The sequence below is a fragment of the Arvicanthis niloticus genome, chromosome 26, assembly GCF_011762505.2.
Source record: "Arvicanthis niloticus isolate mArvNil1 chromosome 26, mArvNil1.pat.X, whole genome shotgun sequence".
NCBI classification, from domain to species: Eukaryota; Metazoa; Chordata; class Mammalia; order Rodentia; family Muridae; genus Arvicanthis; species Arvicanthis niloticus.
Genome location: NC_133434.1, coordinates 6,355,678 through 6,463,711, shown reverse-complemented (window position 1 = coordinate 6,463,711; position 108,034 = coordinate 6,355,678). Strand labels below are relative to the sequence as shown.

The 108,034-nt window shown below is 45.2% G+C and overlaps 4 protein-coding genes across 17 annotated transcripts; 1 reads left to right on the top strand and 3 right to left on the bottom strand.

Moving 5' to 3' along the window:
* Positions 1–24,027: 24,027 nt before the first annotated feature.
* On the top strand, positions 24,028–32,127 carry Nrgn (neurogranin). The gene is made up of 4 exons (XM_076924678.1): positions 24,028–24,248; positions 30,441–30,667; positions 30,899–30,916; positions 31,285–32,127. Exons 1-2 carry the CDS (start codon positions 24,234–24,236, stop codon positions 30,660–30,662), a joined length of 237 nt encoding a protein of 78 aa, XP_076780793.1. The 5' UTR covers positions 24,028–24,233; the 3' UTR covers positions 30,663–30,667; positions 30,899–30,916; positions 31,285–32,127.
* Vsig2 (V-set and immunoglobulin domain containing 2) lies at positions 29,550–38,992 on the bottom strand. Of its 2 annotated transcripts, none has more exons than XM_076924677.1 (7): positions 37,963–38,992; positions 37,311–37,468; positions 36,838–37,045; positions 35,605–35,763; positions 34,665–34,784; positions 34,412–34,556; positions 29,550–29,869 (listed from the first exon to the last, which is right to left on the bottom strand). In XM_076924677.1, the coding sequence occupies exons 1-7, from the start codon at positions 38,024–38,026 to the stop codon at positions 29,842–29,844; spliced, it is 882 nt and encodes a 293-aa protein (XP_076780792.1). In that variant the 5' UTR covers positions 38,027–38,992; the 3' UTR covers positions 29,550–29,841. The 2 variants fall into 2 exon arrangements, with proteins under 2 accessions (XP_076780792.1, XP_076780791.1); XM_076924676.1 differs by lacking the exon at positions 29,550–29,869 and adding an exon at positions 32,610–32,798 and having other exon boundaries at positions 37,963–38,985.
* A 75-nt stretch (positions 38,993–39,067) lies between these two features.
* Positions 39,068–51,239, bottom strand: Esam (endothelial cell adhesion molecule). 2 transcript variants are annotated; one of them, XM_076924674.1, is made up of 8 exons: positions 51,016–51,239; positions 50,139–50,562; positions 46,721–46,908; positions 43,936–44,137; positions 43,631–43,786; positions 40,591–40,713; positions 40,169–40,295; positions 39,068–39,886 (listed from the first exon to the last, which is right to left on the bottom strand). In XM_076924674.1, exons 2-8 carry the CDS (start codon positions 50,206–50,208, stop codon positions 39,568–39,570), a joined length of 1,185 nt encoding a protein of 394 aa, XP_076780789.1. In that variant the 5' UTR covers positions 50,209–50,562; positions 51,016–51,239; the 3' UTR covers positions 39,068–39,567. The 2 variants fall into 2 exon arrangements, with proteins under 2 accessions (XP_076780789.1, XP_076780790.1); XM_076924675.1 differs by lacking the exons at positions 50,139–50,562; positions 51,016–51,239 and adding an exon at positions 47,055–47,862.
* A 3,167-nt stretch (positions 51,240–54,406) lies between these two features.
* Msantd2 (Myb/SANT DNA binding domain containing 2) lies at positions 54,407–89,429 on the bottom strand. Of its 12 annotated transcripts, none has more exons than XM_076924670.1 (5): positions 88,844–88,887; positions 65,189–65,278; positions 61,406–61,505; positions 60,099–60,159; positions 54,407–55,912 (listed from the first exon to the last, which is right to left on the bottom strand). In XM_076924670.1, the coding sequence occupies exons 3-5, from the start codon at positions 61,479–61,481 to the stop codon at positions 55,060–55,062; spliced, it is 990 nt and encodes a 329-aa protein (XP_076780785.1). In that variant the 5' UTR covers positions 61,482–61,505; positions 65,189–65,278; positions 88,844–88,887; the 3' UTR covers positions 54,407–55,059. The 12 variants fall into 12 exon arrangements, 9 of the variants coding, with proteins under 9 accessions (XP_076780785.1, XP_076780784.1, XP_076780783.1 ...); XM_076924669.1 differs by lacking the exon at positions 88,844–88,887 and adding an exon at positions 87,092–87,144 and having other exon boundaries at positions 62,006–65,278; XM_076924668.1 differs by lacking the exon at positions 88,844–88,887 and adding an exon at positions 87,092–87,143 and having other exon boundaries at positions 61,406–61,661; positions 62,006–65,278.
* Positions 89,430–108,034: the final 18,605 nt, after the last annotated feature.

Sequence of the window (108,034 nt, the reverse complement as noted above, 5' to 3'; positions counted from 1 at the left end):
AAATCCAAAGTGCCATGTTTTCTCTCTCTTTCTTTCTTTCTTTCTTTCTTTCTTTCTTTCTTTCTTTACCTAGGCATCTCTGCCACCAAGACAGGCATTTTGCATGTCTGACTATTCAGTAGAGAGAAGCTAGGGATGACGTTCTGATGGCTGCTAGAGTCCCCTGTCGTCACAAACGGGGGTGTTGAAGTGGGTGTCGGAGTGGGTGTCTTCTGTACCAGAGGGCACAAAAGCAACCGGGACCCACAAGACAAGAGGGCTGAGGCTCCTGCGCCCTGACCCACTAGCCACTCTTCTGACTCCATTTTCCAGGTCTCCTGCAGTCAGTGGTATAGTAGCCCACTTTTCATCAGATAATGCGATTTCCAACCTATTTTTCCTTTGTGAAATTTGTATATAGCAGGAGCTGGGTTTGCTTGGAGCAGAGCATATGCTTCGTATTTATTGGAATAAGTTTCCTAGTTCCTTAGCATTCTGTTCACTGATATTCCGTATGTTAAAAATATCTCTGCTCCCCCCCCCCACACCCTCATACTCAGTAGTAGGCAGCCACAGTTTTCCTCTAGAGGTTTTTTCTGGGCAGAAACCAGAACATGCTCTCTACACCCCGAGGGAGTTTGCTATACCTTGGCAGAGCCTGACCTGATTTCCCACCCATGAAGAGAAATATGATTTTCTTATTTTCCAACAGTTTCATAGATAATCATATCAGGCAGCTTCAGTCCCGAAGCCAGGACCGTTATTTCAGAAAGGAAAAGACAAACTCGCTAGTTTTCACTATGGAATTCTGGAAGTATAATCCCTGTTGCGTGAGTGGAAAGAGTTTGTGCAGAAGGTAAACAGAAAGGAATCAGAACTCCAGTGCTCCTGAGACTCCAGGAGTTGTGGTGATTTCAGCAGGTGTATGCTTCTCAGGAGGGGTGGGCTGTGATTCTCTGTGGATGTCACTTGCTGAGTCATTGGTAGGTTGTCTCTGGAATTTCGCAGAGGTACAATGCTGAGCCCCTTTAGATACGGGAGCTATCGTCTCATCAATGGGACATTGATTTTTACAACCGCAGCTACAAGGAAACAATGCACACGCAGTCCAATGGAGCAGTGCTGTGCGCAGTGATAGAGACTGGAGTTAAAATGGCAGGATCAAAATTCAAATGCACAGCTCTGTGTACGAGAAGGAGAGACGAATTTAGGCAAAGACAGAGGTGGAAGGAGTATGGAGTCGTAACTAAGAGAAAAGAACAAATTCCTTGGAAGAGACTTCCGTGAAATGTGTTCATCTCTGCTGCTGGAAGACACACACTCACACACACTCATACACACACACATGCGCGCACTCATGGACACACACATGCATGCATGCACACACACAGAGAGAGAGAGAGAGAGAGAGAGAGAGAGAGAGAGAGAGAGAGAGAGAGAGAGAATAGTGTTACAGCTTGATAGGCTTTTTTCCTAGACCTAGCCTTAAAGAGAACCCTGAAGCCGTCCAAACATCCACTCCCTGTTTTAGACACTCTTTTGTTACTTGACTATCAATAACTTGATGCATCTTTTTACACGTAAACAACATATCAAATGTCTACGGTGTGCTTGCCGCAGCGGGGATAGAAGGATGCAAAAGAAGAGAGAGAAATGGCATCCCCAAATCAACCAGCAAAGCCGAGTTCATCAATTATAAAAGCAAAGCCATTTTGTGTGAGAAAGAATTGTAATCACACCTCCATCTTGGGATACCTGGAAAATAGCATTCCCCGCCTCGGCAGTAGCAGTTGGATCTCCCACCTGGTCTCTGGGCAACTGCAACCACAAGTAAGAAGTAGAGAGCAATATTTATTGAGTGCCTATTGTATGTCTGGCTATACCAGGTTTTCCTCTAGATCGTTGGAACAAACATCACTGCTCTCATTTTTTACAGTTGAAGCCAATATTCAGAAGCAAGGGAAGTTGTCCAAGGTCACATAGCTGATAACCTAAAACTTGAGTCAAGCTGGACACTAAAATTCCACATTCAGTCTAAGAATCCACTGAATATCTCCATATTTATCTGCGGCTTTGGCTAGGAAGGCTGGGGCAGCACAGAAAAACAAGAACTGGAGATACTCTCAGGTGCTGTGGGGATGTCTATGGTGAAGCGAGGCATCTAGATAGGTACAGAGATCATGTGTAGTTCAGTACAGCTTGAAATCATCTCTGCATACAGCAGTTCTCCCCAGGCATCTGTTTCAGCTTCTCTACCTACAACCCCTGGAACCTGTAGGAGAAACCATGTACCCAAGTCTCCAGTACTAAGCTGGAGCCAAATCCCTTTCTCCCTGGTGTTTTCTAGGTGACATGGTGCAGGAGCATTGCAGAAGCGAGCCAGGGTGTGAGTAAGGAAGGTGCTGCTTATGTAATCCGGATCCACATCATCTAGGGTACATGGACCTCTCTAGGAACCAAGGAGCCAGACTGTTTTCCAAGGTTCTCTCTCAAGATCATTCACACTTGGGTCAGCGCTCTTGAGCAAATCACAAGACACCTTCTTCAGTGTCCTGACAGAGAAGTGTTCTTCCTCCCCTTTCTCCAGTAGAGACCCCTCCCCCACCACAAGGCAGGCCAAGAATCATCACAGGTGGTTTTGTTTCTACTCCCAGCCAACACCTTTGTCACTTTCATGGTCTAAAAGTGGCACCTCTCTGGGCTTGTGTCCATCCCCAGTTTGTCTCCCAATGCCTTCAGCCTTTTTGAAAGTGCCTAAGATGACTGAAGTCCCCCCTCCCTCCTTCCGGGGCCCAGCAAGGTTATCATGGCTTCTAATTATCAAGCTGGGAGCAGAGGAGGGATGTCAGCAGCTTCTACTTAAGATGAAATGTCTCAGCCTGGAACCCTGGTTTTCAATTCCTCCTCCGCGACTAATTACTTTTGTGTCCTGGGAAATTCACTTACCTCTCTTGACCTCAGTTTCCTTCGTTCGCAGCAGGGGGTTAAACCAGATGCCTGAGAGAGTCTTTGCAAGTCAGTTTCCTATACTTAAAGAACCTGAACTACCTTACATCTTCTTTCTTTCGTGCCTTAACTTTGGAAATGACAATGTTCCATGGGTTGGTTGCAACGGGCCACATAAGCCATCCAAGGCCCTCCCCAGCAACCATCTAGCCACTCACTGAGTTAGCCTTCTTACACCAAGTTCTCTGAGAGATGCAGCTGCAGCCAGGCTCCTAGGGAGGGATGTCACAACCAGAGTATTGCTCTCTGACCTCTGTTCTTTACCCTGCACTCTCTTTCCACACTTGATCCTCTGCCAATCCAGCTTACAGGGGGTTTCTTCTGCCCAGCAGGTGTCTGCCCACTAACCCGTCCCTCCCAGAAGTTAGAGGAGACCATCTGGAAGAAGAGACTGGCAACTTACCCTAACCACCCTCATCTCAGCCTCAGGACAGTTTTGCTCTGCTCCACACGCCCTGAGTGGGCTGGCTCCTGTTGCTAGGAGAACCTGACCATTTACATTTCCTGCTGTTTTTATTTTAGATTAGCAGCCACACTGCTGCAAGAACACAGGGTATTTTAAGAGAGGCAGAAAAAGAAAGGGTGAGAGGAGAACCGAATGTGAGCCCTCCTTCCCAAGGTCTTCCCAAATACATAGACCACCACGGGGATAGCCACTCCAGATCCCAACCTAGCCAGCTTCTCACATCCTCTTTCCCCCCCCCCCCTAACAGTATCACAGACCAGTTCTGACACCTTTACCAGCACTTTCCAGCCACATGTTAACATAATAGCACAGTTGTCTTCCAGGAAAAGCAGAGGTCAAAACTTAAAACCTACCCAGTTCCCACAGCAACAGTGTCCTCTCATTAAAACCTCAACCAAACATATGTAACAGAGAATGGTCTTGCCCAACAGCAAGGAGAGGGAAGGCCCTGGGTCCTAGGGAGGTTTGATGCCCCAGATAGGGGTATGCTGGAATGGTGAGGCAGGAGAGAGTGCGGGGGGGGGGGGGGGGGGGGGTCCGAGCACTCTCACACAGGCAGAGAAGAGGGGGGAGGGCAGATGTGGGATGGGGGATGGCAAAGGGGTAACCAGGAAGTGGGATATCATGGGATGGGGGGTTGCTAGCGGGGATAACCAGGAAGTAGGATATCATTTGAGATGTAAATGAATGGAATGATTAATAAAAATTAAAAGCAAAACAAAAAACCTCAAACAGAAACACTTTGAGATTCCAAACATCTGCCATCCAGACACATTCCAACTCCCTCCTCTGCCCTGGTTCATTCTCTCCCAGGTTATCTCTCAGATACATGTGTGACTTTTCCTGCAAGCCTTTGCAGAAACCCCATATTACCTTTGTAGACTACCTTCTGTTCTAAAAATCCCAGCCCCTCATACCACTGCCTTTTCATGAGTTCGAGAATTTAGTCTTCTATCTCTGTGCTTCTAAAATCTGATGCTAGCATTTTTAATGCTAGTGTCTTCCTGGCTTTTGTGGTGTCTTGTTCATAAAAGGCATCCTTTAATAGCCTTTAAAACTTCAGTGCAATAGTTTTTATCTTATTATACTTTATTGAGTTATATTTTAATATAATTAAAATTATATATAGTATATATATATAATTTAATATAATTAAAATTATCTCTTAGAAGCCTGTTCTTTTCTAATGAGAGACAGAAAAGGAGTGGATCTGGATGGTAAGGGAGGTGGGGAGAGACTTGAAGGAGTAGAGGGATGGGTAACTGTAATCAGAATATATTACATGAGAAAAGACTAATACTAAAAAAGAAGGAAAAAAAATAAAACCTTTGTCCATCCCCACCAAGCACATACTGAGCCGCACTAGGAAGTGTATACCATGAAACCTTCTGTCACTAGAGAGGGAGCCTTATCCTTGTTGAGGAAGAGATCGTAAACCATGAATATGATTACAAAGATATGAGACAATCAGAGAGTTGCAAGAAGGCTCTAGGATAGGTCCGGGGTCGAGATGATAGGGAGGGTAATAAAGGATAGTTCCTTAGAGAAGACCCCTGGGGAAGGATGGAGAGTCCACTACAGATGCCTACTGGAGTCACACAGACCAGCTGAGCCAAAGTGCAAAGACCTAGGAGAAATAGGCTGAACTGAGTATAGCCTGTCTTGTGGTCCTAACTAGACAGACTTTCAATTCACACACACACAGACATAGACACAGACACAGACGCACACATACACACACAGACACATACACACAGACACACACACATACAGACACACAGACACACACACACACAGACACACACAGACACACACACAGACACACACACACAGACACACACACACAGACACACATACAGACATGCACACACAGACACACACAGACACACATACACACACTCATATACACACACACACAGAGACACACATACAGACACACACATATACACACAGACACACACACAAACACACATAGACACACACATACACACACAGACACACACATACACACACACAGACACACACATACACACACACAGACACACATACAGACATACACACACACACAGACACACACACAGACACACATACAGACATACACACACACACATCTTTCCCAGTTGTAGTTTTCTCAAGAAGGAAACATGTCTTCTCTTCCTTTGTCTGTCTGTTCCAGATGTGGGGAGCAAAGTGTTGCCAGGATGATGATAATTATCAGGGACCAAGTAGTGTTTCCTAGATATACATGGCAACCCCCTCCCCGCCTCCACCCCGCCCCCGCCACCAAGGTGTGCTCCTCAGTGTGACAAGCCCGTCTTATCCTTAGCATCACCATTATTATTTGAGATTTTCTTTGTTGTTGTTTTTCGAAACAGGGTTTCTCTGTGTAGCCCTGGCTGTCCTGGAACTCACTCTGTAGACCAGGCTGGCCTCGAAATTATTTGAGATTTTCATACATGTATAATATATTCTGATCATTTCCTAGCTCCCATGATACGCACCCATCCTTCACCCACTCCCACCGAGCCCCTCTTCCTCCCAACAAGCCCCCCTCCTGTCTTCATGGCCTTTTGTTCTTGCTTTGTGTGTGTGACCCTCTGAGATTAATTAGAGCTGCTGTCATGAGTGTAGGTGAGGGTAAGGTTATTTATTAAAGCATGGGCAATTTACTAATGGCTACACCAATGCAGAAAAACGACTCCTCCTCCCTTAGCGTGGTATTTAAGGCTCCTCAGATGGATGAAGGGCCTCGTGCGCTTCTCACATATCCATGATGGAATGCTGACGGGTTCCATCTTGGACAGACCTTGCAGAGGTAAATAAATCACAGCTGCTGTGAGTTCATGAGTACGGTGACTATGCCATGTCGTGTCCTGAGGACAGTGGTTTTCAGTGCTCCCCCACACCCTCTGGCATCCTTTCTGTTCCCCTCATGATGCTCCCTGAGACTTAACATTTGGAGTTATATAGATACCCACTTAGGACTGAGCGCGCGACTGTCATTTGTTCTCAGGACTTCAATCAGTTGTGAGCCTTTACGTTAGACCATTGTTTACGTCAATCAGAAACTTCTCTAGCCAAGGCAGACTGTAGTGCTAATCTATAGGTGTAAACAAAAATGTGAAAAGTGACTTGACCGTCGTGTCTGGTTAGCAATACAACAGTAATAGGTTGCCAGCTAAGGCTATGACCTCCCCAGCCCTGCACTTTGAAACAGATTTATAGTAAAAGGTATGAGTTCCCTCCCATGGAGTAGGCCTCAGATCTAAGTTTTTACAAAATGGCAGCTGATTCCGCTCCATAGCAGCCATGCCACTATCGCATGGGTGGGCACATCTGCCCTGCCAGGTTCACGCTGTGGTATCCAGAGCTCATAGCTGAGTAAGACAAGCATCCTTTCAAATAACTGAGCCCTGGTGAAACACCAGCTCCACTAGCCTCCGTTAGGACAACGAGCTTCAGAAGCCCAATTGTGAGCTTAGGGAAGGTTGATCAGACTCAGACTGGAGCAGCCATTCAGCCATTCAGTATCAGGAGCCTCCCTTGCATCAGCTGTGCCTAGGGATTTGGACTTGGGTTCTTCCTAACGTCTCTCTCCCCAGCATCAGAGGTCCTTGTCTCTTCTGAGACATAGCAGAAAATGAGTATAGCAGAGACTCCTGGTCATCTACCATTCGTTCCTGTTTGCTCATTAACAAAAATGTCATTTTGTTGTTGTTGTTGTTGCTGTTGCTGTTGTTTTGTTTTCCAAGACAGGGTTTCTCTGTGTAGCCCTGGCTGTCCTGGAACTCACTCTGTAGACCAGGCTGGCCTCGAACTCAGAGATCCGCCTGCCTCTGCCTCCCAAGTGCTGGGATTAAAGGCGTGCACCACCACTGCCCAGCAAAATTACCAGTTTTATGTGGAGCTACATGCAATCAGCTAGAAGATTATATTTTCCAGTCTCTCTTGCAGGTTTCTGGAGACAGCACATTGGAAGCGAATTTCTAGGGAAATTCATTAACCTGCTTAACCCATTTAACCTGCTTCTCTGACCTCTGACCTCTAACCTCTGGCTCCCTCTCTTTTTCCTCTTCCTGCCTAGAATAAGACATCCAGCTAGACTGTAGCAGTCATCTGAAGCATAGAGTGACTCTACTGATAAATATCACAGACGAACAATGACTCCGGAGATCTACCAGCTCCACTAGAAGCTCACAGCTCTGTCTCCAATTACCTGCCTATGTGCACACAAGTAGTTTCCAGAGTCTGATAAACTGTCAAAGTGATGCACAAAGTTCAGGTCCAGAGCCTCACCGTACTCCAGGACACATGGGTTACAGGAATGTGCTCTGGACTCTTGGAACTCTGTTGGGTACACTGGGGTCTCTGATCTACTGCAAAAGAGGACTCAGTTGCAAACACTGCTCATTTATACAGTTGGTTGCATTCTTGTTGCTTTGTTAATTGTCCTGTGGCTGTGTGTGGGGTTTGCCATATTGGGTATTAACCTAGGGACTCTTGCAGGTTAAGCAAATGCTTTGACACTGAGCTATGTCCACAGCCCTTTTTTGACTTTTCATTTTCATACAGAATCTCACAAAGCTAACCAAGGCCTTGAATTTATATAATCCCCCTGTCTCAGCCTCTGGAGTAGATGGGATTATAGGCCTGAGGTACTAAGCCTGGGTATATGTTATGATTACTTTTTTCAATCATAAGAGCTTTGTATGGGGGGGGGGGGAAGAGCCCTGTCCCATAGAAGTGAAAGGAACCAGTGCTATCCTGACTTCTCCAATCACTGTTGTTAGAATGGAGAGAGCCTATAACCAGTCGACCCTGCCCCACCTTCCTCTCAAATGCCAGCACCCAGACCTTCCCTGTTTCATGGCCCTCTTACCAGTTCTGACGATGACCCCATGGCCGCCGCCACGCATCTCCTGCTTCCTTTCCTTCTCCCGCTATTCTCTCTGGGCTGCCAATCCCACCCCAGAATTACTTTATACCTGTAAGGAAATTAGCATTTATGTTGGGACAGAAAGTGACACTGTTCAGTTCTCACTGTCATTCTGTTCTTAATTAATATTTAACCTCAGAGAGATTGTGCAGCAGACGGAAGTGGCTGATGGGAGAACAAAGCCCTGGCTGGCTCTCCTTGTCAACACTGCCTCCCCCACTTCCAACACTTCTTCCTGCATGGAAGGGTTCCAAAGGACCCAGAGGCCCAGGGGAGGAGTGCCAGGAGCACCCGTGAGGACCCTCAACGGTACTTTTGATGAATGACTACCCCAGATCTCCCATATTGCCAATCCTACCGCTAAGTGAGAACAGCTGGTACCCAGAACCTGTCCCAGTGCCCAGAGCTAGACCTAGGGCCTGACACACCAGTAAGGATGAAGAGATAGGCGGGGGTAAAGAAAAGCAATGCAAATGTGCCCCTCAACAGATTATATTTAATGCACTATTTTTAGTTGCCTTCAATCCCTCGGGGCTGTCAGGGCGGTTGCAGCCCCACTCCCCCGGGAAAGGAAATGACAGGCATTATTACCCAGCCCAAGAACACTGGTGCAGTGCGTGGTGGGTGGGGGAGGTGCTGCCTTGCCAGCTCCTAAAATTTGGGAACTTAACTTCCAACGGGGAAATCGAGGACACGGGGAGAGAGGCAGCCACAGGACCACCTCCTCCTGTTTGCAGCCAGCCAGCCAGATCAGACCTGCGTACTGGTCCACTGGGCTCAGACCAGGAGTGTGGGAGTCTCTTCAGTCCTCAAGTTGTCTCAAAAAGTAGGTTATACAACATCCTTCACTGCCAAGTTCTTCCTGCTCTCTAATCTTAGCCCTGCCTCCGGTCTAAGCCCAGTTCCCCTTGCTCCGCATGCAGAGACAACGGAGGACAGCTGGCCATCATCCCCCAGCCAGAGCCCTTCTTTGTCTTGAAGAAAATGATTCAGTTTCCTCTCAGCCTTCTCTTCTCCAACCTGAGTCACCCAAAGTCTTTAACCTTTCCGCGTGTCATTTTTTTTTGTTCCTAGTTCTTCTTCTTGTCACTCCTCTAACCCTGTCTTGAATATAACCCTAAGTTCTTCCTGGGAACCTAAAGAGACCCTAGACTTCCCCGCCACCACGGAGCGCCAGAACATCAGATGGAGAAACTTATTGCACATCGTCCTGGAGAGGTTCCCTAATTGCCACGGTTCCATTGCCTCCCGACAAGATCAGAGGCTCCAGATAGACTGCGCCTCCACCCTCCTTCCTGCTGCCTCCTTCACCTCCTCTGCACCCAGCTGAGTGCAAGGCTTATAACATGTGGCACATAAATTTTCATGATGTCTGATTTGAAATGAGGTGCACACATAAAATTTTCGGCAAGGTACTTGTAATTTACTGATAAATTATACTGCAGCTTTTGACTTCTAGCTTTTATTATTGTGGTACACGCTAGGTAGACCTTTGGAGAATGCTTACATTTTTAACCATAGCATTGTAAACTATATAAACTGTCTCAGTATATAGCGCTCATTCAATAAATATTTGTTGAACTTCTACCGTGTGTCAGGCACTATGCTAAATGCTGGGGTCTCAAAATGAAGGGCCAAATTCTGGTTCTGCAGGCACCGACAGCCTCCACAGGGAAGAGAAGAAGGCACAATGAGCCAGCATTGTTACAACGGAAGTGCTGGGAGACACTGAGCCGCAAAGATATGGGACACAGCTCTGTATCCTAACGATTTCGTCTTGCTAGAAATCGGTGGAAAATGGTTTTAACTGTCAGCATCCTTTCCTGGGGTTAACCACCATCTCCCTGACCCCATGTGGTCCTAGAATATTTGTCTGTGTGCTGGGTGTTGTAGTTTGAATGCTCTCCAAAGGCCCATGTTAAAGGCCTGTGTTAAAGGTTTGATCTCCAGCCAGAGTCATTTTTGACAGATCAGTAGTTTCTTCCTACTGTGAGGAAGTCGGGTCTCTGGATCCTGACCCTTTCCTCTCTCTGTTTCCATGCTCCCATGGGGTGAATAGCCTCCTCTGCCACATACGCCCCATCACAGACCCAAAGCAACGGGGCCAAGAGCTGTGTGACTGGAACCTTCTGAAGCTATGAGCTGCTAAAAAAAATCTTTCTTGCTTGCACCTGATTGTTTCCAGAACTTTGTCACAGTCATGGAAAGCTGACTGGCACAATGGGCAAATTCCCAAGGTGTGCTCAGAGCCCTTCTCAAAGATGACCTCTTTTCCTTTAAAGGTTTAGAATGTCAGCAACCGGTTATCTTTCTTATACCGTAGCTATCTGAGGGTATAACCAGCAGAAAGCCTCTGAGGGAGCCCTTACTGAAAGACAGAGAAACATAAAAGAGCCAACATCATTCTGAGTCCTGCATCTAGTCATCCCACCCTCACGATGCATCTTGTAAATGCCTGGTTTTGTTTAGGCTTGTTACTCTAGAAGGAAATACACACTTCAAAATGTCTTTGATGCCGAGGTGGCTTCCCCTACAGGGGAACAAGGGATTGAAGATGATTTCCTGATGTGCAAATGGATTTCTGACACTATGATGTACACAGACTGAGGAGCAACCCATCAAGCCAGTTAAAAATGACCAAATAGTGTAGAGGCCGAAATTAAAGGGAACAACTCTCAGTTTGCCGCCTATCACCCGTAGGTCCTTCATCAAGCCACTTAGCCATTGCTTTCCCTTGAAGTCCTTATCTATTAATACATTTGCTCCATTGGGTTGTCTTGAGGATGACATGACTTGATATATATAGAGAGTAGATAGATAGATAGATAGATAGATAGATAGATAGATAGATAGAGATATAGAGAGAGTATGTATTATTATATGTTATATAATAAGGCAGGCTTTCTTTAATCACTGTCTTTAATCACGTCATCCATCCATTGTGGAGCACGTCTTTCCCTCCAACTCCAAGCAAAAGGTAATGGAGGTAGAGAGTAATTCATCAAACCACGTGGTCTGGGTCACTTACAACATTTCATCTCTCTTATCACAAGGACTGGTGCAGGCAAGGGCAAATCCCTGTCCAGAGCTGAGCAACCTCTCCAAGAACTTTCAAATTACTATTGATGGATTTAGGATTGAAGGATTGTATTTCCTCTTGGATCCCAAGTTTATCCTGGCTTAAGGTCAAAGTGGCCAATAGCCAAAGGCTCGGGGTCAGCACTGGCAGCAAAAGAAAGCAAAGCCAAGAAGTCACTCAGAAGGAATTAGAGATACAATTCTGCACTGCTACGCTAGTTACTCCTTCATGCTCTTCCGTGTGGTGTAGCAAAGAAGACTGTTGGCATGCCAACCCCTTAAAAGGAAAGGATGCTGTACTGGCCTGACAGCTCTAGGGAAAGGTGCTTGCCTCCACCACACCTAGTGAATTGTCCTGACTTAGATCCCTGGTTTAGATCTGAATTAGATCCCACATAGTAGCGGAGAACCTAGTCTGGCAGGTTGCTCTCTGACCCCTTCACATGTTCCATAAGAGAAAATCCCTTTCTCCAGCTGGGAATGGTGGCACATGCCTTAATCCCAGCTCCCAGGAAGCAAAAACAGGTGGATCTCTGAGTTCAGGGCCAGCCTGGTTTACAAAGCAAGTTCCAAGACAGCCAGGGCTATACAGAGAAACCCTGTGTCAAAAACCAAAACAAAACGAAGTCCCTTTCTTAGGGCTGGAGAAGTGGCTCAGTAATTAAGACCATTTGCCGCTCTTCCAGACGACCTGGGTTTGATTCCCCAAACCCACATGGCTGACTACATAGAGGCTCACAGTTCTAGGGGATCTGATACCATGTTCTTCAGCAGACATGCACACAGGGCACATACGTACATGCAAGCAAAATACTCATACACAAAAACACTTAACAATTTTTTAAAGTTATTTTACAACATATTTGTCTTTGTCTCTCTGTATGTGTCTGTTTTCTCTTTGTCTCTCTGTCTGTCTATTTCTCTCTGTGTCTCTGTCTCTCTCTGTCTCTCTCTGTCTCTCTCTGACACCCTGTCTTGCTTGGGCACTTACCCATTTTTATGGCCAGCTTTCCATTACTATATCAGAACACCTAAAACAGTTGATTATAAGGAAAATTACACAGCTCACAGTTTCAGAGGCCCCAGCTCCTTGCTTAGTCCTACTGCTTCAGGCTGCTGGCAACACCACACCTCATGGTGGGAATGTGTGGTAAACGGGGTCAGTTTACCTCATGGCGGCTGAATTGCTCCTGAAACTCAGCATTGGCCTTCTTGAATCAATGCTTACGCTAAGATAAATCAGATTTCTATACCTCCTACCCAAAGGGGTCCTGATGGACACAACATGGATGAACTCAGCATAAAACAGATGGAACACAACAAATGTTCATAGTAAATATTTGGCAAAACAAATGCTCCCCCCCAAAAATGTTTTGAGTCCTTTCCCTCCCCACTTGCGGAATCTATGCTTTAACTCAACATAAACTCAGAAGCCCATGAGCATGTGCAAGTGTGTGTTCGTGCTGGCTTATAATGACAGTAATGATGTTGACAATAATAGTAATGAATAATAAAAAAAAACAAAGGAACCCCAGTGTCCCAGAGGACTCAACTTGCTGGTACAAGTCAGTCCTATCTAAAGGTAATGTCCCTTTCAAAGGAAACAAGCCCACACTTGCTGAAAAATAGACAGGGAATCTTTATCACTGGGGTAAGAATTGATTGCCCCTTCCAAACATTGGAATAACTAGATTGGTAGCTGTTTGTGGATTATCAGTTTCTCTCATTGCCGGAGGAGCTGCAGTGAGGATAAGCAAGGGGTTCTGCCTTTAATTTGTCTCCTTCCACAGCTAACCTTGAAAGCCTTTATTTTTATTTAAAGATGTAGCAGGCAGACCTGTTATCTGGCTGGAGATAAAATGTTCAAAGCCATTTAGTTTTCATCTTTCCCTTAAGGGACACCTCCTTAATTGCTAAGTAATTCTAAGTGTAGCAAGCTTGTGCCTCCAACTTGAAGTGACATGGAGAGGTTATAGGGGCAATTAGAGATAATGAGACACCAGGAGACAAGGCTTCCTGTACGACTGCGGAAACTGAGTGGTCACCTCAGAGTCTATAATGGTTCCTTCAACGAAGCAAAAAACCAAACTAGAACAACCAATTAGGAGAGCGAGGCTGCATGAGGCTACATGAAACTCTGTCTGATTTGCTAGTTGTCCCTAGAGTTTTCAGAGACTGTCATCAGAGCATCCCTGGAAGTAACCAGCACATGTGGACCCCACCTTGTCAAAAACAATGGGCGCACTGTCATGACCTGACACCCACTGAGCGTATTGTAATGTATCAGGGCTATCCTCTTCTACCTAGTGCAACAGGATAGGTTATGTCTTCTTTAAGGGTCGAACTTGACATTCTTTCTTTTGAGAGCATATATTATATAAGACTGTGTAGGCACAGTCTGTGCAGAGACTAAAGAACTGTTGAAATACTAATGGAATTTCCTGATGCTTCAGGGTCAGAAGGAGACATGGTTTTGCCTAGCACGTCTTCTAAGCAGCAGGAAGGAATATTCCCTACTCACAATCCAACCTAGAAACAAATCATGTTGAGCTCTCCTCCCACTCACCCTCTCGGACACACAACCCAGTGAAGGCAAAGCAGAAATAACACAGAGACACCAACCCGAACAGTATCAACACACACACACACACACACACACACACACACACACTCTTCAACATTCCACACAAACTGCCAAGTAACAAAAACTTAAGATTAATAATCTCTTATTTTTCAGGGCTCTAGTCTGACCAAAACTTACCCAAAATAGAACTCAAGGAAACAAATTCACTTCCCAGTGCTGTGAAAAAGGGAATGTTATCTGGATAACAAGTATTCTTATTTTTGAATATGGAAATACATCAACCCAAATAACCAAATTCCTACCATGATCCCGTCCCTAGGTAGTGTGAAATGCCTTTCATTCTGGGTAGGGCCCATAAGGAAGCGACAGTGACTGAGTTCTAATTGTTCACCTGTGTCATGACAATATTGCATGGCAGGCAGTGGGAACGATTCTATCAGTGTCTCCTTCCTCCTGAAGTGCCAGGGTAAGAGACGTCTCTATACCAACAAGTTTACTGTGAGGAAGCACCTGTGAAATTTCAGCACAACATAACTTTTGTAGGTTTAAAGACGTTGGTAGGTTGGTAGGTGTTACACCCTTAGCCCCTTACAGTAGTCACGCCTTAGTCTTTATTCACCCAACAGATACTGGCTTGTCCTAGCAGACAGAAGCCATTGTATTGCTTAGGTTTTATCAGCTTGACAAAAATTAGAGGCCACCTGGGAAGAGGAAACCTCAACTGGTCCCATCAGATTGGCCTGTGGGCATTTCTCTGGAGAATTATCTTGATTAACTATTGATTCGGGAGAGCCAAGCCCACTGTGGGTGGTGCCACCTGAAGGAGGTAGCTCTGGGTTCAATTTTTTTTAAAACTGAGCAAGCATTCCTCCCTGGTTCTACTTCAGTTCCTGCCTGCAGGTCCTGCCTTGAGCTCCCGCCTGACTCCTCTGGATGATGGACAGTAAGCATGAGATGAAAAAAGCTCTTTCCTTCCTGAATTGCTTTTTGGTCATGGTGTTTATCATAGCCACGGAGAGCAAACCAGAACACACATTAACATATGAAGTTATCCAAGCAATATGGGATCGATAACATCTCAGTAGCTCATGAGAGAAATGTCCTGGGCCGTGGTGGCACCAATTTTTAATCCCAGCACTTGAGAAGCAGAGGCAGGCAGATCTCTGAGTTCAAGGCCAATCTGGTCTACAGAATAAGTTTCAGGACAGCCAGGGCTATACAGAGAAGTCCTGTCTTAACAAACAAACAAATAATAAATAAATAAATAATAAACAAGCAAACGAAACAAAGCTTTCTGAGATTATCACTAGATAGAGACTCTCTGAATGAGACAGTGTTAAGACGTCAAACTCTGAGGCAAGTCTCTTCTGTGGGACCCGCTCAGGTTCATTGCTACCAAACTGGCTGGCTCCCTACCTTGGCTTCTCTTGTTCAATACCTAGTCTATAGTTCTACCTTGAACACCGCTGGGCATAGGTGAGACGACATTGAAATGCTTCACCGGGCCAAAGAAAGGAAATGTTAAGACTGAAATAAATGATAACATTAAACCAAGTCAAGGGTGCAAACCTGGCTTTTTCCTGGTCCTCAGGCCCTGACACCCTCTCTCTGCCCTGTTCCCACAAAGCAGCCTCCTCAACGAGGACAGACGAAAAACACGTCTCTGCGTCTCAGCTCGTAAGGATGGAAACCTAAGACCAGATGGCAGAGCCCTGAAAATCTGTCTCCTTCAGAAAGGCTTGCCTTTTTAGTCCTTCTCTGCTTTTCCGATTCATTTAATTTATGTGTATGGGTGTTTCGCCTGTGTGGATATATGTGTATAATATGTGTGCAGTGTTACCAGAAGCCAGGAAGGGGCATCCGATTCCTTAGAATTGGGGTTATAGATGGTTGTGAGCTAGCATCTAGATACTGCAGACTGAATTTGGGTCCTCCGTAAGAACAGCAAGTGTTCCTCTTGTTGAAGAGGTACTGGACCTCAGAAAGAAGCAAAACCAAAAAACAACAACAACAACAAAAAATAAAACCACTGTCCTGTTTCCAGTAAGGTCATGCCTAATTACCGCAATGGGTACTTTGAACTCTAATAAATCTTGCTTCCTCTTGACATACTTTTATTAATTTCACCCTTTATTCATTCAATTATTAGAAAAAAAATATACATTGTCTATTATATCCCATACAGTACCCTAACGCTACAATAATTAAATCATTCTATTTCTTTCCTTGTTGTTTTACATTTTATATTTTTCTTAATAAGTATAATTGACAAATGAAAACTGTCTACAGTATGATAATTTGGTGTATGTGTACTGTGCTGGCCTGTTTGATGTCCGCTTAATACAAGTTACAGTTATCTGAGAGGAGGGAACCATAACTGATCCATAATATTGGGCTGTAGACAAGCCTGTAGGATATATTTTTTTCATTAGTGATTGATGTGGGAGGTCCCCGTACACTGTGAGTGGAGCCATGCCTAGGCTGGTGATCCTGAGTTGAATATGAAAGCAGCTGAACAAGCTATGGCGAGCAAGGCAGCAAGCAACATCCCTCCGTGATCTCTGCATCAGCTCCCGCCTCCAGGTTTCTGCCCTGTTCGAGTTCCTACCCCGACTTCCTTCAGTGATAGACTATGATGTCGAAGGATAAGCCAAATAAATCCTTTCCTCTCCAACGTGTTTTTCGTTATGGTGTTTCATCATGCCAATAGGAACCCCAACTAAGATGTGTACGTTATGAAATGATTACCCCAGTCAAATTAATTCAACCTATAGACAGTTATTGGTGTCTGTATACTGTATATTTAAATGTCACTCTCTTAGGAAATGCTACCATGTTACACTGGGTCCCTAGAATTTCATCTCTTTTCCTACGGAACACACAGTATAATAATCATAAGTTTAAAAAAAAAAAGTAAGTAATAAGGATGCCTTATGTTTCAGAGATACATCCTTAGGAATTTATAAATGAAATAATAATGAGAAAATTACAAGAGATATAAATTAAAGTGTGGTGACTAGTTGAAAATGGATGATGAAGGATGGATAGATACACTGTGTCCTGTATATTATGTGACTTCTTTTTATATTAATGAAATCAAAAGGCATCTTATAAGTATTAATACAAGCTGATCAGTGAACTCCCAAGCTCCCAGGGAGCAGCACCATGGTGAGACACAGGGCTACAAAACTGACCACATACACACAAGCCAGGAGATGATCGTTTCGGGTGATTTTCAGACAGTCTTCATCTCCTGGATAAATTATCCCCAGACTTCTCTGAGGTAGACAGAAACAGCAGTGTGGCCAGAACGGTCCCTTAGATAAGGGCAAAGGTCACTGTTATTGCTGCTTAAACAAGAATCAGCTGCATACGTATCAGAGGATGGCTTTATCTGGCATCAATGGGAGGGGAGGCCCTTGGTCCTGTGAAGGCTCCATGCCCCAGTGTAGGAAAATGCCAGGGCGGTGTGGTGGGAGTGGGTGGGTGGGTAGGAGAGCACCCTCATAGAAGCAGGGGGAGGAGGTAGGATAGGGGGTTTGCAGAGGGGAAACCAGGAAAGGAGATAACATTTAAAGTGTAAATAAATAAAATATCCAATTTTTTAAAAAAACGAGTTGTTTTTTCACCTATCAAGCTAAGTGACAAAAGACACAAAGGTCCTTAAACAGACTAAGGAACAATAGGGGAATTATAACTCACTAATTGGCTTTCTGTAAAAGCCAATTAAAATGCAGCTATTAATGTAGCCCTATTGATAGAATGCTCTTCTAGCAAGCACCCATCCCTGGGCGCCATCCACGGCATCACATAAAACAGGTGTGGTGGCACATGCCTATGATCCCAGCACTTGGAAGATGAAGGCAGGGGAATCAGCAGTTCGAGATCCGTGGCTATTTATAGCAAGTTTGAGGCAAGCCAACGCTACATGAAACTCTGCCTTTATAAAAAGGAAAAAAAAAAAAAAATCAGTTAAAACATACATGTGTCTGGACCTCTGACTAATGAGGTTATTTTCAGGTTGTTTCTGAAGTTTGCTATTCAAATGATATTAAATGCTTGCTGCCATGTTATTAAAATGCTCTTGTTGGGTAAATGTTCCAGGAAGATGTATCACTTAGCCAGCAGGTACTGGCCAGCCAGAAGAAGTTTTTACTCATGGGATAAGCAGAAAGCAAGCTGAAGGAGGAGAAGAGGTAGGAGAGGCAGATGTTTGAGACAATACAGGAACTCGAGTCAAGCCATATCCAGAGCCTCAGCTCAGAAAAGTGGTTGATGAGAAGGAAGCAGACCCCCGATCTAACTACAAGAGGAAGAGCCAGGCTGGGGAGATCTCTAAAGAACAACGAGGCTGAGCATTGTGGGAGTAAGTGCCATTTGGTATGATTCTTGTGGTCTAGACATGCTCCAGTATGTCACCACAGATGGCAATGAGACACTGAACTTCCAACACTAAAACCCTGTGTATAGGGAAAGAGATCAAGACTTCAGTCCTCAGGGTTCCTCCAGCCAGGGCAAAGGTCACATGAGTTCAGCAACCTGAAATGAACATCGTGGTTCACAGAATTTGCCCCTGCCTCCCATGTCCCCAGCCCAGTCTCAGAACTCTTCACTTATGTGGCTCAAAACCTTGCTTCGGGCCAGCTTTATTCAGAAAGCCTCTGTGACCATCCAGATTCTCAGCTCCCATAATAGTGACTATCTGTGTCATTCATTTAGTATGTGTGGTTTATTGCTTTTATTGTATGCACAAGAACTAAGAGGGAAGTGGATAGGGCTAATTTTTTTTTCTTGTAAAATCAAACACAACCTGCCACACCAAGCCCGAAGTTCGGTGGGGGTAGGGAGGACAGGTGTGCATGTTGGGGGGACAGGTGTGCACGCCCACGAGTGAGTTAAGTGCTTGTAGGCAGTTACTAATATTAGATGTCTTCCTCAGTGACTCTCCAGTTCATTTTTCAGACAGGGTCTCTCTCTCTCACCAAACCTGGGACTCTGTGATTAAGTGGGCTACCTGGACAGTGAGCTCCAGGCATCTACTCATCTCTCCCCTCCCCAGCACAGAGCTCTTAGCAGGAAGACTGAGGATCCAAACTGGTCCTCGTGTTTGCGTGACAGGCACCATCTCCTCAGACCTGAGAGGTGTTTCTTAAAGGAAACTCAACATGCCACAGCCCCAGTTCAATATCACACTGAAGACTGGGTACCACACAAATAACAGGGCATTTTGCGTATCTCGGCCCAAGAAAAGGGGATTACACGTATTAATATGCTCTAAAAAGTACATTAGTATACTAATATTAGTATATTAGATAATGTCGTGGAGGCCCTCTGTGATACACTATTCGGATTTAGCTTAGTGTTCACTCATTGTTGATGGTTCTTTCTTTCTGACTCTACCCCTGAATTTCCATTGAGAGATTCCCAGAAGCTCAAGTCTCTAATAAAAAAAAAAAAAAATGGTATATTTGGGGCTAAAAGATGCCCCGGCCATTAAGAGCATGTACTGCTTTTACAGAGACCCTAAGTTTGGCTCCAGCACTCCCGTTAGGTGCCTGTCATTCCAGCTGCAGGGAAATCTAACACCCTCTTCTGGTCTCCATGGGCACCTACATTCATTCTCACATACCCACACAGAGACGTATACAGACACACATACAAACTTTAAAAAAAAAAAAAAAAATTAAAAGTTGTTTAAAACGACGTGTTTGCGAGTAACCTATGCAGATCCTTCTGTATATTTTAAACTTTCTCTAGCTTATGCATAATAACTCAATGTAAATGCTATGTAAATGATTCTTATACTGTATTATGGAACGATGACAAGAAAGGAAGTCTGAACCGTATAGATGAGTTTATTTTTCCAGAATATTGGCAGCCTACAGTGAGCTTAGTCCATATATTCACACCCATAGACATGGAGGGTGAGCTACACATTATACAGTTCTATATTGTGCCCCCATAGCGTTCTTCACAGCACAGGTTCAGGAAATATTTACTCTTCTTGTTGGCATAGGCGGTAAGGATATTGGTGATGAATAATGACTGTTAATGAGAATGACTTTGTGGTCAGCAGGTCCAGCAACCCTGAATTTTGAGTTTGAATGCAACCCTTCTGCCATTTGCTCTCATCCCTCCCCCTCCTTCCTGACATGTGGGTTAGGGGTGGAAAGAGTCCTCCAGTCTGGCACAGGCCCCTTTAAAAATGTACCCAGGCTCCTTCTCTGCCAACCAGGTTGCTAAAAATACGACTACAGCAAAAGCTGAAATATTTGCAGAGAAAACTGAATTTCCTGCTACCCCCACTCCCTCCACTCAAATGGGTAAAACCTGACCTTAGAAGCCCCAGATCAGCTCTGCCAAAGGCACAAGCCTCCAGCTTTCCCACCCCTTCTTATTATGGAGTCGCTCTGTGGGCTTGAGCGGGGATGTTATGTTCAGAGAGGGCCCACTCCAAGGAGGGGAAGCCACAAGTATTGGCAGATAGATAGTCATGTGACTCCTCACCCTCCCCGCCCCACCTCTCTGCTTACTAGGACCAAGCCTCTCCAAATCCCATCTCCATCTGTCCTGAGAAGGATATGGACTGGACCACAGAGGCTTTACACTAAGTTATGGTGTATCCTCTCACTGGTTGTACCATCTCTTCTACCTGCCTTACCTTCTAGTCTCTGCTTCCACAATCCTTGCTGGCTCCAGTCCAGGGTAGTAGCATGCCCTGGCTCCCCTCCCTAACCCAGGCCTTCCTTAGAACTCTTCTTTCCAGGTCTGCAATCCTTTCCTTCAACAGTTGTGGGAGCTGGCAAATGGGCCTGGTTGTTGGAACTGAAGGCGTCAAAAAGTATAAGGTCCAGGCTCTACTTCATTTTCTAAAACTTGATCTCCTACACCCAGACCCTAAAGTTGAGCAAGCTATGGTAGGAGGCATAACCTGACATCACTTTGCCAGAGACCAGATTCATGCAGTCACACCCAAGAGCTCCAGGCTTCTCCTGTCCCTTCTCCAAGCTCACCTAGAAAACCACAGGCCCAGAGTCCCATCAGCTCACCTTGCTGACAAAGTCCAGGCACCTTGTCCAGAAGAGAGACTTCCCACTAGCCTTAAGCTGTGCTCGGAGGCAGTGATGGAATCCAACAGGAAGCAGTGTTGGATGTCACAGTGTGACAGCCTGCTCAGGGTGTTCCTGAAGATATATGAGCAGCCAGTGTTGTGTGCCTTTGAGTCTATGTGTATGTGTCACTTGCTTCTGTGTATTTGAATTGTGTGTCTGTCTTCCCAATCTGGGCTCTGCCTTCCTCCCTGTCTGTCTTTTCCTCACCTTGAAGCCTGCCCATCCCCCAGGCCAGGCACTGAGGCCAGTTCTGTGTGGGCACTTCAAGTGGGCTGTTGCTGAAATGGTTGTTTTGTGGTTGGAACTGACAGTTGCCGATTCTGGTATCCCATGGGTCTGCCAGTGTTCAGACAGCCTCACCCCACACAAAGGTGTCTTATAGGAGGAAGGGAGGGAGGTGCTGTGTGGGAGTTGGAAGAGGGGGGTAAAGATACCCCTCCTTTCAGTTCTGACCAGCAGGAAGAAGGGCCCAGAGGCAGCACAGCCTGCAGAGCAAGGTTGCCTAGCAACTCGAAGACTTTACTGCAGACTCACCAAATCCCGAATTCCTCCGCGCTAATTTGGGAAAAGCAGAGTCCAGATCTGATATCCTCTCTGCCCCTCTGTTTCCCCGCTTCGGTCTCCCCTCTGGGTCCTGGAGTAAAAGCACAGGGGAAGTTGGCACAGTCAGAGGCTCCAGATGTGTTTGTCATTTAGGCAAGGACCTTAGTTCCTAGGACATTCTGCCATTTGGTGGAGGTGGGGGGGACTAAAGATGTGCCAGAGACAGATTGGGGAACAGATTTGCTGTTACAGAGGTGGGTGGGTCCCAAACATGTTGGGAGAGACACCCCTACACCCCAACCCTGGAATCCCAGCCAGCCTCCAACTCAGCTAGGAGCCCCAAGCTGGCTAATCATGCCCCCAACCTGAGTGGACACTGATATGTCCTTTCCACTCAAGGAAAGCCGTGACCCGGACACTCAGTGGAACAGAAGCGTTCAACAGTCCCACTGCAGCTGGCCTGTGACAGTGGATCCATTGCAGCTCCTCTGTTTGAGGTTCCCTGTCCTACTCAGAGCCACCAGGCATTTCTTCCTCTCTAAGCAGAAGCCTTCCTTCCCTGTCCCTCCTTGGAGAACTTAGCTGAAGAGGACTTGGGTATCACTCAACCCAGTCATCTATACTACCCTAACAGGCTGGGAGGTTAAGAGACCACAAAAAGGTCAAGCTGCCTACCCCAAATGTTCCTTTCCATATCTCTGCTTCCTAGCATCTCTCCAAACCACATCCTTCCCCAGCATGGGCCCAAAGGGCCAAAAACCAGTGATAACCCCTACACTGCTTGAGTTGACAGCATCCTTTTTCTTCCTAAGAGCAAGTGCGAGGGTAGCTAACTTTTGTCTCATTTTGAAGAATGGGATGGGGGAGGGGAGGGTGCTAAGTCTGTACCAGCATATAAATACATTCAAAGTGGGTGCTAGGCATACATGTTTTTATTTGGTGCAGATGGATGGAAGGATAGATCAATGAATAGACAGATCACAGGTCATGGATAGATACAAAATAGATACCTGGTCGGTGATACCGAAAGATACTTAGAACTAGTCCAAGTATTGAGAATCAGAGGCTATTGAATGCCCAGCCATTAGAGAGGACATATATACACCAATGCTTCCATGGCTCAGGAAACATCATGGAAGAAGGGGCCAGAAGAATTTAAGAACCAGAAGAAGGGAGGTGAGGTATGAAATTATGACTTCCAGTCATGACTTGGCTATTGAGTTCACAACAGCTGGATCACCTGACCAAGATCTGCACAAGATCGGGCCCATCAACACTCAGTCATGGAAAGAGGAGGGGCTTATGTGGGCCCCACCCCACCCTGAAGATTTATATACAGTTAATAGTTGCTGAGGTAGGGAGAGACATTTACTTCAGGGGTGTAGTCACTAGTACGACGCCTACGATGCTGTAAACAAGCCCTTACTCATGCTTCTGTAAACAACACTAACAAAATTCAAGGGGTTCCTTCCCTTCCCCCAAAAAAAAGACATGACAGGAAAAGGGATATTTGTGGAAAGAATGGGGGTTATCGGGAGTGAGAGTGGCAAAAGAGGGTAACCAGGTGAACATGATTTAAAGGGCACGAATAGGTCACAACGAAAGCAATTGCTATGTAGAATCAACGTGTGCTAATACAGTGTTTTCGGTAAAAATTTTAAAAAGAAAACACTTAATGTAGACATTGCCAGCGGTGAGACTGCAGGTATTTTTGTCTATGCGGTAGCGAACAGGAGGTCTACCATTTACCTGGGCTTCAAAGGGTGTGAGTACACGGCCTGTGTAGTTGTTTTTGCCTATTGTGTCTGCAGTGTCTGTATGTGGGAAGATAGCCACACCACTCAACCTTGGAAGTATATATGGATGCATGCGGCTTGGAACGTCTGTGTCACTATGTGCCCATCATGCAGGCTGTCTATCATCCGCTTTCTCTGTAGCTAGAGTGAGGAGGGCACCTCTTTGCAGAGAGGGAAGGTAGAGGGAGTAATGTTTGGGATTCTGGGTTGTGAAAGTATAGAGAGGTGGGTGGGGTGTGTGGTTTTTCTATCTATGGGCCGCAGGGCGTGCTGCGCCCAGGTGTGTATTTGTGCCCTGGATGTTGGGGGCCTTGTGCCTACTCCGACGTACATCTGCCTGGCAGTCTGCGATTTAGAAAGCAGGGTGGGGGTTGAATTTGGGAGATGGGGTGTGTAGGAGGAATGGATGGAAGTGTGTAGGCGGAGAGGTTGGGGCACCAAAGCGAGCGAGGCGGAGAGAGTCGAGAGAGGGAGTGGTCCTCGCTCCAGTTCTCTCCGCCCACCCTACAGAAAGTGTCTCCTGATTGGCTTCGAGGCCGCAGGGCTCAGGTTACATTCGCAAGAGTTGCGGAGCGCGGGAGACCGGACCCAAGAGGAGAGAGGCTGGTTCTGCACCGATTCTGTGCTGGTCCGGGAGTGCCCGACAACCCCTGAGCTGCCACCCAGCATCGTACAAACCCACCCCCCGCTCTGCACCAGACTCCACCCCAGCCAAGGACCCTCAACACCGGCAATGGACTGCTGCACGGTGAGTCCATACTTGAAACTCAGCTTGGTCTGGGGCCAGGGGAGCCCAAGAACCCCGGGGGTGGGGGGAGTTAGTAAGGGATGGAAGTGGGTGCGGAAGACCTAGGAGCTATATAGGGAAGGATGGTGATGAGATACTGTATTGGATGGTGAAAGGCGCCTGCCTGATCTGAGCCAAGCCCTGGGGAAAATGCTCCCCAGCTCGCGGGGGCGTCTGAGCGCCCAAGGGCCAGACAATCTAGGTTGGATCCGGAGCTGAGCAGAGAGCTTTCAGGCAGGAAAGCTTAGACGAGAGGTGGAACTTCTCTCATGGACACACAGGAAAGTTGCTGGTGTGCTAGTTCTTTCCCTTGGTATTTTTTTTTTTTGCCCCCGCCCCCAGCCCCCGAATTTTTATCTCACTGCTGCTGGCGCAGACTGAGGCAAGATCTTCACGACCCTCAGATGATCGTCTAAGCCCTTATGTGGCGAAGGCGTGGAGAATCCACGCTGGTCTTGGTGGTGATGGGCAGCAAAGAGCCTAGTCAGTGTGGTTCTGAGGAGGAGCTGGTCCAGCCCCCAAGACCTTCTCCTTTGGAGGGTGCTGGGTGAGCGACCATGAGAGGGCCCTGCGAGCAAGGGGAGGAAGAGTCTATGTCAGCGCCTACAAGGAAACTGGACGCTGCAAGTGCCTAACGCCAAAACAGATCGTGTTATGGGCTCTTGTATGAAGGCATCCGGCACAGGACTCGGCTCCTAGCTGGCTAAGGAGTTGAGTGATCCAGACCTATATAAAAATGTGTTTGCTTGTTCTTAGCCTCGGATCTGCTGAAAAAGACGACTCCAAACTCCTAGTGTTTTCTTTTTGTCAGTCTGGCTAAAGATGCCAGAGATTACTTAACGACAGCCAGAACCCCACCTTTCTCCCACAACGTGCAAAATACATAAATGAGTTTGGAAGGAAAGAATAGCCCATTTCTTTAAGAGGTGACGCTTCCTGATGTCCGGGTGCCAAGGGGCAGTGAGAACTTAGGGGCAAGCCATTGCTGACATTTTAACTCTTGTTAAATCAGTAACAGCTGACAGCGTGCCTGATCACCCCCAGGTAGGTAGGTCTTTTACAGTTGTACAAACGGGGATTTCGAAATGTGATTCTTTTTTTTCCCCAAGTAGGCACCTTTGGCAAGTGTGGAGCCCTGTCCTCTCAAAAGACTGCCCTCCAATCCCTCCCTGAAACATACTGATTTCCATAACCTTAAATGCTCGTGGAAGTAAATGTATAGACCAGAAAAAAAATGATATATAAAAGCAGCATGCCAATCACATGCAGTCCCGCCCTTTGAAGAACACGGACCAGGGCTTCTTCCAAGGAAGTTGTTGTTCTCTGGGGAGCAGTTTCTTTGCTTATTTGCTTATTTACTTTCTTATTTTTAGTGCTGGGGTTTGAACTCTGGACTTTTATGCCCTGCTAAATATGTACTCTGCTTCTGGGCTACACGTTGAGCCCAGGAATCACTTTTTGGCTGGGAAAGGAGAGGCTCGGGTCTTCATTCTCAACTGAGGAAGAGCCCCTAGTACTCGGCACTGTTCCATTAAGTAAAAACAATAAATAGATGGCAGATTATGAGATATGAGTCAACAGGGAGGAGGGTAACGGCTAGGCAAGAAAGACAAGGCTGAGAAGCCAAGAAGGATGGGGAAAGGAATCGGGAGACATGGCCAGTGGAGAAGACACGAATGGGTGAAGACTCTAGGAAGCCTGAGAAGGATGAAGAGGGCGAGATGTGAGAAGTGGGGCTCCAGCCTCCAACCCTGTCTCTCCTGGCTAGTGCTTATGAATACCCAGGAAGCCGTTGGTGCGTGGCAGACAGATAGCCACATAACAGATTACTAATATTGATAGATAATAGCTGAGGGTGTGGTTGATGTGTTTGAAATCAGTGTCCACAAGAGGAAGACGGACTACCCACCCAGTAGGGCTACCAGAGGTATTGAATGTCCAGGGTCCAGGGCACCTCCTCCACCGAGCCCTGACACAGTCTTCTGTTTTCATGTCCCAAATCCACTGGACCAAAGGGCCAGACAATATTGAGCATCAGTCTCATTCTGTGGAGTTGGAGGGAAGCAGAAGGAAGGGAAAGGGGACAAGAAGAATGGAGGGCTGGGATAGGGCAGGAATGCTACCAGGCAGCCCTGTGCTGTAGAGAGAACATATGCCTCCTCGTGTTTTACTCTGGGGTTCTCTTCCATGACCAACCTACCTGATGTTTGGGAAGAATCTAGTCTTGCCTTGTGTGTTTCTCCCCCACCCCCTTGCTAAGCAAGCTGAGAGAGAAATGAGGAAGAAGAAAACAGATCAGTGTTTTGTTTTTTTTTTTTAAGGGAATGTTTTTTTTAAGGAGCTATTATTCGATGTTCCGGTGGCTGATTGACAGCAAATGTACATGACTCTCCTGCCTTCGTTTAATAGGAAAAGGAAAAGAAATGTGGTTTTGATAGCCCACTCCTTTTCTTCTTTGTTGTCTAGTTGATCGCATATCGGCTAACAGTGTAGAAGCAGCCGCCTGCCCTGAGGCAGGGGTAAACGCGCAGAATGGTCTGAAGCAGACCATTTCACTGTTTGTTTCCTATGCAGCCTGGGGGAGTTATAAAACGTCTCTGAGGTTCTTTCTTGACTTCTAAAATGGGAATTTCATAGCATAAAAATGTCCCAAGTACTAGCACAGGACCTGATATATAACAGGCAGCTGACAGGCGTAGTTCTTAAAGCTGTTCGGATTTGGGGAGCAGAAGGATACCATTCACCTGAGCTAAGTTCTGCTTGGCCCTGAAGAAAATGACAGTCTCAGAGGCAAAGGAATGTGGCCATCCACGGCTCCTCCTTTTTTGGCAAGTCCATTCTCCCATGCCCAGATATCCCCAGTTCATCCAGAGCCCCCCAACACAGACTACCATCGGTCTTGGGTTTAAGAGAAGCAGCTGCCCAAGCACCAAAACCAATGAGCTTCTCCCAGATTCTTATCCCATTTGCCTCCAGTTCTGTCTGTGTGAAGCCATGAGTAGCCTGTCCTAAGGAACCAGCCAGAGGAACAGGGAACAGACTCAAGAGAAGAGCAGTAAAGCCTTATGCTAGGCCGTGTTGGGGGTGGATCTACTTGTTTTGCCAGGTTTCATATTCTGGATCATCTGTGGTGGGCGGTGATGAGGTCAGGTCTTAGGGTGGTTGGAGAAAAATATCAACCACCCAAACCACCGCATCCTCTAACAGCGGGCAAGCCCAAGGAGAGCGGATCTGGAATCGGTTTTTGTACCTGCTGTCCTCTTTCAAAAATCCTACTTCCTAAGGATATCCCAAAGAGAGAATTGTCCTTGGAGAATCAGAAAACCCAAAGGGGTCGATCTGAATTTTATGTGACGTCTAAGATGTCAGAGAGAGCCACAGAGCTAACCAAGAAAGACAAGAAGACAGAGGGTGGTGTTTTAGGCCTATCTGTCCGAACTCTCTTGGCAACTTCCTGAAATTGTGTTTAAATCGATTGAAAAGCATCTTGAGCACAAATTAAGGGACTCTGAGGCCCAGGAAATGAGGCCAGCTGGGAAAACATGATGAGGGGGAGTCTTTTGTAAACTTTGCTTTGGGCTTCTGGAGTAAAAAACTATGCTTACAGGCTGGGCATGGTAGGCCACACCTGTATTCCTAACACTCCAGAGGTAGAAGTGAGAGAACTGTGGGAAGCTCAAGCCCAGCCTGTCCTACACAGCAAGTTGAATGTCACCCAGGGCTTCAGGATGAGTCCTTGACTCAAAAGATAAATAAATTAAAACTTAAGAACTATGCTCGGTGTTGTGGTGATGGCACACACCTTTAATCCCAGCACTTGGGAGGCAGAGGCAGGCGGATTTCTGAGTTCGAGGCCAGCCTGGTCTACAGAGTGAGTTCCAGGACAGCCAGGGCTACACAGAGAAACTCTGTCTCAAAAAACCAAAAAGAGCTATGCTCTTAGGGCGAACCTGTCAGAGACAGATGACTGAAACCTCACTCATACCTTGCCTATATCTGACAATCAGCTAATGGCCAGGATGAGGCAGAAGGAAAGCTAACTTACAATGTGAGATCTTGGCCACCTCACATAAGAAGAGAGGCCGTGAAAGCAGTGAGCTTTTCTTGGTCAAAAAATAAGGACAAAATCCCAGAAGCGGTAGGAGGTTTCTTCTAGGCCTCATAGCTTCTAGGCTTCATAGCTGCTTCTCCTCCCCAGCCCTTACTGATGCTGCAGTAGTAAGCCTCTGAAATTGATACTATCAGCTTCCAAATCCTTTCTTTATTCTTGTTCGATTTGTACTGGGGGGAAGGGGAATAAGGGTGGTGGTGGTGGTGGTGGTGTGTGTGTGTTTGAGAGATCTTATGTAGCCCAGGGTGGCCTCAAACTCCTGATCTCCCTTCCTCGGACTGAAAAATTCCACAGGACTGGGAACTCAAAAATCTACCACCATACCTGGTCCCAATCCTTTCTACTCTCACCTAGAGCAGGGTGACAGAGGACCAGAAGCTGGACATAAAAATATGCCTACAGCGTTCTGTAGGTAGAAGCAATATGAACATGAGTTTAAGGCTTGCCTGGAGTACACGTAGCGTTCTGTCCAGGGATGTAGCTCAGTGGTAGATTGCCAATCATGCACAAGGCCGTAGATTTGATTCCCAGCACTCAGAAATAGCAGGTTTAAGAGTAAGGGAAAGAAGGGGAAAGGAAGAAACCCTGGGCAACAGAGGTGGCTTTGATGATATCGCACATTCCTTAATGACGGAAGTATGTTTTGAGAAATGTGTCTGTCATTGTCATTAGCCAACTTCATAACAGTTCAAACATTACAGGGCTACACATGCAAACTAAAATGCCTACAGCATCAGTCATTAATTGGGGACTGCCATTATGTATGTGATGTATCATTGGCTAAACATATGACACATGACATTATTGGGATAAATTGTGTAAGACTGTTGTCGTGGGACCGCTTTCAGCGTGCAGAATTGATCACTTTACATCACCTTATTGTTTTGCAAGGCAGTCATAGCATAGCTACTGTTTACTGATCAACTAGATTACGCCAGAAACTTTCATGATACCATCCTAATTTACTCTTCTCCAGAACCCATAGAGACGAATATTATCATTGTGATTTTTTTTTCAAATGGAAGATCTAAGACTGAAAAAGCTCAGATAACCTTCCAAGATCACACAGTACTCCCAGGAGCACAGCTAAGCTGGTCAGCTGGTTGTATTTCCTTTCTTAGGGATTGAAATAAACTCTAGAACTTGACATAACAAGGTTCAAATCTGTCAGCTATTGATAATTGTCTGGGACCCCAGGTAGGTTTGTTTGTTTTTTTTTTAACATTCCTAATTATCAGTTTTATCATGGTAAACTCAAGAAAGAATGAAAGAGTGCCCCCATCTTTATTGTTGAGGAGGAATTAAAATATTTGAAAACCACAGCTCCTGCACCTGGGACAAGGGAAAAACTTAAATGGTCGCCATTGGCCTAATTCCTTTCTTCTCTCGAGGACATAAGGAAAGAACATCTTGCCTTCTGTCTCCTTTTCAGTTCCTGTTGTTTTACCTCTTTTGGGTGTTTGAGTCCAACCTGGGAGGCAATAAGAAATAGCAGGCCAATGGGAACACCGTTCTGGGCCTCTGGCTGACTCCAGGAGCGGTGGCCCCATCTTCTCCTAAGTTGAGTTCTGGTGCCGTTCTGCTCTGGAGAAAACTGCTCTGTAGCAGATATGTGTGTGTCTGTTCCCTGAGGAATCCTGTACAAAGAAAGGTCCTTCTGAGCTGCCAGGCATCTTCTGAGCGCAAAAGGGTGGTCACTTCCAGGAGTGACTGCTGCTTTTTCTCTGCTCTTCCAGACTCAGCTTACACTCAACTCGGGCAGCCCCCTGAAACTAAAGGCTGCTTTCAAATGGGGCTAGCTGGCTTTCTTCTCTCCATCCTCCCATGTCCCAGAACCTTCTTGGCTGCCTAGGAGGTACACTAGCCCTCAGAGGCTTCCCTCTGTACTCCCCACGCCTTCCTTGAGGTCCTCCCAATACTACAGGGCACTAGGCCTACCCCATTCTCTGGAAGTCTGGTCTTTATCACGCCCATCCCCTCTGTATCTGAGCCTTATCAACCCCATTTAAAAAACAACAACAACCACCCTGCCCCATCCTCAGGAGAGCGCCTGCTCCAAGCCAGACGACGATATTCTAGACATCCCTCTGGATGATCCTGGAGCCAACGCCGCTGCAGCCAAAATCCAGGCGAGTTTCCGGGGCCACATGGCGAGGAAGAAGATAAAGAGCGGAGAGTGTGGCCGGAAGGGACCCGGCCCCGGGGGACCAGGCGGAGCTGGGGGCGCCCGGGGAGGCGCAGGCGGCGGCCCCAGCGGAGACTAGGCCAGGTGAGGCTGGCTGGAGCGCTTAGCAGGCGGGAGGCTCTGGGCTTCTAGGCCTGCTTGGAAAAAGCTGGGGAAGTCTAAGGTTGGGCTGGGAGTGGAGAAGATGGTGAAGGGGGCTAAGAATGGGGACCTAGAACACCAAAAACAAGTGGGTGGGAGAAGGCCAAGGATGCCGATGTGCCAAGAGCTAACCTGTTTCTCCCTCCTTCCCATCTGCCTCACCTTGGACTGAAGAACTGAACGTTTTAGAAGGTAACCAAAGCGGCAGAGTTTGTAGGGGAGTGTGCTGGGTGGGAGAAACGACCCAGTTCCCTAGTTCTTCTGACTAGCCCTCAACCCCTCCCTGCCAAGGAACATAACTTTGCAGGCCTCTGGTATGTCCCGACACCTGAGGCTGCAGCAGGGACACACCTGGACCAACACGTACACACAGTCAGTCACCCTCATTTGACTGCACAAGCACAGCCAACGGTCATAAGCACAGGGAGGCTCACTCACTAGCTGCCCTGGGGCACACTTCAGCTCAGTGAGCCGGGGCGGGGGTCCAGGTGACACTCCCGGAAAGGGAGAGGGAAATGATACCAGCAGAAGGCAGATTCTCAGACCTTCTCTTTCCTCAGTTCCAGAGGAGAGTCGGATGCCGCGTCCCCTTCGCAGTGACAAGCCTTCCCTACTGTGTTTGTGAGCCCCTCCTTCCCACCAACCAGCCAGCTTCAGGAGCCCTCCACTCTCCCCGCCGCGTCCCAGAGACTCCCTCTCCCAGGCTGGCTTCGTCGTGGCGTAGCCAAGTCCGTGCCCTTTTTAGCTCTTCAGTCTAACGTGGTCTCCTTTCGCCTTTTCTCCCCACCCTCGTCCCAAACCCCATACTCCCAAAAATGTCCTTTTGCTTCACGCCCACCTGTCCACGCGCCCAGCATGCAGCTCTGCCTCCGCAGCCTCGGTGCGCTTCGCTGCGCGTACTGCAGAGGGCGCCCAATGCGTCGCCCAAGTACTCTCAAAAAAAAAAAAAAAAGAAAGAAAGAAAGAAAGAAAGAAAAAGAAAAGCAACCACCAAGTCCTTTCGTTCTGTGGCCAACGAAAGGGGGCGCCCCGCGTCTTTCCACCATAGCCTAACCTCAACCTCCTAAACCTGGGGCTAGGAAAGAGGGGAAAAGTTTTTCATGGTTATCTGATGATGTCTCCTGCTCTAATGGGAAGTGAAGTCCTATCCCACACCTGCCTGTCACCCCTTTTTTTCTTGAGAACGCACCCTGAGAGCAACCCCTCCCGCTCTCCTTTGTTTATGCAAAAGCCTCCGGAGCGCCTGGAGGTTCCGGCAGGAGGAGTTTTCCACAGTCCTGCCCCATGATAGCCTCTCCCCCGTTGGGCTCCTGGGGTTGTGGCTGGAAGGTTTTTAATCTCTGCGTGTGCATGTTACCATCCTGGGTTGGAATGTGAACAATAAAGAAGAATGTCTAAGTGTTCAGAGGGGTGCAGGGTGGGGGGCGGGAGGGAATGGGAAGTGAGGGGAGCAGGGTTTGCATAAGGCCACTAGTGGAAGCCAGAACAAAATCTCATTTAATCAAACCAAAACTCAGAGACAGGGTGGGGGCGGGTAAGAGGATGGAGCTATACAAAGATACCTAAATTGATGCCTACCCCTAGGGCCCAGCCAAACGGCCTACTTGCAACATCATCTCTGGGATTTCAAATTCATTCCTTCCCTTAACGATATTCTTTGGGCCACAAAGAGGAATTCACCACTAGAAAGGAGACTGAGGGGCCGGGCGGTGGTGGCACACGCCTTTAATCCCAGCACTTGGGAGGCAGAGGCAGGCGGATTTCTGAGTTCGAGGCCAGCCTGGTCTACAGAGTGAGTTCCAGGACAGCCAGGGATACACAGAGAAACCCTGTCTCAAAAAACCAAAAAAAAAAAAAGAAGAAGAAGAAAGAAAGGAGACCGAGGTAGCACGGGACTTTCATTATCAATATTCTTCCCTCACCACCCTCAGCGATCAGAAGTCATACAACCATAGAGAGTTTGGACTTGGTGGTGGTCACAGTGCTGGTGGGTGGGGATGTCTCCAGGAGCCCTTTGCTAGAATCAGCTCTCACAAAAGCTTGCTCCAAAACCCCAGGGGCGGTGGCATCCTCCCTGAAGGATACAAGCAAAGTCATACAGAGGCTAGAAACATCCCTTAGGCCACTAACTCGGGGACATTTAAATTTTGCTATCCTGAGAATCATCTGTGGGACTTTGTTTAAAATGAAGGGAATCCAGGCCAGTCTACACACACACACACACACACACAGAGAGAGAGAGAGAGAGAGAGAGAGAGAGAGAGAGAGAGAGAGAGAGAGAGAGAGAGAGAGAGAGAGAGAAACACTGCTGCCTCGGGAGGCATAGAAATTGGCCTAAATCTGAGAGTTTAAACAAGTTCCTGGTAGGTTTGTCTAGTCATCTGAAGGCCACATTTTAGGACATGACCTAGGAGTTGAGGAGGTGGCTCCGTGGATAAAGTGCTTCATTTCTAAAGCAGGAAGACCTTCAATCCAACCCCAAGAACTCAGATATCAAGATATCATATATCTTGAGATTACAAGCCTGTAATCTCAGAGGTGGAGAAGGAGGATCTCTGGGATTCACCTGGCATCTAGCTTGTTTGACCAGCTCCAGATCAGTGAAAAATGACTCCAAAAAGTTGTCATCGTTCTCCTTCCACATGGGTGACAGAACACATATGCCCTTCCACATGTGTACAGTATGGACATACAATATTAATAAACTACTATGAATAAAAATAAGAGAGATGGCCTTCCTAAAAAGGTCAGACTATCCTCTGGCCACACACTCACAAACACACTAAACCTGCAAAAACATGTACACACGTATACATTTGTGTACATGCATGTATACACACAAAGAAATGATCAGGTATGGTCCTGCACACCTTTAATCCTAGTACTTGGGGAGCAGAGACATAAGGATTTCTGTGTTTGAGACCAGCCTAGTCTACACAGAGAATCCCAGGCCAGCCTAGTCTACACAGAGAGTCCCAGGCCAGCCTAGTCTACACAGAGAGTCCCAGGCCAGCCTAGTCTACACAGAGAGTCCCAGGCCAGCCTAGTCTACACAGAGAGTCCCAGGCCAGCCTAGTCTACACAGAGAGTCCCAGGCCAGCCTAGTCTACACAGAGAGTCCCAGGCCAGCCTAGTTTACACAAAGAGTCCCAGGCCAGTCTAATCTACACAGAGAGTCCCAGGCCAGCCTAGTCTACACAGAGAGTTCCAGGCCAGCCAAGGCTACCTAGTAAGACCCGGTCTAAGGAAAGAAAGAGAAATATTACACCAATCTCTACATTGACACCATGACTTGCAGCTAAAGTGTCAAGTATATAACAAAGAGAGTTTTGGTCTTTTGTGTTTTGTCACAAGACAAATGAAACTCCTGGCATCCACCCTCCATCTCCCCCCCACCTCTATGATATATACATATACATATGCATATATGCTTTAGGTAAGTGATATTTAGATAAATACATTAAATGATATATATTTAAATGCATTGAGATATCACACACACACACACACACACACACACACACAGAGCAGACTGAGCCATCTCTATCCCAGCTTATGAATCAATCTCAATCCCTCCTTCCTGTACCAAGGCTAAGCAGGACCTCCTGCCCCTTAAAGGCTTTTAATGACATCAGCTTGAAGGCATCCCCTTGGAGCCCCTGCACCACCCCCATCTCTCCTGCTCACCGAAGGTCACTTCCCCCATATGTCTCCTTGGGCTCTTTTTTTCTCTCTTTCTGGAACCTGATCAGGCAGAATGCAGCGACTGACAGGAGCAGCACACCCAGCAGCACCCCAATCAGAGTCCCAGCCACTCGGCCTTCAGATGAGTCTAGAGAGACAGGACCCTCAGGGTTGTAGGAGTTTTTGCCCCACCTTCAGACATCCGTCATATAATCTCCCCCAAGCCAAGCCTTTGGCCAGGCCCAGTATCTCCTACCAGTCACAGAGAGGTTCAGCTCGCAGGAGGCACTGCCCATCTGGTTGCTGGCCACACATCTGTAGGTGCCAGAGGAGGTCAGGGAGAGATTGGTGAGAATGAGCTGGCCAGACACTTCATCTAGAAAGTGAGAAGGACAAGTGCTACCATGTATTCAACTCACAGCGAGTCCACAGAAGCTCAGCGCATTTAGTCCTTAAAACAATCTACCAAGAAAGGTTTAACCTCATCTGATTGATCAGATCCTGGCTCGGAAAGGAAGTAATTTGAGAAGGCCCAGAGAGGAACTCCAAAGTTCACTACAACTTGTGTGCCCTTGCCACCCCATAGTGCTGCCTTCTCCGGGGAGGAGGAACTGCATATCCAGGAAGGTGGTAATGGATGGTGGAGCACGTACTGGATGAGCTCAGATCCCAGGTGGCAGCATAAGTCTTAATAACTAAACATGCATCCTCTAGAATCTGTCTAAGCTGAGCCAGCAGAACTCTACCTCCGCCTCAGAAGGCAAAGAACACATCAGGAACTGATCTATGGGGAGGAGATTTGCTGGCTAAAGCGTTTTACTGGGACTAACAAAAGAAAGCTAAGCCTTCGAGATGTATGTGTCCGAAGAAACCCACCAAATGTCTGGACCAGTCCAAGCTACTGCAGTTGCCTCTCTAGGAAGTTTGGAAGAAGTGTGTGACCCTTAACAAATCTACAATAAGTAGAAAAGTAGGAAGTGTAAGTGTGTTTGTTCCCTGCTGTCTACTCTCTTCCATGTTATCCAGGAAGACATTTAGCTCGGGAAGTGTTTCCCAAGCACCAGCGGGAAGACTGACAAGAAGGCATCAATACAAGAAAGGAGAAAGGAAAGAGCCTTAGTCAGATATAGGGAATAGGATATAGAGACCAGATCTTAAGTCTCCAATCCTGTCTTCTCAATGTCTTGTACTCTTACCTTGAACCATGCTACCAGGAGGAGGTGTTGGAGAAGATCCAAGATGGACCCAGTTGTACACTGGCTTGGGTGCTCCCTCGGAGGAGCTGCATCTCAGTGCAGCAGAACCTCCCACGGAGGTTTGCCCACTCTGGCTGCATAAGGGGTGACTGGGGGCCACTGCAAAAACCACAGAAGAACCTCCGTAATCCTCTAACCCCAGACCTACTGAGTTCAACATTTCCTTTTTCAATTTCTCTGTTAATTGTGATCTATACCACTCAAGTGGTTTCCACCACTGGGAAATCTGAGTCCTAGAAAGGTCTTCCTTAAGCCGAGGCCAAGCACACTGGTAATACAATGTCAAACGGATTTGGTTTCACTTCTTCGCATCTGGGTCCACAAAGAGAAATTATAATTTCTCCTCCACATGAAGGCCCTTCAGATATTTGAATGCACCGAACATGTATCACATTTTGGGCCTTTTGTTTTTCATATAAACATCCCTGTCCACTTTTCAAACGTCTCGCTCAGCTTTGAACAGGCTCTGTTTTATGATGGGGGGGGGGGACGGAGCTCCGAGCACGACATGGTACTCAATGATCAGGGCTTTGTTCCTCTGATGGCCACTTCCCTCCTTTGTCACTGACATTAGGAGGGACAGAGTCCAAACCCAAGCTACCAGTGGGAGATTCCTGAATGACGGAGCTAGTGAACTATGTTATGACTCAACACCCCCATATATGGTTTCTCTCTCTCTCTCTCTCTCTCTCTCTCTCTCTCTCTCTCTCTCTCTCACACACACACACACACACACACACACACACACACACACATACATACACACATACACACTTAGCTACTAGGCTCTAAGGGAGATACTGTGGGGTGGAGTGGACTCTCTCTCTCTCTCTCTCTCACACACACACACACACACACTTAGATACTAGACTCTAAGGGAGATACTGTGGGGTGGAGTGGACTCTCTCTCTCTCTCTCTCTCTCTCTCTCTCTCACACACACACACACACACACACACACACACACACACACACTTAGATACTAGACTCTAAGGGAGATACTGTGGGGTGGAGCGGAGTTGTACTGTGATTATCTAGGGTAGGCTAATTATTTTCTCAAGGCTCCCAATGCAGCTATGTGCTTGGCCTGCATATCAAGACTAAAGGTGGGGGTAGGGTAGGGCTAGCAAGGTCAGGGTAGGAGAGCGGTTAGTGCATCCCCAGCTTGCCTTACCCAGCACAGTAAGGTTGATTAACCCCAACCCATTGGTGTAGAAATCTGGTGGGTTGTTAACGTTACAGAGGTAGGTTCCAGTGTCTGAGGGGCGGAGGTCAGTCAGTTTCAGGGTAGCCAGTCCTCCTGTAGGTGGGTTGTGGAGAAGGCTGGCCCGGTCTGCTTTAGAGCCAGTGGGATACAGGTGGCCATTGGTGAAGTACAGAATCTAAGAAGAGGCCCAAGACATATAAGTCCCCCTTTTCTGCAAAGCAGCAAAAGGCAGAACAGTATACTATCAATCACACCATGGGGTTCAGTCGATTTAGTGACTGACCCAGACTCCATTTGCGCATGGGAGTCGGGACTCGTGAGCTGTGTGGAAGAGGAAGAGAGAATGTAGGGCCAAAATGGCTGAAGTCCTCCCCAATCTTAATCCTGGGTGAGCCCTCTGTCCCTGGCCAACCCCAGCAGGCACCCTGCCCTCAACTTACTGGCACAGATGCAGAGATGGTCTTCCCAGGCTGCACAAAGCTCCACTCCAAGGCAAAGTTGTCACCCACCGACGTGCTGTAACTGCAGCTCAGCTCGGCCGTCTTGCCCATGGGCATGCTTAGTGGCTCAGTGGGCACAGTCACCTGCACAGCTAGCCCTAGGACCGAGGACCCCAACAACACAGAACCGGAGGGTCTGTCCCATACTACTGTGACTGTTTGGAGGCTGGGGCCTCCTTTGCCACAGCAAAATCCCCTTCATCAGTTCAACCCCTTCCCTCCTGAAACTTGAGGTTTCCAGGAGGGAGGAACCTACGGCCCAACCCGGTTTTTTTTTTTTTTTGTGTGTGTGTGTGTGTGTGTGTGTGTGTGTGTGTGTGTACGTGTGTGTGTGTGGGTAAAAGGTCCAAGATTAGGCAGGTATGAGGATGTATTGGCAGTAAAGGAAACAAGAAAAGGTCGTGCTATGGTTAAATCCTCAGATGGCGACAGAGGTCAAACTCATTAGCTTGCCTCTAGCTTCCCCTCCCAGCCTTCAATGCCCCTTCCCCGCCTGGCACAGTGGCTCCTGGTCCCTGGAACTGAGCAGGCTGGGAAACCCTACCCTGCCCCCAGCTCTTGCCTTGATCCCGCCCACCCAGCCCCTCCTCACCGCTCAGGCACACGAAGTTCAGCAAGTGCCCACAGAGGAAAGCCCCTAGCAGGGGCCAGGCCATAGTCACTGCTGTCTCCGGGTCCTGTCCTCTGTCGATCTGAAGGATGTAAAGGGGTTAGGTCTAGGAAAACCCGAAGGGCAGCCGCCTTGTGTTGGGCTGGAGAGAGACTGGCTATCACAAAGCAAACAAGGGCAGAGGCGGGCACCCTCAGGTAAGAAAAAACGCTCCTCCCTCTTCCAGGCCTGATTCTGGGATAATTTTTTTCCTCCTCCGCTGCCGACCTCTGAAGCTTTCAGGCCCCAGGGAAGGTGCTGGGCTTAGGATGGGCACCCTAAAGACAAGAGTTTAGAACTGGCACTATGCAAGGAAAGTGTCTTTTAGCAGAAGAGAAGGCATTCTGATACTGACTGGCGGATGATGATGTCACCTTGTAGGCCATAGGCAACAAGCACGCATCCCAGGAGCGTAGAATCCCATAGACACTTCCGAGATTCTCTTCCCACCACTTGCCGGGGGGAATGAGTCTCTCCAGGGAAACTACACCAACTTGTCCATTCCCAAAGGCACCAGGGACAGAGAAACTGAGATCTGAAGACCCCACACTTGGTAGGAAAGAACAGGGACATCAGTCCACACGGCATCTTATGCCTTTCTTCAAAAGAAAACGGGGCCTGCTACCCACGGGGTAGGAAGATTTGCTTGTTAAGGACCCAATGGCACAGGTAAGGAAAGGCGGGTGAGGTTCCTCTCCTCCATCCTGAAGAGGAAGCTGCAATGACGTGTGTGGAGACTCAAGCCCAGGGTCCCAGAGTTCCAGCAGCAAGTGCCCCAGTTCATCATCACCCCTTGCTGTTCAGAATAGGTTAGGGGCTCCTTAGCCTCAGATTCTCAGCACCTTCTCTTTCCATATGACAACGAATGGCCCTTCTACAGACTCTAGAAGGACTACAAGCTAAGAAGCCCCATGGATGTGTAAAGCCTCCTAGATGCACAACCTGAGTAGGTCGGATCTACTCCGTGGCCTCCTACAACTCAACTTCAGAGAGGTCCTAGTTGGCCCAAAAGAAAAAAAAAAAAAAAAGTGATTTGATGACATGCCCGTGCAAACCCAATGTTATCTTTATTGAAATCTGCGAAATAAAAACATCAATTGCCAGTCAGGTTTTTAAAATGTCTTTCCTATCCCCTGCTCCAACAAAACCCAGCCAAGCCAGCAGGACAGGTTATATTAATACAGGACAGCATTAGGTAAGGGTGTTATACAGATCACAGAGCCAGGGGCATCACTGACCGGCAGTCCCCTCCAGGGCCCTGGGAGGGTTGCCGATCTCCACAGCATTCTTCTGGCTTTATAGAGAGAAGCAGGGAGGAAGTGAAGCCTCCTCACTCCCAACCCCCAACCTCAGGTCCATTTCCTTCTTTTGTCCTTTGCCCCAGATTTTGGTCTTACTGAGGCTCAGTATGCCAACAATAGAAGGAGGTAGGGGCACAGGGCTGGAGGTCTCGGGTGCGGGCATCCTCCCAGGATTCAGTCCTCTGTGCCACAGGAGGCCTTTACCAAAAGGTGAGAGACCAGATTTAGCTCATGAGTGCCTGGGCTATCACACGAGAGACCCGGCCTGACTCTGTGCAGGCACCATCACAGGCACAGCCCCCATGCGGCTCAGAGCAGAAGAAGAAACCCCACCCGGGGTCAGGGATACTGCCTGGGGTGGGGGCTCATCTGTCCTGGGCAATCTTGGTGAGGACAGGGCCTGGCTAGAGACACTGGGTGTGGGAGTAAAAGCGCCAGGTCTTGGAGGGGCAGCCTTGGGTGGGCGCAGAGCTCGCGCTGAGGTGACGGAGGAAAGCGTCCCATTCTTGGAGATTGTGTCTGAGCCTTTGGTCCAAGGCAAGGTCCGAGGGGCAATAGCATCTTCCCTGGTCATCAAATAAATAACACATCAGAAGCCAAAAGGAGAAAAGGAGAAGAGTTTCTGCACGCTTGTCTTACTGTTCCTCTATGCACATACATCAACTCCTTCCCCACCTCTCTGTCTCTCTCTCTTTCCCTCTCTCTGTCTCTCCCTTTAAATTTTTCCCATAGGAATATTGTGATACCCATTGCCCACCTCTTTATTAAAAATGGGAGAGGGCTGGATTCCCAGATGCCAGAGAAACGTCAGAAGAGTTATCACCTCCTCAAAGACCAGGGACACCTACTTGATATCATTCGCAAGTTCTTCCAGGGTCTTGTTCCGGCGTTGGTACAGCAGGACCAGCCCAGCTATCAGGACCAACCCAACAAAAGTGCCCACAACCGCTCCAGCCACCACTGCAGCCTTGGACCCTGAAAAGGCCTCAGTGTCAGAAAGGGGACATTTATCCCTTCCCTATTCACTAATAATAAGTTCCACTACTCAGCTATATTGCTGTAATATTCTGCCCTGTTAAGATGGGGTGGGGGGTGGGTAGAGAGCTGCCAAGTAGAAAATGGCCAGACACTGACCAAGTGTCTGTCCCTGCCTTTGACCAAGTCCAATCCCCAGTCATGAGTCAGTGAGAAGCCGCAGCAGCCAGGCCTCTTCTTTCCTGCAAAGCCACCCGCTGACCATACTTCCTTACCACACTTACCCCTTACTGACCTGTCATCACATCCAAGGTCACATTGCACTGGGCAAAGCCCACTCTGTTTTGGGCCTTGCAGACATAGACTCCAGACATGGCGGTGGAAAGGTTGGTGAGCTTTAAAGATCCACGGATGGCATCTATGGAACCAACTTAGCTGTCAGTCCAAGGGTTAACTTTTCCATTAAAAACAAAACCATATATATATATATCACGCTGCCCTAGTTCTGGGATGGCCTCTTTGAGTCTCTGAGACTCATTGCTTATCTCTGGCCTTAGGAGCGGGAAGGATGCAGCAGCACTCTGGGCTCTGCAGACAGGCTAGCTCAAGGCCTGTTCCATTTCTAGTCCTCAGTAGTCCCACATCTCTGAACAAAAGTGCTATGTAGAAAAACCAAATCATCATTTTTGACATTTGTTTCTGAAAGGCAATGTGGGGGTTGGGAGGAGGGGTGATGATCAGACAGAAAGAACACTTGACTAGAAGCTGGAAGAGCTGGTATCCCAAATGCCCATGTGACCCTTGTGGGTCCCCACCTCTTCATCTGCAAAATGAGGATAACATTCTTCAGCCACTGGGGTTGAGAAGTGTGGACAGGCACTGGAGAGCTGGCTCAGAGGTTAAGAGCACTGACTGCTATTCCAGAGATCCTGAGTTCAATTCCCAACCACCATATGGTGGCTCACAACCATCTGTAATGGAATCGGATGCCCTCTTCTGGTGTGTCTGAAGGCAGCTACCAAGTACTCACATACATAAAATGAATAAGTAAATATTTTTTTAAAGAGAGAGAAGCGTGGACAGGCTATGCATGGTGACTATTTATTTGGCTGTTGAATCTGTGCTGAGCCTGACCCAAGCTCTATATCTGCATATCCTTCACAAGAAACCTATTCACTGAGCCCTTTTAAAAATTATTATATAATTATTAAAATGCTCAGATGAGGAGCTGGGGAAGTAGTTCAGTAAATGCTAGCCAGTCACCTTAGCCAAATCAATAAATGTAGATCCCAGTGAGAGACCCTTTCTCAAAAGCTAAGGCAGACAGCTCTTGTCCTAAGGGTGACAGCTGGCCTCCATACCCATGCTCAAGCAACTACACTCAACTTATATCTGAGGGAAAAAGTCAAATGGGTCCCAGGAGTTTACTTCAGTAGTAAACTTGATGTTTAGTGTGTATAAGACCCTGCATTCTATCCGTAGCACCAATAAGATACAATAAAATGGTCCGGTTAAAAGGTATAAAGGGGATTAATAAAAATATTTATGCCCACCACCAACACCCAGTAGCAGTTAACACGTTACTATTCTTCTGTTATGTATTCCTCTTTCCCCACTGACATTTTAAAGTAATACTTTGGGGCCAGTGAGATGCTTCAGTGAGTAAGGCACTTGCCACATGAGTTTAATCCCCTGAAGCCCATACAAAAGTGGAAGGAGAAAACCAACTCCACAAAGTTGTCCTCAAGCATATGTCATGGCACACATACACACCTGCCATGTGCGCACGCATGCGCACACACATATATACACACACTATAATTAATAATAATAAATAATAATAAATAATAAAACTTGCTTTAAAATATTTAAAGTAATACTTCAAAATGTATCTTCAAAAACAGTATCCATGAAGCTGGGTGTAGTGTTGTGCACACTTAATCCAAGCACTTGGGAGAGAGAAGCAGCCAGATCTTTGTGAGTTTAAGGTAAGTCGGGTCTACATTTTAAGTTTTAGAACAGCCATAGATACATGAGGCCCTGTCTCAAAAACAAAACAATACCAAGACAACAACAGCAACGAAAATTCTTGTTGTTTTATACAATCAAAACACCATTGCAAAACCTCAGCAATTAATAATGACCTTCTAAAGTCATCTAATGACTCATATTTCAAATATTTCTAGTTGCTGAGTGTAGTGTATAATCCTAGAACTCACAAGGCTGAGGCAGAAGGATCATTAGTGGGAGACCAGCATTAGCTATATGGTTAAGATTCTGTCTCAAAAACCAAAGAAGCTTAGTCAACAAAAGGATGGACTGGGTATTAGGACTATCTTGTACCTCACTGGTACAAATTGGCATAATTATGCTCTAATTGTATTTTGAGAGAAAAGTTTCATTTTAACAGGAAGGGTGATGTGTAGGAGGAGTTAAGGTAGGAGGAGTACTGAGAGGAAGAAAAGGAGTAAGAAGAGGAGAAGGAGGAGAGGAGAAGCTAGGTGATGAAAGAGAGAAAGAGTGAGGAGACAGGGAGGCAGATATTCATGTATCTCCACCAGTCAAAGATAGTTGTTATATCTAGGCCGGTCAGTGGGTTACACCTCTGATTGAACAATTCCAAACTTATAACGCTTATGATTAACATTATTTTAAAAAAATGTATAAATGCAAAAAGGAAAAGGGGGCATGGGATAGGGGTTTTCTAAGGGGGGGGATGGGGAAAGGGGATGGCATCTGAAGTGTAAATAAAATATCTAAAAAAAAAAAAAAACAAAGAAGCTAAAAAACTGGTTGAGTGCATATTACTTTTAACTTCAGAAGATATCATGTATATTTAAGAGGCACTTGACTATTATGACCATTATAAATTATTTTGATGACTTAAAAAAATAAAAAATAAAAATGTGTCAGTTAAAAAAAAAAAAAACCAATGAAGTCGAGGGTGTGACTCAGTGGTAGAGTTCATGTACAAGGTCCTGAGTTAAATTTGCCAGTATCACACACACACACACACACACACACACACACACAAAACTCCCCCAAATATTTGTTTATAGCTGGTGTGTATAAATCTCATTTTATAAACAAGAGAATGGGAGAAGAGTCACCAAGTTACTGAGTTGCAGGACTGGAACTTGAATCAGGCTGTTTAGCTCCAGACCTCAGTAAGAGTATACACAGATCTCAGAAGCTGTGAGCATAGCACCTGCTAATATGTCATCTTCCCATGTCTCCTTCTGTAAAGCCTGTCCTTGTCACTCCAGTCTGTGAGACACCTCTCTTCTCTCCTCATTTTCAGCCACTATCTCAGAGACCTCCAGGAACTTCCTTACCTAAGGCTGGTCCAAAGAAGACTTGGGAGTTTGGGGCCAGCCTCTCCCACTGGTACTGAGCAGTAGGCTTACTCCTTGGGGACTTGCAGTTCAGGGTCACATTGGTCCCCACATAGGGTACACCCTGTAAACTACAGGATGGAGGAGCTGGAGGAACTAGAGAAGGAAAGACAGGTTAAATACTCTAAGGACCCAGGGTTCCAATCCCCCAATCTCTTTAGTCAGTCCACATTGCAACCTGCTTCACCTCCCTGTGCGGCGCCAGCGGCAGCATGGGAAAGGATCCAGTGATGTGTCCTACTCACCCAGCACGTTGAGCTCTATGCTTTTGATGCTGTTACCCATACTTGTGCCTTTACCATCCTGGACATTGACAGAACAGCGGTAGGTCCCAGAGTCCCCCTCCTGGAGGGTCTCCAGGCGCAGGGACACGTTCCGTGTGGAGATAGAGTGGACCAGGGTCACTCCAGGTTTATTTGTCATGGCACCATTAATGTAAGACAACACCTAGTGAGGACAGGACATCTGTTAGTGGTCTCCAATGCATCTGCCGGTATTCTCAGCATGTCTTCTTCCTCCAAAACGGACTTCCTCACCGCTTCCTGACTTGAACCCAGCCTTCTGTCCTGAACCACCCGTCTTCTCCCCCACCCATTCACAACAACAAGCAGTTCCCATGTAGACTATCTCTTCAGCGTTTATGGTGGCTTTTAAGGGAGTGCCATACTGGGAGAAGAAAGAGCAATGCAAGAAGAAGCATGTGTGGAAAAAAAAAATTAGATTGTATAGCTTTGTAAGACCTAAAGGTTCTACCTTTAAAAGCCACATTAAAAACGAACAAACAAACAAACAAACAAAAAAACAGATTCCCCCCCCCCCATAGTTGAAAAAGGTATGGCTGGGAAGAAAGCTCGGTCTCTGACATGCTTGTCCTGCACACATGAAAGTCTGAGTTCAGACCCCCAGAACTCATGTTTAAAAATCAAAACAAAGTGAACCGGCGGTGGCACAGCCTGTAAGGCGTCTGCCTGCAGAGGGCGCGGTCTGTCCGCGAGCTCTCTCTCTGTGTGTGTGTGTGTGTGTGTGTGTGTGTGTGTGTGTGTGTGTGTGTTCGAATCCCGCTTCCGCCTGCTTCCTCCCAAGTCTTGTGGGAAAAAAAATAAAAATAAAAACAAACAAAATATCAACATGGTAGAGCATTTTTTTTTAAACAGCACTGAGCAGTTTCTTAACCATTCAAGAACAGTAATGTCTGATGCGGTTGGGATAGCGTTGGGAAGGCAAAGTGAACTAATAGCATCTGACGGGTTGGAGAAGCCACCACACCCACCTCACAAAGCTCTTCCACAGAGTCAATACAGTGCCAGCCATTAACGCAGCACACAAAGTGTGTTGAAATGGAAAAAGATGGAATGAGAAAGATAATGATGATGGGCTATGACAGAAAGACCAACCCTTTAAAAAAAGACTAAACCACTTCCGGTTTCTCCCCTACTGAGTCTCTAAAACATCTCACCTTCAAGGCTGACTACTGTGTTCCAAGAATTGACTTTCTCCCTGACCCCTTCCTATATCCAAAGACTGTCCTGGCCAGTGTCATTTTACTTTTTCCCCTCCTGACAAATATTCTAGAAGCTGACACAGGATCATATAGGTGGAGCACGTTTAACTCTGAAGCTGGAAAGCCACAGACTGGTGGTCTCTGGGACTTGCTGGCGAGCCAGCATAGCCCAATGGGTGAGCATCGTGACTGCTAATATAAGAACCTGTCTTAAAAACAAGATAAATATAGCATCTGAAGAATAATGTCCAAAGATTGACTTCTGGCCTGTACATGAGCGCGCGCGCGCGCACACGCGCACACACACACACACACACACACACACACACACACACACACACACACATATATATATATATATATATATATATATATATATCAACATGCATACATATCCAAACATGCACATACAGGCACAAAAATTTAATTGGAGGATTGAACAAGAGTGCCTGCCTTTGTCCCAGTGTATTCAGGAATTCCTAGGTTCCATACCCAGCACTGCAGAATCCTAGCACTTGGGAGACAGAAGCAGAGTCAGGCAGATCTCTGGGAGTTCATGGCCAGCCTGGTCTACATAATGAATTCCAGGACAACTAGGATTGTATATAGAGACAATGACAGAGGGGGTGGGCGGGGAGAAATTCAAGATAATTGGATCAAGTTAGATCAAATGACTTCTTTGAATACATTTTCCAAGACCGGGTGGAGGAATCTGAAAATGGTTTCATTAGCTTCTGGATAAAAGAACCACTGAGTGCCAGTCCTGTGTCGTGGAGGAACAGAGCCGCCAAGTGATGGAAGGAGGCCATACTTGTCTTTTACAGATATAAAGAATTTAGGGGTTTGGGGCTGGCAAGATGGCTCGATGTTGGGGGAAAAAAAAAAAAAGCATTGTCACCAAGGCTCATGATCTGAGCTCAGTCCCTGAAAGTCACATTAAGATAGAAGGAAAGAACTGACTCCTGAAAGTTTATCTAAACACCATGGTCTGTACAAGCCCACTCTACACAAACATCACGATGATGGGGATGGATAATGATGAGGATGATTGATGAGAAATTCTGCTTAAAAGGGAAGGGGAATTGCCTGGAAGGCAGATGGATCCAGGGAGAGACCTGTACTAGACGGTCTCAAACCCAGAAAACGTCAGCATACAGCACGTAGTTTTTGAAATTGGTGATGCAGGGATGGTGCCCCTGCCTTTAAACTCAACACTCAGGAAGCAGAGGCAGATAGATCTCTGTGTGTTTTGAGGCCAGCCAGGTATACAGAATGAGACCCAAAAAGAAAAAGTTTGTGTTTCCTCTATCCTCAGCCACACCCCCAGCCCCTCCCCACCCCCACCCAGCCTCTGTGCTTTTCCCACAGGTACTTTTACCAGTTTTGTATACTGGGTTTTACTATGAGAACCAACACTGATACTGTGAGGCTGTCTTCTCTTCCTCGTAACTTCGTCCTCCGTCCTCCTCATTCTCTGCCAGCTCATCCCTATACCCCTAGGTTGTCAATGGCTGAGATTTTCCCCTCACCTGGTTTGGTTCCTTCCCTTCTTGTTCCAAGAACCAAATGAGGAGGGGCACCTCCCAGGGGTGGGATGAAGACTCCTCCCGTGCCATCGTGTACCAGGCGGGGAGCACCACTCCTTCTCCCTCTACCGCCTCCAATTTGTTGAAGCCCGGGGGGACGTGCAGCTCCATCTGAGCCAGTGAGAAGGCGGCTGAAACACAGAGCAAGGAGGTTGTGAGCTCCTAGGGTGGGCTCCCTGGTCAAACGAAGGAGCCTGTCTAGCTTCCGTCGCTTGAGGGGAAAACATGTCCCTCGAGGACAAAGCCTGGAGACTCGCCCGGAGACTCGGAGACTCGCCTTGAGACCTCTTTCCCAGGGTCCTGCTTCTCCTCACTCCGGCGACGTCTTGTGTTCAGAGTAGAGATGGGACCACATGTCTATGTACTCATTCTAATCCTGAGGTACAGAGTCTGAGTAGATTCACCTCCAGAAGGGCGATTCCAGAAGGGCAAGCAGACTTGCTTTTGACCCACAGCCCCACAGCACACACTTGCTCTTCCAGTCTCCTTGGTGAAAGGCAAGGGAGAATGAAGATGCCGGCTCAGGTCACCCAGACTCCTCAAGCCCCAGTTTGCAACCGGATGGCAGATTGCGACGCAGTTACTCATTAACCCCGCGGTTCCTTCTGAACTCCGACAGCGGACCATTGAGTCAGCTGCCGTAGGAAAACGCACGTCTGAGACCCAGCCAAACCCTCAAGAACATTTTTGGGGGTCCCGGCTATCAAAGCGAAATGCCACCGAGTTGTAGGGAGTTTCAGGATGAGAGAGATGAGGGGATTCCTTCCACAAGTACAAAGCTTCCCAAGCGTGTGTTGGGGAGGGGGAAGGGAGTGTCCTCTTCGGTTAGGAAGACACTGATGACACTCCAGTGCCCAGAGCACTTGCTTTCTACCCTTCGGAGAGGCGAGAGGGCGTGGAGTGCTAAAGACTTTGGGGAAATAACTTTGGGTTAGAACAGAACGGAGCATGGGGACACCGGCGGCTCTCATCCTGGGCCCTGCTCTTCCCGGATCATAGCACTCTGTACTCAGGACAAGCTGTCACCTTGGGGAAGGTGAGCCGGCAGCCCAAGTTCGGAAGTCCCAGACTACCTGCGCTGGCAAAGCTAGGCGGAAGGTTGGGGAGACTTAGAACTCTACCGAGCCAGGATACGCGCCTCCCCCATCGCTTCCCGGCCGCGTCTTAACCGAGGCCCCCACCCCTATTCCTTGTCCTTCGTGGCATCCCCCACCCCTGACATTTCCTGGCGAGTCCCTGTAGTCGGAGCAGGAAACTTGCGTCCGCCGATAAGGCAGAAGACAATGAAGCCGGGGCCGCTAGACCGGAGGCTCTGCAGGCGAAAACAACCCCGCCTTGAGAAGGTCCACTTCCCCCCAGGGACTCCTCCTGCAGGTTGTTCCGCTACCGCCAGGCGCACCTTCCCAGTCTTCTGGCGGTAAGGCTAGTAAGGAGGGCAAAGTGTCTATCATCAGACAGACTCCAGCTTCCCTTCTCAAGAGCGCCCTTGCTGCCTCTTCCAGGTTTTGCACTTGCAGTTTGCAAAGTGAGGGGCAGGGGCTGGGGCTGGGGCTGGAGGGTGAGATGCCCTGGTGGACACACTTGCTTCGAGGTGAGCAAGGGGCTCCTGAGATTTCCCAGCCTCTGCTCTAGTGTCACCAGCCCCCTAACTGATCAGACCTTTTTGTGACTGGGTGCCGCAAGGGGGAAAAATGGGGAGTTGCTGGGTTTCAATGAAGGACTCCAGAGCTGCTCAAGAATAGCATCATTTGGCCCAATCTGAGAGCAGAGGGAGAGAGCAGGCCAAGGGCCTAAGCAGAGCGAATGGGCCCTGCTCCCCAGGGCTACTATTTTTAGTTTCCCTCTTTCTCTGAGAAACTCCCCTTGTGGGCTTCTCACGCTCCAGGGGCAGTTCTGAGCCATGATAGAGCACATGGAGAGCAGGAGGGCCTTGTTGCCTGTGACTTGTCCCCAAGAGCAGCGAGCGCATTTTAACCCTCCAGAGGCCAAGGAGGGCAACCTTCATGGCACCAGTAGTAACTCAGGCTCTGGATCTCTGATATGACCAAAATCAAACTCAAAGCTGAAGGAGAAAAAGGAGGGGCTACTACGGGTGACTCGCGGAGGATGCCTGTGATGTTCAGGCAGCCAAGATAGGTCTTTCCTCCCTTGCTGGGAGGCTGACACTGCCCTGTGCAACACAGTAAGGGCCGAGTCGAGGAAGAATGCAGAAAAGAAACAGAAGCTGAGGTTGAAGATGCAAAAGTAGAGCTGGGAAGCTGAAGGAACAGGAAACGCTCCATCGCTCCATCTTTGGAGTGAAGGGCGGAAGCTCACCTCCTGAGACTCATATCTGGGAACCATAAGATTTGCTGCCCTTAACACCACTAGAACACAGACCAGGCTCAAAGAGACCGCCGTGGGTGGGAGCAAGGAAATCTCCATCAATGCCAATGAATTTGCTGCATTCTTACAGGTCTTACTTGCTCTGACATCTTCTAGCCCAAGGAAGGCGTTAAAAAAGCAGTGAATTCCAAACCCAGATAGCAAAACAGCCCGGGGAGTAGCTTATAACGAACTTAGTTTCTCCTGAGTCACTTCTCTCCAGATATAGTGTTGGACCACCTTCAGCTCCTACTGAAGCTGGTTGCCCTGGGTAGCTCACCCAAGCACTTGCTTCAGGAGGTTCCTTTCCTCTTGGACCCTTTGGCACCCTCTCCCTAGTTTCCTTGTTCCTTTGGATCTGAGAAAAAGATAAGGACGATGGTAGACCTGAAAATGTGATGTGCGATGTGTCTGAGCAACTGACCTCTTCCCGAATTTCCTGTGTCCAAATGACCTCACGGTCAGACTTTGGGGGCATCTCCTTTGATTCCCAGGGCAGGAAGCAGGAGGGAAAGAAAGGAACTTAGGGGAAATGCTGGGACGTGAAGTACTGCTTGAAGTACTTGCGTCAAGGGTGAGGACCAGGCATTCCCCCCAGGAATCTTTCACACCAGCTTGAATGTGGGATGTGGTGGGGGGTGGCGGGTACTGGAACTAAGTCCTTAAGCTCTTTAGTCTCTGTCTCATCCAGTGCCTCAGCTTATCCAGCCGTGATGAGTGGGGGTGGTGAGAAGACAGGAATAACTGCCTTAACCCACCCCTGAGGTCTTGCCTGGAGATGCCTTTATTCCCTTCCCCAACATCACATACCACACCAAAGCTGGAAGCCGTTCTAGCCATAGAATGTAGCACCAAACAGTGATGCCCAGAAGTGAAGAGGAAGGAGAAAAAAAGACAAGAATGTCAAGCAAAAATCCCTTCAGACCCACTCCCTAAAGTCCTCCCTAGGGTCGGATTTACCTGATCAAAGGCCCTCCAGACCTGGTGTTTGACTCACCAAGGGTATTCAGTCCCAGGAACAAAACCCGCAGCAAGCTGGTCTCAGGGATTCCAGCCGGAAGAATCATGGCCTTCCTTGGCCCGGAGTATTCAGGGACAGTTGGGCACACAGTGTCGTCTACAGGTGCTATGGGTGAGCAGCGGCAACCCCGAATGTGCACAGGAACCAGGCTACTGACCAGGGTGGCTCCAACCCAAGCCAGCGGGTGTGCGGATAGGGAGGTGGGGTGGAGACCGACTGGACAGGAGGCGGGGCATTCAAAGGGGTGGAGAGGTCACCGTCCCGCCGGGCGCGGCGCGCTAGTAACCCGCAGAGGGGGGAGGACTGCTCTCCCCGGGCTCGAACAGCCGGATCCAGCGGCCTCTACCCGGTTACTCTTCAGACTGGGGTCGGAGAAGTCGTGGCACTTCATGAGCCAGCCCTGGGAGTGAGAAGGAACCGCTATCCTGAGTCATACCTCTCTCGCAGGTGTCAGACATTGAGGGTGAAAAAGGGGGGATGGGGGACTAACCTAAATCTAAGAAGCCAACCTCACCCGACAATAAAAGCCCTGTATCTGGGGCCAGAACGGGCCGCTCCAAGCCTGGCGTGCCGCATCCTGACTTAAAGCAGGGCGGCCTTCTCGGAGGAGGAGGAGGGGAGACCCCACACCCACCCCGTTGTGTGGTGTGGGTTCAGGTGGGTCAGGCGCAGCCGCTGAGATGGGGATTCGAACATTATTAGCCCAGACCCCTCTCCGCCCGGCTCAGGCCCGAGACTTCTGGGGAGGACGTCCAACATAGCTCAGACGCCACAGGATTTCCTTCTCCTAGGGCGAGAGGGGCCGATTCTCCAGAGTTCCAGAAACTGAGGCCCCGAGGGGGAAGTCGCGAACCTTTGCCTCATTGCTGCGAACACGGAAGACCTGGTACAAGGTAGATGAGCAGGAAACTGAGGCAACAGTCCTCAGCTTCTCATGCGTGAACTGTTCACAGGCTTAATGCTGACCAGGGAGGAGGGAGCAGCTGCAGGACAACGGGATATAAGTAATTTCCTTTCCTTCTGTACAGCCGCTGGTGTCTTCTCAGCCGCCCATCCTTGTAGTGAACGGCTTAGGCCGGCTCTGATCCTTTAATTCCCAGGACTAGATCTTTCCGCTGTGAATTTAATTTCAACCCCACACCCCTCCCATGTCATTCAGGGGGAGGGACACCTCTGCGCCCCCTGATGGCTGAGGCTGCTTCAGCAGGGAACGCACCGGTTCTAGCCTAACAGCCAATAAATACAAACATGCTTCAAGTATTTGGGCAGGGCTTCGCTGCGCAGGGCTGTGGCGTGACCTGCTCGGGGGCAGCAGAACTGTCAGGTAGTAAAGGCAGCAGAGCCTCCTCATCTGTAGACACCCCATCAGCTCCAGCATCCTGCAATGGCTTTTCCTACCTGTAAAGCCCCTGCGGCTTCTTCCTAGTGCAGCCAGCCTGGCTCCTCTTCAAATACCAGTCATGCAGTGGCTCTGCGAAATGCCTATACAAACACTAGACTGCCCCCGACATCTATGGAATCTACTTCTTGGCAGTTTAGCCAAGAGGCAGAGACCTTTAACTCTTGGGACTGTCAAAAAGGTGGTGTGGAGGATGGGCTGCCTTGGTTTTCCTTACCTATCAAATTCAGGGTTTTTTTCTTTTTTTTTCTAGATTTGAGAATACTAAAAACATTTTTTAAAAAATGTGTATGGGCATTGTGCCTGCACCACATGCGTGCAGTGCCTGTAGAGGCCAGAAGAGGGTGTCTTCCAGATCCTCTGGAACTGGAGTTGACAGTCGATTTTGAGCTGCCATGAGAGCAGATGCAATCAAACCCCAGTGCTCCTGAAGCTCCTCACCCTTAACCACAAAGCCATGTCTCCAGTCCCATAAGTACCCCTTTCAAACAACCCTCACTTGTTGCCTGGACCACGCGTCACTCCAAAGGAATTACTCCTCCCAGGGACAATGAAGCTTCTGATGACACAGGTGTGTCGTCCCTCCCGGCCCAGGAGCTGCTTCCCAAAATCTCAGGTACAAAATCAGCCACAGGGATCTAAGGAGAGTGACTGTCTACATGTGGCACACAAGCATCCCCAGGCTTTTACCCCAAAGGATTTTCCTCATTGTCTCCCTATTCTTCTGACCCCGAGGAAGTCAACGCCTCAGCACTGTATGTGTGCAAGCTAAGTTCATTATTTCAGAGGTTTCTCACCTAACAGCTTACAAAGAATTTGTAATTTGGGCTGGAACGATGGCTCACCAGTTAGTACTTGTTGGTCTTGCAAAGGACAGAGGTTCAATTCCCAGCATCAACGTGGTGGTTTATAGCCACCCATAACTCCAATACTAGGGAATCTGATGCTTCTGACCCCAAACACACACACGTGGGAGGTACATAGACATATGTGGAGGCAAAACACTCAAACACATAAAAAACAATTTAAATAAAGAAAGGAATTCCAGAAATCAAAATAAATAAATAAATCTTTAATAAAGGGCCTCTATCCCTCCTGGATCTGATAAAAGGCTTACTGTCTTAATTAGTTCCCTTGTTTGTAGCAATGCTGTTACCTGACAGCCTGTTGTCTTCTTTCTTAGATGTCTCTGGTCAGATAGGATACTCCTATCAGCAAGCCGCTGTCCTCAACAGCCTCCATCTCCCAAGCTCAGTTTTGTCCTCCCCTGACCTTCAACCCATTTCAAGCCACACGGGAACTCATACTTGATCTTGTCTTTGCCCTCTATCTTGGTCACAGGAGTCTAACAATGACATGCTCCCAGTTACGCAGGTATAGAAGGTCCTCACCAACTGTTCCTAAAATATTCTGTCCCGTCTAGTACTAGCCAAGGAGAGGGGCGGAGGTAGGTAAGTTCAGCAACTATTAATGATAGTTCTAGACTACTCAGTGGCCACATTGGAGGGGCCATGCAGTGTTCCTGGTCATGTTTGTTCCACCAGTTCAGCGCTGTTACTATGAAATGACTGCTGTATGGCCATCAGTGCACCCTCGCCTGAGAACCAAATCGTAAACCCACAGGAATCTCCCAAGGCCCCTACATACAAATGTCAGTGCCGCACACTGAGAACAGGTGCTGAACTGACAGTCCCAGGGTATTTATACTCTCCCTCAAGTGGTACCTATTTTTAGCAGCTTACATTAGAAAAAAAAAGGTAACTCCTTAAGCCCAGATTCAAATAACACAGACCACCCCAGTGGTTAAAATCACTAGAAAAACAGATAAGCATCAATTAGCCGAATGGTATCAAATTAAGAGAGGGGAGGGAAATCAATGATTTGACATCATTTTGAGGGTTGTGGGAAATAATTTTTTTTTAAATATGCTATTTTATGTCTAGCTTTTTGAGACAAGGTCTCTCTTTGTAGCTCTGGCTGTCCTGGAACTTGCTCTGTAGACCAGTCTATCCTCAAACTAAAGAGATTCACCAGCCTCTGCCTCCCAAACGCTGGAACTAAAGGACCACCACCACCACCTTTGGCTTGTGGTTTTATTTTCAACAGTACAGAAAATCAGGACTTACAGGTTCTCATCTGGACCCGCTGCCCATGTAAAGCGGGACACTTGAGCAATGTTGAGGACCACTGAAGACAAATAACCCAAGTCCCTTCAATCCATGACTACCAGGGACTATTCTTAGCCAAGGGCGCTGACCTCCAAGTGGAGTGGCACCTGACCCACTGGAGTCTCAGAAAAGGACTCTGCATGAGTCATTGCCTAATGAACTGGCACCTTCCAGTTTGTTCTCTCAAGGACCACGCTCCAAAGGCATTAGTATTGTATTTCTATTGGAGCCTCGCTTTCTTTATTTTAGACGCAGAGAGATGGCATCAAGTTTGTCCTTTCACTACTTAGGAGACTTACCCCAATTAGTAAGTGAAAACCATGAGGATTCAAGTGTCTTACAGTAAATGTATACCTGCTAAAGTTAGAAGAAATAGCACTACATCTTCTACAAAGAAATGCAATGTGACTTCTAATGACCTCTGGAACTGACCAGAAATTACTATCTTCACTGTTTAACATAGAGAGAAAACAGTGCATTTGCCGGGGTGGGAGGTCTAGCCCTTCTTTTTCTCTCTTTCCAGTACTGGGGATAGAACCCCCGGCCTTGTGCGTCTAGACAAGCTCCTAGTACTGGCCACATACAGCCTCGGTCTGTCCACTCTTACAGCAAAGCCAGACACAGCCCCACAACAGTGCAGCCACACTCTGCTACAGAAGGCTCAACTAGCACACCCAAGAAGTCAGGAATTCCTTTAATGTTTTTTCTTTTTTCTTTCTTTAAAGTTTAAATGGCAACACAACCATAAAAATTGGTATATCACATAAACAAAAGTCTTTGCAGGCAACACTGATTGGAAATAGTAAAACACTTGGTTGGTGAAAAAATGAACTCTAAATTATATACAATAGTAGCTAAAGTAGCGAATATTCAAAAACAGTTTTATTTACTGTGACTCGATTTACTTGCCGTATCTATTGCTTATTTATTCAAGGTTGTAAATAATACTTATAGAGATGTGTAAAAATGAAACATAGTGAAAAAAATACAATTTTCAATTTCATATGAAACTCAAAGTATAAGTTTTGTCCAATATGGAATGTACCTACATTTGTTTATATCAAGGCTCTAAAATCAGTTTTAAAATCGATGTTTTCTTTTTGTAAAAAAGAACTGACCCACCATGCAAGACCTGCTTGCTCAAAATGAGCATTTTAGGTGAGGTCTGCTTTTCTGCCCAGAGTCTATGATTTTTTAGAGGTTGTATTGGTCTCATCGTGGAAAGAGCTCCCATGAAGAGTCCGACGGCAGCATCTGGATGTGGGGTAGTCTGGGTAATGGGAAGAAGGGACAAGAATGCACAAGCCCAAATCCTTATGAAGGATGACACTCAGTTGTTAAATTTTAAGGGGTATCCGATGGCTTTTTCCAGACACTCAACTAATGAGCCGGCGGAAAGAAAATCCCTCTCTACTTCTACAAATTTGATATAGATGGATTTAGGGGACACTCCGGGATCCACAATACAGTTCTGAGACAGAAAACCATTAATACCAACCCAATCTTTACTGAAGGTTTTGGTATTTGCCTGGAAATGTAAAAACAAACACTGCTGCAGAGTCCTGACTTCAGCGATGCCGAGGTAGCAGTAGATGATCCTGGTGGGCTCTACTTCCACCTGTAATGAGGCCTGTGCGGAGAGGCTTTCCAGGTCAACTCGGCCCTCCTTCCCTGGGTCCAGAGCATGGTGCTCCACATCTGGAGAGAGAGGTCTCTCAATACATTCTTCATAGCCAATGGCATAAAGGCCTGGGCTTTTAGGGATCCCTCCTGGCAATAGATACTGAACCACGTTGCCCCCGGTCGGCTTCGAGTGGGCAATGGGTATCCAGTCAACCTCCATGTGCAGTTCCAGGCACCTCGCTTCGCTGATGGTGATCTCCAAGAATTTGTAGTAAACATTTTTCCAGTTCATTTTCTGCACTCGGGTCATAATGATCCGTCCCTCAGGCTTCTCAGAGTTGAAGTACTCCCGAAGACGCTTGCCAAGGGGCACCTGTGAGCTGATCTCAGCATAATGGTAACGGATATCCTCTTTCCAGCGGGTGTTATAGCCAATTCCAAAAATGGCCAATTTATTGGAAAGATGGAGCCTTGAAAAGTCTGTCCAGCTCTGAAACAGTTCCCATTTCAATTGCACTGACTCCAAAATTTGTACAATATTCTGCATGGTGTCTCGCTTCCTAGAAAGAGAAGTTAACAGTCAAAATTCTTCAAGTGTCTAGAGCAGCAACATCTAACAGAATTTTCTATGATGATGAAGACGTTCAATACCTAGACTGTCCACTATAGGAGTCAGTAGAACTTAAAATACAGTCAACAGGAATGAAATGCTATATTTAAACACCCACAGCTTGGAAAGGTTTCCATGCTGGAAGGTCACTGCACTAAATGTCAGAAATACCTCCAAAGCTCTAGAATTACAAACAGCTTTTCATGGTCTCAGATCAATTTTAATAAATATAAATACTTATGCTCCTAGGATTTCATAGACAGTGAATTTTTGGTAAATTATTATTGCGTATATACGTGTGCCGTGTCATGTGTGTGGAAGTCAGAGGAAAACTCTGGATTGAATTTTCTCCTTCCATTTCCCACGCATTCTAGGGACTGAGCTTGGGCTTTCAGGACTGAACAAGCACTTTATCCACTAAACCTTGTCACTGACCCACACCACCATCATGACATGTTTGTTTGTTTTTTCAAGACAGAGTCTATCTCTGTGTGTAGCCCTGGCTGTCCTGAAACTTGCTCTGTAGAACAGGCTGGCCTTAAACTCAGAGATGCACCTGCCTTTGCCTCTCCGGTGCTGGAATTAAAGGCGTGTGCTACCACTGCTCTTTATAGTGCTCTTCAGAACAAAATTCTAAATGATAAAGAACTCTTTAACATGAAACACCAGTGCTGCCTCAAACAATACCTTAATCTTAACACAGGGTTTATGAGAGCCAGTAATTTTTTTACACATGTTTTGGAGGAAAATAAATACATGGTTATGACCAAGGATCTAATACAAGAATAATATGCCACTCCAATGAGCATTAAAGGTGATATTCTAGAAATGCTTCAATTATGACTTACATAATTAGCAGATTAAGATAGAACATGCTATGGAATTCCTGAACCACAGGCTATTTAAATAATGTATTGACTGATACTTCATGTAATTTACATATACACAATTATAAGTTGTTTTTTGCTGGAAATGATGGTGTACACCCTTTAAGCCCAGCACTTACAAGGCTGAGGCAAGTAGATCTCTGAGTTCAAGGCCAGCCTGGTCTACATAGTGAGTCCCAGCACAACCCAGGGCTATACAGAGAGGGGGGAGGAGCAAGAGAGACTGAGGAAGGGAAAGGAAAACGGAAAAAGGGAAAAGGAAAAAGGAAAGGAAAAAATTTGTTCCTTAAATATGGCCAAACTTTGATATGGTAAAACTGGCTTATTAGATATTAACTTGGAAATCAAGCTGTTACATTTTTTAAAACTAACTATATATATATGTTTAACTACACAAGTGCTTACTTCCTCACTCACAATCAAGTAGAGCAGACTTGCTAAGAGTGCTGGGGTCTTGTTTGTCTTTGTGAGTAGGGGCAGTGTATGCAAGTGCTGTTGGAGGCCTAGGATGTGAGCCTCTGGACAAGACTGCAAGCACTTTCTTAGTCCCTGCACATCGTCCCTATCCCTCTGCTGAGACGACCCTTCAGACTTCTGCTCTAGAGCCTCTGGAGAGGCCTCACAAAGCACTGTCTTTCCTCTTCTTACCCTGGTCTCTCTGTGCAGGATGTAAAGAGCTAACACTGTGTTAGCAGCTGCTTCTTAGGACCCTAAGAGTGCCCTAGGTCTAACCTTCACTCATGAGTCTGACTCAAGTAGACACCTAAAGGAAAGCACTAGATTCCTGGGAACCATTTGTCTGCTAAAGAAATATGAAAGTACTCACTCCATCACAATACTTGACTGTGATGCTTTGTGAGGCAGATATGTTTCTGAGTGGGGCAAGAGTTTAAAGGAATACTGTCTTTTATAAACATCAATTTTTTTAAATTTCCTTCTCTTAAAGTTTTGTATGTGTGTATGTGTGCTTGATATATGCACACCTGTGTGTGTATACATGTACACAAGCCAGTGTCCTCCTCTACCACTCTCAGCTGTGTTCTTTTGAGGCAGTGTGTCTCACTGAACCTGAAGCTTGCATGTTTTGAGTAGGTAAGCAGCCACTAACCCAAAGACCCTCCTGGTTGCATCTCCGCCAGCACTAGCTTTACAGGAGTGAACAGACCATGTCAGCTTTTTGACAGAGGTACTGGGATCTGAACTCATGTCCACACGCTTTTACAGGAGGTGCTCTTAACCACTGAGACATCACTCCATGTTTTATTAATCTCAAGAAGGAGGACGCTAGGAGACGAAGGAGAGCACAGACTTTTGTTCATCTTGCTCACTGATATATTTTAATGCCTTGCATACAGCAGTCACTTAGAAAACAGAAGTTAACAAAGTGAGATTAGGAAACAATCTTCACGAAGCATGGATTAGTCAGTAAACTAACCACACAGATGCTGAGAGGGAGAGGGGAAGAGAAGGAAGAAAAAAACCAAACAAAACCAACCCACTACCCGGATAAAGATATCTGTATTCTACTCAATACTTCATTTTCTGAGCAAGCCAGACACTGCAGAGAATCTCAGAAGTGCCAGACTGAGGAGCAAATGGCTGGCTAGAAGCTCTTCAGATCCTCTCACCCCTTAGTGAGCTGGCACAGAGAAAGAGCACACCAGAGTCCTACTGGACTCAGCACGACAGTGTTTCAGAAGCTTGGAGCACTTTGGCACCACACTTAGAGTAGTTCCTGAAAACTGCCCACTTCCTGGGTTCTGAAGATCCAATGCCAAAAGAGTTCCAGGATTTAAGGCTAGCAGCAACTCTGTGATGGGTCAATACCTAGTATATACAAATGACATCTCCGAAGGCCCCAGGTGGCTGTTTGGGAGACACAGGGCACTTCAGTTACAAAGCAGAGACATTTTGGAGAGTGAGGGATTTAAAAGCATGATTTATAATAGCTCGCTGTAAAATTCATTGGCCAGGGCTAGTGAAATGGCTCAGAGAGGAGAACCCTTGCTATGTAAGCCAGATGACTTGAGTTCAACCCTTGGGCCCCATGTAAAGGTGAGAGAGCCTCTGACCCCCATAAATGCACTGCAGCCAGCATGTGCCCACACACACACACACACACACACACACACACACACACACACACACACGTACAATGAGAACAGTTACGCTACCAGTTTCCTTTCCTTTCTACTGTGATGTCACAATCTCAATAAGTGACGGCTTTGGTTTTACTGATTTGTGTCACATCATGCTTTTGAAGAGGATTGGGGAAAACTTCTATTCCTACTCCTATTCCTATTCCTATTCCTATTCCTGAATGTTCCCTCACTTGTTCCCCAGACAGGGGATTAATCAGACATCACTGGGGATTCTTTCATTCTAAAGACACACTGCAAAATAAAGATTTGCAGTGGCAGCTTGCTGAACTGCGGACTTGCCTTTCTGTGCAGTTATGAGCTATCTGCAGCTTGTCTTTTCCTCCGTCTATCAAATTCAAGACCACAAATGTGGAAATCCTCACACAGGCATGGGTGCTAGGAATCAATGTGACCCCGAAGACAAACGAGTGGTGCTCTTCATTTAGCCCTGAACTTGATTTTTTTGTCTTTTTAATGGCATTGATAAGGATCTCATTAAAGCCACTAAAAAGAACTGTGACTCTAAAAGATGGTGTGGACTCTTGGGGAGAACAACAGTTGGGCCAGGGACAGACTCAGTCCCGAGCCTCCTCAGTCTGCCTCCAGGAGCTGTTCTCCACATGCATAAGTTGGTCACCTAAGAGCTTTCCTTCTGGCTCTCTAACTGTCGTAAGAGAATTTGAACACCCCTTGGCTCTCACCACCTCACCCTGGCTCTCACCACCTCACCCTGGCTCTCACCACCTCACCCTGGCTCTCACCACCTCACCCTGGCTCTCACCACCTCACCCTGGCTCTCACCACCTCACCCTGGCTCTCACCACCTCACCCAGTTCCATTTAAACTCCAGTGCTCTGTGGCTCATCTTGTCTCCTAGTAAGGATGCAGGAATGCAAACTACACAAGGAAACACACATTTTTGTGTAACAATTGTTTCTTCTTCCTGTATAGAAAATTTGGCAGTTCAGGTCCCCAGTGGTAGACTGAAGAACGAGCAGAAATGCTTTCATGGTCTGTACCATGTCTAGGTACCCATAATCCTTCCAGGCCACTAAACTTAGAAACATTGATTTAAAAAAAAAAAAAAAAAGATGAAGCATCTACTTACTGTGCCTCTTCAGAAGACTCTTGTTTTATTTTTAACGTTCTCTTTGAAACTGGCATTTCATCTGAAAAACAAGGAATTTTAAAACAAATTATATTTTCCTAAGTGGTGGTACACATTCATGTGAGTAAGTCGCTCTACTTCCTGCCTGTTCTGTATTCTCTATCCTGGTATCTAACACTGTCCCATACCAGATTTAAAAACATAACAATATATAATGAGATGCGAACATTCATATGCAAGATCAGAAACCAGGCTCCACAAGCATGAAACTCTTCAAGGTCACCAGTGGATTTCCAGCAAGGAGCTTAAAGCTTAATTTCGCTGCAAACATGATTTTAAAAGAACAAGAATGGAAATGATTCTGCTCTATTCAGGTTTTCTGTGTAGGTTTTACAGGGTAAGTCATTATTCCCCCAAATACGAGGATCAGCATATTCTGTGCTTCTCAAGGCCTGGTGACTTAACTCTTCACAGCAAACAGGGCTATGATATGCTGCAGTTGTTCGGGCCTTTTTATTCTTGTGAGATTAAAAGACAAGATCATTTAGCATCTATTCTTATTCTTCAGATCTTCATATTCTTTTATGTATGGCTAACAACCTTAACAATTTGAGAGCCTCTTTCCTTTTCCCTTCCAACATTTGGGAGAAATACAGTGCACTCTTTTTCTTTATTTCTTTGTCATCGGCAGGATTTTTGTAATTTTTTTTCCCCTTAAGCAAGGGAAACAAATTTATACTGCCAAGCCTGCCTGCACTTCCTCAGAGTCACCTGAGCACCTCACTAGGTGGAAGGACATGCCCTACTAACACTCCTTACACAACTGCTGCTGGTGTGCACACTATAGCTAAAACCTCATCAGTACTTCCCAAATAACAAAGTCAAACCTGGAGCACGTGACATACAGCGACACAGCAAACAGAAGCTACAGGCAGCCTCTTACTCGGACCACTCACATATAGATCTAGATTAGATGGGCCAAAAGTCAGTGCTCTTAGCAGGAAATCTTAGAGTTACAAAGAGCAGGAGTATTTGGAATTGCATAAGGTTCTGTCCATGAACTTCCTGTATGACTCCGGTTAGGAAGTCTTCTATCTTCAGGGAACTTAACAGTCCCCAAGTCACCAAGTGGTTGACAGCAAGCACGATTTGGCAGTTTGATGCTAAACCAAGGATGGCATGTTGACTCAGTTTGGCACTACGCCGTGTGCTGACAGCACTAGAAGCCATTACAGATGGTAAATACCATTGCACTACCAGACAGACAGACACACACAGACACACACATACACACATTGTTTTCTTACCCAATTCCTGATCTGTTGGATAGCCATGGAGATCCTGACTGTGGTTTCCCCAGTCCTCCTGTGAATAGTCCTCCATAGTGCTGCCATCTGACTCCAGCTCCTGGTACAAGCCACTACTGTTAATAAGTACAGGCTGGCAGGGCTGAGCATCCCATCCTCCCTGACCAAACACCTGTTCCAACTGTTCAAATGTGTAACTGCTCTTTCTTTTCCCAACACCATGTTCTTTCACCCGACTGTAACACCTGCGAAGGGTCTAAGACACAAAGTCTTTTGTTATTCCTTTAAAGCTGTACTTCCTCCTCCAGATACGGACCACAGATATTAATTACTATCAGACAGACACAGACAGACAAACACAGACACATTGTTACAGGAATGCTATTTCAAATTCATTATTATATTAGAAAAATACTAATTTAGCATTTACTCAAACATGTTATAATTCAAACAATTATTTTGCAATTATCAATTAAAACAACAAGAAACATTACAACATTATTGCATGTACCCAATACACATATTTTATGCCCCCTCCCCCATTTAAAAAGGATAAGGGGGAGGAAAAAAGAAACACCAGCCAGCCACGAGGATGCGCACCTGCCGCAGGAGAGAGCTGCCACGGTGCCCAGGACTCGGGAAACGTGAGGGAAAGAGGACAGAAAGAAGAATTTCCCCAAGTGGAAAACACCTTCCTCACTCTTAGTTAAGAACAAGGGAAAACAGCTGTCTAGACAAAGTAGCTAACAAAACAGATCACTCACAGAGTCTGTTCCTTCCTAACTCACTCTACCCATGGTAAAAAGGTCTAGAGCTGAAGCAGCAATCAAATCAATAATGTCTGTCCTAAGTCCCTAGTCTCAGACACAACGACCAAGAAACAGTACATTATTAATACCTATACTTTACTAATCTACCAACTCACACTGCCAGCTAAACAAACCAACAAACCAGGCTGACAATCCTTCTCAGAGAGGGTGAGGAAGAGAGCCGCGTCTTTCTCTGTCACTGCACAGCAAGTACCTGCATTATGCAAGCTCCTAAACAGAACTTGGAGAACCTTCTGCCTTGTTCAACTCTTTCCTTTTCTATGGTCTTTATTTCTACTATATATTTCAGACTGGCCCACTTCCTGAAATTAATAGTACACCTCAGGCTGTCTTACCAGAGACATCAGAAGTACACCAAGGACTTAGTCTCAACTTAAACACCCAGCCACATTCAGGCTGTGCAGTCTCTGCCTGCCTTGCTTTCCCCTTCCAATGGCTCTTCTTTGTTACAGGGTTTCACTCAGAATTTGCCCCCAAACCCCCTTTCCCTGAGACAAAACCCCCTTTCCCTAATGGCTCCTAAATATTTTCTAACTTAACTGCTAAAACTAGTTTATATCTAACCTAATGTATAAGCATTGTCAAGACTATAAGACTCTCCTAAAGGAGAGATTATCCTCCATCAGCCAATACATGACCTATTCTCACCAAACTAAAACAAGTCTGGAACTTTACGGATCTCCATGAAGCACAGGATCTTTAAATCACAGCTGACAATCTACACAACACTTCCTCAAAGACTCTTTAAAAATCTGATCCCTGAGGCCAGAAATCCAAATAAGCAAAAAGAATAATAAAAGCATGGGCCATGCGATCTCCCTCAGACAGTCACCAGCCTGCAGCTTGGACCCCTAAATGAGCATCTACCCTACTCTGCCTTTCAAAGACTCTCTCCCACCACCTCAAATGATCCTTACAGAAACCCAAGGCTTTGCAGAAACTCTTTAAAAATCATTTCTTTTTGTAACAGAGAATTTTGACCCCACAGGACAAAACTTTCTTAAACAATCCAGAAACAAAAACTTGGAAAATGTGTGTCATGGTCAAATCTCCAAATGGAAAGAGACAGCATTGCAAATATCATTTGACTTCGCACATACCCCCCTTTCCCAGAACCCTCGCCCTCCTCAGAGATCGGAATTTGAATCGCAAACAGCCTCTGACAATTTATTTTTATCTTACAAAGTCTAGTTTCTGCCTCCAAGAACACCCAACCACTCTTGACTCCGCCAAAGACTGTAAATAGAGAGTCCCAACCCTGTCCATTCCCCTCCTAAGACCATAAATGGAGATGGAAACCATTACCCTTCTCACCACTTAACTGGCTCCCTACAACAGCAAAGTCCACTCAGTTCGGTCACTGAGGGTCACCCCAGAAGCCAAGGAACTAAACTAGCATTCCCTTCCACAAAGGGTGCCATACTTACAAGGAAGTGACAAAGGCACAGCAACTCTACCATTTTCTTCCTATATTTGCAAACATTTATTTGCATCAAAAATAGATTCACCAAGTTTTTATAATATACATGAGGAAAAACCAGAGAAAAGACATTTTTTTAAAGCCACCAAATTGAGCTTACAATTTTCTTTGGTTATGTAACTGTGACTACTGAAACCAGCAATCTCTGACAGCTATAAACACTTTTTACTTGTAGTATACACCTGTAACACATGTTTAAAATTAGTACAATAAGCTGACATCTACCAGGTGTTTGGTAATGTCTAACTTGACATACTGAAATTGCATTAAAAAGATTTCCAAACCAACTTTCTCTCCTTCAAGATATAAATACATGTAAGCAGTACTTTGTAGGTGTAATAATTACCACAAATTCAAGGGCAGTCTGTTTAAACAGGGCATATCCACTAAGATGGGGGAAGGGACTCAAACATCGGCTCAACTGCTACCCTTAGGCCCATTAGGATTTACTTGAGAGCTTACACATAGATAAAAAGGACATACAGAGACTTTCCAACTCTTACCACCCACAGAAAAGATTATACAATACATTAGCCTTTAAATGCTTAATCAAAGCATAGCATTAAAAGACTGGGCGGCTGTGCCAACAATACTAAACAAACCAACTAAAAACCTTCTCTAAATCAGAGATCATACTGCTCCAGAGCCCAGGAACGATGAGGCTGCAGCTCCCCTTTGAGTCAGCTAACAATCCACCAAGATCCACTGGCTGGCATGCTTGGTACAGCACAGTCCACGTGACACTGAGGGACCTCACTTCAATGCTTCACTCACCTCCCTCACCTCAGAAATGTACGCCAAGTTCACCTCCAATGGAGAACGCTAAGACTATAAAGGCTATTCTATTAAAAGATCATTGTTAACTTCCTTACTGTGAGAAATCTCTCTGGTACATTCATGTTGATAGTACGTTTTCATCTCCCTGGAGGAGGGGCTGTAAGACTATCCTATCCACCATGACAGACGTCATAAAGAGTCAAGGAAATCTAGACAGAATTAAGCAAGGTAACAACTTCAGGGGGCCAAACCAGAGTCGTTGCGATTCAGAAATGCCAGGTGAATGTTTACTCAATCCACCATACCAAATGCTTAGGTTTCAGGGCTACAAACAGAAAGAACCCGAGAAAAGGCTTGAGGGATGTTCCATTACCTAAGCAGGGGGAGGAGGGTTGGCTGACCACTGAAAATTTATAGGACAGAGTGAAAGTCTTGCCAGAGTTTAAGATTAAAGTAAAAGGGAATCAGAGAATAAAAAGACAACATTCATTGTGCATGAATGCATGGGGAGTCTAAGGGAGGAGGGCAGGTAAACAAAGGCAGAAGGTTTAGATTGGCAGGATTGAGGGTGTGACGGCAGCAATGCAGAGAAAGACCCAGGGTTACAGTACACGGAACATTAAATACAGTGCACAATGCAGCTATCTTGCCAAAGTAAGTAAATCCAGTATTGGGTTGTATAAGCAGAGGAATCACATGTAAGCTATGAAGGTGGCTCTTCCTCTCTAGTCAGCACCGGTGAGGCCACAGCTGGAGCACAGCATTCAGGTCTGGGCATCGAACCAGCTACAAGAGAGGGAAATTGTAGAGTTCAGAAAAGGGCAAATAAAATAATGAAAGGCTTGGAAAATAAGGTCTATAAGCAGGGCCAGTGGCCTCAAAGCCCTTCCTGACATTACTGAGTTACTGTAGGGTGAACTCAGGCTTCTCACCTCAGCGTCCTCTAATCCCTGGTCTTGCAAACAGCTCATGGAGGCATAGGCCAAGGAAACTGCTACTGGCCACTTACCCACTTCATATAGTACAATAGTCCCCATGACAAAACCACTGCCTTTAACAGAACTGACAGCATGTGGAACAGAGCGTACGACAAGGAGCAGCAGAAGTGTCCTAACAGCTGCATAAACTGTTTGGAAACACTGGCTCTACTGGTCTGAGATGTCAGATGAGAAGTAAAGTGGCCCTGAGGGAGGACAGCTTAGCTATAATAGCAGGAAACAATGTTATAAGAAATAACAGCAACACAGCTTTTCAAATGGAGCTGTCCAAGTGGCCACACTGAACATGCCCTGCATGCTCACCCAAGCAGTCAACTGAATGTGACAAACCCAATTTCCTCTCAAAAGATTAAGTAAAACAAGTCTTCAAACATCATATACTCCACCAAAAAATGAGAAAATTAGACAGGATGCAAATCTCCAGTAACTATTTTTATAGAAGTGTCAAAATAACACTTCAAGCTGGACACGGCAGTTCACGTCTACAGTACCAGCACCTAGCACAGAAGACTGCTGCAAGTTCAAGGCCAGCCTGGTGGACAGTGAGACCTTGTCTCTAGAAAACAAATAACCCCCAGCAGACAAATACCTCTGACAAAGACAAATGAGTGGTCTCTGTAAAGTAGATCCTCTGCCTTCAAACTCCCATCACAGTTATTACTAGTGGCTATTAACTGAGACAGCAAAACAAGTTTACATAAAAACTGAAAATATCTGAGGACACAGCTCAGTGGAAAGCTTGCCTAGTATGTATTAGACCCTGGGTTCAATCTTAAGCAACACATCACACACACACACACACACACACACACACACACACAGACACACACACACACACACACACACACACAGACACACACAGACACACACAGACACACACAGACACACACACACAGACACACACACACACACACACAGACACACACACACAGACACACACACACACACACACACAGACACACACACACACACACACACACACAGAGCTCAGTGGGTAGAGTGCTTTTCTAACACACTAACAGTAGGTGGCGCATGTCTGTAATCCCAACACTGGGCGGCAGAGGTAGGAGGAGCTCTGTGAGCTCCAAACCCAGCTAAATAAAGAGGTCTGACTCAAAAAAGAAAAACAAACAAAACAGCATAAACCTACACTCACATCTTCTGACATATACTGCAACTTTGGGGTAGAAAGTACCTAAGACAAAACCATTTGTGTAAACTTTTAGTATTATCATACTGTTTTCTTACAATGGACTAAATCCTTTAAAACCAACTAAAAGGAAAAAGAAAGAAAAAAGACAAAGAGAAAAATACAGGAACTTATTTCTTGCTCTGGTTCTGCAAGTTAGAGAAGAGTAGAAACCTCCAAATTCTAAACATTTTGTTTCCCCCTTTCTTATCCAGGGAAGATCTGCTAGGCCTGTGATGACCATGGATCCTTTCCTGAGAAAAACCACACACATCACAAACTCCTCAATCCCCCTCACGAGCCCACCTGCTTTAAAGCCTGCTCTACGACACAGAGGCTTTTCTTCATGCAGAAATGAAAGATGTACTAGGAAGTCTAAGTAAACTGAATTTGTATGACAGATTTCAGACGGGGTTCTGAAGCCTGGCACAATGAGAGCCAACAAGATGGCTTAGCAGGTAAAGGCATCATGGCCATACTGATGACCTGAGCATAATGCTCTCACAAAGTCTCCCTATGCTGCCCAGGCTAAACCCAAAACTTCCTTCACCCAGCCTCTCATAAGGTGGAACCACAGGCATGATACATAACACTGGGATTTTTTTCCCCTCTTTTTTTTTTTTCCAACAAAATTTCAGTAAATCTCACAATAAATAAATAATCTTATTTGTTTATTTATATATTTATTTTGTTATAGACAGGGTTTCTCTGTGTAGCCCTGGCTGTCCCAGAACTCACCCTGTAGACCAGACTGGCCTCAAACTCAGAGATCTACCTGCCTCTATCTCCTCAGTGCTGGGATTAAAGGTGAGTACTACCACATAAAAACCACTTTTTTTCCTATGTGATAAACAACAATTGTTTTTTCTGAAGTGACAATAGCCATATTTAAAAATTCATTCTGGGCTACCTGAGACCCCCATCTCAAAACAAAACAGAACAACTCCTACGAGAGTGGTAAGTAGCATGGAGGTGTTTGGTGAGTGATGCACGTGCCAGACTGCTAATGGACCCTAGGCATGCTGGGGAAGCACTTCTAATGGAGCCCAACACGGATGGGAACATTAAACAGGGTGTGAGATCCTCACAGGACAGTACTGCAGAGAAGCACTTCTTTAAAGCTGCTATGTCAGCATCTTTTTACTGGGAGAGGGTTGAGGGGGTAGGAATGGGTGTCTTGTTTTGGTTTTGTTTTCTCAATATTTCACTCTTCAAGGTTTTGACTCCAAGTGTTACTCAGATAACATTAACATTGTCATTACTTTATTAATAGGTGATAACGAGGAGAGAAGCAGTCACAAACATACTTCTGGCATGACAGTGGGAGCCATTCCTTCGCTTTTAAAAGTCCTGTGTGGGACTGAAGAGATGGCTCCATGGTTAAGAACATGTGTTGGTTGTTTTTGCGGAGGATCTGAGTTCAATTCTCACCACCCACATCAGAAAGCTGTAACTCTTCCAACTCCAATGTATCAGACACCCATCTGACTTCATCAGACAGACAGACAGACACATACATACACACACACACAAATAGCAAGTATTTAAAAAAAAAAGTCCCCATACAAACTATGAACTAATTATTCCACAATCATGTCCCCAAATTAAGACCACTCCCCTAACAACAAAACCCAAGTAACTACAAAAATCCTGACAGGCTTTTATAGTAATAAGATTACCCTGCTGCTGAAATACAGAAGCAGCCTCCACTCAAAGTTTAAAAGTGAAACAAGTCAGTCAAAGAAAAGGCTCAGCACGTAAAGGGGCTGCTGATTTGGCCTGCCTTCCTGAGTTCAATCCCCAGAACCCTTACGAAGGTACACAGGTAGAAAGAGAACCAACTGCACAAAGTGGTCCTCTGGCAATCACATGCACACTGTGGGGCACAGCTCCAAGAATAATTTTTAAAAATGAACCCAAATAGCAGGCCACTTTATCCCTTTAATATGCTGGCCATGTGATTTTCTTAGTTTGCAGTTTTCTTGCTGTAAACCACCATCTAGCACAGTTAGTGCTTCCATTAATAAGTTTATGCATTTATGAAATCAAAAATGACATCCATAATAGCTCATCTAAAAACTAAAGCTATTAGAAGTCTTCCATCTAGACATCTGGCCTGTGGCTAGAGAGATGGCTCAGCAGTGAAGGGCACTGGGTGACCTTGTGGAGGACCCCCCTTCACTTTCCAGCACCCACAGGGCAGTCTACCACTGACTAGAATTCTAGTCCCAGAAGATCTGATGTCTTCTTCTAACCTCTGAAGGCAACCAGCACATACATGGTGCAGACATACATGCAAGAAAACATTCATACACAACTTAAAGGGAAAAAAAGATTTCTAGATCCAAATATTAAATCAAGATTTAGCCAGTTCTAAAAACGTAAACTTTTTTTTTTTGCATTTACATGGTATACAGTATAAGCCACAACTGCATAAGATCTCTTACCATTTTTATGAAAAATTAAGCGATAAGCCAGTTTAAGTTTACTCTAAGTTTCTGCCTTAAAGAAACCTAAACTTGGGGCTGGAGAGATGGCTCAGCAGTTAAGAGCACTGACTGCTCTTCCAGAGGTCCTGAGTTCAATTCCCAGCAACCACATGGTGGTTCACAACCATCTTTAATGGGGTCTGATGCCCTCTTCTGTTGTGTCTGAAGAGAGCAATGGTGTACTTATATACATAAAATCATTAAAAAAAAAAAAAAAAAACAAAACAAAACAAAAAACCTAAATTTGTTTAGGAAGTTGGAAGAAAACGTAGATGGTCAGGATAGGACTTAGTGGGTACACCCCTATAATCCTAGCACTGGGAGGCAGAGGCACAAACACCATTCATCCACGGTTACCCTCAGTTACACAGTCAGTTTCAAGGCAGCCTGAGATACATGAGATTCCATCTTAGGAAAAAAAAAAATGTGTTAAGAGTTTTGTCATGAGCAGAAATATTACTGTACTTAGCCCAAACCCAATCGGCATGGGAATATCACTGCACATGCATGGCCTCTCAGCCAGCATAAGAGGGGCAGCCAGTGGAGCAAGGCATTCCGCTTACAGTAATGACTATAGTTAATACACGACGTACTAGTGGCGGTCAGGTAAGCATCTGAAGCACGGCAGCAACTCACTGTCATCTTCAAGGATTATGTCTGCACTGTCCACACTTATATGTGCCACTGTGTGACTTTTTTTTTTTTTTTTTTTTTTGCTGCTTTGTGTTTTGTAAGAGAGTAACCGAGTCACTCTGTAACTCAGGCTACCCTGGAACTCACGTAAATGCTCCTGTATCAGCCTTCCCTACTTGTTACTTTTTGTCAGCTTGCCACAGCCTAGAGTCATTTGGCAAGAGGAAACCTAACCTGGGGGGAAATGTATCAGATGGTCCGTGGGCCCGTCTGTGGGCGTTTTCTTGATTAATGAGTGACATGGGAGGCCCAGCCCACTCTGGTCAGCACCACAGCCGGACAGGTGATCCTGAATGGTATGGTAAAGCAGGCTGAGCAAGCCAGAGGAGTTAGCCAGGTTCCTAAATGAGTCTAGGCCCTGACTTCTCCTCATGATGGACTGTCAGCTGTAAAAATGAAATGAACCCTTTCCTCCTGGAATTGCTTTTGGCCATATTTACCAAAGAAGGGGAGCAAGCAAACTAGAATAGCCTCCCCAGTGCTCAGATTACACAAGCAGTCTGCATGCTTGGCTGCACTGCACTTTCACTGACTGGCAACAGAGTAGGTTTGTCTACCAACATCACATGTTGAGTAATGCTTTGCCATGGGACATAAGGATAGCTACAATGACTTAATTAGATGACAAGAAATTTTCGGCTCCATTATAATGGGAATTATAGGACTGCCTTTGTACACACACGTCCATCGTTCACAAAAGTTCCATTGTGTGCAACACAACTCGTATTCATTACAGCTCATCTCATCTCTGTTATTATCTCTAAGGAGGCAAGTCCCCAGCCATCTACTCATGCAGTAAATCATAGAAAGCATGAGGGAATGGCCATAATCTATAGCATCTCTTGGCAAGTAAGCCCATCCTTACCTGTTTTCACTGTCAAAAAGTAATTGTACCTTGCAGATGTCTCTTCTGCTTTAATTCGGGCTCACCCTCTTTAAGAGGAGTTGACAGCCTAAGAACCACCATCATCCACTGAAGATGTGAACCTTCTACAATAAAGACTTTAATCTTACTTTCATACGTGTTTTAAACTCTTCCTTAAAACTTTCCAAAGCAGATCTGGTGATTTTTGTTAAGTCCTCTTTTATAACCCACGCCTCAATGTTCACCATGATTTTCGATATATGAAAAGGGGTATAATATTGATAATAAGAATGGATCTAAAAATAAAAAGTTTATGGGGGCCTGGGAATATGCTTGACAGTTAATTGCATTGGCTCCTCTTCCAGAGAATCCAGGGTCAATTCCCAGCATCCACATGGTAACTCACAACAGTCTTTAAGTTCCAGGGATCTGATGCCACCTTCTGGTCTCCTCTAGCACTGCACACATATGATGCACATAAACGTATGTAAGTTGATGATTTAAAAGCATGGGTAATGAGGAACTCAGATGAAATGTGCCCTTCTGTTAAGGCTTGGACACATCTGCAGTGACATTAATGTAACATTAATGTCCAACTGTGACAGCTTTCCAAAAAGATTCAAACCTTCCCTAGTTACAAGAGGTTTTGAGGGGCTCAAAACCAAATGAGTCTAGAGCAGTAACCATAACTACATTTCTCTGTTCAAGCACACAACATCGCCAATCAATAGATAATTTCAACTGAGATAGATGATTTAGCATAATATAAGAATACACAGCAGGCTATTGGATCCTTTAAATCTGAGTGATGAAAATTAACTCTGAGAAAAATGTACATTTGTCCCGTATATAAAAGGACCAGAGCTTCCCTCCCACCCCAAAGACAGAGAGAGGGAGGGAGGGGAGGAATACGAAGTGCTGAGCATAGAGCTCAGTTGGTAGAATCCTTGCCTAGCATGCATGTAGTCCTAGGTTTAATCCCCAGTACTACTTAAATGAGGCATGGTGGCAAATGCCTATAATCCCAACACTAGAGACAGAAAGATCAGTAGTTCAAAGACACCCTCCTCAGCCACATAGTGAGTGTGAAGCCAGCCTGGACTAAATAAGGCCCTATGTAGAGGGGAGGGGACTGGACAGAAATGAAAAGACATAAGAAAAAAATATGTAAGTATAGTGGTGGATCCATCTGGATCCTACTATATGTAGTATAGTGGTGGATCCATCTGGATCCTACTATATGTAGTATAGTGGTGGATCCATCTGGATCCTACTATATGTAGTATAGTGGTGGATCCATCTGGATCCTACTATATGTAGTATAGTGGTGGATCCATCTGGATCCTACTATATGTAGTATAGTGGTGGATCCATCTGGATCCTACTATATGTAGTATAGTGGTGGATCCATCTGGATCCTACTATATGTAGTATAGTGGTGGATCCATCTGGATCCTACTATATGTAGTATAGTGGTGGATCCATCTGGATCCTACTATATGTAGTATAGTGGTGGATCCATCTGGATCCTACTATATGTAGTATAGTGGTGGATCCATCTGGATCCCACTATATGTAGTATAGTGGTGGATCCATCTGGATCCCACTATATGTAGTATAGTGGTGGATCCATCTGGATCCCACTATATGTAGTATAGTGGTGGATCCATCTGGATCCTACTATATGTAGTATAGTGGTGGATCCATCTGGATCCTACTATATGTAGTATAGTGGTGGATCCATCTGGATCCTACTATATGTAGTATAGTGGTGGATCCATCTGGATCCCACTATATGTAGTATAGTGGTGGATCCATCTGGATCCCACTATATGTAGTATAGTGGTGGATCCATCTGGATCCCACTATATGTAGTATAGTGGTGGATCCATCTGGATCCTACTATATGTAAGTATAGTGGTGGATCCATCTGGATCCTACTATATGTAGTATAGTGGTGGATCCATCTGGATCCTACTATATGTAGTATAGTGGTGGATCCATCTGGATCCCACTATATGTAGTATAGTGGTGGATCCATCTGGATCCCACTATATGTAAGTATAGTGGTGGATCCATCTGGATCCTACTATATGTAGTATAGTGGTGGATCCATCTGGATCCTACTATATGTAGTATAGTGGTGGATCCATCTGGATCCTACTATATGTAGTATAGTGGTGGATCCATCTGGATCCTACTATATGTAGTATAGTGGTGGATCCATCTGGATCCTACTATATGTAGTATAGTGGTGGATCCATCTGGATCCTACTATATGTAGTATAGTGGTGGATCCATCTGGATCCTACTATATGTAGTATAGTGGTGGATCCATCTGGATCCTACTATATGTAGTATAGTGGTGGATCCATCTGGATCCTACTATATGTAGTATAGTGGTGGATCCATCTGGATCCTACTATATGTAGTATAGTGGTGGATCCATCTGGATCCTACTATATGTAAGTATAGTGGTGGATCCATCTGGATCCTACTATATGTAGTATAGTGGTGGATCCATCTGGATCCAACTATATGTAGTATAGTGGTGGATCCATCTGGATCCTACTATATGTAGTATAGTGGTGGATCCATCTGGATCCTACTATATGTAGTATAGTGGTGGATCCATCTGGATCCTACTATATGTAAGTATAGTGGTGGATCCATCTGGATCCTACTATATGTAGTATAGTGGTGGATCCATCTGGATCCTACTATATGTAAGTATAGTGGTGGATCCATCTGGATCCTACTATATGTAGTATAGTGGTGGATCCATCTGGATCCCACTATATGTAAGTATAGTGGTGGATCCATCTGGATCCCACTATATGTAGTATAGTGGTGGATCCATCTGGATCCCACTATATGTAGTATAGTGGTGGATCCATCTGGATCCCACTATATGTAGTATAGTGGTGGATCCATCTGGATCCCACTATATGTAGTATAGTGGTGGATCCATCTGGATCCCACTATATGTAGTATAGTGGTGGATCCATCTGGATCCTACTATATGTAGTATAGTGGTGGATCCATCTGGATCCTACTATATTTAGTATAGTGGTGGATCCATCTGGATCCTACTATATGTAGTATAGTGGTGGATCCATCTGGATCCCACTATATGTAGTATAGTGGTGGATCCATCTGGATCCCACTATATATAGTATAGTGGTGGATCCATCTGGATCCTACTATATGTAAGTATAGTGGTGGATCCATCTGGATCCTACTATATGTAAGTATAGTGGTGGATCCATCTGGATCCTACTATATGTAGTATAGTGGTGGATCCATCTGGATCCTACTATATGTAGTATAGTGGTGGATCCATCTGGATCCCACTATATGTAGTATAGTGGTGGATCCATCTGGATCCCACTATATGTAAGTATAGTGGTGGATCCATCTGGATCCTACTATATGTAGTATAGTGGTGGATCCATCTGGATCCTACTATATGTAGTATAGTGGTGGATCCATCTGGATCCTACTATATGTAGTATAGTGGTGGATCCATCTGGATCCTACTATATGTAGTATAGTGGTGGATCCATCTGGATCCTACTATATGTAGTATAGTGGTGGATCCATCTGGATCCTACTATATGTAGTATAGTGGTGGATCCATCTGGATCCTACTATATGTAGTATAGTGGTGGATCCATCTGGATCCTACTATATGTAGTATAGTGGTGGATCCATCTGGATCCTACTATATGTAGTATAGTGGTGGATCCATCTGGATCCTACTATATGTAGTATAGTGGTGGATCCATCTGGATCCTACTATATGTAGTATAGTGGTGGATCCATCTGGATCCTACTATATGTAGTATAGTGGTGGATCCATCTGGATCCTACTATATGTAGTATAGTGGTGGATCCATCTGGATCCTACTATATGTAGTATAGTGGTGGATCCATCTGGATCCTACTATATGTAGTATAGTGGTGGATCCATCTGGATCCTACTATATGTAGTATAGTGGTGGATCCATCTGGATCCTACTATATGTAAGTATAGTGGTGGATCCATCTGGATCCTACTATATGTAGTATAGTGGTGGATCCATCTGGATCCTACTATATGTAGTATAGTGGTGGATCCATCTGGATCCTACTATATGTAGTATAGTGGTGGATCCATCTGGATCCTACTATATGTAAGTATAGTGGTGGATCCATCTGGATCCTACTATATGTAGTATAGTGGTGGATCCATCTGGATCCTACTATATGTAGTATAGTGGTGGATCCATCTGGATCCTACTATATGGTTTTGGTATTACATTTATGCTTTATGATCCAAAAACATTACTGCAGTTGTCAACATTTAAAGAAAGTGGGCTGCTGATCTGTAGGAGGACGTAAAGCAAGTTGTTATAAACACAAGATCTGGAACAAGAATGCTTCTCTATTGTCACCACCTGCTAGCTCTGTGACATTATCCAAATTAATCTCTCTGTGCTTAACTTCTCCATCTGTAAAGCAGAGTTAAGGACAGTGCTCCCGTCACAGATTTACTGTGGGCATTAAAAGAGAAGTAGAGCATTTAAAGTGATATTCCTAATTGCCTTCATTCAATAAATGTTAGCTATTACAATGATTACAAAATGATGCAACCACAGTGTGTGTATACTGAAAGGCTTATGAATGAAGGTAAACTCGAGTAGAGCAAAGCAGGAAACTAAAGTGTTATATAAAAGCACACAGTAAGCACAGAGTGTGAATGACACCTTCGAATGAACCCCTCTGTCAGGACTCCATAAAAAGACTCAATTTCAACACTCCTTCATCTCTATAAAAAGAACCTCACTGCAGCAATCAACATTAAGAGTCACTGGGCAGTGGCAGTGTACGCCTTTAGATCTAGCACTAGGAGGCAGGGAGGCAAAGGCAGGCAGATCTCTGGGTTTGAGGCTAGCCTGGTCTACAGAATGAATTCCAGGACATCCAGGACTACATAGAGAAATCCTGTCTTAAGAAACAACAACAACAAACCCCTAACAACAACAAACAAAACAAGACACCCCCCCCCCCAAAAAAAAACAAAGGAGTTATGTAGGAAAAAGTAATCAAAGTTTCAACTGCCCACACCATTCAACATGTTTCTTTTCATGGATATAACCCCAGTGCCTTCAATACCTGGCATATGAAAATGGCTCCACAAATTTTTGATGAGGGAGTGAATAACAATTCTTTAAGATTATGTCTAGGCAGTTCAGATACCACATACAAAGTTGACACATTCTTTATAAATTACAAACCAATCTTTCCAGGTAGAGAAAAATATTTATAAATTACATAAATAATAAAAGCAGTTTTTGATTGATATGAACTTTTACTTTTTAATCACTTATTTTTAATCACTTACAAACATAACTTGGCTTATTCAAATAAATGAAGTAATCTAAAGAGAAAAAGTACTGAAAGTTTCAAAAGTTTGAGCTATTACAATGAAGCAGTCTCACAGAGGAACTGCAAGTAGCAAACACAGAAGCAAACAGTGTCCTATCTACTCAGTTACACGCAATAGTATCTGCTAACTCAAATACGTTTCCATCAACACCGCTGAGCACTCGTGGGAAACCGAGTGATGACTGCGGTCCCGAGAACACCGGGAGCAGGCACAGGTTGTTATCTCACTACGGCTTAACGCACATCCTAAGTGAAAGGACAACACTTGATTAGTGCAGGAGAACAACAGTATTTCCTCAGCCTCCAAGGACGCTAAACTACAAATGCGTGATGATTAAAAGATTTAAATACATGTCTTTTTCCGAGTGCAAACATCTCATCTAGTACTCAGAACAGTGGAGAGTTCAGCACAGATTTCAAACTCCAGATAACTCTGACATATGTGGGGCTGGTGCATTAAGCATTTATTTTAAATACATACAGAAGTTTCTGAAATGCCCAAAGTAAGCAGAATAAAGAGCATGGTACATAAAGGTCCCCACAATGAGAAAATTAAGTATGTTCTTATCCCTATGACCATAAAAACTGTTTAAAATCTAAAGCACTAACAGGATTGGTGGTGCATGTCTTTAATCTCAGCACTTAGGAAGCAGAGGCAGGTGGATCTCTGTGAGTCTGAGGCCAACCTGGTCTACAAAGTGAGTTCCAGGACAGCCAGAGCTACAGCGAGACACTGCCTCAGGATCATTCATAAACAAATGGATGAAGAAATAGCACTAATAGTACTTGTTAGCTGTTTCTGAAACACTGAGCTCTTTCCCACTTTATTTCATTTTCTAAACATTATTTCCCACAGTGGTGGGGTCGGGGGTGTCCTGTCCCACAAAAGGAAACACTGCTAGTGCAGTGGTTCTCAACCTTCCTAACGCTGTGACCCCTTAATACAGCGCCTCATGTTGGGATGACCCCTAACTATAAAATTATTTTGTTGCTACTTCATAACTAATTTTGTTAGTTATGAATTGTGATGTAAATATTTGTGATCCGGGCTGGAGAGCTGGCTCAGGGGTTAAGAGCACTGACTGCTCTTCCAGAGGTCCTGAGTTCAATTCCCAGCAACAACATGGTGGCTCACAGCCATCTGTAATGAGATCTGATGCCTCTTCTGGTGTGTCTGAAGACAGCTACAGTGTGCTCAAATAAATAAAAAAAAATCTTTAAAAAAAAAAAGTTAAAAAAAAAATATTTGTGATCCCTGAGAAATGGTCATTCGACCCCCAAAGGGGTCCTGACCCGTGGGTTAAGAATCCCTGTGCTAATATATCTTAGCCTAGTAATAAAAAACATACTTACATAACATGAAATCTGGCCCAACATGGCAGCATACTCCTATAATCTGAGCATTCTACAGGAGGAGACAGGACTGTTCCAGCTTCACAGCTAACCGAATCTACCTAGTGAGGGCTAGGCCTGCCAGGACTACCTTGTCTCAAAATGCTTTAAATTTTTTTAAAACTGAAATCTTAGATCTGAATTTTAGTTCTTATCCTCTGGCTAAGAAAAAGAGAAAAGAATGTAGGATAACCATTTTTGTCCACATTTGTCCAAACTGGACAGACTAGAGGCTAAAGAATGTATCTTCCAGCCATAGGGCAGGGCTGTCCTAACACGGTGTTCTATTTCTACCTCTCTGGGTTGTGAATGACGAAGCCTAACACTTAGCCATGAAGTCCCATAAAGTCATCTGCCCCACAGCAAAGAACTGGCCAAGGTAGATAGGCAGTTCCAGAACAAGTTAAGATCCAACAAATAAATCCCTTAGGAACTGTGCCAGGAATGTATGGCCTCTTCTCCTCCCAAGTTTCCACTCACCGCTGCTCTCACTGTTCACCTAACTCTGCAAGAATGATTTCAAAATGGCCTCCGTGCCTCCACGCTTACCCATTCCATTTATTCACATTACCGCCAGTGACTGCTGTAAAATGAAGAGTAGCCATGCCACTAGGTGGCTTAAAATGCTTTGCTAGGTAAGGATAAAGCCCCTGACAGATCACCTGACTCCAGATTGTTGCCAGTCTCCTTTCTTCTTGCGACCTACCTCCCTTGACCCTTCACTCAACCAAGTGTACCACTGGAGACTCTGGGACTTCACCATGTTGGAAAAACTCTACAAGAGCATAGAGTGGGCAGGCGATGGCTCTTGTTTCATGGGTCAGCTGACCTAAGTTTGATCCCTGAAACACATCTTCTGGTCTCTCCAACCACCAGGCACACAGACATACATGCAGGCAAGATGCCCATACACAGAAAACGAACAATGTTTAATATAAAATAAAAACTTTGAACAAGAGTACAAGGCTGTCTAAATGGCTCAGAGTGTAAGGGTGTTTGCCACCAAGCCTAACAGACCTGAGTTCAATCTCTGAAATCCACATTGGCAAAAGGAAAAAAGCCAACTCCCAAAACCTGTTGTGCTGACTTGCATTTGAATACCCAAGAAAACACACCACATACACACCACACATACACTAAACAAATTAATACAAGAAAACACACCACATACATACACTAAATAAATTAATATAATTTTCAAAAAGAGCAGCATGAAAAATGCTGATCTCACCTCTGTGTCTTCTTTCTTGGGGGGAGGGGGAGCTGGGATGGTTCTCATGTCATGTATCCCAGGGTGATCTTCCTGCCTCTATGCCCAAGTACTGGGACTATGGCTCAGCTCATTCATCTCATATCTAACTAAGGATGGATTCAGACATCAATTTTAGGGCCTGTGACAGCTGCCCACATAGGAACTAAAGAGACAATGCATACTTGAAAACAAAAACTGCTCTAGTAAAGATGGCACTGGCACCAGGCTGTAGTCTCAGCATTACAGGAAGCCGAGCAGAAGAATCATGAGTTGAGGACCAACCTGAGCCACACAGTTAGTTCTAGGCCAGTCTAAGCTACAAAGCAAAATCTTGCCTGAGAGTCAGGAGCTTCAAAGAGAGGGAGTAGAAGAGGAACATGGGGGAGGGGAGTCCTAGTACTGCAAGAGGGCACCTAGTAAGATGGTTGAACAAGGACTCGCTTAGGTCAAAAGGACAGATGCCAAGTAAGGGATATATAAAAAAGGTCAAGTCTGAGAAGACCAGATGGGCTGGGCCTATGGGCACTGAGTAACAGGTGGTATGTATCCTGGTCCCTACAGTCTACCCTAGAGCAAACCTTATTGAGGGGACCTCAAGTATCTCTGGGCTACTTCACAACACTGGGAATGGCTCCCTGCTACTGCAGACTCTCCAAGGCAAAGACTAGCACCTGCAGCTGCTCTATTAAAGTGCAAATGAGAAAAGAATCACAGCCACAAAACTCTTAGTGAGAAGCACTCAGAGACAGGGAAGTCAGGCAAGCATCTCTTCCAAACGTAAAGCTTGGGGAGTGGAACATGGAGGATGGGTTCCTTCGGTGAGTTTTAAGATGTCTCCCCTTCCTGTTCCTCTAGCTCTTCTATTCTGCCATCTCCCGAGTATGCCCTATGTGGGGACAATGGGAACCTGAGCTGTAAGGGTCTTCTTTCCTCTCATTTTCCTCATACCAATCTTAGATGCAAAATGTCTGCGGTGCCTCAGGTGGGGTTATGGGGAAGCAACGCAGGCAAAGACTGGGAAGAAGGGAAATTGGTGCGATGCCAGGGGCAACCAAGAGGATAGAGCACAGTCTGTTGGGGGTTCCCACATCCATAGCTTTAAAGAGGCTCCAAAGCTGGCCCGCCCGTGCTCAAGGAAGGCAGAACCTACTGGAGCAAAGTGCACACAGCGTCAGCAAGTTAACGTCTGTAAAGCACAGAGAACAGTGTGGTGCGTGCTCAATGCTACACAATTGTAGCACTATACACTACAGTCACTGGTATTATTCGGTAAAATGTATTTCTAGTCTATGTACATGTTACAGTAATGCACTATAAATGTTACAGTGCTCCTGAGCTCCACACCAACAATTCATCTGCTCTGCTGCCTGCTGCCCAAGGAACACCAGGTTACCTTCAGGTAAAGCCTGGAAGCCAGGGCAACGTGAGCCTGAAGCTCAACCACAGTGCCCAGTGAGCTTACTACCAATACCAACACAGCCTCACAAACTTCACTACACAGCAACTCGTTCTTCAGGGTCTAACTCCTTCGGGTAAAGGCTCACCATTGTACTTCTCCAATGCTGTAAGTAATGAAACTTTAAGGTCTTTATTTCAGATCTTATTACTTAAAGAAACCTGGACCACAAGGATTGAGTCCCATTGTATTAGATAAGAAAGATATCTAACCGATATCCAGGGCTACATATTTCCTCTACTGACTGATCAGGGACCTAAAAGCCTTGAAGACTGGGTTCATCCCACCGTATTTTTCAGGAAAAAAGTTTGACCTCTAAATTTTGAATGACTAAAGCAATGATGGATCTGAGACATTGCTTCCTTCAAATGTAAGGAGAAATATCTCCAACTCCATGAATCTACTAACATTTACCAACAAGGATATCACAAGGAGTTCTCAGATTCAGAGTACATTATTCATAAATTTTACACCCATTTTGGTCTCACTCATCCCAAACCACGGTATTTTATATATCCTACTAATTCCTATAAAACTTTAAATGTTTTTAGATTTATCTTCTTACATACATGAGTGCTGCCTGCATGTATGTATGTGCACACATTCTTACCCAGTGCCCATGGAGGTCAGAGGGTGTCAAATCCCCTGGAACTGGAGCAACAAAGTTGTGAGCCAACATGTGGTTGCTGGAAACAAAACCCAGGTCCTCTGTAAGCACAACAAAGGCTCCTAGCTTCTGTTTTAGAGGTACATGAATTTCAAAGTCTTTGGGGACTGTGCAGCAGAAAAGTTTGAATACCATTAATTCCAGCACTGCGACATGCGGCTATTCACATTTAAGCTAAATTAAAACAAAATTCTGCTGTAGTCACTCTGGCACCATTTCAGTTACTCACAGCACCTGTGGTTATGCAGCTCTAAACCCTTTCTACTACAGCACAGAAAGGCCTCCTGGACTTTGTGTGCCAAAAAACCAAGAACTTAATACTTGCCCCAGTCAACTTAGCTTAGAATACTTTTAGTTCTTGGCCCAAAATCTCCACCACTTCGAACAGGGAACCACTTCAAAGTTGTCCCTGTAGAGAAACAGAATGGTATGACAAATGAGAAGAATTCTGACCTCCCCTTAGAGGTCTTGAGTATGTGGCCAAAAGAATCCTTTCAGAGTGCTTTAATACTCCAACAGCATTCAACATAGTAGCCATGAGTTAAAGTGGCTATTTAAAAGTTTGAAGTAACTTCATTGAAACTAAACATAATTTAAAACCCAGTTACTTGGGCACATTAGTCACATTCTGAGGGGTCAGTAGACACCTGTACCTGACAGCAACGACACTGAACTAACAGTTACAAACATTTCCATCAGAAAATTTTATTGGATGGCAATGTTTATACTGCATGGCTTGTTCCGTATTTTTCCTTTTCTGGGTTTTCAGACAGGCACTGGTTTAACTCAAGCCAACTTCTCTATATGGCCAAGAATGAGTGACCTTGAGCCCCTGATCTTCCTGCCCCCACTTCCAATTGTTGAGATTCTACTGCTCTACCATGCCCGCTTTGCTGTCCCGGGGAAGGAACCCAATGCTTATCCATGATGGGCAAGTATTTCTACCACAGCTACATGATCAGCTATATCTTTATACTTTATAAATGCTTTTCTTTTACTCTTCGTGTTGGTATTTTGTGATGGTTAAGGCCAAATTTACACTCTTATGGAAACACAACTATAGATGTATCTACAAGTGTTTCTCAAAAGGTCTAAGGAAGGAAACCAACTGAATGTCATTCTCTAATGGGATGTCTCAGGCTGAATAAAACCCAGACAGCAAGCTGAACAACAGCACTCATCTCTCTGCTTGCTTACTGTGAAGACAATACGTCCCTGCCACAATGGACTACATCTGCAAACCGTGACCAACCTACACCCTTCCTTCCACAAGTTGCTTTTGTAGAATATTTTGTTACAGCAATGAAAAACGGTAACATAGAGACACTCTGTGTATCCCAGATTTGCTTGGCACTTCTCATGCAGTCCATGCCAGCCTTGAGATTGCAATCCTCCTGCCTCTGCTTCCTGAGTGCTAGAATTTCAAATGTAAACCATCAGGCCCAGATACATTCTTCATTAAAATAGTAATAAAAAAAGGCCAAGAAATAATTGAGAATCCCATTCATTCACAGTTCTAGTGGGAGCTTGTTGTATCTTAATTTAGCCCAACCGTAAGAGCTGTGAGACTGAGCTCCGATAACCAGGATAACCTTGACCTCTCTATGGAGCCAGGCTGGCCTTAACCTTTTGCTCAACCTCCCTAATGTTGGGATTATAGGCTTCTGCCACCATATACTCTACTCAAAGCAACAGAACGTATTGGTTGTTTTTGTTTCTAACAGTGCTGTGGATAGAACCCAAGGCCTTAGAGTGCTGGACAAATAAATGTTCCACCACTGAGCCACACTGCCAACCCCAAACAAACTTTCAAGTAAACTTTCAAGTGATAGTAAGATAGAGACAACAGAATCAGAATATGTAGCAAACGGTAAGAGAAAGCTCTCTTATCTACTTATGTGGCTGGCAGCATTTCTTGGAGATCTTTCGACACAAAGAAGAAAAGTCTGGTCTACAAACACCACAGGAAAGTCCTCAGGGATGGGCAGTCCATTAAAAGGCTTGTACAAAGAGAAAGGCATCTTTTGGCTCCAAATTATCTCAGACCTATTGGTTCTCACAAGCAGAAAGCATAACTAAAATAAACGGCCAAATACATTGTACTGTAATTTGGGTGCTAATGATAAAATGTATCCCAACATAATGACAACTGATGAGCAAATGTAAGCCGTGTCCCAAGAAAATTAACTATTTTGTTTGCTAGACAGAAGACTTTGAAGGTTAACCAGCATGGAACAGACACAGCAAAGACAAGTTTGTCAGGTCACACACAATACCTTGCCTTTCAACTTCTGGCGAAGCTGGACATATGTAATACATCCGTTCAGAGACATAAAGCCAACCTTCAAGAGGCAAATTTCTGACAAACACCCAAAAATATGTGACTTGAGAATGAGGTTTACAGTGCGTCAGATTAACTGACTTAAGTAAGCGTGAATGTGGCTTCTGGCTCAGAAGTGAATGCTTTCATGAATCCTAAGTCAAGACAGATCTTTCAACTACTGTGGATGATGGGAAAGATGGCTCCCCTTTGAAGTGCTCACACTTACAATCTGCTTCAGTCCTATGCCACCTAACCAAGTACTGCACTGCATACCATCACTCGAGTTGTCTCATACAACTCTTCCGTGTGTGTGGACAAGCTGCAGCCGGAGTAAAAGCACTTTAGATTACAGGAGCCATATTTAACAGGGGTTTAGATTACAGGAGCCATATTTAACAGGGGTTTTGTATACTAATGTCATCTGTCAACAGCCCCACAAATAACAAGCACTCAAGCAAGGTTCATTTGGTAAGTGAACATATGAAGAAAAGTTTTGTAAGAAAAAAAAAATCATACAATGTACACAAAACAACACAAAAAGAAAAAAAAGCCCTCTATCTTTGTTTATCTGACTCCAAAATTGGGCTGGAATTGGTGGCAAACACATTTTTTTTTTTTTTTTGGGCAAACAAAAACACAAGAAAATTTCAGAATAAACAATCTGTGTAGTAAGGCAGTTTTAAACACATCTATTTATCCAACAGCCAGAACAAATGCCAATGTCATGGCAGACGTCAAATGAAACTCTAAACAATGTTTGTATCTGATTTTCAATTAAAATATTGTAGCTTAGAAATATAGTTAGGAAGAATATTAAAAAGTTGAACTTCAGTAACAAAATCCAAGCATTTTTAATATTTATACTCTTAATATTTTTGATGTATGAGTAACAAGTACAGTCCAGGGAAGCAATGTACTTTAAGACAGGCAGGTGGGTGAGAGCTAGGCTAAGGGTCAGTCTTTTTTAGGAGGACGGCCACTCCACGTTAGAAATCATCTGAGTGGAAAAACTGATTACTACTCATCTCTTCAAATCAAGAGGAAATTATTTATTAGAGCTGGGCATGGTGGCACCTTCCTATAATACTCACAAGGTAGAAGCAAGAGGATCAGAAGTTTGTGACCAGCCTCAACTACATATCAAATTCAAAGTCAGCCTATGCTACATGAAACCCCATCTCAAAAAAATGGAAAAGAAAAAAAACAAACTTGCTGGTATGTATCTCTATCCACACCCACACGCGTCTAATACGTTCATGTAGTTTGCCTTCATGTACGTAAGTCCGAGTTATCACTGTGTAGCTGGTGCCCCTGGAGTGAGATGTTTGTGAGCCCACATGTGGATGCCATGAAAGAACATCCACATACATCCACATCCTGTGAAAGAACAGTGCTCGGAGCCACTGAACCATCTTCCATCCCCTTTACTGGCTTTACATAACCAAATGTTTATAGGAATTTCAAGTATATTACAAAAGAAATATAACTCACTCATCTGGTGTGCTTTCTCTCTGTGAGCCTCTGTTATTAGGGCTTTTGTTAACTGGTATTTGTAACAACAGTTTAGAGAACAATGCAAGGAAGCAATGGATTGGGCAGTTTATGCAGCATTGCCTACATCCTGTTAAGGTGTTTTGTTTGCTCTTCGATGCTGAGAATTGAACCCAGGGCAATTCCATATACTAACCACATGCTAACACTGACATACTACCCCTGAGCGTGCACTTAAATAAGCTACATTACTCTACATGAGAACTTCCTGGTTGGGGGGCTGGAGAGATGGGTCCTTAGTAATAAGCATTTGCTGCTCTTGCTGAGGACCCAGGGTTCAGTTCCCAGCACCCATCTACTTGACAGCTCATAAACATCCATAATTCCAGGTCCAGGGGATCAAATGCTTTCATCTGACCTCTGCAAGCACCAGACGCTCACTTGTAGGCAAAACACTCACTTAAGATAAAATAAACAACCAAAATAACCAGGCGGTGGTGGCTTTAATTCCATCCTTTAATACCATCATTCTGGAAGCAGAGGCAGGCAGATCTCTGAGCTCAAGGCTATCCTGGTCTACAGAGCAAGTTCCAGGACAGCCAGGGCTACACAGAGAAACCCTGTCTCAAAACTTTCCACTTCCACCCTTCAAAAAGATAGGTAAATCTTAAAAAACAAACAAACAAACAACTTTCTGGTCTTCATCTATTTTGTACAATATTACTGACTGGATCTTTTTTCAGATTTGCCTTCTTTATATGCGTATATGGTGTACATCGTGGTGTGTCCAGCCTTCCATGTTTCTATGGTACCTAGAAGTGGCTGTAAACTGCCCTCTGAGCTGGCTCTCCAGCCCCTGCATTTCTTTTTTGCATTTCTCATCAATAGTGACATAAGGATTCCAAATTACTGTTCTAAGCTGCCACTTCTAGAAACTGGGACCTAAAAATTTGTTTTGAGGTCAAAGGTTGTAAGACCTTAAGGTTGTAATTTTCCTGAGAATAATCTTTATTCCCTGGGCAGCTACCTCATGACTCTGTTTTCAGTGACTACATTTGCTTCTGTGCTAAAGATAACACTTACAGTTGTCTAAAAGGACAGAGCTGGGGGAGATTTCACTAACATGTCTTCTGTATGTGTCCCCGGTGCTGGGGACTGACTCCACAGCCTTATAGAAAACAGGCAAGCACTCTACCACAGAGACAACTCCTCAGCCTTTTAAAGCTTTCTTAGCTTTAAAGCAGTATTTAAAATTGGGCTCCAAAGTCCATATTTTTAATTTTTAATAACATGACTATAAACTTTTATACATTCAGTCACAGTTTGTATCAACTTGACACAAACCTGGATATACCCGGGAAGGGGGAAACTCAGTTGAGAAACTGTCACAGACTAGTTACAGCCAGGTCTGTAAGCATTCTCTTAACTGCTAACTGACACAGGCAGGCCCAGCCTATTGCGGTGGTGCTGTCCCAGGGAAGGTAAACCTGGACTAGGAAGGAGAGGCAGCAGAGCAGGCCAAGGGAAGCAAGCCAGTGTGTGCTGTTCCTCCGTGGTCTCTGCTTCAGTTCCTACCTACAGGTTCTTTCCGTGAGCTCCTGCTCTGGTGAGGTTGTTTGAATTAAAATGGCCTCCACGGACTCATATTTAAATGCTTGGTCCCTAGTTGGTGGAACTGTTTTGCGAAGGATTAGGAAGTATGGCTTTGAGGCATGAGATGTGTCATCCTGCTTGAGAATCAGGTGTAAGCTCTGTTCTACTGATCCAGCACCATGCCTGCCTCTAGGCTCGGTTCAAGACTCACCCTCTGAAACTGTAAACAAGCCTGCAATTAAATACTGTCTTTAATATATTGCCTTGGTCATGGTGTTTCTTCACAGCAATAGTAAACTAAGATATCTGGCTTCCCTAAATAATAGGCTATAAGCTGTTTGCCAAACAAGCCCTTTCCTCCCCACACTGGTTTTGGTCAGTGTTTTATCACAGCAACAAAAAGTAAATACATACATACATACATACATACATACATACATACATACAAACAAAGAATGCCTTCCAAAATTCTTTCTAAACTTTCTTAGATGAATCAAGTATTTACTCAGTGCATACTGAATGCTAGTTTGTGGAGGGACAAGACAGACCAGAACTTGTCCTTACTCTTTAATTCTGGCAGAAAATATCAACATTAACAAGAGTCTTGAGTTTCTTGATCCAAATCATTTTGAGCCAAGCACTTACAAAAGCAAACATCTGTCCGTCAGCCCTCCCTGTCTGTTAACTGCTATAGTATCAGAGAACCCATCATCATCTCATTATCTCAAAACACTACAAGTTTGAGGTCAACTTGGTCTTACCTGTCTGAAAACAGGTAAACTGATCCTCTAAATTCTTCAGAGGCTCAATCTCCTTTCTTTGCTTTAGATTTCCTTCTCATAACTGGACAATGAAGCATTCCAACTAGATATTCCCTGGTTGTTTGAGAAACAATTTTATGGAGAGATTTACATTCAGCAAGATTTTGATAGTACACTTTGAAAATCCTATGAATAAAAATCAAGAAAACAGGCATAATTTACAAATGCCTAAGACACTCTCAGAACTCCAGAAAAGTTTGTGGGTGGATGCTATCCAGGACAGTTTAAAGGAACTGCCCCAGATCTAACATGAACGACCCTGAACAGAGCAATGAATGAAATCCAAAGAACAGCAGTTTTTCACTAATATATATTTCAGTGACATTCATGTTTAACAAAGGAGTTCAATAAGAATCCTCAAATGTACATAAGCAAATAATCTAACTTAGCTTTCTAATGGGTGTCAAATTTATCGAACAGTTGGTAATAATGAAAACAGCTGTTTCTGGACCAAATTTTCTAAGTAACAACGTCTCCAAATGAACATCTTGGGGGCCAAGGCCTCATGAACTCTGGCACATCTCCCCCAGTTCTGTGTGATCACCCTTACTTAAACAACTGTTCTTACTGACTTTTATGGTCGTTTGCTAATGTGATCTTCTCAGTTATGACTGTTCTTAGCAGTTTTTCACTACCCAGAAAAAAGTAGCCTTCACTATGAGAAATGAACACAGTGTAATGTTTTCAATGAAAACTGGGAGAAACTTCAAGCAGACTAAACTAGAAAGAGGGAAGAACTTAACTGAAGTAAGCACAGCTCCTTGTCTGCAAAGGCAGATACGAACACCTAGACAAATCATTAGAAACAGTAAACCGATATGCAGGCTGATGGTAAAATTAACCCTCATTAAGCCTCCGCATTTAAACATGCAGATGCATTAAGGATGGCCAGATGCATACTCGGTTTTACTTCTGTGCATCCGGGCACCCAAACTAAAGCAGGAAAAAAAACAAAAAAAACAAAAAAACAAAAAAACAAAAAACTGGGTGTCAAGAAAGGGCTTCCTCAAAATTAGAAGCCTCCTGACTCTCCAGGCAACCCCACTCTGAAAAGATCGCTAGTCCAAATTCCAAAAGAACCCTCAAAGCAGACTAACGTTTAAGGTGTCCTCCACTGTCCTCCACCTCCACGATAACAATACACGATCTTTCCTTCATCAAGCCTTTCCAACTCTCCAAAAAGCACCTCAAGTCTTGCTAGTCCTCTTACCACCTCGACTGACAAGCAATGCGACCGACACAAAAGGCCAGCCGTTCCAATGCTCTTTTCTTAAAAACTGCAAAAAAACACTGGGGCGCTCAGCCGGCCCTCTGCTGCCCTGCCTCAAATCCATCCCAGCTGGAAAGCTTCAGCCTGGGAGCCCCCTCTATCTGGGAACAAAGCAGTGCGGGCGACAGCACCCGCGCACAATAAGAGAAACTACCAACTTCAGAGCGCAGGAACATCCTCGATTGGCAAGAAAGAGGGGCGGCGGCAGACACGCCCAACTTCAAACTCGGGAAACCTACGGGCTGGCGGCCATCGGGAGAGAAGCGCCCCTTCCCAGGGAGAGAAGAAAGAGGCGGAGCAGACACAAGGGGTACCCGGGGCCCGGGAGGGGAGCCCCGCGCTCGCCCCGGCCCCCGCCCCCAGGCCCGCTTCCCCGCCTTCTCTGCCTCTGGTTCGCTGCCCCGGGCAGAGCGGCCGGTTACCTTGATGCGCTCCCGGCACTGGGACGGGGTCCGCTCGTAGCCCAGCTCGGCCAGGGCCCGGGACACGCGCTCGTACATGGCCGGCCCAGGGGCCTTGCTGCCGAATACCGTGCCGGCTCCCTCCAGCTGCTGGTACCGCGCCTCCACCAGCCGCTCGTTGCCCCACACAGCGATGAGCGCGTTCGTCTCGGCCGGCGTCCACGACATGCCCCGGCAGGCGGCGGCAGCGGCCGCCGCAGCCCCGCCACTGCCGCCGCCGGGCGAGAAGGAGACCGAGGACGAGGCGGCGCTGCGGCCCCCCAGCCCCAGCCCGAGACCCCCGGACGCCGCGGCCCCCGAGCCCGCCGCGCTGCCCGGCCCGAGAGGGGAGGCTCCCCGCGGCGTGGAAGGGTCGGACAGCGATGGGTTCCCGTCGCTCAGGTCGCCAGGAGAAGCCGGGGAGAGCACCTCCATCTTCGGAATTTTTAGCGGCGAGTTGGCGGGCAGCTCCGAGCCACAGGGCGCAGCCATCTTCCAAGCCGCCGCCGCTGCACCGCCCGGAAGTGACGCACCCCTGCTTCCGGCCACCCCGGCCTCCGCCGCTGCCCCGGGGTCCTGGCTCCGGGCTGGGTGGGTAGCAGAGAGCAGAGGGCGCGGAGGATGTGTCTGGATGGCTCAGGCAGCCCGCAGATCTTTTCCCCCTCCAGCCCTTGGGCGCCGGGCGCTCCCTTCCGGAGACGAGAAGCTGGGACCTGGCGCATCCAAGCTCCGAGCAGAGAAGGAAGGGTGGGGGCATTAGGGCGCGGGAGTCGGGGACTCCAATCGAAGCCTTTCCACTTCCTCTCCCATCTCAGCTTGGGTGAGGCCCGCGAGGGGCTCGAATTAAGGACGAGTTGGCTATTTCTGTTTTCCCGTCCCCTCCCCTGAGCCTCTCCTCCCTCTCAGCCCGCCTTTGGGTACCCGGACCGTGGTTCAGGTTGGAGACTAGGAAACCCTACAAAGGGTATGTGGAGGAAGGGCAAGGCGCGAAGGCTGCTGACGGTAGTTCTGGACAAGGCTTTGGAGAACAGATATGAGCTAGAGTTTGCACGCTCTAGCTTCTCAAGAAACTCATCCGTTATAGCAACTCTGGTTGCACTCACGTGTGCTGCTGGGCAAACACCCTGTCACTGAGCCACACCCACAAGCCCTCGGTTCCTCGCCTGGGTTGTTTGCTTGTTACTCTGGGTAGGTGTAGCCAAAGACAAAGTAAATAGATGTCTTTCTTGCGTTCACACATTATATATATTGGGGGCATGAAAGAGCTCCAGAGCCCAGCAGAATAACTACTCCAGCAGCTCAATCCACTGCGATTTGGAACTGGTTTACAAATTTCCCAGTCAAGTTCCAGGAAATGAAACCATTCTTGCGAGTTAGTAATAAATTAGCACTCACTCCTAATAATAAATTAGCAGTCACTCCTGAATATTTCCGCAAAGTCTTGAACGTTAAAGTAGCATATATTTAGTAGCTATGAGATAGATCCTTGTTTGTGTGGTTTTATTTTGTTGTTTGACACAAGGTTTTTCTGTGTAACCCTGGCTGTCCTGAAACCAGATTTGTAGACCAGGCTGGCCTCAAACTCCACCTGCCTCTGCCTCTGGAATGCTGAGATTAAAGCCCTGCACTGCCATTGTCACTTAGACAATTTCCACATCCCATATTCTTTAAAGCTGGAAATCTTAACTGTTTATCTTGGATCATTAACTTTAAAACCTCAGTAGTGGCCGGAGAGATGGCTGAACAGGTACAGGCATTTGCTGCCAAACCTGAGGACCGAAGACAACCAACTCCCATTACTTGTTCTTTGACCTTCACACATGTGACATGCCACCCATATCCCCACACTTACAAACACAAATATTAACACAGAATATTAAACTTCATTTTAAAATGTGTTCGTTTAGTTTTATGTGTATAAACGTTTGCCTGCATGTATGTGTATGTGGGTCCGTGTAGAACGTTTGCCTGCATGTATGTGTATGTGGGTCCGTGTAGAACGTTTGTCTGCATGTATGTGTATGTGGGTCCGTGTAGAACGTTTGTCTGCATGTATGTGTATGTGGGTCCGTGTAGAACGTTTGCCTGCATGTATGTGTATGTGGGTCCGTGTAGAACATTTGCCTGCATGTATGTGTATGTGGGTCCATGTAGGGACCTGGCACTGGTAAAGGTAAGCAAAAGGCATCAGATAGATAGATCCCTTGGAACTGGAATTACAAGACTTGCAAGCCATCTGCAGGTACTGAGTCCCTTGTAAGAGTAACTACTGAGGGATCTCTCCAACCCCTACACAAGATAATTAAAAAAAAAAAAAAAAAAGTTTAAGGGGTTTTGCTCGGTTTTTGTTTTTAAAACAGACTTGTAACAGGCAGCTGACAAATGATGATAGGAATAAATTATGCAGTCTCTTTCTCAATCACTCTGTGTTTTTAACTAATAAAGCATGTTACGCTTTTGAAAGGAAAAGAAAAGGCTGAAGTCAGCCAGTTATAGAATGGCTGTAGTCGTTGCTGAAAAGCCAAAAGATTATGCGTTAAGTAATAAAATCAGACATAACTGTCTTCATCTGTCATAGTAAAATGCCACCATAGCAGGCTTTAGTCCCAGCATTCAGGAGGCAGAAGCAGATGGAGTTCTGTGAGTTCAAGGCCAGAGCTACAAAGTGAGACCACTGTATTTTGTTAAGCTTACTGTATAAAGAAGTCTAAGAACCGTTATAGAATCTATTTATTTGCAGAAGTTCTACTATAGCCAAAGATGACCTTGAACTCCTGATCTGCCTGGCCCACCTCTCATGTACTAGTGACTCCCTTTCATCTAAAAGCAAGACACAGTCATCTTGGATACCTGAGAATTCTGAAGTCTGAATGCCTGGCTTCAAGTTCCACTTCTGTGACCTGCAACAATGTCTCCACCTGAGAAGTGAAGAAGATCTCACAGCATTATTTAAGAATTAAAGGGGTAGGGACTGGAGAGATGGCTCAGTGCTTAAGAGCGGTTTATCACTGTCTATAATTCTAGTCCCAGAAGATCTGATGTCTTCTTCTAACCTCTGAAGGCAACCAGCACACACATGGTGCAGACATACATGCAGGCAAAACATTCATACACAATTTAAAAAAAATAAAATAAAAGAGTTCTAGATCCAAACGTTAAATCAAAATTTAGCCAGTTCTAAAAACGTAAAGTTTTTTTTTTTTTGCATTTACATGGTATTAAGTATAAACCACAACTGCATAAGATCTCTTACCATTTTTATGAAAAAAAATAACTGATAAATCAGTTGAAGTTTACTCTAAGTTTCTGCCTTAGAGGACCTAAACTTGGGGCTGGAGAGATGGCTCAGCAGTTAAGAGCACTGACTGCTCTTCGAGAGGTCCTGAGTTCAATTCCCAGCAACCACACGGTGGCTCACAACCATTTGTAATGGGATCTGGTGTGTCTGACGGCAGCTACAGTGTAGTCATATACATAAAATAAATAAATAAATCTTAAAAAAAAAAAAAGAATTAAATGGGTAAACACAGGAAGAACCTGAAAATAGTGGAGAGCTCACAGTAAACATTGCATGAGGCCCAGGTTTTTGTTTTTAATATAAAATACTGAGCATACATGAAAGGGAGAGTCAGTCTTAAATAGTATACAAAATGAGATATTCCAAAAAGCTTTTAAATCACTGATTTATTTTTCTCTTAATATAAGCCTGACCACGGTCCTCTCTTCTACTGCCTAATTCTGGATGGTTCTCAAATCAAGTCTCACTCGCTTAGGAAGCCTTTCTAGGTAAAGCAGACTGAGAGCCCCTCTCCCCTCACAGACTTCAATCTCTATTTGTCTCTGTTTTATTCCTCATCCTTCCCATACCTAATAAGAAAAAGCTATAGCAAGATTGGAATTCCAGTAGCATCCTAAAAAGTAAAACTGTGGATCCAAATGATAGTTGTGAGTAAATGAACATCTATTTGTAAGGCACTATATGAAATTAAAAAAAAAAGTATAAAACAATATACACTATCTGACTACTTCTTTAATTTAGACTATCCCTTTATTCTTTCAGCCACTTCCTTCAGAATTTGTGTCAGGTGTTTTCCTGGATTTAAAATATTAATTTGCTTTTATTTTATGTATATGTGTGAGTGCCTGCATATATGTCTGTTACAGGATATTTGATGATCGTACATAGATATCTTAATTGCAAAATATACAAGTTTAGAGAGATAATGCAGTTAGGTGTGTCCTGTAGAGATGCAGTCTGAAAGCTTCCTTAGCTTAAAGCTAAAGAAAGGAAAGTTCCTGCTATTTTAAGACAAATTGCTTGGGACAGGTCTTGTGGTCTTTGCCCTATGACCCAAGGCAAAGTCAGCTGGGTGGCCTTGAGCTACCCCACCTTACAGATGAAATGGTTCTGCCCCTACTGACTTGGCCTGGAGTTCCCCCACCATTATAGTGGTATGGTTCAGCCTGACTAGCCTTCTAGGGTAGGAGATAGAGACTTCTTTTATGGCAATTGGACCTTTGAGAGCAGCTGTCTTTTGGCTTGGAAGAGCTTTCTAGAGGGAGCCCCGTGGAAGATATAGGGCTTTTCCTTTTTAGACTTGCAGCAACAACAGAGAAGCAGCTGGCAGGGCACAAGTAGAGTAGTATTCTAGGAAAGAGAGCTGGGGAGCCCTCTAGACTTAGGAGGAGCTCAAGAGAAGTGTGGACTAGCTCAGTACAATGACACAGATCAAGATTTCTAAAGAGCTGGTGGTTTAGTTGTAGAATCAGGCTTGTAAATAGATATTTTTGTATACAGTTAGGAAAATAAAGTTACCTCAGTAGGCTTTTACCTCAGTTCCCACCTCTCATGTCTTTATTGGTATCAATATCTGATAATTTAAAGAAATAAATATTACAAGGATGTGTGCCCTGCATGTGTCTGGTGCCCAAGGAGCCCAGGAGAGAGCCTTCAACACCTGCACCTGGAATTCTAGAGGTTGTAAGTTGCCATATGGGTGTTAGCAACTGATTCCAGGTCCTCTCTGCAAGAGCAGCAATGCTCTTAACTGTTGCATGGTCTCTCCAGCCTTTTTCCAGATTTTTCTAAAGGCTTCCTCCGGCTGGGGAGGTAATCCAGCAGGTAAAGGTACTTGCTGCTTAGGCTGATCACCCGAGGTTGATCTCCCAGGCCAACAAGTAGAAGGAGATAATCAGGTCCCTCGGGTTGTTCTCTGACCTCTACAGGTACACCATGACACCAGGTTGTTCAAACAGGAACATGTGCACACGTTTTTCTTAAATGTAAAATAAACAACAAAGACGTTCCGGAAGCAAAAGTTGGACAGAAGTCTTTCCTCTAATACCCACTCATGCAATCTAGTTCTTATAACAGTCTTCCCTGGATGTCCACGTCGCCTTGATTCTAGGACCTCCACAGTACACTCAGGTCTCTCACATATAACGTGGTAGTGCTGTGCCAGGGAAATATTAGTGATCTCCAAAAAACACACAGGAGCCAATCTGATGCAATCACAATAGGGCCTTTTTAATTTTACTCCAGCAAGCTTGGGCCTCTCAGCGCACCACCATCTCGCAGGACAGTTTTGGTGATGAGGAGCCCCGAATATCTTTCTAGGCAAGGCTTTATAGGAAGCTACAAGGGGGTGGGGTTATGTGTTTAAGCATCTAATTGGAGAGTTACCATGGCATTTAACATAACTGGCTAGTGCTGGAAGTCATGTCACAAACTTAATTTCTCCTTCCCTCTACATTGGAGGTTGTTAGGCAGGGGACGGGCTTGTAACCTTGAGGTGCAGATTTGTAGGGAAATGACCTGGAGATGCTAGTTTTGTTGGGGTGTAACCTGGAGATGAAGGTCTTGTTGGGGGTTAGCCTAGAGACTGGAGCTAGTCTCAGGTTTTGTTGGAGGGTAACTTAGAAACTAATGCTAGGTACCGACCTGAGTTCAAACTTAGGTCAGGGTCTCTAAAATGGAGTCTGAACTTAAAAGATTCGGCCTCTCAGTAGTATGCAGTGTGGTATGGTAGGAAACGCTTATAAGTCCAGCATGTAGGAGTCGGAGGCAAGAAGGATCCAGAGCTCAAAGCAAGGTCAGCTTTAGTTACACAATACATTTTCAACCTGTCTGGGTTGATAAAGTGTCTGTCCATCCATCCACAATCCCCTGTCGGTCCATCCCTACCCCACCTTCCCACCTCCCCGACCCCAGCCAATAGCCTTAGGTTACTGAATGAAATCTCACTGCCAAGATTGGTCTCCCTTCCTAGGAATTATTGAGCAGGAGGTCCCAGAAAATTTCAAAACAGTTCAGACTATTCCCACTGCTGCTTCGTTGTCTACCAGAACTAGATGGTAAGACCCTACTGCTTAAGATGACACGTGCTTCATTTGCAGGATATAGAAAATTCAAGCTGGTGACTAGCTTTCATTGTGCTAGAAGATGCAATACAGGCTGCTGGAATTTTTAACCCACTCAAAAGACAAGCATGGTAACACTTGTGGGGCACACAGAGGGGGTGAGCACGCCTGTACTCACGGGCACACACAGAGGGGTGAGCACGCCTGTACTCACAGGCACACACATTTAAAGAAATGACCAAATTACAAACTTTGAATAGCTTCAGCTCCCAGTATGTTAGTCCTATCTCAATCCAATTCCTGTTTTTAAGTCATTCTGGGGCCAGCAAGTTGGTTCCGTGAGTAAAAGCACTTGCTGCCTAACCTGATGACTTGAGTTCAATCCTGGGGATCCGTATGGTGAAAAGAGAGAACTGACTTTGCCAAGTTGTCCTCAGACATGCACAGATATCCCCAGGGATAGAACCGAGGCCCTCAGGTTTGGCAGCAAGCACCTTTACCGCCTCACCGGCCTTTACTGTCTTGATAGTTTGCCTTTTCCAGGAAGTGATATAGTAATAATTGTGCAGAATGAAACCTTGTTCATGTAGAATTAGACGTCTCATAACTAAATCTTCCAGTGTGATCTTTTCCTAATATACGTTTTTAGAAGAAGCATGTCAGGGTCTTATGTTTTTGAAGATTTTGATATTTGTCAAAATTTTTCTATAGAAAATTTCTTCCAGCTAACATTCTTTTTAGCATCGCGGAGAAATAGACCTAGCCCACAACCACTTGTCAGTCTCTTGCCACCACCTCCAGGGAGCTCATTTCCTTTTATTTCTGAGTAGCATTGTCAAACCGGTATTATGAAATGCTTGAGAAATGGAAATCTCTTCCTTTTATTTGCTGAATATAAAGAGAATTCACGCTTATGCTATCATTTTTAAATTATTTGCAAATTGAAAGGTTAAGAATGGTGTTTCATCATTTCATTTGTATTTCTTCAATTGCTAACGAAGATAAACATTTCTTCAGAAAAAAAAAATCTTATCTTTGTGTCACTTAAATGACATGAATCCGATGGGCAGGTGGTAAATATTAAAATGCAGCATGACACTCAGAAATCAAATTATTGAGCAGCTATACCAACATACTATATTTCACTAGGCATTCCATCAACACATAGGGAAGAATATATGTGTTATTTTATATTTTATATATATATATGCTTATATACATATGTATGTATATATGTACACATTTTTTTAATTGAAGGGGGGAGCATGAGCTTACGGTGCTTGTGAAAAGGTCAGAGGGCAACTTGTTCTCTCTTTCCCCCATGTAGATCCCAGGGACTCCCTGGAGCTGGAGTTACAGGTAGTTATGAGCTGTCTGACATGGGTGATAATGATAGAGCCTGGGGCCTCTAGAAGAGTGTTATAGGCTCTTAGCCATCTCTCTAGCCTCTAGCCGGATTCAAACTCACAGAGATGCTCTGGTCTATGCATCAGGAGTTGTGAGATTAAAGACAAGCACCACCATGCCTAGCTAAACATTTCCTTTTTAAAAAAAAATTAATCTGCTGGGCTGTGGTGGCACGCACCTTTAATCTCAAACACTCTGGAAGCAGAGGCAGATAGATCTCTAAATTCAAGGCTACCCTGGTCTCTAGAGCAAGTTTCAGGACAGCTAGGCTGCACAGAAAATCCATGTCTCAAAATAATAATAAATAAATAAAAATCTCGACAGGCATGGTATCACATGCCTTTAATCCCAGCACTGGGGAGGCAGATACAGGCAGATCTCTTGTGAGTTCCAGGCCAGTCTGATCTCCATATTGAGTTCCTGATCAGCCAGAGCCACAAAGTATTCTGTATCAGTTGAAACATTCCATCCGCAGGGAAGCTTCTTAAGCAGGAATGAAAACAACTCAAAATACTGTCCAGGAAATCCCTGCAACTGACCAGATTCATTAGGGTCTAGCTTGCCAGAGTAACCAACAAACGTGGCAGAGAAGCCTCTGACAGCAAACCCGCTGGCTGGAAGTAGCAGAAACCATTAAAGCTGCTGACAAGAGGTTTTTGAGCAACGGAGGGACCAGAAAGGTCACTCTTGAAGCAGTTGAGCTGCCTACAGCGTGTGTAACCTACATCCAGCTTTTGTATGCTGTTACTCATGCTGGGGTCGGCTTTGGTGATGCAGCTGTCTTTGAATCATTTTTGTTCTTGTAAGTAACCCTTCACCCATATTCCTGTAAGTAACCCTAATAAAACCCATTGTTTCAACCAAGTTATACTTGGTTCTGTCGTGAGATCCTTATCTGGGGTGAATAAATGTGTATGTTGGGTCTCCCCAGGAAAAGTTTCTGTTATTTAACACATAGGGAGACACTGGAGATGGGGGAGGGGGAGGAAAGGATGGGGGAAGGAGGGAGGGAGGAAGGGGAAGAGACAAAGGGACAGAGAGACAGAGATTATCTAAAAGAAAGAAGTTAGGAAGTTAAAGAGGAAAGACATGGAATTCACATTCTGTCCCTTCCCAAAACACTGTGTCACCACATTGCTAGGCAGATGAAAGGAGAGCCATTGAGATGAATCAGGATAAAGGCATTTCCATGCAAGCCTGGTTATCTGAGTCTGAGCTCCAGAACCCACAGTGGAAGAAGAGAGCTAACTCCCGAAAGATGTCCTCTGATCCCCACTGGTCCACGTTCTGTACTCACACATGTACCATGCATACACACATAGCGTTAAAATACTTTTTAGAAAAGAGTTGTCTGACCTGGGTGTGGTGGTACATGACATCAATCCCGGCACTCAGTGGTAGAGACCGGTGGGTCTCTGTGAGTTTGAGGCCTGCCTGGACCAATTTCAAGAAAGGACACTGTAACTAAGTAAAATATACTGAGTGAATCCCTGTCCTAGTGTGAGATAGGTGAGTCAAAGCTACAGGAAGATGCCATTTTTAACCCTCAAGATTGGTGAAGGAAAATTGTTAGATATTACACTACATTGTGAGGCCTACGGAAACCCGATCTGGTAGCCTCACACCTCAGGATTCAGAATGAGTACAACCTCTGTGAAGGGCGCCATGGGAATGTCTCCAAAAACTACTAATATGTTTGGCTCAGCACGTTCACCTTTAGGGGCTTACCACGGGGGTGGGGGGTGGGGGGGAGGAACTTACCACAGGTCTGTCCACATGTTGGTAAAGGGCCATTTGCTACAAGTTAGAAGACACAATCCCCGTATTTAATAACTCTTCCATTAACATTTGAGTCACTCGCCTTACATCCTGGATCTGAGATAGCCCCGTGATTGGGTTCTATCGGTAAAAATGTGGGAAAGCCATGCTGTGCTGGAACCTAACCTCTGCAGGCTCGTGTCTTCGCCTGCCCTGCTGGAATTCTGCCTTTGGGCCAGCTGGTCCTAAGAACTGGAGAACCACCAAGGAGGCTGTGAGGGAAGGCTGGAAGGATGGTGGTGCAACAGCTGCAAGTGCTGGGAAAGACACGAGAAAGCAGGTGCTGTGCCGGAGAAACGGCAACTCACGTTCTGTAGTCCTTGTGTGACTGGCCTTTGACAGTGTGTGTGTGTGTGTGTGTGTGTGTGTGTGTGTGTGTGTGTGTGTGGTGCATACCATAGAATGCATATTTGGGTAAGAGGGTACTTGATTTCAGAGCTACTTCACCAGCTGTTTCAAGATTTTAAGAAAGAAGATGGTCGGACAGAATGTGAAAAATTCCATTTGGTGTCTCCTAACTCTATGTATTTACAATGTTTTCATCCTTAGTTTAGGCCTGCTCTCCAACTAGCTATTAACTTATATTAATCCTTTTATACTACTCTGTGTTCTGCCACATGGCTGGTTACCTACCTCTCCTCAGTACCATTCATCCAACACCCGGCTGCTTCCCAGAGTTCCTACCTCTCTGCCGGATGTCCCACCTTACTACCCTGCCTTTTGCTATAAGCCGTAGACTTTTTATTTTAATCAATCAGAAGGTGCCTTAGGAAGGCAAGAAAGGACAGAGACACATCTTCAGACAGTGTACAAAAACGTCACTCTAGCCAATGAACAGAAGGAGAAATTATCCCTTTTACAGGCAGAATTTGGAGGAATTATTTTTTTTTTTTTGCTTTTGCTTTTTAGAGATAGAGTTTCTTTATCCCTGACTGTTCTGGAACTAGCTCTTTAGGCCAGGCTAGCCTCAAACTCAGGAACCCACCTGCCTCTGCATCCAGATTGCTGTGATTACAGGTAGGTGTCACCAGTCTCTAGAATGACACCCTGGACTCAAATAGTTCGAAAATATAGAGTGTTTTATTCTGCAGAAATCCAGCATGCTGGGGTCTCCCTGTTACCAAGATAAAGAAACCCCAAAGTGAGCTCGAAGTTCCAGTTTAAAGCACCTTAAGGGAACCCTGGGGTAGGTGGGCTTTGTCTTACTTTATCTCTAAGGACATTCCATTACCAAAAAACCCCTTCCCATCCATATATAAGATAGCTCAGAAGGTTCGAAGGGGACTCAGAACAAGGGAAAGACCTGCAGCAGTATCTGGCTATAGTCAGAGTGGCCTCGCTGCTTGGACACATGACAGTCACTCCATGTTACTAGAAGTAATTTTTATAGATGTACATGCCACATGGAGGCTCTCACAAACTCCGTTAAGAAAGTTGTGATAAATATGGATGTCAGGAAGTGCATGCTGACAGGAGCCTGATGCAGCTGTCTCCTTGAAGGTCAACCAGAGTCTGACATATCCAGAGGCACATCATTGATGTGATCGAGGGTTCCCAATGGAGAAGTTAGAGGACTGAAGGAGCTGAAAGGGTTGGTGGCCCCAAGAGGAAAGCAACAGTGTCAGCCAATCAGAGCTCCTCAGGGTCTAAATCACCAACCTGGGAGCACAAAGGGAGGCACCCATGACTTCAGCTGTATACTTAGGGGAGGATGGCCTTGTTGCGGATGGGTGGGAGAGGAGATCCCTGGTCCCGTGAAGGCTGAACACTGAGCGGGGAGGAATTCAAGGGTGGGGAGGGGGGGTAGGTGGGGGCACACCCTTGTGGAGGCAGGAGGGGGGACGGGATAGGGGGTTCCTGGGTGGTGGGGGGAATGGGGTGAGGGGATAAAATCTGAAATGTATTTTAAAGAAATTATATATATATATATTGCAATAAGCTGAGCAGTGGTGGCACACGCCTTTAATCCCAGCACTTGGGAGGTAGAGGGAGGTAGATTTCTGAGTTCGAGGCCAGCCTGGTCTACAGAGTGAGTTCCAGGACAGCCAGGGCTATACAGAGAAACCCTGTCTCAAAAAAACAAAAAACAAAAACACCCCCCCCCCAAAAAAAAAAAAAAAAAAAAACAAGAAAGTTGCGATAAGGAGCCGGTTCCATGGTTAAGGGCGCTTGCTGCTCCCAAGAAGGACCTGAATTAAGCTCCCAGCATCCACAAGGATGAGTATCTGTAACTCTAGTTCTAAGGATCTACTGCCCTCTTCTGGCTTCCTCAAACACTGCATTTACTGGCGCACTTACACATGCAGGCAAAGCACTCAAACGCATCTTAAAAAATTACACTGTGTTATACTGTCTAGGGTCCTGTGAGGCCATTCCACACCTCGCTCTCAGCTAAAAGAGATGCGGCAGATGGGGAGTTTGTAGCTGGGTATCCGAGCTTTGCTGCTCTGGCGGGATACGTCTGAGACTGAGCTTTACGCTTTACGCCCTCTCTCAAAGGATTAAGTTCCAGTTCTTCTCCTCTATTGGCTCCCTTCCTTTCTCTCATACATCTGTTTCCTTACTGCCAACTCATTTCCCCCATAAACTTCTGTGCTCGAAACTTGGTCTCTGTGTTACCTCCGAAAGACCTGACCCACCAGGAATTAGAAGATAAGATACGTTGTTCATCTTTGAAAACTTCTTGAAACAGCTTTCTCCGAGAACATAAGAATCCTTTTGAAGCGAGGGATTTTTTCTTGAACTGGGATTTCAGTGACTTTTTGCTCTATTTGCCTGTGCTAATGGACGCTTCTAAAGGCGGTGGGAAAAACAATGGGTCTGGAGAGACGGCTTAGCAGTGCAGACAGACACTGTGTTGTGCAGGCTGGTTTTCGTTGGGTTGACGCAAGTTAGATTCATTTGGGAAGGTGGATTCTGGTAGATCTTGATCGTCAGTTTCACAGGTGCTAGAATCATGGAGGAGACAAGTCTCTGGCGATGCCCGTGGGAGTTGTCTGTATTAGGTTAGTCCTGGGTATGTTTGTGAGACATTGGGTAGACTGGGTTAATTGAGGTAAGAAGACCTATCTTACATATGCACAACACCATGCCATATGCTGGAATCCTGGACCACATCAGAAGGAGCAAGTTGGCTGAGCATTGGTGTTCCTGTGAGAAAGCAATGTGACCAGGCTCTGAAACTCTGCCACCAAAGATGACTCACACCCTCAAGCTGTGAGCCGAAATAAACTTGCCTGAGCTGCTTTTGTCAGAGTATTTTATTACAGGAGGAGTGACTAAGACTATAAGCAATGGTTCAGGGAATTGGAAGGGGAAACAGATCCTCAGAGCAGCCCCTTAAAACTTTCAAACTTTTAACATTTTTCAGCAAACAGTCCTCAAAACGTTTGTCATTTCCTAGTTTTAAATGAGCAAAAGACCAGCTTGGGGCTCTAAACTGGTTACCACATGAAAGGATTTCACAGAGCTATCTAGTTTCATTGAAAATCTCCGTAGTCAAGAGATGATGGCAGTATATGCCTTTAATCCCGGCACTTGGGAGGCAGAGGCAGGCAGATCTCTGAGTTTGAGGCCAGCCTGGTCTACAGAGAAAGTTCCAGGACAGCCAGGGCTACACAGAGAAACCCTGTCTTGAGAAAACAAACAAACAAACAAACAAAACAAACAACAATCCCTTTAACCATCCCTCTGGTCTGCATTTGGTTTGTTTTCTTGGAAGGTGCCTTGAGGAGGTGTCTCTGGCCTTAGGCTGCCTGGCCCACAGGCTGAGGTTCAGCCTGATAACAGATGCCCTTACTCTGGATGCCATTTCCACATAGTGTGTTACCTATAAACCTATGAATGGCCTGCTGTAAATTGGAAATTCTCATGAACATCTTTCTTGGATTTAGCACACCAGAATGGCTCACAGAACTTACGGAAAACTTTTAGTTGCCATCTACTGATTTAATATTAAGACGACTACAAAGGACTCAGATGGGCAGCCAGATGGACAAGATGCATGGGGCAAGCATGTGAGAAGTGATGCCATGTCTCCTCACTCTCTGTAGAGCGCCAGTCTGGAAACCTCCACCTGTTCAGCTATGCCAAAGCTCCATGGACTCTAGAACCTGCGCTAAGTAGGCGTAATTGATTACATCGTTGGTCACTAGGAATCCGCTCAGACATCCATAGGTTCCTCTCATCTTCCAGAGGTTCAAGGGCTGAAACTCCAAAGGTTTGTCTTTTGTGAACAGCTTCAGGATGGTGCCTCAGCCATCTCATCAGCATAAGAATTCTTTTTTCTTCTTTTTTTTCCCTTTTTTTTTTTTTAATGTTTTCCTCTTTGTCTCTGTCATGAACCCTTGTTTCAATACAATTCCTGTCTTGATTACAATACTGTAAATAATAGAACATCCAAATCCTTTTGTTTTGTTTTTTGTTTGTTTGTTTTGTTTTTTGAGACAGGGTTTCTCTGTATAGCTCTGGCTGTCCTGGAACTCACCCTGTAGACCAGGCTGGCCTCGAACTCAGAAATCCACCTGCCTCTGCCTCCCAAGTGCTGGGATTAAAGGCGTGCGCCACCACCGCCCGGCAGCATAAGGATTCTTATCACTCCCAGAGATCTGAAGGGTATTAGGAGGTTTGTATAAAGAAAGGATAATAATAATAATAATTCACAACAACGGAGGTAAGACAGTGGAAGTCACAGGGCTCAGGACAGCTTCTGTTCAAAAATGTGGGTTTGGTAGACTCTAAGAACCTCCACTCACTAATGCTTTGTATCACAGCAAGTGTTTTATAAGCACTGTAATTTCACTTACTTTACGAAAGAAGGTACTACCATATGCTGGAGTCAGGCTATTCACTGGCCTATGTTACTCTATATTGTGCAAAAATGGCGCTTCTCTAGTTTGTGCCTTGCCCAGAGAGACTCCATTTTACAAACAGCTTTTTTTTTTTTTTTAACTCCATTCTGAGTGCAAACACAGAGACAAAATGACTCTGCACCTTGGCAGACCAGTAAACAACACCAGCTGTTCAGCACCACCCACAGGCACAGAGTGATAAATAACTTATTCTTAAAAGAAAAAAAAAAGTGCCACTTTATACAATTTTTAAAGTAAACTGAGACTGAAGAAGCACAGGAGGTATTAAAATCATTTGGGAAGCCGAGAACTCACCAGACACACTAGGCTGAGGGAAAGGAGCAACTACTCCTCTCCTGGCTCGACGAAAAGGAACACTCTGATGTCACCTTGTCCTGTGATAACACAGTGTATGATCAGGAACCTGACAGGCAGAGAACCCTGGACTATCTCAGCTGCTTCAGCTCGGTTTGTTTCCTGCTGTTGACTGGTCCTATTGGGGTTGCTGTCTGTCAGTCTGCCTGTTTGTTCATCGCTCTGGATCTGTCAATCTGTCATTTTGTTGCAATCTCTCCCTCTTCTGCGGCTTAACTCTGAGCCTGCAGCCTGACTCCAAAGCATTAGCAGTTTTTGGACGACTCCAGACAGTTCACTAACTTATACCACAGAGACTCTGAGTCTCTATTGGTTTCCCAGTCTCTGCCTCTGAGGCCCCTATAACTCCTTGGACTCTGCTAGGGTCTCTTTAGTCCTTTGCAGTTTCTGTAACGAAGAGACAGGTGATGAGATGAGGAAATGATGAGATGAGAGAGAGTGAGAAAGAGAGAGAGAGAGAGAGAGAGAGAGAGAGAGAGAGAGAGAGAGAGATATTTAATATGTGATTCATAATGTATCACTTGAAGTGTTACTAATGTGTGCCTTGGTTGGCTATCCTGGACACTGGGACTACCCAGAAAGTTGCTGGAAAGACAAAACTATACTTGTCTGGGATCTGAAACACCATACTCACGATACCCATATGTGGCTGTTTCAATATGCTTGGCCCGGAGAGTGGCACTATTAGGAAGTGTAGCCATTTTGGAGGAAGTGTGTCATTGTAGGGTTGAGCTTTGAGACCCTCCCCCTAGCTGCCTGAAAAACAGTTTGCTGTTGGAACAAGATGAACTCAGCTCCTCCAGTGCTATGTCTGCCTGGATGCCATCATGCTTCCCGACATGATAGTGGACTGATGCTCAGAACCTGTAAGCCAGCCCCAATTAAATGTTGTTCTTTATAAGAGTTGCCATGGTCATGGTGTCTGTTCACAGAAATGGAAGCCCTAAGACAGCATTCTAAAACTGCTAGAGCTGAGCTCTGGTCGAAAAATTACCTGATCCCAGTGTCTGCTCTATATTTAGTTATCCTAAAGTTAGTCACCACAGTTTCCCTATTGATGACAGAAGGAAGTGCATTTTGTTTGTTTGTTTGTTGAATTGATGTTGTCTGTTGCTGTGATGAAAACACCATGACCAAAGCAACTTGGAGAGAAAACTTGGTTTTATTTCATCTTATGTTTTATAGTTCATCATCCAGAAAAGTCAGGGCAGGAACTCAAGGTAGAAACTGAATCAGAGGCCATAAGGGAATGCTACTGACTGGCTCGCTAAGCCTGTTTTCTTAAAGCCCCAGGACTCAGCCTTCTGATGACCAGGATACAAGTGCATATCACTGTGTTCAACCATTATACTATCCCTCTTTAAAACATTAAAACAAAACTTACTTATCTTACTCATGTGTGTGTGTGGTAGGGGTTAGGGGCTAGAAAAGGAAGCTGAATCTCCCAAAACTGTAGTTGCAGGCAGTTATGAGCTCCTGACATGGGTGATGGAATCTGATCTCAAATCCTTTAGAAGAGCGACACATGCTCTTAACAGATGAGCCATCTTCCCGGCCCCATACTGTGCCTCTTTCTATGTTACCAGGCATAGTGCCACATGCCTTTAATCCCAAATCTCAGGAGGCAGAGGTGGGTGGATCTCTGTGGAACTGAGGCAAGTCTGGTCCACATAGAGAGTTCCAGAACATGGCTGGGGCAAAAATGGAAACAAGTAACTAGAGAGGAGGGAGGAAGAATGGAAAAGGAAGGAGAAGAAAGAAAAGGTTCTCTTGCCCAACTGTGATCTTTCTCTTGCTGCCCTAAGAAAACACAATAGAAGTTTTGGATTGGCATTATGGAAAATTCTGGAGTAGGAGCATGGGACAGAGATAGAAATGGAATTCCACTACAGCTGAAAACTCTTGATAAGACCTCATAACATGGGGGAATTTTTTTATCCCAGGGCCTGAAGTAGTGAACATAAATGCTTTGTTAATTAATTGGAATAACAGATCTAGACAGATGGCTCAGCAGTTGAAAACACTTGCTGAGGACCAGAGTTCAAATTCCAGCAGCCACATGGTGACTCCATGTCTGTAACTCCAATTCCAGGGGATCCAGTGCTCCCTGCTGACCTCCTCTGGCACCAGGCACGCATGCAGCATACAAACATAACAATCATAGACAAAATAATAATAATAATAATAATAATAATAATAATAATAATAATAATAATAATAATAAATGAAAGAAGATGCAACCAACTGGATATATGCACGCTAATAAAAAAATTTTTCTTTTCTTTTTTCTTTATTTATTTTTTTTTTTTTTTTTGGTTTTTCGAGACAGGGTTTCTCTGTGTAGCCCTGGCTGTCCTGGAACTCACTCTGTAGACCAGGCTGGCCTCGAACTCAGAAATCCGCCTGCCTCTGCCTCTGCCTCCCAAGTGCTGGGGTTAAAGGCGTGCGCCACCACCGCCCGGCAAAAGAAATTTTCAATGAAAAAAAAAATAAACTTATGACATCTCCTAACATTTATAAATCAAATTTAAGGGCCATGTGTTGGATTGATTGACTGAGTATGTTTTTACATTGGTTAAGAGAAGCAGTCTTTCTTCAAGCCTAGTTTTCTGGCATGAGGGCATAAGGGTGTGACATTCCGTGACTGTTATACTTGTGAACAGTTTTATTTACTGGGGTCATTAATAGCCTCTAACCTTCTAGGTAAACATTTAACTTTGGAGCATTAGCATATGATGATTCACTAGTTTTAAACCTTTCTTCCCTTATATGTACATGTTAGGGCCACTGGGGCTTCAGCCTTTAAGCCCATAGGCCCAGACACAGGGACAAATTCACATATATCATCGGCAGAGTGCCACAGTTTACATAAGCCCTGCTTAGTTCAAATGGGATCGTTAGTTTTGCATCTCAAATTAGTTCCTGCCAATCTAGCAACTAAGAAAATTCCTCTGTAAAAATAATAATTTAAAAAAAAAAAAAAGCTTCCAAGCATGACCTGGCAATTGTTTTAATGGATTTTCAATGAAAGGTGAAGTGCTGAGTTATGTAGCCTGCAGGCATTCCATAAATATATTTAGACTGACTCTTTCTGCAGCCCACATAGAGAAAGATCCAAATATGTGCAGCTTCATGCTTCGAATAGTGCTTCTTCTAGGCCCTGTTAGCACATCTTTAAACATGTATGAATCACAAGGGAGCCGCTACAATGACTGTGAACCATCGAGAGCAGAGAAACACATTGGACTGGAGACCATCGTTGGGCAGAGAGCCATATGTTGCTTTATAGAGACAGAGAGCTACAGGGTGAGTTCAAGACCAGCCAGAACAGCTCCGTGAGAGCCTGTCTTAAAATAAAATGTTAACAACAACATCATCATCATCAACAACAATAACAATGAAAGAGGTCTGGAAACATAACAGTGCTGCAGAAAAGCAAAATAACTAAATAAATAAACAGATAAAAAACAAGGGAGGGGTTAGTATGTATTGAGATCAGCTTACTCTAAATAGGGAAATTAGTCCTCAGGAAAAAAAAATAGCCATTCCGGTTAAAAGGACAATGCCTCACTTGTGTTTATATAAACAGTTTTATTTACGTATTTAATATTGTAAATTTTTTTTAGATTTTTTTTATTTGTTTTATGCATATGAGTACACCACCATTGCTCTCTTCAGACACACCAGAAGAGGGCACCAGACCTCATTACAGATGGTTGTGAGCCACCATGTGGTTGCTGGGAGTTGAACCCAGGACCTCTGAAAAGCAGTCGCTGCTCTTAACCACTGAGCCATCTCTCGAGCCCTGATATTACATTTTTATAATATTCATTTGGTGTTAAAGATTGGATACTAGGCCCCTGAATGCTAGGCAAATAGTCTGCCATTGAGCTACACCCCTAGTTTGACAATTTTAATTTCCGTGCAAGTGTAGATTAGTACTCATCTTGGCTTTGTGAGGGATGCTTTTATAGTATTAGGATATATTATAAAGACAGCTAAGGTGAGGTATGCAAGCAAACTAGTCCTATAAGAGAAAAGTATTATTTGTGTATGTAAGCATAATACTGAGGATAAGGTCTAGGATTTTTCACACGCTAGGCATATAATTGTTTGACTAAGTGATAAACTCAGCTCACAATAAAATCCTTCATATTCTTGCTATATGTCACTTTTTCTATACTTATTTAGGTTTTGTTATACACTGGGTATCATTTGAGAGTCAAGATTGTTAAGTATTGGCCGGGGATCACCAAGGTCAGTTCCTGAGCACAAAGAAGATTTATTTGCCCCAGAGGGACAGAGGACAGGGAATAAGAGACAGAGACAGGAACTAGAGGACAAAGGAGAGTGGGAAAGGAAC

What these genes read in the sequence shown, in the direction of transcription:
- Vsig2 (XM_076924676.1), bottom strand. Translation starts at nt 38,026, where the DNA reads ATGGCCTGGCCCCTGCTAGGGGCTTTCCTCTGTGGGCACTTGCTGAAC. An exon ending in GAACTTCGTGTGCCTGAGCG is followed by an intron (nt 37,469 to 37,962) that starts GTGAGGAGGGGC and finishes CCTCGGTCCTAG; the next exon opens with GGCTAGCTGTGCAGGTGACT. An exon ending in CCATCTCTGCATCTGTGCCA is followed by an intron (nt 37,046 to 37,310) that starts GTAAGTTGAGGG and finishes GCCTCTTCTTAG; the next exon opens with ATTCTGTACTTCACCAATGG.
- Esam (XM_076924674.1), bottom strand. Translation starts at nt 50,208, where the DNA reads ATGATTCTTCCGGCTGGAATCCCTGAGACCAGCTTGCTGCGGGTTTTG. An exon ending in GACCTTGGATGTGATGACAG is followed by an intron (nt 40,296 to 40,590) that starts GTCAGTAAGGGG and finishes AGGCCTTTTCAG; the next exon opens with GGTCCAAGGCTGCAGTGGTG. An exon ending in GAACTTGCGAATGATATCAA is followed by an intron (nt 39,887 to 40,168) that starts GTAGGTGTCCCT and finishes TTTGATGACCAG; the next exon opens with GGAAGATGCTATTGCCCCTC.
- Msantd2 (XM_076924664.1), bottom strand. Translation starts at nt 89,353, where the DNA reads ATGGCTGCGCCCTGTGGCTCGGAGCTGCCCGCCAACTCGCCGCTAAAA. An exon ending in AGTGCCGGGAGCGCATCAAG is followed by an intron (nt 61,662 to 88,843) that starts GTAACCGGCCGC and finishes TTTGTGTCTTAG; the next exon opens with ACCCTTCGCAGGTGTTACAG. An exon ending in GAGTCTTCTGAAGAGGCACA is followed by an intron (nt 55,913 to 60,098) that starts GTAAGTAGATGC and finishes TTCTCTTTCTAG; the next exon opens with GAAGCGAGACACCATGCAGA.